Here is a 116,222-nt window from a genome sequence, read left to right as displayed (position 1 = left end):
GAGAGGCACGCTTCCAGGACCCACTTTGACAGTCAGGCCAGCTCCTGAGCACTCCCCCACACACACACATCTAAGCAATGGCTGTGGTCACACTGAAGGGACTGCACACGCAGGCACATGTTCTCTAAGGCAGGGCCTCTAGTGTCAGATGTAATAAAGTCAACAATTTAAAAAAAAGGAAAGATTAAAAGGCATCTGCTTGGAGGTGTCACCTAGGCAACGAGAAATAACTTGGGGTTCTGAGCCATTCAGAGAGGGAAGTAGAGATCCCCATAATAGAGGCATCTAGGCCTTGAGGTCTTAATAGCTGGCAAAATAACAGCCAGCCCCAGGCACAGCACGGCAGGCTTAAGACCCAGACATCAGGCTCTTTGAGCTACACAGGCCAAAGAGCCCAGGTGACCCCAGTGACCAGCATACAGGACTGTGCAGGATCCTATCCCCACAGGAGGGAGCAGGATCTGCCTCCAGAAAAGGAAAACTCAGAACCTTCTTTGGCAGTCTTGTTTGTCAGCAGTGCTTCCTAAAATCTACCCTAAAATGCTCCTGCCTCCGCCTTAGCTGTTTTCACTTCTTTTCCTCTGCTTTGCCTTTGGAAGGAGGCGATGGTAGGCAGCTTGGACAAGCTTCTGAAGGAACTGTAGTTACGATTCAAGGGGGCAGGGAAGGGCCCTTTCCCTCTCAGCAACCTCCCAGAGAAACACCAGTCCTCCAATGTACAGTGGTAGCTCCGGACCCAGTGGCAGGTCTGTATTCTTGCCCATGTTCTTCTGGCCCTTCCCCCTTCTCAGTACATCATTGCCCATCAACTCGGGCCAAAGGGCTCAGTGCCTCTGACGCCAGGAAACGCTCCCTGGGGAAAGCCGGGCTCCCAAGTTCAAGGAGATTAATGGAGCCTAGACCCACACCTAAAGGGCTTGATTGACACCCTGCTTGAGGGTGGACATTGAGAACCAGAAGTCCTTGACAAGCAGGGATGGGGTCTTCCCATCATGTCAGGAACAGCAACATTGATAGGGAACCCCTTCTTTGGTGCAGGTTCTTCAGAACCTCAGGCTAAGAGAGGGCTCCACTTTCTCAGATGTTGTGGCCTCGCTCACCATGCAAGGGTCTCCAGTTTGACCCACAGCTGTCTGCTCACTGCTCCCCCAGGTACCGGGAGTTGCTTCCTAACATTAAGCCCACATCCATTCCTCCAATGCTGGGGTTGTGGGGCAAAGATGGCACGTGCTCTTCAGGAGCCCTTGCCACCCGCTGTGGCACAGAGGCCACAGTCTTGGCAGGCAGTTAAGAAGACACCGGTGGGGTCCTTGCTTGCTAATAAGGCCAGGAGGTCAGGCCCCTAAGCCTGACCGGTAAAGGAGGTAGAAGTCTCAGGCACCTCAGGCACTCAGCCTGTGGAAAATGCCTGACAGTACCGAGCATCTGCCCAGGAGCCTCACACATCACAGCAACACACACACACACACACACACACACACACACACACACACACACACACACACACACACACACCAGCCTTATAGAGAGCAGCTAGTTCCATTTCCCAAGGAAAAATCCTAGTCTGTGCCACTTTAAGAAGAAAGATTTCCCATTTTTAACTCCCTGGAGATCCAGCAGAGCCTGGAAAATTCTTCTCTGCCTGGGGTAGTTTCATGTACACTTTGCATGAATTTGTATTTTACACAGAAGCCAGCATCTAAACCCAAGTGAATCCCTTGCAAATAGCTGCTGAACTGACCCAGGCTCCTGCATCCCTCAGTCAGGCCTCCTGGTAGATGCTCCCTTCCTGTGTGCTTTGGGGTGAGGGGTGACTGAGTTCTCATGGCCAAAGGAAAAGCTTCTGGGGAACCAGGGCTGACGGCAGCCCACAGAGGAGACCACAGGAGCTGTGGGCCAGGTGGTTTCATCTTACTGTAACTTTTTACATTCTTAACAAACAAAAAGCACAATTCCACATGCATACTGTCTGGAAAGCACATCCAGACAGGTTGCTTAGGGCACTTCCGAGTCCAGAAAGGGCACTGAGGCCTCTTTGTTGCAGTGGTTATATAACAAGACGCTCGCTCCATTCTGTGGGGTGGGGGAATGGAGGGCTGCTGAAACCATTCCTGACCCCAGGACGGCTCATCAGCATCGACTCAGAGCCTGGACTTCTGCTCCTGGAGCAGCTCTGGCACCTCAGGCACGTGCAGCGTTGCAGCCCCGCGCCCAGCCAGTCTCATTATGCATTGAGAAGCTATGAGATTTCTGCACTAACCTGACCCAAGCCCCTTTTCCCCTTTCTTCTAGCCTCGCCCCCTCCCCCTCTTCCCTAGGGAAGCTCCCCCTGGCTTTACAAATTATTTTCTGTGCTACATGTTCTCTCAGGAGGGGTGGGTAGAGCATGCTGGGCAAGCCTGCAGGGTTTCTTAAACAATACATTTATTTTTCTGAGGAGCACTCCAAGAGAGGACTGGAAGGGTGTCTGAATTAATGACTAATAAAATGTCGCCTGCCACCCCTTGAGCTGTCTGCTTTCTGTCTGTCAGAGCCACCTGCCTCCCCATCTCCTTGCTTACACCGCCTCTCCGGGGGCCCCAGGGGACTTCAGCTTGGAAGACTGGGCCTGGGTGGGTGCTCCCAGAGGGGTTACTGAGGGGCACCAATGAACCTCAAAGGCAGTTTGGCCACAGGAGTCAAGGTCAGTTTCTGATAGCCAGGGCCAGAAAGAGGGCAGGGGTGCCGAGGAAAAGGAGCTGGGGAGTTGGGAGGTGGTCCCAACTGTGGCCCTGGTTTCCACTAGCCTTTCCAAAGGCTGCTTTAAAGATACTGATGCCCAGGTTCCCCCCCTCCCCAGCCAGAGATTCTGATTTCAGTGGTCTGAGGAGGGCATAGGCAGGCACTGGAATTTTGGGGGAGCTGCCGAGGTGATTCTAATGGGCAAGCAAGGTCTCGAACCTACACTTTAACACTGGTGTGGAAAGAGCACCCATGTAGAGGCTAGGAGGCCCAAGTTCTAGTCCTGCGACCGGCACTCTGCTTGCTCAGATTCTCAGTCTCCATATCTCTAAAATGGGATAATGATATCGCCCCCTACCTCCCAGGAGTCTTATGAAAAGTAAATGAGAGGCTGGGAACTCTGAAAAGTATAAAGTGCTATATAAATGCAGTGTCACCATTATAAGAGACATTTCATAAGGGCCCAGGCAGCCCTGTCACTTCTGCAGGGGACACTTTCTGCAGGACAGCTGGGGAAGGAGGCTCCATCCAGTTATCTTTCTGTGAAAATATGTTTTCCTAAAGAGAAAAGAAAGGAACTTAAGTTTACCCAGTCAGGCCCTTGGCCAAGAGATTTGCACACTTATCTCACTTCTGGGACTGTGAGCAGATCTCTTCCCTCACCACGGCTCCTTCCCCATGTCAGCAAAGCCAGGAGCTGGCCTTTTGACTCTCACTCTGAGGCTCGGGAGGGAGGGGAGGAGAAATCTTAAGAGTTTTGTGGGATTCCTATGAAGAACCACCTTTAGCAAATACCTGCCAAGTGCCTGGCCCAATGTGGACAATTTGTGCCAGTTCTTTCTCCATGGCCTGAGCTGAGCAGGACCCGCCATCTGGATACAGGATGGAAGGACGTGTCCTGCTGAGGACTGGCCAACTTTCTGCTGAAAGCTGCAGCTTCAACACACACACCCAGCCCTGTGAGAACCGTCCGTCGTGAGCTCCAGGTCTGTGCTGTGCTTGGTCTCTGCTTCTTCTAGAACAAATGAAGTCCATTCTCTGCAGCTGTGCTGTCCAGTGCAGTAGTCACTGGACACACATAGCAATTTAATTTTCAGTGAATTTAAATTAAATTAAAATTTTAGCTCTTCAGTTGCACTAACCACACTTCAAGTGCTCAGACATCAGAGTTTATAGACCTCTTTAACCCACACTCCTTGTCCACTCCCTACTGGACGGAAGGGATAATCTCTTTCCTCCATCCTGGGGATGTGTTCCAGGCACCACGCACCCGCTAGAAGGCCACAAGGACCCCTGAGGGTCCCTGCACAAACATATTTCATTACTGCCTGGGCCTGCTACAGTCGTCAGGTAAGCAAATGAGCCCCCCACAGGGGTACAAGTAAAACAGGGTTATAATAGTCCATGCTGAAAAATAGCATATGTGGAATAATAGTGTCTACAATTGAAGGCCATCTGAAGAGAAATGAGGAAGATTACTATTCTTTTGCTGTCAGAAACTTTTTTCTCCACAATATGATTTGAGATGTAAATAACCAGGGAGAAAGGAGATATTGTGGTTTCCACTTACATGACCATGCAAATAAATGCCTGATGACAGAGCCCTGCAGAGGACTGTTTATGGCAAAGCTAAAGGCAGAAATAATAGGCTTCACTGGTACCTCAAGAGGATGGGAAAGGGGGATAGTGGAAAGGGGTGGGCACAAAAGCTAAACAGCTTCGTGGTTTGTCAAAGGGTGACAGGCCCAGCCTCAAAGGGGACAGAGCAGTCATGGCAACTTGTTCTCTTAGGCGTGGGCCTGCTGATTGGACCCTCAACCCACAAGTCACCTAGACAGGGCTCCTGTGAGGGACAGGCTCACAGCCAAGGGACAGAGTCCAGCACGGACATTGAAATGATATCAGTTCCCTCCCCTTACTGATCCACAAATTCTACATCTCCTGGGTCAATATTACTATCAGGGGCCATCCATCCACCCAACCAACCATCCATCCATCTCTGCATTTATGTTACATCATTTATTGAGCACCTTCCATGTATAAACTTCTGCAAGTTGTCCAGACTTAGATCATAGAAACATACAATCTAGAAGCAAAAATTAAATATTAAGACCAGGATATAAAAAAACTTGGCAGAAAGTGAAAAGCATCATAAGGGAGGCACAGAGAAAGTGTCAGGAAATTAAACATTCCCAGGTCTCTCTTTAAGCTCCAATAGAAGAAAATTGCCACAATTACATTTTATTTGATAAAACATTTTTCTTTCTCTAATGGAGACTATCAGGACATTTATTTTTTCCTTTTACACAAAGACAAAACCTCGGATTCCAATTATCCTAACCTGGGCCATGGCTCTGTTTCGCCTTTCATTTTACTGTGTTCCGCAATTAGATGCTCCACTGAGGACGGTGTTCAGAGCCCAGATTCCTTCCAAGATCTTAATTGGACCGTCCATGAGGGATTTCGAAGCCAACAAGATGAGCTAAATGAGGAGATGATGGATACATTAAAGACAGCTGCCTCCGGCCAGGCATTCCCCATACAACAGTGTGCAGGTGAGTCAGTTAGGTGAGGGCGTTGCGGCGTCGGCAGCCAACCTCCGACCCTTAAAGACCTCTCCCCACCATTTGAGTCCTGTTCACTATTAAGTCAACCCCAGGAAGAATCGGGGAAAATATCTCCCTGCAAAAAGTGCCTCATAAGCCGCATGGAGTTGCATCTCTCAGCAGATGAATGAGAAATGTTGCCACAGAGAAGGACCCGTCAACATGATGAATGAAGCTGCAGTCTCTGCAGGCCACGCTACTCACCCCTGCACAAGGAACCTGACTGCGAGATTCCTGCAAAGAGGCTGCCAAGAAAATGCAGCTGATGCCGCCAGTCGAGTTGCTTGGTGCTGTGAATTTAGAGACAGATGGCCCGGCTCTGCCATTTACTGGCCCTGTGTGTTTGGGCAGGTCCTCCAGTTTTGAGTTTGCCCACTAATCTGAGGGCAAATGGGGAAATCACCTGCCTTGCCCCCATCAGCCGGCTTACGATTGTGGTGGGAAGCCAGTCCTTCCATCACTCACTAGCTCAGTGACCTCAGGCAAGCGACTTCCCTTTTCTGAGCCTCCATTTCTGCATCTGTATAGATTACAAGCTTGTGTGCAGATTAAATGAGATTCTGTGCAGAAGCAGTGACACAAACCAGGTTGCTCCTTGGTTTTTGTTCCCTTCCCCTAGAGCTCTGCTGTCCATACACAGTAGAGTTTCCCTGGGTCCAGGACAGGAGATACAGAGTCTCCCTGGGTACCCAAGCTAATGCCCATGTCCTTCACCAACACCTCAGGCTCAATAGCTTCTGGCTTCTAGAAAATGATTTCCCAAAACCCTTTCTCATTTTACTGCACCACCAGGCACCAATTCACGCTCCAGTTCAGCAAGTCTTCACAGGACTTTAGAGCCACTTTCCCAATGTTGGCTTTTGTGAGTTCAGGGGCTTTAGCTCTTTGTGCCTCAGCACAGAGAAACTCTTCTTCCGAAAGGCCATTGCTGGCTCACACAGGGCCTCCGTGGGAATCAAAACCAGGCGCCCCTCTGAGCAGCCACGCCCGGCCCAGGGCATGCAGTGGAGGGAAGGATGGAGTGTGGCCCGCTCAGCCACTAGCTGGCTGACCTCATGCAAGGTGCAGGGACACCCCGTCCCTTCTCCTCTTCCTCCCCTCCCCCCTCCCCCCCACCACCACCGAGAGCAGCGCTGACCCTTGCTGAGGGCTTGCTGGGCACCAGGCACTGCTCAGCTTCCCCCTTGCACGTCTGTTCCAGCCCTCTCAAGTGTCCTAGAAAGAAGTGTGTGGGCGTGTGCTGTTTTCCGCAGCCCAGACTCCCCTTCTTCACTTCTTTGGGTCACAGTACACCCCGTTTCCTCTGGGGAACCTCTCTGCCCCCATTTGGCATGGTTCCGGCAGGGTTGCCCTGGTGGCCTTAGCCTCCGGTCCAGGTGATCGGAATCCTTCCTGGGACTTTAAACGTGGACCCTGAAGAGAGAGGCCCTCTTCCCTCTGGACTGAGAGTTGGGAAGATTTGACCCTGTTGCTGCTTGTAGGTGGCCATGTCCCCATCACATGAAGGAACCCAAGGACAGGCAGACACTCAAAGAGGGGGAGGCAAGTCCGTGCTGCCACTCTCCCGGGTTCTGGACCCTGGTGGCCTGAGATCAGCAGCCCTTGCCCCAGACAGCTCTTTCTGTACAAGTTAATATAGACTGGCTTTCTCCCAACTAAAAGCAAAAATGCTCTCATTATTAGTAGACAGACAAGTAAACTAGATTCTATTATTATCCTCATTACAGATGTGGAGAACGAGGTTGTACGCCAAGGTCCAGAGGCAGAGCAGAGACCACTACGTGGCAGTATTCATTCTCCTGGCGTGTCCAGTGTGGCTGCCGGACGCTGTGCAAATAGAACTGGTAGACACGGTTATTTTCCCCTTAGAAGCAAGTCTAGAAAAGAAGTCCAGTCCCACGTTACCGACATGACCCCACTTGGGTCAAACCCATGGATGTAATGCCATAGCTATGGTTCCCAGGTTGCTGCAAAGCAACTCACATAAGAGTTGCATCACATCAGTGGATGTCCTTTGTGCATCTGGAATCTGAATAATTCACAGAAGCATGAGTCTCAGATGTCTCTTCCGAGGCCCATTAGGAGTCGGTGGCCATGGGTTTTCATTCTGGCTCACTTAGTACATGAATCATCCAGGGACCCTCTGGTCACAAGCAAGAGCCAAAAGGGAATTGGTTGGCTTAGTGACTCAGAAACCCCAAGGACTCCAATTACTGTGGCCAGCTCACTTTTGCACCTTTCCCCCACCGACCCCTAATAGTTCTCTCTTCTCTGGGTGCTGGCTCAATGTGTTCCCCACTGCTGACGGGCTCTCCGTGATGGCTGGGTGGGGCGGGGAAGGGAGGTGGGAGGCATGCCCACAGACAGCTCCAGGCAAGCAACATCCCAATTCAACAATCTTGGAGGAAGGAGAGCCTATAACCTGGTGGCACAGCTTGGTTCACTGGCACATCTCTGTGGCCAGGACAACAGGCCCTGTGACTGGCGGCCCCTTCAGATCAGCATAGAGGGACTTCACCAAGAAATGTGGGGAGGGGCTGGTGAATAGACCAAATATCAGATGTCACCTGTGCAAGAGTTGGTACTAAAGTAACTAAAGTGGGAGCTGGCCAAAGGCAGGCAGGGGAGAGGACTGAGGCCAAGGCAGGTAGAGGACAGACCAAGCGTGAAGATCAGGCAGTTGTAGGGCCTGGGCGTAACTGGAAGATTAAACTGCTCATGAATGAGAACTGATGTCAGACCATTCGAAGTGGTCACGGTGTCCCAGGAGCTTGGTCCTTAGGCTGCCTGGCCTACTGGGAAGAGATTTGGAAGCCCCAGAAGAAGAACCAGAGAGGGTAAAAACTACATGTGGAGAGAAGCAACTCAGCTTCAAGTCAAGGAGGGTGGGCCTTTCCTTACTTGGCTATTGGGCTGCTAGGGCCCAGGTGGGATATACCAGAGAAGGTCCTAAAGCTAGAATAGGCCGAGTCCCCAGGGCTCCCAGGGGATGGTGCCCTCTCTTGAGCTGTCACCTGGGACCCCTGGTGACCATAGAATCTGGGCAGGAATCACCATGGGACTAGCTCTGAGGAAAGATTGTGGTGCCTCTACAAGCTCATCAAGCATCCCTAGCCATGTAGATGGAATTGCTCACTAACCCCTGAGAGACACGGAGGAAGGGCTGCCTTTGAAACTCGTGAGACCACTTGAGGACAAATAGGATTGTACCTCACAAAAGGAGGAACCGAGACAGACATGGATTGATTCCAAGAAGAGAGATAATGTTATTAAGATAGCCACAAATATCTACTGGGAAAAGTCAGAAGCAAGCAGAAATGGCCTCAAAAAACCCTATGAGGTAACCCTGAGACTGTCAGCAGGATTCTGGGAAGGAATTTGGCCAATGATCAGTCCTGAACTTGCCATTCCTGCCCCAGAGTTCGCTCTCCAGTGAGGGGTCCTTGAAGCACGATTTGTTCCCCAAAGGGAGTAGGTACTTACACCACTGCCCTTTAGAACTATGACACAACTTCTAGAAAAAAGAAACTGTTCTTCCTTCCAACTCCTTTATTTTCTGGCCTGTCAGTTCTCATGCCAAGGAAACACCTGGTGGGAGGATGTATGAGAGAAGAGGATCATCTTAATAAGTGTTATGGTCCTTCTGAAAGTCTGTAGACAAGGTAAAAGCTCAGTAATTACCACGCAGATCTGCCGCTCAAAAAATCAGTTCAGGTTCATTATTTCCAGCTAAGTTCATCAATCCCAAGAGGAGGGGAGAAATAATTTCTGAATACATAAAAACTTATTACCAATTTCTTTTTAAAAATTGTTTAATTTATTGGGGTGACATTGGTTAATTAAATTATATAGGTTTTGGGTGTACAGTTCTACAATACACCATCTGTATGTTGTATTGTATGTTTACCGCCCCAAATCAAGTCTCCTTCCATCCCCATTTATCCCCCCTCTACCCTCCTACACTTGCCCCCACCTCCCTTACCTCTGATAATCACCATACTGTGGTCTGTGTCTATGAGTTGTTTTTTCTTAATCACTTAACCCTTTTCACCCGGCCCCCAACACCCCTCCCAGGGGACGGTGCTCTCTGATAGGTTGGGGCGTATCAGAGTCCCTGCTCAAAGTGTCAATAATCCAGGTCCACAGGGAGCTGACACTGTGCACAAGTGTTTCCTGAGATGGGACTCCATGCCTACTGTGCTCAGAACTGCAAGCGATACAGACAAGGTCCTGAGTTTTTAGATTAGTTGGATTCAGTGGAAACAGTGATCACAGAACAGAGCTGAGTCTGAAGAAGTTAATTATGAGGAAACGGGAGGGAAAGAACAGAAGCCAAATGATGCCTTGAAGGGAAATACTACACTAGGTGGGGCGGCGAAGACAGTGGTTAGAAGAGGAAACATCATCCCAAAGCATTTACTAAGCACAAATTAAAAATCCCTTGCCATTCCTAAAACATAGTTTTTAAAGTGAGGTTTGGCCAACTGCCCCTACAAGGCAGGGAGGACGGCTAACAGGCTTCATTTCCCGGGCTCTCTGTGTGTGGACACGAAATGCAATCCTGGCCAAGATGCAAGCGGAAGCAATGTGTACAACTTTCCTGTTTTCTTAAAGATGGGAAAGAGCATCTCTTGCACCTTCCTCCTTTCTGCTGCCTAAAATGTGGATGCATTGGCTGGAGCCCCAGCAGCAGTTTTGAGCCATGAGGCAACCTTGGGAAAATAAACCATGCACAGTGGAGAAACAAGTTCCAAGGATACAGGGTCCCCAGTACTCATGCAGCCACTTTACCTAGACTTCCAACCTCCAGACTTTTTTTTTTTTTTACATGAAAGAAAAATAACTTCTGTCCTAATCCTATGTATGATATCTTAGGCAAGTCAGTTTCTTTTCTATATCCCAACTTCCTCATTTGTAAAACAGAATAATATCATCTACCTAATGGGTTGCTGAGAATAAACCGAGTGCCAGACATGTAGCACAATAAGTATTCTGTCTTATTTAAGCTACTATTTTTAACAGTTTTATTGAGATATAATTTGCATACCAAATAGTTTGCCCATTTAAAGGGTACATTCAGTGGTTTCTAGCATATTTAGAGAGTTCTGCAACTATCACCATAATCTAATTTTAGAGCATTCTGATCTTCCCCCAAAGAAGCCTTGTACCCATTAGCAGCCACTCCTCATTTCCTCCTCCTTCTTCTCTAGCTCTCGGTATTTTTTTTAATAGCAAATTCGTTAATCACAATTTTAAGGGTGCCTTGATTTAAGAGAGAGGTTTTCCCCTATCAATTTAGATTTTCTCCAAAAGAAGGACCTGACATTATGCAGTAATGCAAACACAACTGACACGTGTTTGTTGGATTTTTTAGATGTTAACATACAAAGTAAAAATCACTATTTATATATACTTCTAGACAGTCTTTTTCTGTGTTCTCAATATTGATTTTTATCAAAGAAATAAATGTAATTTTTAAGTCTAATTGTAGTATTGTGAAGTTTATAGTGAAAAACAGCAGCTCCCTCTTCAGTGCTGTCCCAGGAGTAGCCACTTTCAGCTCTGAGAACCCTCTAGCATTTATTTCCACATTTTAAAATAACATGCTTACACTGCTATTTCCTAACTTCTAATTTTAGACATTATCTTACACAAAGAGTAGCAGATTTATTCTCACACCCTTCCCCATCCCAATATGCATAGTTGTTTACTATTTTTCTTAAATCATTTGTTGGTGTTTAAATTATTGTAACTAAAATAAGTAAATTCAGAGTTTACTATATTTACTTTTTAAAAATAATGTTTTGATATTCCTGGAGTTAATAATCCCACCACCACCCTTTTTTCCCAACTGCTGTTTCTTTGCAGCTATTATTAACTCAACCCCAAGCTCCTCACCACACTGAAACTCAGCAGGTCCATCTGTGACTTGTGTCCAGCCTTCCCGGGACTCCTGCCCTCCAGCTGGTTGCTGTCTAGATTTGTTTCAAGCTACTAGCTTTCGGCACTGAAGGTTACTCACGCCATACCCAGTTCTGAAGGATACGGCTGCATTATCTCCCTGTCCCTACTAAGATGGGCTCGCCCCCAAACCTAGACCTAAACGCAGGGAGCCGAGACGTGGAAGTGCTGCTTTGACCTAACCAGCCAGCCTTGCCCGTCTCAGTCCTCCCTGTTCCAGCCGCTTGGAATTCACTGGGTGTTTTCCTCCACGTCTGATTCTAGTGAAGGGGCCACCAAAAGGGTTTCAGGGAAAAGTATTACCAGTGGATACTTCCAAGACCTCAACATACTTAGATAAGTTAATGAAAAATAAAGCAGCAAAGCGCCCTGTTGCTGATTAGAGAATTGGGAGTTAGGGTACTAACATGGCACTTACAAGGGGAGAGATGAGGGTGGGGACCACCTTGGTGGCTATTTGGATGCTGGCAGACTAACTGCAATGGAGGCTTGAGCTCTTTTTTAGCACATATGGAAAAATCATTTTGTATTATCACGAAATATCAGGCTCGACCCCAGCACACACAAACTGGTGGCCCTTGAACAAAATCAGAACTGCAGACAATTGTCTTGGCCAGCAGTTTTTAAATTTTTGAATGCTCTCCGATTGGGGGACTCACCTTAACCCTACAGCTGCCTTACCCTGAAGGTGTGGCAACTGAGAACTCTAATATTCAAGATACCAGCTAAATGGCAAAGCAAGAACTAACCTAACTCAAACAGCCTTCCTAATACACCACATTGCGGCTCACTTTAACTGTGCCTAGGCGTGGGCAGGCTCACTAAGCACACTGAGTGATGGAGATAACTCCAGGGTTATTCCCCACAGGCTGACTAAAACATTCCTGGCTCAAGACAGAACAGAACAGCACCTCCAAGCCCAGTGACCAGAAGATCCGAGTGCACCAGCTTCAGCATCTTCCTTCGAACACCACAGACATTTAATTCTAACTCATTTTCCTGGCTTCTGGCTCACCATCTCTCTTCTCATGTAAGCATAATCCTGTCCAAACACAGTGAGATGCAATCGCCTGATTAGATGTCAGTGCTTTGTGACTGGTGGACTTGTCAAACAATGGGGTTTTGGGGGTTTTTAAAAAATATATCTTTATTGATTTCAGAGAGAGGGAGAGGGAGAGAAATAGAAACATCAGTGATGAGAGTCATCATTGGCTGGCTGCCTCCTGCACACCACCGACTGGGGGTCAAGCCTGCAGCCTGGGCATGTGCCCTGACCAGGAATCGAACCGTGAACTCCTGGGTCCTAGAGGTCCATGCTCACGCCCAGCCAGGCCAATGCAGCTTCTTAATTGCTGTTTCCCAAGTGGGCAGCAGGGGCACAGGGGATTGCCCTTTGCAGTGTCCTTGACGGCCCAAAGACAAACCTTCCACAAGAGGGCCAGCTTCCATGCAGAATCAGAAATACAGACATCTGCACCACACCTCCCTCTACTTTCCTTAACTCCCCTTGCATTGCCCACACCACTCGTTTTGACTTACTTAGAAAGATTAAATTTATCACGTGTATATCTGATTCCTAACTGTATTTTAAGCCTCCGAATAAAAAGAAAAACAGACAGCTCTCAGAGACAGGTTGCTAGGGTTCAAATTCCTGCTCTGCCACTTAGTGGCTATGTGACCTGGGCAAGTTGCTGAATCTGAGCCTAGGGGTTCTCATCTATGGAGCACAGATAATAGATGTAGCTCCTTTAAGAGGAGAAGGCTTGCCCGGCCAGGCGTGGCTCAGCGGTTGAGCGTCGACCTAGGATCCAGGTGATCGGGGTTCAATTCCTGGTCAGGGCACATGCCCAGGTTATGGGCTCGATCAATGACTCATCATTGATGTTTCTCCCTCTCTCCCTCTTCTTTCCTCTCTCTGAAATCAATAAAGATATATTTTAAAAAAAAAAGAGAAGCCTTTTCAGGAGCCCAACACCTTGCCCTTTTCAGATGCCTGCAGTCTTTAATGTTGCCAAATTGTTCACCCACATTGTAGTATTAAGGATTCAATGTGGAAAGTCATTTTCATGATTAATTTGGCTGAGCCAGACAATGTTTAGCAATAAAACATCATTATGTGAAGAAAAATGGATAAAAGATATCTTGCTGGATGGATAATAGTAAAACTTCAGATCAGTGGCTGAACTGAAAATAGTTGTATTAATTAGATTTAACTATACTTAACTTGGTTTCAAGCTGTCTCCATTCAAAATTATTCATGATATTAAAATGATAATTTTAACTGGTGTCAACAAAATTCTAGGACATAAAACACAATAGTATATTGTCCAGAGAGAATTTCCCCTCCTAAATTTAACCATTTAAGAGAGTTTATAATTTCCCTTTACCTCTTTTGAGGTGAACCAAAGATAGCAGCGATGCAGTCTTCTATTCACCAAGTCTAAAAATAAGAGCAAGATGGTCCAGGGAAGGCCGCCAACATCCCACACTGTTCATGCCACTGCTGAATTTCCCAGAGCTGGACGCAAGCCGTGTGTGGGCGCTTCTGTTTGGACAAACCACGTGCCAAAGCAAAAACATGCTAAAATACATTGAATTTGGACCGGTTTCTGAATGTTGTCCGACACCATGGACGCTATGCTTCCAGGGAGGTGGGAAAGCTGTGCAAAGGCCAGGCAAGAGCTCCCCGGCTCCTCCTCAGAGAACCAGAGGCACTGCTGCCGGCACTGAGACGTTTTCTACTTCAGTACTACACCAGAATGTTCAGCCATCTAAACACTGACAAAACAGGTGAGTTCCAAAGCAGCACAATCAGAGAAAGCAGCAGCTCTATCAAGTTGAGTAGGGAGAACATCAGGAAGAAAACAATTGTTTTAAGTTGGGCTCTACTTCCAGGTTTAGTCTAAAAATATGTCTCCTGGGCATTTTCATCATCTTCCCCGGCCACTCTATCTCCTTAACCCGAACACACCAGGAAAACAGTAAGAGCTTTTCTTTGTATATGAAAATTCTCTTTACTTTTCCCCCACAAGCTGATTAACATGGTTTAGTTTATTTCGGACCAGGGGCTGGTTTTTCTTCTGCCTGATCTGCACAACCATTTTAATCAACAGAAAAACTACCAAGCTTAGAGCCACTCAGTACTGAATCAGCAGCTCATACCATATGCTGTGGGTAAAAACATACTTCCAAAAAAAGCTAAATGCAGAAAGACCAAGGATAGAAGATGCATTTAATACTCAAGTCTAACAGGATGTGCTTAGTATGTGGAACACTGAGATTTTAAGGAGAAAAAATTATTTTTAAAATATATCTATCCTTAAACATCTTTCTTCTGTTCTGTTACAAAGAGTATTTTAAGGAAAAAAAAATTATCAAAACAATTGCATCTTGGATAGATTCTTAGTGCTTGCGTTTAAAAATACAAAAAAACCATGTATTTTCTCAGAAATGTGGTTATGTGGACAACAGATTTCATGATAAAATATGGTTGAGTTTGAAATCTCGGATATTTATATATTTGGCTTTATTCTTGTATTTCCAAGTTCATGTTTGAGTGAAGAAAAAGGAAAACCCACTACAATTAAAATTTTACAGCCCAACTGTCTTTGGACAGATTAGAAATTAGTTTATCTTCTGCTTTACTTACACTCACCACTCTAAAAGGACTCTAATTGAAGGCCTAGTTGATTCATTAGCATATACATGTAATAAGCACAGTTTATGTCTGAAACACCCTCAACTGGTCTATTATGTATTTTTTTCATTCTCAAAAACATCTTGGAACTTAAACAAAAAGTCTCTTTTAGAGAAATGAATGCAGCCTGATTTATCAGAACCTGATAAACTACATTTCTTAGAATCAACACCTCCTCCCTCCAATTTTGTGGCCCTCATGGATTGATCACCGTTTTATACGTGCTTTTGTGCAGCAGTCCAAAAACACCCCTTTCACAGCTAACCAGGGGATGAAATTTCATTGGAAAGTTGAAATTGCTTTTTTGAATTATATAAAAATGTCCACGTTTAAATTCTTCCTCTGTAAGTTTGTCTTCTCCCCAAGGTTTTGGTATCCAGCAAAAAAAAAAATGGATGTAACTCATTTTAACGATGATGATAAAAAAGGGCATGGTAAATTTAAGTTAGCATTTTAAAGGACTCATTGGTCTTAAATTTTCATTTGTCATACCAAATTTTAAGTGCTTAAAACATAATTATATAGACAATAATTATCAAGCAAGCACCTGCAAAACCACCACTCAAGTCAAAACAGAATGCTGTAGTGCTCCAGAAGCCTTCTAGAAGAATCTCCCCCCGCATTTGCATCCCATCCCCCTAGAAAGAGACAACCCACTCATGAATGGGACAAACTGCATTATTCCTTATCTGTCATTTGCTTAGTTTTTAAGATGCCATCTATGAGCCTATCACAAACATTCTTGTATACATATTGTAGCACAAAGTGTACAAGCACCGAGAATTACTGGGTCATATGCATATTCTCAACTTTCCTAGATAATTATTCCCACCACAGAAATGTCCTACATCCTCACCAATAGTTGGCACTGTCGCACTTTAAATAGACTGTCAATCTGGGGAGAGTCCTGAAGGGTAACCAGGCATGGTTTCCATTTTTCTGACTGGTGATTACAGACCTTTCCATGCGTATGGACCATTTAGATTTCCTCGGGTAAAGTGCCTAAACTTTTTGAAAAACAAGCTTTGGGATATAATTCACATACTGTAGAGTGCACCCATTTAAAGTGCAAGATTCAAAGACTTTTAGTGTACGTACAGATATGTGCAAACATCAGCAGTCAACTTTAGAACATTTTCATCTCAAAAAGAAACACCATACCCTTTGGCTATCACCTCCCTAGCCACCCATTCCCTGCCTGCCAGCCCTATGCAACCTGTTAATCTACTTTGTTTCTGTACTTTCCCATTTGGACTCTCACACGAATGGAATCATACACAAACTCCTCTGACTGGCCCCTTCACTAATGTTTCCAAGCTGTAGCATGTATCAGTATTTCATGCTTATTAGGGCCCGGTAATATTTCATTATATAGATTATCCCACATTTTGCATATCCATTCATCCATTGATAGACATTTGGGTATTTCCATTTTTATTATTATAATACTGCTATAAACACTTGTGTACAAGTTTTTGTGTGGACATGTTTATTTTTCTAGATATACTACCTAGGAATGGAAATGCTGGGTCATATGATAACAGTTCCTTTGAGGAAATGCCAGACTGTTTTCCAAAGCAACTGCAGCATTTTACATTTCCACAAGCAGTGTATGAGTTTCAACTTTTCCACATCCTCCTCAATACTTGCTCTCTGACTTTGGATTTTAGATATCCTAATGGGTATGAAGTGATTGCTCACTGTAGTTTTGACTAGCATTTCCCTGATGACATTTTGCATATTTCATGTACTTACTAGCCATTTGTATGTCTTCCTTGGAAAAGTATCTATTCAGATCCTTTGCCTTTTAACTGGGCTGTCTTTTTGTTATTGAGTTGTATTAAGACTCTTAAATTTTTTTTTGAAGACTCTTAAGTGTCCATTTTCTTAGTGACTTTATAGGAATTCTTTATTATAGTCTAGATATAAATCCTTTGATATTTTATGTGGTACCAATATGTTCTCCCATTATGGATCTAGCCTTTTTCACTTTGTGATGCCTTTTAAAGAAAAGAAGTTCTTAATTTCAATATAGCTAAGTGTATCAAATTTTACAGATGGTGTTTGTGACAAATCTTTCACAAAGTCGAGGTCATAAAAGTATTTCCCTGTATTACTTTCTATAGAACTTATAAAACTAAACCCTATAAGCTTGGTAGTTTTGCCTTGTACATTTGGGTCATAAATTCACTGGAGTTGATTTTTATATATGATCCAATTTCATTTTATTCCTATACGGATAAGCCATCATCCCATCACCATTTATTGAAAGACTGCTCTTCCCCCCATATTCAGCAAGGCCAGTCACTAACTTTTAACCTCTCCATCTCTTTCCTGTAAAACGAGAGAAGTAGACTAAGTCAGGTTCCCAGTATGAAAGATTTTGTTAAAATCCAGATTTCTAAGTATCTCCACAGACGGGGGGTGGGAGGATGGCAGACAGGGTGAAGGATCACACTAGGACTCTAGATTTATACTAAGTTCCTTGGCTAATGTGTATGCAGACACCCTGGGCTCCTGCCAATAGATGGACACTCTGGGGAAATCACTGGAAAAATTTCCATGGTTTCTTCTAGCTTTAAGACTCTTCACTTTAGCCTGGCCAGGTATGGCTCAGTGGTTGAGCATCGACCTAGGATCCAGGAGACAGCCCATCAATTACAACTCTCTCATCATCGATGTTTCTATCTCTCTCCCTGTCCTTTTCTCTCTCTGAAATCAATAAAGATATATTTTTTAAAAAAAGATTCTTCACTTTTACAAAGTCTCTGTGCTACTTATTTCCTCCATACCACTTGGGCATAAATATGTGTAGAGTCCTACTACAAAGAAATACAATAACAAATTCCACAAACTACATGATTTTATTTGTAAAATTCAACATATTGCCTACTGTTGCCCATGTCCATTTAAGTATTCCTCAATCACAGCTATCACTTTTCAAAATAAGGATCTCTGAAAATGTACTCAGGCAAAGCAAAGTATTACTAAATATTTTATTAAGTTGATACCCCATGGGCATAAATTGCCATCACAATGTAAAATGGACTAATATAAAACACTACAAAGTATTACAGACTATAGCTTATCAATATTATCTTCATTCTGTTAGTGGATTTTCTCACGTAGTAACCTTTATTCGTGAAATGATTTCATTTACAAACCCGTTATTCTTCGCTATCACCTCAGCTTTCAGCTGTTTTAACTTCATCATAACATTTTCTTCCGACATTTCAGTAAAAGGTATTTGCTTCACCTTGGATAAAAACTCTTGAATAATTTTTTCGCCTTGCTGAAAAACATGTGAATGTCCCATTAGTCTTTAAAATGTCTTTTCTAAAAGTTACATTAAATAATAATGAATTGTTTCATTAAACTTCCACCTAAACATGCCACTCAATATTTTAAAAACATTCTTTAAATTTTAAGTGTGCACGGTCTAGTATATACAGTTGACCCTTGAATAAAACAGAATTTAGGAGTACTGACCTCCCTGGGCAGCTGCAGATCTGTGTATAACTTTTGACTCCCAAAAAACTTAACTACTGATAGCCTGCTGGTTGACCGGAAGCCTTACTGATAACATAAACAGTCAATTAACACATATTGTGTATGTTATGTGTATTACATACTGTATTCCTAAAATACATTAGCTAGAGAAAATGTTATTAAGAAAGTAATAAGAAAATACATTTAAAGTATTTATTGAAAAAATTCACATATAAGTACACCCATGGAAATTCAAACCCTTGCTGTTCAAGGGTGAACTGAATGGCAAAACCCTTAGTTGATCATACTTCCTTACAGCAAGGCATTAAAAGGGTGCTCATAGATATACATTCAGCTGCTAATGAGAAGGGGCTGGATACTTCAATAGTTCCCAAATTCCTCGATTTTCATACCTGATATATGTAAATGTAGGCTTCTGAGAGAAAAAGAATTCAAGGTTTACAAGTACTATAAGGCATAAACAGCAACTGAAAATTTAATACTCATACACAGGATGTTTCTTTTTTAATTTATTTTTCTGCCTAGTTATTACCATTCTAAAGAATGCTTATTACTTGCCATGTAACCTATGGGCAAATTCTTTACTCACATTCCTTACCCATACAATGAGGATACTACTACCAACCTCACAGGGCTATTGTGAGAATTGAAGAGTTAACGTGTGTAAAGTACAGTGCCCTGCAATGGGTAAGTACTATGGAAATGTTTATCATTGTATGTGAAGTAGTCTGCTTTTCACACAGGGAGCCAGTTGATAATAAGTGCCTTAAAGGTGAAAGAAAGATACGTATCAAAAAAAGAAGGGGAAAAATACTTCTCTATTAAAAAAGTGCATTTTTGTCTCCCTTAACTTGAAAATTTTTCACAATACATTGTAATGAATATTATCAAAAGTATATGGCTTCTGTTCCAACTGGAAGCCAGGGATTATATAAGGAGTCTACCTAATCCCAGATCACACAGAACTGTGATGCCAATACCAAGACCATTTCATATGCAGGATGGCAATCTTCCATACTTAAAGCTATTAACAAGTTATAACACATTGTTCCTGATTATATAGGCACAACAGATGAAATCATACTTTTAAGCTCAAAAATCATATACATCACCAATTACTGTTAATAATCAGTTATCCTTCAAGTAAGAACAAAACATTTACTGGTAAAAGCTAAAAACATGACAAGTAAAAAGTTGTCACAGTAAATGTTGCTAGAACCCAGTAGTGAATTAAGATTCTTTTCATTATTACAGAGAATCATCCTTTAATTTTTAAAAAGTACACTGGGCATATGCTTGTACCTTTCTGTGTGAGCCTCTAAATTTCACCCATCACTCAGAGAAGGCCCATTTCTCCCACGAGAACTGACATCCCGCCCACAAGCAGCTTTCCTGAGTAAACATTTGTTATATGACATTTTATTCTTTATGACTATGACATATTCATTATTCTTATCTCTCCAACTATATCCTAAACAACTGGAGGACAGGAACTATTTTTATTTCGTTGGTATCACTTTAACTAAAGCACTGAGTAAATATGCACCTTAGCTGGACTTGATAATCATTTATGAAGTAATTAAAGATCTGCTTGGACGTCTATTAACTCCTTTGAATTACTTATTTTAAACCTAGACAAACTGTCCTAGCCTCCTACTTTTTAAAAAATTTATCTTTGCTGCCCAGCTGGTGTGGCTCAGCGGTTGAGTATTGCCCTAGGATCCAGGAAATCGAGGTTCGATTCCCAGTCAGGGCACATGCCTGGGTTGCGGGCTCAATCTCCAGTGGGGGGCGTGGAGGCAGCCGATCAATGAAGTCTGTCTGTCTGTCTCTCTCTCTCTTCCTCTCTCTGAAATCAATAAAGACATTTTTTAAAAAAATTTATCTTTGCTGAAAGCATTACAGATGTCCCCCCTTCCTCCCCATTGATCCCCTCCCCTCCACCCTGCATCTCCCTTCACCCCGCATCTCCCTTCACCCCTGCCCCTGCCCCCAGGCCTTCACTACACTATTGCCTGCCTGTCTATCCTCCTATTTAAATCTGGCACTTGAAATGTTACCTTTTGATCATGCAGATGTTTATACAGTGCAGAAATTAAAATGATACAGATGAATTCTTTGCCATGCAAAGAAATGTAAGTGAACCCCAATAGTGATCAATAAGTAAACATTACAATCATATAGGGAAAAAATAACCTATCTTGGCGACCTGATATATGTAACAATACAGAGGTTAAATAACTACAGAATCAATCTGACAAACCTCTCTTTCCAGATAGCACCTCTTTGCTGCTGGTTCCATTTCATCATTTTCTTGTGATACTCCGATATTCTGAAACTCCTCTAGTTCCAGGGCTTTTTGTTTAGCACACTCTATTACATGCCTAGGAAAATTAGCAAGCTCTGCAACATGAATCCCAAAACTTTGATCACAGACACCTACAAGAAAGTGGGAAGATTAGTGGGGGGAGGGGGCAGGGTAGGAAGAGACAGCATTTTATATAAATGGAACTTAATCCTTCTTACCTTGTCATTAGAAAACTCAATTTTGTATTATTTCAAACACATTAGCCAAACGTTTCAGAGTAACAGAGATAAAGGAATTTTAATTAAGCCTCCAGTGAAAAGTGATTATGACCTAGCTCAGTGCTATATTTTATCCTTGACAAATGTAGTAGAAAAATAAAAATAGCAGAGAAAAAGCTTGACAGATAATCCTCAAAGGCCTAGACAAATATCTGAATCTGAAGAAAAATTAATCAACTGTATCTCTCTGAGGTTTTCTCATTTCATAAGGGAAGAATTAAAGTACTAAGAAAAAAAAATAAATGTAAAAGTGTCATTAATTAAGAGGAGCATTTAATTCAAAATATACTGATTTATTACTAGTGATTGGTCTAGCCTCTGGATCCGCCTACATAATTCTCTAGAGATAGTGACTCCAGAAAACTGGCTGGATAAATAAATTTAAAAATAAATAAATTACTTACCATTCTTACATAATCTCATTCTGATTCTAAACTACTACAAACAAATGACAATGGAATTTTTTGACCCAAATCACTAGTAAATTTATAGACTAGGTTGATGATCTTCATCACCATTTGCAAAAAACAGACTTAAGACATTCTTTCCAAATGTTTAATACAAATGACGCTTGCAGTTATTATAAAGCTTCCATTTTTGCCTCAATTATGTATCAACTGCATATTGTTGGGGGGCCTACTTGCATTCTTGAGCTGAACACTTTGCACAACTAAGAGAAACAAATAAAAATAGAAGCATATGTTTGATAAACACCCACATTGAAGGACAAACTTATTCCTATCTTCTTTGTACATCATTTGGTATTTTTTAAAATATTCTGAACCCACATATATAACACACAAAACATAATAATTTAAAAGCAAAGCTTCAACTTTATGCTAAATGCCAGGTCCAACTAAAATATATTATCTATATTTTATGTTGATAATAATAATGCAAACACAGTAACGCAAAAGAATTCCTACTGAAGCATAAATAACAAAAGGATAAAAGACCCCAAAGTAATTATCTCACTTATGTGCAACCTACTGATGCAGTAAAATGTGTTCATCAGGAAGCCATCTGAACAAGTTATTCTGATGATTGGTGAAATGTTTAAGTAATATAAAAACTTTACAGCACATTAATCTCATCAATTCAGTAATCTGATTAGCTGCCACACCCACAAATGACTTTTCTGACAGACTGAAATGCCTATAAATGAAGTCATTCTTTACATAACTACTAACAATTTCAGGAACTCTGGAAACCCCAGCTTTAAATGAACCTGTTTATGTAATACACCCTTAACATAACCAGATCATTATAATACAGTTTAATAAACAGTACCAGCTAGAGCCTTGGAACTTCAGAGCTTATTGTTACTATTTGCTAATTTGACGAGAAAGTACACTGATCTACGAGGTAGTATAAAATTCCTCTGTGATGACATTCAAGAGCATAAATTATTTTTTCTGTGATTGTTTTAGAGTGAGTGGTCCTACTATAAGACACAGAAATAGAGATAATGTACCATGTCCCTGCTCCCAGACTGTGAATTAAGAAATAAATGTGTTCTGTAAAAATGTCAATAATTCATACTAAAATTTACAATAAGGCAACTACTGATGATTTCAAGGAAGTTCTCCACTGTCACACTCTAAATTTTCAGTATACCAGTGGTCTACACTCACCTTTCTTCACCTGATAAAGCATAGTTAAGGTTTCTTCAGTAGTTAGTGCTGTGACATGCAGATTGTTAACAGTTGGTATCTGACTGGCCAAGGCAGTAAGTTCATGAAAATGGGTTGCAAACATGCAAAAAGCACCGATTTTTGTTGCAATGTACTCTGATATGGCCCATGCTAACCCAAATCCATCATAGGTAGAGGTTCCTCTTCCCAATTCATCTATAATTATTAAAGAATCTTTGGTTGCAGACCTGAAACACATAATTACATGAAAATGTCCCAAAAAATAATAATGCAAGAAACAAAATTAAGACAATATAACAGAAAAGATATGCCACAAACATAACAGATTCATTACTTTAATGTTAAAAATTTCGACAAAGTCAATAAAAAGCACTCAAACTTCAGGAGAGAAAAATGGGCATGGACATGAACAATGGATAGAAGAAGAAACAAATGGCAAAAAAAATCAAATCAGCCAAGATTTAAAAAAATAATAATACCAGCCCTGGCTGGGTAGTGACTCGGTTAGAGCATCGCCCTGATACACCAAGGTTGTGGGTATGATCTCCAGTCAGGGCACATACAAGAATCAACCAATTGCATAGATAAGTGGAACAACAAATCAGTGTTTCTCTCTCTACAATCAATAAGTAAAAATTTTTTAAAATATATAATATCACACGAAGATGGGACAAGGGTATGAAAATCTGTGTGCCTGCCATAATACTTAACCAAATGTAAGGAGGGAAAATTTTTTTTTTTAATTAGAGAATATGACAGTTCTCCATATAATTATTGGTCATTTATTTCCTTTTCTGTGAACTGCCATTGACATCTTTTGCTTATTTCTTTAATCTTTAAGTTATGAATATTAACTTGTTAACTAATTACTATACTGAACAAACAATACTCAACACATAATTTACTAAGGACACCAAAAACCAAAAGGCATAGCCTCTGTGCCTTCAAAGAAACTTCTGAAAAGTAAAATAAAGACAAGAGATTTCAGTACCCTCTAAAATAAAAACGTAACAAATTTCAGATATGGCAGAGTTCAATGAGGAAATAACCTAGACCTTAGGTTCATGTCTGTCTGTCTGTCTCTCTCACTCTCACCCACCCCCCCACACACACACATAATCACTGAAAATGAATTTCTGTCACTAGGGCCTGTAAAGATTGGAAAGGACTTGGGTAAAGGGCAAGGAGGGACCATTCCAGGTAGTGTGAACAGTGTAGGCAAACACATGGTAGTAGAAGAATATAAGGTGAAGAACTACCAGAAACCTTAAGAAGACAACTTTAAAAATCAAAGTTTTCCACAACTATCCCCAATCACCCTTTTAAGATAATATAAAGTATAAAAAGCTCACATAAAAACTATTACACTAGACAAAAGCTAAGTCCTCAGATGTTTTTACAGGTGAATCTGCAAATGTACTTCTCATAGGATAGGGACATTCATTTCCATTTTCAGGGAACTGGGAAATGCACTCACCTGAGAATAGAAGCAGTTTCTAACATTTCAGCCATGAAGGTGGAGACTCCTTTCAACTGACTGTCACCAGCCCCTACCCGAGCCAAGATACAGTCCACAATGGATACTTCTGCCGACTCACATGGCACAAAACACCCAATTTGGGCCATGAGAACAATCACCCCAGTTTGGCGAATATATGTTGATTTACCTCCCATATTGGGGCCTATAAAACACATTATATCAAAAAGCAAAATTATTTACTTCTGCTAATAAATTGACTGTTAGCCCTAAATTACACATTGGTGATTAATCACCTAGGTAATATGATGTGACATGAAAGAAACAGAACCATAAGCTGCCCAAAGACATTAACAAAGTTGCTGCCAATACTACTCCCTGAAGCAATGCTATTTTCTCTTCAGACAAACCTATACTGCTCCCTTCATGGAGAGGACGCATAAGAAAATATATCTTACCTATAACTTGACTATGTCCTAGAAAGACCACAGCTCACAGAGCTGCCTGCAGAATAAATTTATAACATCCAGAAAAGTAGTATAGCCCTAATTGACTAAAAACTGTAACTCATTAATAAATGGGCTATTAGTGAATGGATCAGTATGGTCAAATCCTTCAAACCACTTAAAACCCACACTAAAGCCCTAAGACATGACCCTACTTCTGGAAAATGAACAATTTACATGTCCAGGTTAGATTATATAAACCTGAAAATCCATTTGGGGAAATAGAATACATTTGCCCAGAGACTCCTATCTCCCTCCCTTGTTTTTTGGAACCTGGTTAAGATCTCTCAAAACATTTTAGTTTGAGAGACTAGCTGCACTAGTCTGCAAGTGTCATGTCTTTATTTTCTTGTTTTTTTAATATATCTTTATTGATTTCACAGAGAGGAAGAGATGAAACATCAATGATGAGAGAGTCCTTGATTGGCTGCCTCCTGCACATCCCCAACTGGGGATGAGCCTGAAACCTGGGCATGTGCCAACTGGGAATCGAATCTCGATCGCCTGGATCCTAGGTCGATGCTCAACCGCTGAGCCACACCCGGCCAGGCAAGTGTCGTGTCTTTAAAAGAACTGCTAACCTAAACTGAGGTCATCCCAGCAGCCAATTCTGCTTGATCTTCAATGACCTCACTACTGAACGAACTGACTCAAAGGTAAGCTTTGAGGAAGAAGAGATGTTCATTTTTAAATGCCCTAAACTCCTAGAACAGAAGTTTCTTATAAATACAGTATTTTCTCATAAGCCTTTACCCCCCCTCAAATCTTTCTTTCCTCTAATCCAATGTGAATATATTATTCATTCATATAAATAACATTCTTTTTCCAATGTCAAAAACTAGGATTTTCTTCATCAATTTTAAGCATATGTTCATTCCAACATTAAAAAAGGAACATTACCCAAAATAGTCCATAAATTAGGATTTTTACCAGTAATGATGTGAAACATCTGTTTATCTTTTTCAAAGTGAACATCATTGGGAATAAATGCAACTTCATCTTGAACTTCAACACAAGCATGTCTGGATGCTTTCAAAATAATTCTTCCTTCTCCTTTCTCCAAAATGACGGGTCGTACATATGGAACAGGTGCTCCATTGGACACATGAGCAAAGCTGACAACAGCATCTAGCTGAGCTAACACGTCATTGAGTGTCTGCATCGGTTCTACATAGCCTATACAAAAACAGAAAAGGTACACAGGAACACTGGATAATAAAAAATATATAGAAGCAGCTTTAAAAGTAAATTTAACTTCCCCATTTGGAAATTATAAAATTATGTAAATTATTTCCTAATTTAAGTAACTTTAAAAAAATTAATAGAAGTTTGCTACAACTCAAAACTAACACCTAAAACTCAACATGAGGTTACAATGTGTTGCTACATTTTCCAACACTATGAACAGATTTCAAAAATACAAAGAGTATGATGCCCCCTTACCAAAATCCATTAAAATATAAAAGCACACAACTGCTTATAAAGAAATGAGGTAATTTTTTTAACAAAAACCCTATTAAGGAAAAGCTGTCATAATTTATTAATAAGGAAAGAAAAGCAAGGTGCAGTAATATCTGAGGCATTTGCAATTTTAAGACACATCTTTTTCTAAAACTTAAGAGTCTGAAACCAGAATGGCATTTCATTTCACAATTATCCTAAGAAACATGCAAATAACAGGTAATAAGATATAATGGGAGCATCAAGGCCTGTGCATGTAAGACCTGACTGTCAAGACTTTTACTTCAGCATTTTTTTCTCATCAGTATCACATGCAATTGAATTTTAGCATAAATGTAGATCCATAAATATTACTTACAATACTTTCAATAAGATTTGTCTGCTAGAGCATTAAAACTAAAAGCTAATTAATTGAAAGGTATCATTGCCCCTTAGAATAGTAACAGTAGATGTTTCTTGACTTCACTCAAATACTCATTTCATAAAATATGATTTGCCTCTTGGAAAGTTGTAAATAAAACTGCTTCTACTTAACAGTTCTTATTTGATATTGAACACCAATCTGACACTGATGAACTTAAGGAACTGTTCATTATAAACAAAAGCAGATCAGAGAGACCATGTCTTATGCTTATTAGTGAACAGAATTGAGATTCACGAAGTAGATATGACCCAAGATTTTTATGGTAGTGATGTCTGGATTGAAACTCTCAGTATTTCCTTGGAATTATTTTTATTCCATAGAGAATAAAACCTTACTATATAAAATGAAAAAACAAAACAAAACCCTAAAGGCTATTGTGTACATTAAAAAGTCCCTGATACATGCAAGGCAAAGCATGTTTAGACAATAACAATGGTTAAGATTTCAGAATAGATTCTAAAATTTTAATAGGTTGGAGGGGTTGATGTAATGGACCTATATGTAATGTAGAACTACCACACAGACATCAATGTGTCAAAAGCTTCAAGGGATATTCAAGATAATAATATTCAATTTTAGAAGAACACAAAATTATAAGTATTCAAATGACAGGAAATTGGACTCATCTTTGATTCCCTTGCTCCCCATAAAAGTGATAAAATGTTTTAAAAATAAAAATGAACACAAATGGGCCCTGGCTGGTGTGGCTGTTGATTGAAGCACTGTTCCGTACACCAAAAGATGGCAGGTTCGATTCTTAATCAGGACACACACCGAGGTTACGGGTTTGACCATGTTGGGGCATTTGTGGGAGGCAACTGATCAATGTTTCTCTCTCACACTGATGTCTCTGTCTTGTTCTCTATTCCTCTCTCTAAAATCAATTTTTAAAAAATTTTTTGTCCCAGCTGGCATGGCTCAACAGTTGAGCATCGACCTATGATCCAGGAGATTATTACAGTTTGATTCCTAGTCAGGGCACAAGCCTGGGTTTCGGGCTCGATCCCCAGCAGGGGGAATGCAGGAAGCAGCCAATCAATGACACTCATCATTGAAGTTTCTCTCTCTCTCTCCTCCTCCCCCTTCCTCGCGCTGAAACCAATAAAGATATATTAAACAAACAAACAACCAGGTCACATTCAGAATGTACTAGCTCTATTATTACCTGAAGAAATATTGACAATTTCTTTAACAATGGCATTCTGGGCTTCCTCGTACTCAATTTTATTTTTGGTATATTCTTCATTAAGAGAAGTCAAAGCCCTGCAAATCAAGATAATATTATTTTTTAAATGAAAACATCTACTGAAGGTAATGTGCACTGCATAAAATATATCCAGAGTATCTATCCTATAAAGCATCAAAACAAAAATTGAAATGGAAATATCAGCAGAAAATGAGGAACTCATTAGGGAAAATTATGATTGGAATTCAATGCATTAACATTTATGCTGCTTGCAATACTAGCATAATTCTTCCTATAACAATTATTCCATTGGGTAATTCTGACCTGTAGCCTTTTCAAAAATATTTGAATGAAATAAGTCTTCATCCTTACTTAGGGTAGAGGCCATCCCGACCCTTATAAAACACACACACACACACACTCTCTCTCTCTCTCTCTTTCTCTCTCATTGTAATGTAATTGTCCTTTGATGCTAAAAGTTGCCAAAGTAAAGAAAATGTTTTGAAAACTAAATCTTATTGAGGAATTTAAAGAGAAAATAAAAACCAAAGGCTGAAATAAAAAATGCAGAACATGAGAATACAGTCTAAAGAAAAAGTATTCATTCACTGGTATCAAAGGAAGGGTTTGAAATTAAAAACAAAAAGACAAAATGAGAGTGCATAGAAAAATATAAGAGGAGGAAGGTCCTGGCTGGCTCAGCACAGTGGTTAGAGCATCAACCCTAGGACAGAAGGGTCACAGGTTTGATTCCTGATCAAAGGCACGAACCTCAGTTGCAGGTTTGATCCTAGGCCCTGGTCAGGGTGTGTGTGGGAGGCAACTTATCGATATTTCTCTTTCCCCCTCCTCCCTCTCTTCCACTCTAAAAATCAGTGGAAAATATATGCTCGGGTGAGGATTTTTTTTTAAAAAAAGAGGGGGAAATACTTATCATAAGAAGGGCATCACTAAATGAAGACAGTAATTGTGAACTTGATGAAATTAGCCAATGACATGATTCACATATACAGCTCAAGAACAGTACATGGGCAAGCAGCAGCATAAAAAGACTGCTACAGAACATGCAAATGAAAAGAATTACAAAAAAAAAACCAAGAGGCAAAGACATTATAAAAGTGAGACTGCTGTGTGAAGGAAAGAGCTGCAAGAGATAAAAGAAGGTGGGCAGAGACCAGATTGTATAGGTCATAATAAATAAACATAGGGTGTCCCCCAAAAATGCATACACATACTTTAAATAATTACAAAGGCAATGTTTATTAAAATACATTTCATTTTCAAAACTGAGCTATCAGCTGTTAAAGTGTATATACATTTTTGGGCGATACCCTGTGTTTCAGTGTTTCTTGGATGACAGACACTGGACAATTTTAAGAGAGAAAATTACATGATCAGGTCAGACACAAAGCAAGCATTCAATCTATTGGGGGGGGAGGGGATCAGTGAATGAATAACAACTTTTGTGATCACTGCGGTCATTCATTCAATCTCTTTTACATGTTACAACTAACAAATGAGTGGTTTGAAGATGATTATAACACCCCAAAAGTTCTATCTTATCTAAGCCAAAATATATGTATTTCTTAAATCACAGATAAAGTGTGGTGGAAAAACTACTAAATTTAAAAACAGAAGACTTAGGTTTAAGTATCTAGCTGTCTAATCCTGGGGAACTGGGAGTTTCAGCTTCTTCATCTAAATATGAAAGTCCTGGTTGGCATGGCTCAGTTGGTTGGTGCTGTCCCATGCACCAAAAGATTGCTGGTTTGATTCCTGGTCAGGGCACACACCCAGGTTGCAGGCTCAATCCCTGGTCGGGAGCACGCAGGGGGCAGTGGATTGGTGTTCCACGTTCACATGAATGTTTCTCTTTCTCTCTCCCTCTCCCTTCCTCTCTCTAAAAATCAATAAAAATATTTTAAAATAAGAGAGAAATATACCTGACCTATTTATTTTAGAGAACTGTTATGAGAAGCAAGTTAAACAGACTATTTTCATTACTGGGGTATCTGAACACCTAGAATAACACCTGCACATAACAGCCACTCAAAATATTTGTTAAGTAAACGAATAAAGGGGGAATCATATATACAAAAATATTGCAGCCCTGGCTGGTGTGACTCAGTTGGTTGGGTGTCATCCTGTATACCAAAAGGTTGTGGGTTTGATTCCAGACAGGGCACATGCCCAGGTTGCTGCTCAATCCCCAGGAGGGGGCGTGTAGGAGCAGCCGATGGATGTTTCCTCTCCTTCCTTTTTCTTTCTCTAAAATCAACTTTAAAAAACCTTTAAAGAAAGAAAGAAAAGAAACCACAAAAATCATTAAAAAAAAAAAAAGTACTGGAAATATTCAGAGAGGTGGGAGTAAGGCCAGCCATAAATTCTAGTACAGAGGAGAAAGGGATTAATGCCCCACACCCCTGCCCACTTCAAAGTCAATGAAGATTTATTTTATTTATTTTTAAAAATACACTTTATTTTTAAATAAAGTGAGAGAGGAAGGGAATTGGGGGAGAGAGATGGAAACATCAATGATGAGAGTCATTGATTGGCTTCCTCCTGCACACCCCCTACTGAGGACCGAGCCCAAAACACAGATATGACCGCAAATCGAACCTTAGTCCTCTGGATCATAGCTCAACCACTGAGCCATGCCGGCTGGGCACAGAAATTTTATTTTAAAATAATTTTTTCTTCACCTATGAATAATTTGCCTCAGGAACTTCCTAACATCAGCAAGAAAAAGGCAGAACAAAACTGGTAAGATATTTTTCAACATGGAGCTTGATTTTTTAAAAAGCTGCAATCTAATGAGTGGACTCATTAAGACTGGTAGACATCTTCCTAAACTAATTTATATAGCCACTTAATATACCAAAAGAACTTTTTTACTTCATAAACGATAGCAAAATTTTCTTAGAAAAAAACAACATGTGAAAATGTAACTATAGCAGAGATATGAGGGGCAACTAACTCTTGATATGAAAATGTACTATAAAATAGATGTAATACAATCTATTCCGTATTGACAAAAGAATCGTGAGACAGATATGTGAAAAAATAATCTTATAAAAAGATCCAAAGTGCTACTTCAGTTAATAAGGAAAAGAGGGATTATTTAACAAGTGGTATTGGGACACCTGACTAGCCTCTTGTAAGAAAATAAAGCTTCAGTCTTACCTTATGCCTTATCTCATTAACAGTAAATATGATAAAAGTTCCATATCATAGAAAGTTCACATTTCATCAGAGAATAATTTAGTTCTATACAATTACTGAAGGCTTAAAAATATAATACATGCTTACAAACCTATTGGTAAATTTAACACCATTCTTCTGGATGTCTATGGTACTGAAGTTTTTATTGTTACGAAGGACTTTTTCTTCCTTACACGTTACCCGAAAATAATATCCAAACTGTGAATTGGAATCCAATTTAATCTGTTTGCCAGATTCCAAACCTTCATGATCAGGGAAAAAAAGAACAAGTTTGTCATAGATATCAACAGCCATTTTTCCATGTAAATGTTTCAAATAATTAAATCTAAAGAGTGAAAAACATTTTTATTACATGATAGCATACTGAAAATTATTAATATTACTTAGATAAGAAAGATAAAAACCCTACTTCACCTAAAAAACTACATGAATTAAGGATATCTATAAAATCCTTAAACTTCCTTATTAATGTTGGCTTCTGATGTAGATGCGCTCTCAGGTTAACCCAACAAAGGGATGCAGAGCACCAGCAGTGGGCAGCAAGCACTGTTCCAGATGCTGGGAGGGTAAGATACAGCCCCTGCCCTTGAGGAGTTCTGCATGAGGGTTCTTTAGTTAACCAAAGCATTTCTCTGGAAGACAGAGAAAATCAAAGTGAACAAATACTTTCCAAACAAAAACTGGAAACTCTGACAATGAAACTCTAGAAAAACTAGGACAAATATTTTTTGTGAAGTGTAGGAAACTTCACAAAACAAGCAATGATAGATCAGCTAGACTTTATGCAACAAAGATTTTTGAGTTTTTATAAGTCTGTCCTCTCCTCATAATCTCACTCATCAATGTGATCTTCAAACCACAAACCAGAAGACAGAGATAGCATCTACAAATTTATTTGCTGAAGCATGGCTATCAAATGTTGTTAGCAGCAAACAACTAAAGACATGCCTCACTTGACTGGGGAGCAAAGGGACTGCAGAGAGCTACAGCGTGAAGAGGGTGAATTTCATCATTATTCAAAGGCACAATCCTTTTTCTTTTTTAATCCTCGCCCGAGGATATTTTTTCCATTGCTTTTTCAGAGGGGGGGGGACGGGGACACTGACTGGTTGCCTCCCGCACATGCCTGGACTAGAGCGGGGGACTGAGCCTGCAGCCCTTTGCCGGAATTGAACCTGGGACCCTTCAGTCCATCAGCCGATGCTCTAAGCACTGAGCAAAACTGGCTAGGACAAAGGCATAGATTCTCGACGCAAGGATCCAATCCATATACAGACTCTCCACAGAAACTATGTGCACATTTTTTAATATGAAGTTATGGACATATTTCTGGGAACAGGGTCCATAACTTGCATCAGATTCTCCAAAAGTTTAAGTATTACAGCTCTGAGTGGGTTTATAGTTCAAATGCTAAGACTCACCTTATTCATTCAGCACACATGTGAGTGATTTTCAGAACAAAGAGGTTTACAAATTTAGAACAAAACAGTGTGAATAGTGTAAGACTAATTGGGGAATTAATCTAGCATAGCAGGCATTTTAAAAATTGATATTAATGAAGTGCTCAGGAACCCCACAGCCAAAACAATGAACTATTTCTAGTAGAATTAGGGTTATAGAGGAGATGACACTTAAAACAGGTCTTATTTAAAAGACATGATACAGCCTGGCCGGCATGGCTCAGCGATTGAGCAACGACCTAGGACCCAGGAGATTGTGGTTCAATTCCCGGTCAGGGCACATGCCTGGGTTGTGGGCTCCATCCCCAGTGTGGGGGTGTGCAGGAGGCAGTTGATCAATGACTCTCTCATCATTGATGTTTCTATCTCTCTCTCTCCCCCTCCCTTCCTCTCTCTGAAATTAATAAAGATATAATTAAAAAAAAAAAAAGACATAATACAAGGGCCTGTTAGGTGATTTTTTTGGGCAGGAATGGGGAGTCACACTAGGGTTTAGGGAGTTACTAAGAGATGAGTCTGAAAGAGCAGGAAAGGCTTTGAATGTAAAGTACCCTGTGTGCCAGCTGTGTTTGTAATTTTATTCTGTAGTAAAAGGGTCTGGAACTTTAAATAAGGAAGTTGACACAATCAACTGTGTCTTCTAGGAAAGTAAATCTCACACCAGTGGATATTATGTAGACAAAAGAATTATCCAACAGCCCAATCTTACCTAAATCTCTAGCTGTACTTATTAATGTTGATTGCATCTTCTTTTCTAAACCATCCATTATTTCTCTTAATTCACTCAGATTAGGATCAAATGAAGGTTTTACAAGGAATTCATGGTTTTCCACCTATAAACAGAGCAAAGAGTAGTTAAATTTTAAAGATGGAAGTCATGAAGCAAGTATGTTTTTTTACTTAAGATTTCACTGATGTTTTGAGTTAAATGACTCACTACTCATAAGTTCCTCAGTGACAACTATAAGCTTCTATTTATTAAGAGATGTAAAGTTCTGTTTAGTAGGAGCTTAGAGCTCTAAATGTACAAAATTATCCATGTGAAACAGACATCGTGCTATTGATGCCATTATTTTTATTTACGTTTGAGTATTACTTTTATTTATGTTTCCACTAAACAATGTTCAAAACATTTTTCCTAAACGTTACTAAAGAATGCTAAATGTTCAAAGCCTGTAACAGAATGTTTAGTTTTTGCCCAAACCAAGGATCCACTTCAGGAATCTCAAAAAGTCAGCTCTAAAAAAACACTATAGAACAGAAGTTCATCAAAATCTCGTAATTTAAAAACATACTCTCACCAGGCCAATGTGGCTCAGTGGCTGAGCATCGACCTAGGATCCAGGACATTGTGGTTCAATTCCCAGTCAGAGCACATGCCCGGGTTGCGGGCTCAATCCCTGGGGAGGGAGGCATGCAGGAGGCAGCCCATCAATGACTCTCTCATCACTGATGTTTCTATCTCTCCCCATCTCCCTTCTTCTCTCTGAAATCAAGAGACATATCTAAAAATTTTTTTAAATTAAAAATAAAAACATACTTTTAAGTACTTAGTTTCCGTAAATTCTTTTTAAAAAAAATATATTTGTATTGATATACAAACTACTGAGCCACGCTGGCAAGGCAATTTCCCTAAATTCTTACCAATAAATAACCAGCAAGAAATCATAATGAAAAATAGATCTCATAATAGTAAAAACACACAAAATATTTAGAAATAAAGTCTTGATTTAATAGGATTTTTATAAAGATAACTGCCCATTGGAAGATTTAAAGGAACTAATAAGTGAAGAGTCAAACTCTGAAAAGAAAACTAAATCAATATTAAGATCTTCTCATTCCTACTAACTGTCCAATATAAATCTCTTTTTGAAAGAAAACAAAATTTAAACAGACAAAATTATGAATGAATATTTAAAAAAAATAAATACTCTAAGGACCACATGCCAAACTGAGTACCCTTCAGCAATAACTCACTACTCCCACACAATCTGGGATAATAAAATATACCACCCAACATACCCATTACAGCACACTTACACAAAGAAGATAGAAAAAATAAACCCAGGTTTGGAACTCCAAAATGGGATAATGATATCAAGAAACAAGAATAAGGAAGTTAGGTCCTAACAATATCATTAAAGTACAAATAAGTACAACATAGCAATGAAAAGAGATACTACTGAATCAAATGAACTGTACTGACATAATAGAAAGACGATATAATCGGAGAGAATTCACATGAAAGCTAGAGATTAAAGTCACTAGAGAGGAGAAAGAAATGTGGAGGATACTATTATCTTAAAAAAAAAAAAAAAGAAAAAAAGCATTTTTTCAAATAAATGTGTAGTTGAGTTAGAGAAAACCAGGGTCTGAGCTCCTGCAAAGTAAGAGCCCCAGCATAAAGCCAGGAGGAGAGGAGGCGGGGAGAAGGTACATTTAAAACACTCACTTCATGATAAATACCAACAATAGGGAAACCTGCCTGCACCCCTGGGAAAGGGAAGGTGGGGATAGTACCTCTTCCCTGACTATGTGTGACTAAAAGCCTACCTTCACTGGGGTTTGGATTTCAAACATCTGCTATTTGTTTTGGCAGTGGAAAAGGCTGCTGCTAGTTGGCCATTTCTATTATCCCCTCTCCTTCTACAGTGATGGAACTGCCAAATTTTCACAGGAAACATAACTACTAAGAACAAAAAATACACTTTGCAGCTTCCCTTGCAGCTAGGTGTTGGCTTGACTAAATTCAGGTCATTAGAATGTGTCTTCCTCTTCTTCCCCTTTTACCCTCCCCCACTGGCTGAAATGAAGATAAGGTAGTAAAAGCCATACTGGACCTTGAAGACGAAGGCAACACCCTGAGGGTGCTAGAGCAACAAAGGGAGAAGCCAGCACAGAGACATTGGGACAGTCTTGCCAGCCCTGTGCAGCTACATTCACATTGTTATGACAGAAAATTAAACTCCTATTCTTAGTGAAGCTACTGTTATATATTTGGGGTTTATTTTTTAGCAGTTGAATCTTCACCCTAACAAGTCTAGAAAGCTCCAGGCTGAAAAATTAAGTTTAAAGTGTCTCTCAATGGAAGCACTACTGGCATTTTGAGTGAGAAAATACTTTGTTGTAAGAGACTAAAATACAAAATTTCAACACCTGTCCCCAAAATCCTCAACATGGCCCATACCTGAGAACAGACTAAATATTAATACAGTTGCCTGGCCAGGCGTGGCTCAGCTGTTGAGCATTGACCTAGGATCCAGGAGATCATGGTTCAATTCCCAGTCAGGGCACATGCTGGGTTTGCGGACTTGATCCCCAGTCAGGGGGTGTGCAGGAGGCAGCCAATCAGTGACTCTCTCATCATTGATGTTTCTTTCTATCTCTCTCTCCCTCTTCCTTTCTCTCTCTGAAATTAATAAAGATATATTTTAAATATATATATATGTATATATATATATATATACATATATATAAATACAGTTATCTCTGGGAGGTAGATGTGGGAGATAATTTCATCTCTCTACCTTTCTGCATTATTTGAGTTCTTTATATACATAAAATTTTTAGAGTAGCAGTATTTTGGGGTTTTTTATGGGTAATTATAAGCAATGTTTTGAGAGTTAATTCTAGGTAGAAAAATATGCATACTTATTTTTTGTATTTCTTTTTTGTTCCCAAGAACATTTAAAGTATCTATATACATTACCTTTACAACTTACATATACTTATACAATGATATAGCTATACCAGGATCATGCCACTGCACTTTTTAAATTATTTTATTTTCTGTCCCAGTATTTTCAGTAAAAACTTATCTAAAGTTACTACTTTACCAACCATAGATAAAATAAATAAGTGTATGTGAAAACTAATATTCAAAGATAAAATGGTCCAAATACTGTATAAAAAGGTTTAAAAATTTAATACATCTCACTGAATCACCTGATTTAACTGAAACTGTTTATATTTTGTGAAAAATCATTGCATTTTTAGACCTTGTCTTGGGATCGTTTTGATCTACATTTACTTCAAAAATAGAAAATCTTTCTATAAGATTTATGGAAAGTAACCACAAAAACACCTTAAGCATTAGGTACAATGCCAAGCCTACCACTCATGTAAATAACTGTTCCCTTAACCATATGAACTCCTAAGGGCACAGCTAGAAAACATGAGTGAAGCTTACAGAAATCAAACAATAGATATCCTCTTGAGATTTTCTCAAAGTAGTTCTAAGTCATGTAATTTAAATGCATAAATTCATTACAAATATCTACAATGACAGTGAAGGGCTGAATTCACCTTATAACCAGAGACAAGTTTAAAGGTTTGTAACTGATAATAAAGGTATTATATATTAGGAATCTGATTCATTTAAAAAAGAGTATCATGTTATAAAACATGAAAGCCCATAGTTACAGAACTGTATCTTAGTAGACCAGCTGGTGACCTATGCTACAGTTGTTTCCCTCCTTCCCTCTTTCTGGTAAGGTAGTGCTCTTCCGTGTATCTCCAACAACAGGGATAACCCACCCTGGATTTATCTTAGGCGAATCATCATTAGCTTTCCTGGGCCACAATTACTGCTTTCCATCCAAGTATTGCAGGACTCTTACTTGAAATGTTGCACATATTGCTACTGGTAGGTTTCCATCCTAGAGCCAAATGAGGACCCAGTTTTACATTGAAATTAAAATAAAAAAAAGATAGAACAAATCAAGAAATTAGTTCTGAATACAATTCCATATCAAGATGATGATGCTTCAGGGATTCCAGCCTATCCTTATTTTGGAAGTATCAGCTAACAGCCTCTCTGTTCCGGTTTCAGACACCATTCCCTTGTCTCCCTTAGATCAGGCAGGGAGAGGCTTCCATACCCTATATAGGCAGAGGACAGGGCCCTTGTCAGCAGCAAGCAGTTACTGAAGACAGGCCGCCCTCTATCATCACCCCTAAAGATATCAGGGATGGAAATCTGAGTGGGAAAGAGAAAGGCTACTAAACCAGGACAAGTGGAACAGGGAAACTGAGACCAAGTTAAATGGCCAAGCAGTTTACAGCATCTAGGAAACTGAAAAATTCTATCTTCTGTAATCAAGGACACAAGAGTAAGTGGTTTACATTTCCCTTCCCTAACCAAAGGGTAAACAGTTTAAATCATTCTACTCAGGGAAGCAGAAATCCAATTAGTGCCATTTGTGCCAACCACACCCAAGAACAGATGAAGTTAAGGGAATAAATCTCATTTTGGCACATCAGTATAAAGCTGAAGACTATTCTATTGAAATCCTGCTGTAAGATCTCTCCTAAACTCTCTGCCTTTAAAGCCCTCAAGATGAAGGGCCGATGAAGGACCCAGGGCTTGCGTCCTCTCCCTCCCAGGAACATACCTGCACCTTTCCCCTCCCCCTCGTCTTCCCTCCAAGCATGCCACCTTTGCCTTTCTCTCTCTCAAGCTCCAAGGGCTCTCCTTCTGCCTCTGTAACTTGTTTCGTAAGCCTACGCAGCCCAGCTGGCTCACTTCTGCTACCTCTGTAACTTTCTAAATAAGCTTTCTCTTATAATTTGAGTTCCTTGCTCTCAGTTCTTTCTTTGCCAAACTCAAGAACTGAGATCCAACATCACCGGTAACAACTGGTGCCATTTCCTAGCCAATATCATTTAGTTGCCAATATCACCGGTAACATTTGGATCTATACAGTCAAAATACTGCATTACAGGAAGGCAGGGAGAGAGGGAGGAAGGAAATACGTGAAAAGGTATAATATAAAGTAAAAGTATCCAAGATTTTATCATCCTGCTGCTTTTTGTAATTATCACAGTAGTGGCTAATACACTGCGCATAATGAAAAGTTTATTGCAGAAACACAGCTTTTACTGTTCAAGAGTGGGGAAGGGGAGAAGGTGAAGAGGGTGGTCCTAAAAGATAGGAGGGGAACATCTTTTGGGCAAGCTGTGAATGTGATAACCCAGATAAAAAGATAGCTGCAGGGGGATCTTAAATAGAGGACCCAGTAAGTTGATAGAGGGGCTACAAATTTTCAGAAACTTAAATATTTTCAATTATACAAACTAATTTTGGCCAGATATCGCCCAGTGATTGCCCAAAAGTACAGCATTACAGGTAGGCTACAAACTGTTGGGAAGAAAATCACATACTCTTTCTCAATTACACTCCTAATTTATTAAGTAAGTAGTTCTCAAACTGCGGTCCCCAGAGAAGCAGCACCATTTGGGGACATGTTTAAAATACAAATTCTCCAGCCGCAACCCAGACCTGTAAGAATCTGATTCTGGGGATGGAGTCCAGCCATCTGTTTTAACAAGTCCATCAGGTGACTCCGATACATGCTTAGTTTGAGACTCACAATATTACGGCAAGGAGATGGTAAGCTCAAGGAACAAAGGTGGCCACAAAGGGCAGCATTTCACCAGAACTTTGCCTAGCTTCTCAGTTCCGTCAAGTGTGCACAGCTGCAGTAACAGTGAAAAGCTCAATTCTTGCCATCCCACTTCCCTATTTTAGTCAGAATTTTTGTTAACCATCAAGAACTACATCTTCACATCCTTTCATTTAAAGGAATGTCTACAAACATCCAACTCTGTCCAATCAGAGATAAGGCATATCCTCAAATGCGGAGGGGTGGTGACGGCTTGTGTCCAAATACTGTGAAACAGTATTTCTGCATCCCATTGATTCAAAAGCTGTACACCTAAAATCATTCCACTAACTGCAACATTACAGAGGAAACAACAGCTAAAATGAAAGTTTTCCTAAACAAGATGACAGACAATGTAAGTTTTTTGGCTGCTTAAACTACAAGGAAATGGAAGATTGCTCTATCATTTACAAAATATTGCCAGAAAGGTGAACTGTTTATACCTATATACACATACACTGATGAAATTCTAAAATCCAAAGTTTCAGTAAATCCAATAAAAACAAATCAACATCACATATGACAAATGGTAACTTACACAAATTCAGTCACTAAGAATGAAAAGAATCTAACAAGCCAAACTATTACCTTAATATGAATAATGTGAGTATATATTCCCTGCATGATCTTTTGTAACAGGAAATTTATGTGGAAAAATTTCAAAATATTATTTTTAAATTCACATAATTTAACATTACATTCAATGGCCTCCTCATATTAAATTTGTTCTATAAACAAATTTTTAACAAACACAAGACAAAATTTTACCTTTTCATAAATTTTGCTTTCAAATTCATTTTCTTATATATAAGAATATTTTCAACTATTTCAGAAACTATTTCCACTTTATATACAAATTAATGCTTAAAATTATTAAAGTCCTGAGGATATAAATCACTTAAACCCTAAACGCTGTCCTCAACCAACAAGAAATTTGGAACAAAACAGTATTTACAGTCATGGCTAACTTTTTTTTTTTTTTTTAAGTGTGCTCTAGTTTCTTCTGCTTAGACCAAGCAGAGGCTTTTTTTTTAAAAATATATCTTTATTGATTTCAGAGAGAGGAAAGGAGAGGGAGAGAGAGAGACAGAAACATCAATGATGAGAGAGTCATTGATTGAGCCCGCAACCTGGGCATGTGCCCTGACCGGGAATCGAACCCCGACTGCCTGGATCCTAGGTTGACGCTCAACCGCTGAGCCACGCCCGGCCAGGCATGGCTAACTTTTAAATTACAACAAGTATTTAGTTGATATACCCATACTCTAGCCTCCTCCCCCAAACACCTTCCTTACGTAGAAAATAATAAAAAGAGAAGTTGTCTTCTCTTGTGTTCCACACTTACTTCTATCCTCTACCCTTTTACAGTGATGATAATTTTCCCTCCCTCCTGGAATTAAACAAAATGAAACTCAGCTGGCAAATGTGAAATCTTTCATGAGGTTTCCTTTACCCAGACCAGTTATACCCAATATTCATTACCTCTTTTAATTGTCATCCACTGAAATAACTGTTATTTAAAAAAAAAAACACACCACCTTTTCCCATCACTTAATCTTGTATCTATCTGCTCTCTCAAAAGAGCCTCACAAAAGTGCCAAAATTAAATACTAAAAAGAGAAATATGAAAAGTTTAGATGTACCTTTGCTTTTCAAAAATACTCTGCTGCTTGAATTAAAAAGTATATTGCATACCTGATCCATATCTAAAGTTGTTTCTATCATTTCTTGAAACTTGGAGAAATCAGACCGAAGATCAATAAGAGGAGTCACAAAAACTGCCAACAACAATGTCTGATGTTTTCCTAAAAAAAAAAAATACATATATATAAATAAAAGTCCTATTTTTAAAAATATAAGACTACAGATCATAAAAATTTGACTGACATAATGAGTATCATTTCATCCAAAAGCATAAATAGCACAGGAGGTCTCCAAAGTTTCTATTTATCCAGGTAGTCAAATGTGTTTAGTACTTATTTTATAGAAAGGGAGATGATCTGGCACCCAAAGCTTCTTACTAATAAAATACTGCCTCTCCTGTCTGTCTCCCTCATGAGGAAGAGTAGAGATGCAGAGATGTGACATTAATTATAACTAATTAAACTGCATTTTTTTTGTAGATTTAATAACTCAAGTCATTAAAATAAAATACCTCTAACATACGTTAAGTCCCTAATTTCCATTAATAATACTTGTGTTCTAATTAAGAAATTAAATCAAGCCCTAGCTGGCGTGGTTCAATTGGTTGGGCGCCCTCCCACACACCCCACATGCCCAGGTATGCAGGAGGCAGCCGATCAGTGGCTCTCTCTCATCATTGATGTTTCTATCTTTCTCTCCCTCTTCCTTCCTCTCTCTGAAATCAATAAAAATATATTTTAAAATAAATAAAATAAAAAGTGCTAAATTAGTAAAGCAAGTTCCTTTCCAGAAATGCGAAGTAACTTGCTTTTACATTCTTATCTTCCATTTGAAGGAAACTCAGCAATCAAATAAAAAATGTGACTTTAAAAAATATATATTATATTTTTATTGATTTTAGAAAGAAGGGAGAGGGAGAGAAATATGAATGATGAGAGTGTCACTGATTGGCTGCCTCCTGCACACCCGCTACTGGAGGTCAAGCCCGCAACCCAGGCATGTGCCCTGCCCGGGAACAGAACCATGACCTCGTGGCTCCTAGGTCAATGATCAACCCCTGAGCCACACCGGCTGAGCAGAAATGTGATTATTTATTAGATTAACTTACTATGTTATTTAGAATTAAAAAAGCAATGGACATAAGTACACCAGGTGCTAAGGAAACCAGAGAAAGAAAATTCCAGTTCTGTATGAGACGGCCAGAGAAGGCTTCACAGAAAGGATGACATTTGAGCTCATCTTGAAAATATTAGTTGGGGTTCATCATGTGCACAAGGTAATAAAGAACATGTAAGAAGGGACAAACAAGCACGTAAGTAAAACGGGCATACACAGTATGTGTGGAAACTGAAACTACTGTATTGAGGCAGAGAGTGTAAGTGAAGAAGTGCAGGGGAGGCTGAACAGGAAGCAGCAGCGAGGCTGTGTGAAGGAACAGGGACTTTTTTCCTGTGGGTTATGGGAAACGAAGTGCTCTGAACTGAAGGGGGAAATGACATGATCAAATGTGCTAAAAAAAAAGTAACTGAGTTCATTGAGAAGGATGCAGAGACCAGGGGAGGAAAAACAGCAAATGTGAGGTATTTAAGAAGTATACGAAACAGCAACAGATGATTAACTGGATATGGGGAGAAGAGTTATGTACCTCAGTATAATAGCTATTACAATAAAATTCATCAATAAAATAATCTGCATACTTCAGAGTTGTTTTAAGCATTATCAGAAATTTGCCCTAATTGCATAAAACCATTATTTTAGTTTTTACCTCAGCTTTTTAATTTTAAGAGAAATGAGAAATAATGGAGGACAAGTGTATTTTTCAAATAGCTATTTCTGACAGGAGAAAGATGATTTAGAGTAAAGCTTTTATTACTCAATGCAAATGAACTTTCTATACTGTTGCTGCCCTCTGCTGTCTCTGAATTTACACTTTTTCAAGAACATTAGGATATCACCAAATATATACTTATTTTGTATCCTGTCATCATAAAATTGTTTAATTCTGTCTGCAAAAGAATAAAGTTTTCTCATAATATTGAAATGTTTACTAGTTCTAAGGGATGTTGATTTTTAACTCTGAAACTTAAAATGCTTTATATATTAGAGGTAAGACTCTATAATTACTAATATATTTGCTATAGAAGCTTATATTCACTTAAACACCTTGCTGACCGGTCATGAGTATACACATTTCCGTGTCCAAACACTGATGACCTGCCACGAGTTAACTTGTGTCTGCACATACATTAATTTAAGTAATTTTAAATACCTTGCTGACCGGTCACAACAGAAAAGTAGCAGGCCACAAGGGCAAGTTCTGGTTCCAAACAGCCGGTCAGCAAGGTGTTAAAAACTATGCTTGGCAAAGCAAGTTGATTTTACCCAACACTATCATTAACTATATGTGACTTTGCTCACTTTGATTTCAAATTTCTAATTTCACTTTGATCTCATTTGTTGTCAACTTTCTTTCACAGGTGTGGCAGAAAGGTTAATTCCAGCAGGCCTGGAATTATCCTGTGCTTTCTTCAAGTTCATGGCAATAGCCCCCGGTCAAGGCATGAAACATACTAATTTCGTCGTTTTGTAATCACTGCTCAGAGGATGTTCAGGGTGGGTGGTCGGTTCAGGTTGTCAGCACTGTTTACTGTGGCTGATGATTTGCACCTGGGTTAGTGAGCACCCTAGAGGAGGCTCTGCTGGAGAAGCTAGATACAGGACAGGTATATACCCATGAGGCCAATAAAATAAGTGTTAAAAAACCCAGTCAAGACTCCATTTTAGGCTCCCTGGTTCCAAGGTGCTCTGCACACACTGGTGGTAGCTGATCTGAGAAAGAAAGTGCACTTCACCACAGACCTTTTTCAAGGAAGGGCACTGGAAACCTGCACATGACCTCTCCGGCCCCCTTGCTGTGAAGGCTTTAGGCTGTAAAGCTTATCTTTACTTTAGTGCTACTGTTAGATTACAGCCTTTTCCTGTAGCAAACTAGATTTGTAAGCACACTCATTCTGTGTCCGTGTCTTCTTTAGCAACTGAGCCCTGTTCAATTGCCACTGTTAGTGCAATACGCCTATTAATAATCCAACCCAGTAACCCTAACATTCATTTCTAAAAAGTAAAAATTTTAAGTCGTCTCACGACTTCTGTGATGAGCTACAGGTCAATATAAATTTGTTATTAGAAAAATTTAGAGAGTCACATTTGCTATAAGGACAACACATTTGCTAAGTTTATCTAGAGTGAAGAAAAACAAAATCATTTTGTTACCTTCATATTTTTCCAGAGCCTGTATAACATTAGGGAGTTGATTTATACCCTGATAGAGTCGGTAACAATCTTGTAAGTTTGCTGCTTGTCTTTGAAATTTCTTGGCAAGTCGGTTAAGATCTGGGAATCGACGAAGTAAATCTTCTTGTAAACTCTGTCTCAATTCTGCATCTTCTACAAAAGCTTCCACTAGATTTAATCTGAAATAAATTACACTAGAATATTAAATATTTTAGTACAGAATTAAAATTTGTCAACTTGGTATATAAGTCTCAACTAAATGAACTCAAAAATTTCATGTAAGGCCCAGCTGGCGTGGCTCAGCGGTTGAACATCAACCTATGATCCAGGAGATCATGGTTCAGTTCCCGGTCAGGACATATGCCCCAGTGGGGGGCGTGCAGGAGGCAGCTGATCAATTACTCTCTCATCACTGATGCTCTTATTTCTCTTTCTCCCTTCCTCTCTCTGCAATCAATAAAGACATATGTTTTAAAAGATTTTTTAATTCCATATAAAGAGCTTGAATTTATTCTGAAGTATCAGCTTTTTATGGATGGAAAGCTGTTTACACTGTATTGTAAACAGTTTCTAGTTAGTTGTTAACCAAATTAAAGTTTAGATTAGTATAATAAAATATCCCAATTTGTTTAACTTTTATCCAACTGACATTTCTTTTTTTTTCTTTTTTAAAATATATCTTTATTGATTTCAGAGAGAGGAAAGGAGAGGGAGAAACATCAATGATGACAGAGTCATTGATCTGGGGATCGAGCCTGCAACCCAGGCATGTGCCCTGACCAGAGATCGAACCCCGATCACCTGGATCCTAGGTGATCCACCGCTGAGTCATGCCCAGCCGGGCCCCACTGACATTTCTTAAATAAAAGAATTTCATTATTGAGACACTGTTACTGACATATACTGTAAACATAAACAATAATCTTTAATGAAAGACAATTGTAATTCAAAAAGGTTGCCAAATCCAATATTTATTCTATCAGAGGTCTTATAAATTTTCAAAACGCATTCTAAAATTTCCTGACAGTACAAAGTGAAAACTTTCTAGTTAAAAAACTAAAATAAGTTTGTTGCTTCCCAAAGTCAATAAAATCTTGGCTTGTTTCAAAAACTATAAAATATGCAGCTCATTTGCATTTGCAATTTATTGGAATCAGTGCCTTCCCTTTTTCCCCCCCACTGTAATCCACAGCAAGGATTATTTTTACATCATGACCCAGCCATGCATACATATACTGTAGGGGGCAGAATGTCATCTCAAAATATGCCACTTTGGCCTAAGAACTATTTTGAGCTGAAAACAACTAAGCAGAAAAAAGAAAAGCTCTCTGGCTTTTCCCTATTTGCATAAAGGCAGGACATAAATTTATAAAGGTTCCCCTTCCTTCTTTACCAGGAAGGACAAAAGTTAATCACCCTAGACAACTTTAGACCCTTATCAGCCTGGAGATGGCACCTACGTAACAAACTTTACTTATTTCCTAAATATTTGCCATCCCACAATTTGTAGCCCTAGAAACTCAGCTTGTCACTTCTCTAAAAATTTTGTCTTGCTAAAATGTTATATAAGCCCAAGTTCTAACCAACCCTGTTACTACTCATCTCTGAGTGTTCCCATGTGTAAACATAAACTGTTTTGCTCTTGTTAATCTTGCTTTCATCTTGTTAATCCAATCTACATGGCCCTAGTCAGATAACCTAGGAGAGAAAAAAGAAATTTCTTCCCTACATAATGAAAAAAGTTGTCACAAAACACTGTATGTGATGCAGTTTTTTATATTTGACTTTTCAAAAATGTTAGTTATCACCCACTACACTAATTTCACAACCCACAACTTGCAGTTTGAAAAACAATGTTGTAGATGTTACTAAAGTTAATAAATGAAAGGAAAATTTTAACGGTGGAAGGTAGGAAAAATGACCCTGGCCGGTGGGGCTGTTGCCTGGGCATCCCACTGTGCACTGAGGGGCTGCCAGGTTTTATTCCCAGGCACATGCCATGGTTGCAGTTTCAGACTAAACCCTCAGTAGGGGGGCATGCAGGAAGCATGGATCCAGGAGATCGAGGTTCAATTCCCAGTCAGGGCACATGCCTGGGTTGCGGGTTCAATCCCCAGTTGGGGGCGTTCGGGAGGCAGCTGATCAATGACAACTCTCTCATCAGCGGTGTTTCTATCTCTCTCTCTCCCTCTCCCTTCCTCTCTCTGAAATCTATATATTTTAAAAATAAATAAAAAACAAACCAAAAAATCAACAACAAAAAATGCAGCCAAGTCACAAAATCCAATAAAGCAAATGTGGGCCTTCCTGGCTAAGCATCTGGCTCCATTTGGGCTTTTCCAAATTTGGTCCAAGATCACCAGCATCAAAATCACTTGGAGATGGATATTACAGAACCCGGGAGTGCAGGAGGGACACAGTTGTGAAATTTCAATGAGTTTCTCAAGAGATTCTTATGCACATAACAGTTTGAGAAGTCTGAGTCCTAACATTATAAGATATTTCTGAGTTCTTTTGATAAAGAGGAAAGAGGCACAAGGCGGTGAAGGAAGGATAAAACCTGATGCTGGCTTAACCCCTTCATCTTTCTCTTTCCCTAAAATCCCATTTTCTTAGGGTACTTTCAGGTAAATGGTAACAATGCACAGAGAAGATGCTTTTTCCCTGTTCCAAGTATCTTATCAGTTTCCACACAAGAGTATGAGTCATAAGTAATTAACACTGTTCAAGAACAAAGCTCCAATAAGAGTATCTAAAGTGCCCTGAATAGTGTGGCTCAGTTGGTTAGTCCTGTGCGCTGAGACGTTGCCAATTCGACTGCCAGTCAGGGCACATGCCCGGGTTGCAGGCTAAATCCCCAGGAGGGGGTGTGCAGGGGCAGCCGATTAGTGTTTTGCTCTCATATCGATGTCTCTCCCCCCCTTCCATTCTCTCTAAAAATCAATGGGAAAAATATACTCAGGTGAAGATTAGCCAAAAAAAAAAAAAAGTAAAACTTCAAGGAAAGGAAAAAGCTTCTAAAAGACATAGTATAAGACAACATACACAGCCCCCTCAGTCTTTGGTTAGAGTATCATTAAAAGACTAATAAATTGCTAGTTTCATAAGTCTATTCAGTATGCCATTTCAAAATTAATTACAGCGTCAGTTTATGTCCTTGCTAACAGACATTTTTTAAAAAATGAATCTTCTACTAACTGCTTCCATGACAATGCCATTTTTACATCACAATTTTAGAAATACCAAAGTTACTATTGACATAAGATACCTGTCAACCTTACTCAATAAAATTATTCAGCTGTACACAATTTGCTACATTAATTTTCAAAATGACTGAAATACAAGATGATGGTTTAGGGTCAGTTAACCTCTAAAATTCCAACAGATTAAATCATGAAATTTTTGGTATTTTGAAAATCAACATTCTGTCCTTTCTTTATAACTAGCATTTCTTTATTTTTTTATTAAATGTATTGGGGTGACAATGGTTAATATGAACATACAGGTTTCAAGTGTGGGTTTCTATGTTACAAGATCTGTATATTGCTCTGTGTGCCCACCACTCATAAATAGCATTTCTGATCTCTCTCTCATTGTAAGAATGGATGAATGGAATTTCATGACAGCATATTTACATGGCTAAGAACAAATGTGGTACCTAAAGAACAGCAATTATAAGTTTTAAGTCTCTTCTTTATCTGTTCTTCACATAGTTTAGGCCTAAGATAAAAGAGAACAGTATGGCAAGACAAAAAAGAAATGCTTTCAAAGAATATTCAATCTAGCAGAGGACAAGGACATACTCCCTCTTACAGTTAGTGCTGAGTAACAACAGTGAAATACAAAATGCAATGAAATGTGATATAAGAAAGCAAGGAATTCCCATGAGAACTTGGCAACTTCGTTTCGAGGTATTTCATTTGCAGATATTCTGAACAGCTGGGATAGAGAGAGAAAGGATTCTGGGGAGAATACCTGGGAGGGATGGGAAAGAGAGGCAACAGCAGACTTGAAAGAAGAAAAGCAGAGGATCCACTGAAAGAAAACTCAAGCAGAGAAGGAATAAGAAAAAGTCATATAACCAGAGGTAAAATGGAAAGCAAAAGTGTTATCTCTTCTGAGAAAGAGCCAAGGAGTGAAAGACTGAAAAATACAGGTACCTTTTGAGATTGTAAAGATTAAAGAGGACATCATCCACTTAGAGGCAGGAGGCAGCTGAAGGCTTTCAGGGAAAGTATTTTGGATTGGTCACTGTACTGAGTCATGTAACAAAATACCAGGTGGCAATGAAGGCTAGACAGCTTGAGAGCACAATGGGTCCAGTCAACACTGAATGACCTACTCCAGCAACTTTTAATTGAAAAAGCTAAGGACAGGCCAGTATCACAAAGGCCCACTGGGTCCCCATGAAAGCACTGGAAAAAGAGATGCCTTTGCTGTGCGGCTGGAGGATGCAAAGCGGCTAGCAGATCAGTTGGGGACCAGAATAAAGGAGTCCACAAAACTTGATTTAGAAGTGGAGACAACAGTGGTTGGAAAGCAATGAATTGGAAGCTCTCCTGTGCTTCTTCAGAAGCCAGAGCAATGCTTCACTATTTCAAAGAAACTGCACTCACTGTATGACCTCCAGACCTCTCTAGTTCCACAGAATATGAATAACTAACTAAAGATATCCTTGCATAAGGGGATAATATAACCTGGAAGGAAATCTAGGGACCCTAAAAGTATACTGCCTCAAAAAGCATGATATACTATCATATAAGCCCCACCATCATTTCTAAATTTACAGGAGTCATACTTTTATTTGGAGCTTGTGTTTCTAATAAGTTTGCTACATTAACCGTATTAAATTTTATGTAAAAATAAATGTTCATAAAAAATTTAGGAATTGAATATGTAATCCTATAATAGTTTAAAAATCTAAGGCAGTTTAAAATGTTCCCTAGAAAAGAAGACCAAGCTAAAAATGGTTTTATAGGCAAACTCCAAATATCAAAAATACAAGTAATTCCTGTGTTACACAAATTATTTCAGATTACAGATATGAAAAAAGAGGAGGGAGAAGCACTCTAACTCATTTTATGAATAACCTTGATAGCAAAATCCCAAAATGTCACTGCAAAATAGGAAAATTACAGGCCAAGTACACTCAACACAGTTGTGAATATTCCTTAAAATATTATCAAACCAAATCAAAATTAAATTTCTCTAAACCAGCAACGAACAGAAAGTAATCATACTGTTAGTAATAAATAATGGAAATAACCCAGATGCCTATCAACAGTAAAATGATATTAAAAATTTTGGTATATTAATAAAATGGAATATATTCAGCAATGAAAATCAATAAAATGCATCTAACAAGCAATAACACAGGTGAAATCACTGGAGTATAATATTGAAAAACTCATGAAAGACACATAATAAAATTCCATAGGAGAAAGCATTTTTTTTAAATGTTTTTATTGATTTTTTAGAGAGAGGGGAAGGGAAAGAGAGAAACACAGATGAAAGAGAAGCATCAATCCAATGCCTTCTGCACGCCCCATACTGGGGACCGAGCCCCAAACCCAGTCATGTGCCCTGACCGGGAACTGAACCTGCCACCTCTCGGTGCATGGAAGGATGCTCAGCCAACTGAGCAAAACCAGCCAGGGCCAGCAGAAAGCACTTAAACATATAAAATCATTTAACCTATATGATTAAGCTATAAATAAAAGCAAAATACAAAACCCAGGATAGTGCTCTCTCAAAGGGAAAACAAGGTAATAAAATCAGAAATAACAGAGGTAACAGTAATATTCTTTATACCTTCTACATACTTTCTAAGCAATCCTTTATAGTTACTCAATATTTAACATAAAAAGCTCAAAACTATTAATAGAATGAAAAACAGACAGCTCCTAGCATGGTTCTCTTCCACCTCATATACTCAAAACTCGTCCCAGTGTGGAAGGACTGGCTGACTCACCATTCCATAACAGGTAAGAATTTCCTTCAAGTTTTCTCTCTTTAAAAGAGAGAGGAGAAAGAAACGTCAAGTTGCTTCATGTACCTGCCCCTTCCCGGTACGTGCCCTGAGCGGGAATCAAACTCTCGACCCGTCTGTACACGGGAAAATGCTCTCACCGAGCCACACTGGCCAGGGCTCCAAACAATTTTGAATGTTTGTTTTTTTAAAAGAAATTCAGGAATATATGCCAAATAGCTTGTTCATAACGTTTATTATCTAACCACATGTTAAACCTTGCTGACAGGCTATTTTGAGACAGAACTCGCAGGTGTGGCTGGCTACTTTTCCATTGTGGGTGATCAACAAGGTGTTTAAAATTACTTAATGTAGGTGCAGCCCGGCTGGACGTGGCTCAGCGGTTGAGCGTCAACCTAGGATCCAGGCAATCGGGGTTCAATTCCTGGTCAGGGTACATGCCCGGGTTGCGGGCTCCGTCCCCAGTCAGAGGTGTGCAGAAGGCAGCCGATCAATGACTCTCATCATTGATGTTTCTGTCTCTCTCTCTCCCTTTCCCTTCCTCTCTCTGTAATCAATAAAGATATATTAAAAAAAAAAAATTAACTCCTGCCCGGCCGGGCATGGCTCAGCGGTTGAGCGTTGACCTAGGATCCAGGTGATCAGGGTTCAATTCCCGGTCAGAGCACATGCCTGGATTGCGGGCTGCAGCCGATCAATGACTCTCTTGTTGTTGATGTTTCTATCTCTCTCCCTCTCCTTTCCTCTCTCTGAAATCAATAAAGATATATTTTTTAAAATCCTTCTGGAAAATCACTCCCAAATAATGACAGTAAGAAACAGAAAAACTTGATGTAATGTGTAACCCTAAAGATCAATCCTAAATTCTTAGAGGAGGAGGTCACAGATTTGCCCTGAGAACTCCAGGAAGGTAGCATCAGGTATCACAGCAGATGGAGTTGAAAAAGGGTGATAAAAACAAGAAAACTAAACAAAAGCCTACATATGGATTATAACTTTTTCTTCCTACTCTGAAATTTCAGCAGTTGGCTTTGAAAACAGCAAACCTTCCTACTTGCTGGTAAAAAAAAAATTTTCACCAAGATAAAAAGGAGAAAATATTTCCTCTTACCTACAGGTGTGAGAATCCTCACAAATACAATTTCTAATAAGTCTAGTAAGATGACTAAGATTTTGGAGATTACTGCTATGTCCTATAAAAATAAGCTTTATTTACCCTCTAAAAGAAATTTTAATTTGGTATCTTGCCTTCTAAATAATTTGTTACTCTGGTAATAATATGTAATCGATATCTCAGGTTTCTAAAGGGTCTAAATATAAATACATGCATGCTCTAGTTGTCAAGCTGTAAGGGGCCTACTGACACTTGCTCTGTTCCAAGTCCTAAGTTAAAAATATAATTAATGTACCAGAGTTTGAGACTTATTTAAATCACCTAATATTTCTTTTTAAAATAACCTAAAAGATGAGAGAATAGACATATAATTTTGCTTGTTTAGCCACAGACTTTCCATGGAAGGGTACTCAAGAAACTGGTAAGACTGATTGCTGCCAGGGTAGTGGTAGCAATTCACATAGAGTACAATAAAAAAATGTGTCCCTGGCCAGTGTGGCTCAGTTGCTTGGAGTGTCAATGAGCCAGGGTTGCGCGCAATCTCTGGTCAGGGCACATAACAAGAATCAATCAATGAATACATAAATAAGTGGAACAATGGACAATGTCTCTCTCTAAAAAAAAATCAATAAACTTAAAATAAAAATTTTAAACACTGGCTAACATAAGAATTGACTATATAAAATGATTCTATTTATACAGAGTTCAAAAACAGGCATAACTAATTAATCTGTGATGTCCGAAGGACAGTGATTACTCTTGGAGTAAGGAAGGGTAGTGACTAGCAGGAGAATCAAGGGGAGTTTCCCCGGTTGCTAGTTATGTTGTTTCTTGACTTACGTGTTGTTACATATGTTGTTACGCATGTGTTTACTTTGTGAAAATCCATCAAGCACACTCAAAATTTGTGCTCTTATGTATATTATAATTCATTTAAAAGTTTTAAAACTCATATCTAAAACAAAAAGAAAATATCCACAAACTGCTAATCATATTAGGGCAGCATAATTATATAACTTTTTCTTTTATTTCCTCAATTTTAAAAATTATCTGAAACATGTTTAGATTATCTTAGTCCTTTCTAGAATAATCAAGTGCTTCCTATGTGCCAGACCTTGTTCAAAGCACTTTATACATTATTAAATCACCTAATCCTCATAACAACCCTATGAATTTGGTATGTTGTTACTGTCATTTTAAAAATGAAGAAACTGTGACACTTGCCCAAGGTAACAGCTAATAAGTGGCAAAGCCATAATCTGAACCAAGATACTCTGGCTCAGAAGTTCATGCTCTGAAATACTAACCATACCATCTCTCCAATAAGATTTTACTTTATAGTGTAAAAAACATAACAAAATAAATTAATCAATCTAAATCATTTCCATTCTATTATTACTATTTAGCTCTCCAAGCAGTTAGATGCTAAAATATAGGTGCAAAATTGCATATAAGAATAAGTGGTATAATCAAATGAAGTAACTGCACATTACTCAAAGCTTACAACAGTATACACTAGTAATATACCTCTCTTCTATTCTGTTCTTATCCATGAGAGGCTGCTTAATCCACTGGTTAACCAGTCTTTGTCCTTGTGGGGTTTTGCATTTATTCAGCAATGCAGTCAGAGACTGAGAGCCAGTGGTATCTTCAACAGAACCCTAGTGAACAAAAAATGAAAAAGGCATTCTCATCAGTGAAAATCTTACTTTGACATGAAAAATTTTGAGAACATTAAATATTACATGAGATATCTGCACAAATTTTCAACCTATTTATCTGTATTTTCTGCTTGTATTCCTCCAAACCAAAACCACTTTGTAATTACTGCAGTTTCAGATATAAAACTTACTAAAATGTAATTTTTAAAAACTGCTGTAGCCCTAGCCGGTTTGGCTCAGTGGTTAGAAAGTCAGCCTGCGGACAGAAGGGTCCCGGGTTCAATTCTGGCCAAGGGCATGTACCTTGGTTGCAGGTTCAATCCTTGGCCAGGTTCTGGGCATGTGCAGGAGGCAACCAATCAACATGTGTTTCTCTCACATCGATGTTTCTCTCTCTCTCCTTTCCATTCTCTCTGAAAAGCAATGGAAAAATATCCTCTGGTGAGGATTAAAAAAATAATAAAAAAATTAAAAAAAATAAAAACTGCTGTAATATAAAACATTATTCATAAAGCCAGAACAAATACTGTTTACATAGCTTACAACTAGAAAAATACAGTAATTCAACGGCAAGATCCCTGCAGGCCAGAGTCAGGAAGTGGGAAACTAGGAGGGAGCAGGGCTGGGAAGGAGGGGGGAAAAAAAGAAAATATAGTAATTCAAAACTACTTATCTAACTATAATAATATTTCAAAATACTTAAGTTCCTTAGTAAGATTCTTCAGGATGTATCAGAGGAAATATTTTTAACCATTCAATGTTTTTATTTTGAGACAATTTAATAGTCATCTGTATATTGTATTGTGTGTTTACCACCCAAGTCGTCTTCCATCACCATCTATCTCCTCCCTTTACCCTCATCTACCTTGCCCCACCCCCTTTCCCTCTGATAATCACCACAGAGTTATCTGTGTCTATGAGTGTCACCATTCAATGTTGTTTTTCTAATTTTTTAATTGATTTTGAGAGAGAGAGGAAGAGAGAGGGAGAAAAAACATCGATGAGAAGAATATTGATCAGCTGCCTCCTGCATGTCCCCTACTGGGGAATCAAACCAGCGACCTCTCTGTGCATGGGACGACGCTGAACCAACTGAGCCACACCAGCCAGAGCATACCTTTCAATGTTTTTAACCCATGTATTATTTTTTTACCTGAAAAAGGTTAAGGGCTCTGACTGCTGCAATATCCAATTTCATGTACTGGCGGAAGTCAAAAGTAGTCAGTTCAAACTGTCCAAAGTTTGAATCATCTGATAAGAGTTCTAAAAACTTGATAACTGCAGACAATGATGAAACTGCAACCTAAGATTAAGAATTTAAAATAAAAGATTGCCATCACTAAAATTCTAGAGATTTTTTTAACAACACTTTCCTTGGTGTTTCTTCTGAATCCAAACCAAGAAAATCGAAGTTTAAATAAGTCTCTTAACATTAGGAAATGATTTTTAGAAAATGAAAATATACTGTAATAGCAGCATAGTTCATTATAGCCAAAAATAGAAAATACTTAAATGCCCATTAAGAGCAAAAATGGATAAAGTCTGGCATGTTCAATGTTTAACTTAAGGAATACTGTATATAACATAGGTACCAACAATCCACAACTACATTCAGTATGGATCTCACAAATATAATGCTGAATAAAAGAAACCAGACACAAAGAGCATATATACATATATATATAATATTATTTCATTTATATAAACTATAAAAATAGGCCAAACTAATCTAAAGTCGGAGGTAAGAACAAGGGTTACCTTGGATGGGGGTAATGACTGAAGTTCGTAACTTTCCTATATGTATACTTAAATAAGAAATTTACATAAATTATGTGTATGTTCTGACTGCTCCACCAACCAGCCATTCCTCTGATCTCTCTCTCTCCCTTCAGGCCTCCTTCTTTCCTGAGACACAACAAAATTGAAATTAAGGAGATTAATAATCCTACAATGGCCTCTAGGTGTTCAAGTGAAAGGAAGGGTCCGAAGTCTCTCACTTTAAACCAGAAGCTAGAAATGATTATGCTTAGTGATGAAGGCATGTCAAAAGCCAAGATAGGCTGAAAGCTAGTCCTGTTGCACCAAACAGGTAAGCCAAGTTGTAAATAAAAAGGAAGAGTTCTCGAAGAAAATTAAAAGTGCTACTCCAGTGAACACATGAATAATTAAAAAGCAAAGACTTTTTGCAGATATAAACAAAGTTTTAGTGGTCTGGATAGAAGATTACATCAGTCACAACATTCCCTTAAGCCTAATCCAGAGCAAGGACCTAACTCTTGAATTCTTTGAAGGCTGAGGGAGGTGAAGAAGCTGCAGAAGAAAAGTTTGAAGCCAGCAGAGGTTGGTTCATGAGGTTTAAGGAAAGAAGCTCTCTCTATAATATAAAAGTGCTGATACAGAAGCTACAGCAAGTGTTCCAGTAGATATAGGTAAGATAATTAATTAATGAAGGTGACTACACTAAACAACAGATTTTGAAATGACAACAAAGGATTTAGAATATTACATAAACTTAGTTAATAAAAGGGCAGAGTTTAAGAGGATTGACTCCAATTTTAAAACAAGTTCTATTGTAGGTAAAGGGCTATCAAACAGTATTATAAGATACAGAGAAACATTAATGAAAGAAAAAGGCAACCAATGTGGTAAACTACATTGTGTTCTTAATTTAAGAAACTGCCACAGCCATAGTTAGCAGTCCACCAACAAGAAGATTACAACTCCCTGCAGGCTCAGATGATAGTTAGCATTTCAGCAATAAAGCATTTCTAATTAAGGTATGTACACTGTTTTTTAGACATAATGCTACTGTACTTAAAAGACTACAGTATAGTGTAAATATAACTTTTTTATGCACTAGGAAACAAAAAAATGTTTGCTTTACTGAGATATTCACTTTACGTGGCGGTCTGTACTGAGCGTGCAGTACCTCCAAGGTACGTCCGCTCTAAACACAGAGTAAGTTCAGACAGCAAACTGAGAGCCCAATGACAAACTACTTTTTAAAATATACTTGATAGTAGATTCATTAAAAATGTATATATTTCTCCTAATTGATAACATAGTTATCTATCTGCCCGGGCCAAACTCTAACAAATGTATAAGGCTGTCATAAGAGTCTCCTGTCACCAGAAAACACAGGTAAAAACAGTTTCTAGTAATCCTAAAAGCTTCTTCATATTTTCAACAGAGAGATAAGTTTGTTACTGGAATTATTGCTCATCCATATTGGCTTTTGATTATGTCATCAAAAGAAAGGTAAAAAAGATAAACTTAGTTCATATGGACCAAACTATTATTATGTGATAAACAATCACTGCAAAATCCTGATAGTCATAATAGTCTCAGTTCATTCCAGTTTGAAATCTACTTTGAAAATTACAGTTTGTTCTGTCTTAATTAAATATAAATAGAATTTTCCATTTTACTTCAGTGACCCACAAATATCTTGCCAAGAGCTTCCAATATTTTGCCATAAAAATACCTCTCCCAAGCTATACCAACCTCGAAGAGTTGAATAGTAAGATAAACTTTAACCACTGAAAAATCCGTTACATTATTTGCATATTCATTTCTACCACTAAACACATATACTAGTGCCAATTTCTGACCAATTTGTTTAAATTGTAACTTTCATTATGCAATTATGTGCTATATATACTTTTACCCTTATTATTTCCTAATCTCCATAACAATCTTTAAGACAGGTATTTTTAACCTTATTTCACATATAATGAAACTGCCTCTCAGAAAGGTGAAGTAATTTATAAATGATTCCACAGCTTGTACATTATAAAGCTTTCATAGATCTTTTTCCTCCTCTAGTCAATATGCTTTCTCACATAACTTAAGTGACAATAATCAGGCTCTTTCACATGAAACCAATAAAACTCTTCCTTTTCCCAGGGGTATGTAAGTATGATAGAATTATATTTAAGGTTATGTTTAAATTTTTCTAGTCATTTCCTTGAATTTTTCACAAGCTTCATCATAGATAAAATAAGCTTAGCATCTGTGATCCACAGAGTTTAGGTTTGAGATATATGTGACAGAAGTAGCCTTCTTAAAAAAATCACTATTACAATTTAGGACAAAATCACATTTGTAATCCACATACCTGATTCTCCATTTCTGGCAAGACAGCACTATTCACCTGTTCTCCCTTTTTGCCTTTCAACAACCGGTTAAGGTCCTGATAAATATCTTTTGCGGAAAAGTCAACTCTCTTTCTTTCTGTGATTAGAATTCCTCCTCTCTGAATGACCTATTTTACAAGAAATATTTTAAGTTACTTATGAGAAAAGCAGTAAGAAAAGGAAAAATAGAACACTGACAAATATAAAGTGAGGACAGCTAACAAATTATTAACCCACCTAAAATTTTCATACAACATGCAAGATATTGGTAAAACATATGTATTAACGTGCATTTTTAAAATCTATACCCCTACCTGGTTTGGCTCAGTGGTTGGAGCATGAACCCATGGACTGAAGGGTCCTGGGTTAGATTCCAGCCAAGGGCACGTACCTCGGTTACAGGCTTGATCCCTGGCCCTGGTCAGGGCTCATGCAGGAGGCAACTAGTCAATGTGTCTCTCTCACATTGATGTTTCTCTCTCTCTCCTTCTCTGTCCCCACTCTCTCTGAAAAGCAATGGAAAAAATATCCTTGGATGAGGATTAAAAAAATAAATCTATAAACTACGTTTTCATGGATATTTAAAATTATGTACAGCCCGGCCAGCATGGCTAAGTGGTTGAGCATCCTATTAAAGACACAAAGTTTTGCCCTGGCAGGTTTGAGGATTAACAACATAAAAAAAACAAACAAAAAAAACCCACAAAGTTTCTGTCAAACATAAAAATCAAGACAGTCCTCAAAATAAAACACTGTAATTAGATACAAAAAACTTTGACTTTTAAATTATTTTTTTCCTTTTATAACACAGTATCATGTTAATGGGAGCCTTTCCTAGGCTTGGTTTCTCCACTATCAATAGACTAATTCCCTTACCTGCCTCAGTTTTCCCATGTCTCCAGCAGTCTCTCCTCCAGGTAAAACACATTCCTTTGGTCCAATCTGAATCATGAGAGCCTCCAGATTGGAGAACTGATCATTATCAGGGAATTCACACAGTCCTAGCTTCCTTTGCATGGAGTCAACATACCCAACTCCGACCTGTCTTTGGCCATCAACTGTAGACACTTTAACACCCACAGCACCAATAGAAGCTGACATATCATTGTTACCGAAGAGAATATCTTCAAACTGAGCAAGATTACCGGGAGAAGCCTAAGCAATAATAAAGAAAAAGTTAAAGAAATTGTTGAACTAGCAAACAATACCCAAACTGGATGAATTTAATAACTTTTTAAAAAATATTTAATGGCCTTATACAGTACTCATTTTTTTACTTCACAATATATCCTGAATGTTTTCTCAGTCACTCACTGGTCTTCTACAACGTATCTTTTTTGTTCTGAAATTTATTTATTGATTTCAGAGAGAGAGAGGAAAGGAGAGAGAGAAACAGCAGTTTTGTTGTTTGTTTATGCATTCATTGGTTGCTTCTTATATGTGTATGTGCCCTGACCCGAGATTGAACCCACAACCTTGGCATATAGGGATGACACTCTAACCAACTGAGCTACCTGGCCAAGGCTAACAAAATAATTTTTTACCAAAAAAAAAAAACAAACAAAACAAAACAAAAAAAAACTGCTTATAACCACATATTCCAATAATTACCAATTTTCAATATAATATCCACACTGCTTTTCTAATTATTTTCAGAACACTTGGGCATATTTAAAAACAACTGTTAACAAGTGATTTTTGGTTTAAAATTTGGCAGACGGGTTTATACACACACAATCATTAAGGAACCCAAAGTGATCATCCTGTCAATGCTAGGCTTAATTTCTCCATTCTATTCCACATAGGAGAGCAGTATTACTAGCTTAAATACTGACCTTGAAAAGTCTCTCTAGCCCAGCCGGGCATGGCTCAGAGGTTGAGCTTCGACCTAGGATCCAGGAGATTAAGGTTCGATTCCCGGTCAGGGCACAGGCCAGGTTGCGGGCTCCATCCCCAGTTGGGGGCATGCAGGAGGCAGCCGATCAATGACAACTCTCTCATCACTGATGTTTCTATCTCTCTCCCTCTCCCTCTCTCTGAAATCAATAAAGATACATATATATTTTTTAAAAAGCATCTTAAGCCCTAGCTGGTGTGACTCAGGGGTTGAGCATCATCCCATGCACCAAGAGGTTGCCCTTCCAATTTCCATCAGGACACATGCCCAGTTTCAGGCTCGATCCCCAGGAGGCGATGTGCAGGAGGCAGTCAATTGATATTTCTCTCTCTAATCGATGTTTCTCTCTCTCTTGAATCAAAAAATATATATATTTAAAATAGAAGCATTTAAAACAACAACAAAAGAAATGAAAACGACTAACTACAAGCTCAGAGCATCATCCCCCTTTCCACACACACTGTAAGAACAAATCTCACATCCCCAAAAACATCTTAACCATTTACTGAGGAACCTAGCAGGTATTATGTGTGAACAAACAAAAGTGTGGTTTTACAGACTAAAAAAAAGGACAGCTACTAAATAAATAAAACAAAGTAGCACTAACTCCTTGAAGACATTAAAAGCATGCATGTCAGTCAATGAGCCTTCCTAGGCACACCACAGAACATGGTCACCATTAAAGTTCCAGACTTACAAAAACGTATAATCTAATGGAAAAGCACATACAAAGATACAAAACACATTACAGATGTGTATAAGTGACATATTTGGAATACTGTAAATTTGTGTAAAATTACTTCAAAACCAGTAAAATCAAATCCCTATTTAATGCTGTATTCAAGTTTATGTAACAGCTATTTATTATTTATCTTTCAGGGACAGTGACAAAGATCAGAGTGTTCCCACTTATAATAAGGATCTACTGAATTCCTGAGTTACTATTAAAACTGGAATTTTAAAAAATCACATACTAAAGATTAAAATTTCTCAAAGCATTTTACTATCACACCTAGTTAAAATATTAAAACAAAGAATTCTCCTACATTGTAATTTTTCCATGCTTAAAAGATAAATAAATAAATAAGGAAGCTAGTTACCTTAAATGCCAAATACCAATCATTTTCCTTGGAAGCCTTATTTCCAGCTCTATTCTTATAAACTTCAACTCTGTACTGACGAACTAGAAGAAGATCTTTTACAAAGGACTCAAAATTCATTTTACTAAGCACAACACTCTCCAGGGTCTTTGCTCCTATTGAAAAATATTAAAAATGTGTTACAAGATTTGAGGATTTGAAGTAATGTGTTCCAAGTACTTAACACAATATTTCCCTCCAAAACTATGTGGTTCTCTCAGTAATTCATTAATTTGATAAACTGCTTTTTTTTTCATTTGATAAAGTCCTCAGGACTTTGGTAGATGAGAAGTATAAAATGGAGAATAGAAATAGCGCCCTGCTCCTGTGGAGCCTATAAATCAAAACAAAAACTGAGAAGATACAATGATTAAAAGAACGAGTAAAAATATATAGCTAATCTTAGTTGTTCTTTCTTATAATTTGATTTTTACAATTCTGAATACAAGTCATATAATAACTACATAGTACATTTATAGGATAGAATTAATTTTTTCAAAAGGTCCATAAAAATGAATTAGTCATGCCCTGGCCAGTGTACTCAGTGGTTAGAGCATCGGCCTGCACACCAAGGGGTCTTGGGTTCAATTCCCGGTCAAGGGCACATACCCGGGTTGTGGGTTTGCTCCCCTACACCCAGTCAGGGCATTTGCATGAGGGAACCAGTCTATGTGTCTCACATCGATGTTTTTTTTCTCTCTCTCCCACTTCCTCCCACCCTTCCACTCTCTGAAAAGCAATGGGGAAAAAAAATATCCTTGTGTGAGGATTAACAAAAAATGAATTAGTTATTATGCATTGCAAAATGCTCTAGGTAATATATTCACATAGCTGAAAATTCAAAGGTTCAAATAGAACAGTTTTTAGAAAGTTTCCCTTTCATCATTGTCCCTTACACATCCAGTTCACCATCACAGTGTTATGAGTTTATAAAACATGTTCCCAAATAGTCTATGCACACACAGCAAATATGTATAAAGCATTACTTTCTTCCTTGTAAAAGGAAGTAATGCTTTATACAGCATCTGTATCTTGATGTTGTTTTTTAAAAATATGTTTTTAATGATTTCAGAGAGAGGAAGAGAGAGAGAGAAGTAAAAACATCAATGTTAAGAGAATCACCGATCAGCTATCTCCTGCACACCTTCAACTGGGGATCGAGCCCAAAACCCAATCATGTGCCTTGACTAGGAATTGAACCGTGACTTCCTGGTTCATAGGTCGATGCTCAACCCCTGAGCCATGCCAGCTGGTCTCTTGATGTTGTTTTTAACTTGAATATATTTTGAAGACTGTTCCATCAGTACTTAATCAGCTTCTTTCAGTTTGGGGCTGCAAACAACTCCAATGACTCTAAGGATGTTTTATAACTTAGTCTCTTACTGATGCACAGACATAGGTTTTTTAGTCTTTGTTATTATAACAATGCTATATGAACAGCCTTGTCTGTGCTTCCCTCCCCAAACATGTGCATGTATCTGTGAGAAGAAGTCTTAAAACCAGATTTTATCAAAGGATACGTGTGATTTTGATATGTATGAACAGACTATCCCCCTGGTTGGCTGTGCCAATTAACCACCATCCATAAAGTATGAATACATATATCCAGTTAACAAACACAGTTTTCAAACCTTCTGGTCTTCATCTTAGATCACTGATCCTTAACAGGGGGTGATCTGGCTCCCCTAGCAGACATTTGGCAATGTCTGGGGAAATTTGGGTTGTCACAACATGGAATCTAGTGGGTAGAGGCAGGGATACTGTCAAACATGCATAGGACAACCCCTCACAACAACAAATTAATTATTCTGTCCCAAATATCAATATTGCCAAGGTTGAGAACCCTTCTTAGCTTAGTTGTGATTTGACAGTACCAATTTCTTTACAAAAGTAAATAAAATCACTCATACTACCAAATGGAATCAAAACTCAAATTTCATAAGTAATGCCAATTATTCAGTTATAGGCAATTCAGAATCTACTTTTAGATTATTCTGACAATTCTGGATCTTATGAAAGATTTAACCTACATTTAACAGTAGATCATGCCAAGCAGACATATCAAATACAAAGAAGCATGAAGATTTGTTTTGTACAGCACTTGAGACACAGCTGATACTTCCAATATCAGTTAGTTATAAGTAATATAGAAATCTCCACTGTCACAGACATCCTGAAAACTGGCTCAAATCTTAACCTAAGGTTATTCCTTATGATCTAACAGAGGTCTGGCAAACAAATATCTACAAGGATCAGGCAGGTAACAAATGAGCAAAGGAAGCCAAAGGAAAAATTACAACAGAGCTGACAGATGACAAATGGCTTCATAAAAGACCATATGGGATAGTGGGAACTGACAAAATGAGGCAAGCATATCAGGTAAAGGAGGAATCTAGACTCACTAGGTTAGAGGGAGCAGATACTTAGCTCCAATCCATTGCTGAAGTACAGGGATATTTTTGCCCAGTTTCCACTGTGCAGATTTTTCAAAAAGAAGCTCAAAGCCCTGGCCAGCTAGCTCAGTTGGTTAGACGGTCGACCAGATGCACCAAGGTTGCAGGTTCAATCACCAATCAGGGCACATACAAGAATCGACCGACGAATGCATAAATAAGGGAACCAACAAATCGATGTTTCTCTCTCTCCAGCCCCCCCATCAATAAATAAAAAACTTTTTGAAAAAAAGGAAGCTCGAAATTCAATTTTTTAAAAATATACCTTTATTGATTTCAGAGAGAGGAAGGGAGAGGGAAGGATAGAAATATCAATTATGAGAGTTATTGATCGGCTGCCTCCTGCATGCCCCCTGCTGGGGATCAAGCCCAAAACCCGGGCCTGTGCCCTGACTAGGAATTGAACCTCCATCTCCTGGATCCTAGGTCGATGCTCAACCTCTGAGCCAGGCCCGGCTGGGCTCAAAATTTTTTTTCATGAAATCTCCCATTCAAGCTATAGTCAATTAATTCAAACTTTATCAAAACACCATTTAGGCCACCAGTTTTCAATTCAGTAAGTTCAAGACAGACACAGTTTTCTTGAATATTGTTCTTTCTTTGCTTGCACTTAAAAAGCAAGGTAAGCCCCGCTGGCGTAGCTTTAGAGGTTGAGCAATGACCTAGGATCCAGGAGATCAGTTTGATTCCCAGTCAGGGCACATGCCCGGGTTGCGGGCTTGATCCCCAGTCAGGGCCGTGTCGGAAGCAGCTGATCAATGACAACTCTCTCACTATTGACGTTTCTCTCTCTCTCCCTCTCCCTTCCTCTCTCTGAAATCAATAAGGATATATTTTTTAAAAATAAAAAGGTGAAAAAGAAAAAAGGTGAATGAAAATTATGTTTGTTTTCCTTAGAATCCCATTTACCAAGGCATGTATTCACATTATCAGACATATGCAGGCTGCAGCAGACTCACATCTCCCAACTAATACTTAGAATCAGAACCTCAAGGCGAAGTTGTAGGCCCCATTCAAATTTTTTCCTGTTTTTGCCTAGCACACAGGATGACCATGCTGGCTTGCCCAACTTTTCCAGTTTTAGTACTGAAAGTCCAGCATCCCAGGATCCCCCTCATTCCTAGACAAACCAGAATGATTGGCAAACCCTATCAGCCCATCTAGCTGAATTCCACGTAACACTATTCCTATGAAACATCATTATCTAAAAATAAACAAAACTTTCTCAAGGAAAGTTCTGAGCCAGTTAATACAAAACCAGAGAAAAACTTTCTCCCAGAAACACTTATAAATGCCATTGTGAATACAGTTAGCAACTTCTAGTAAATACAGCAGAATTTCAAAACAGTGTTTTTCATATCATCCTTCAATTTGGAAGGCAAAATAAAAGTGCAACCTAGCAAAAACAATTCTGGAGAGAGGGAAAAAACTCACGGATCTAGCTTAATTCTTAAACAGTTCTTAAATAATCAGTCCAGTATGCCACAATTGTTTAGCCAACAGTTTTTAAAGCATTTGAATATCTGAATTTGAATGCTTATCACAGGATAAACAAGTACTCACAGATCTACAAGCCCCACCCACTCCCCATTCTTACACTTAACTACTTTGCGCATCAATGTTATCTGCCTGGCCCTTGAATGGAAGTATCCAGAGCAATACTTCAGTCTTTTTATTGACACATTTAACAGAACACAGGCTCCCAACTGTGATGATGTCTTAACAGTGGGTGGGAGAAAGAGGCAATGAATGAGGTGATTCCCCTCCCTCCCAAGGCCTCCACTACTTCCATTACTAACCTACAAATACATTGCCCAACTTCCAAGGTTATCCTTCCAATACTCTCTCTCAAAGGAGTTTTTGTGACACATTGGGTGATGGAGCATTTTAAGTCATATTTACCATGGAGCACCTGAAGTGAGCCACTTCCTGTTGAAGAACTAAGACCATATGCTTTAAGTCAGAATAGCTGGGAAGTAGAACTGACCAGGTGTGAAATAAGAGGAACAGGAAGAGAAGGATACCCAGCCTCCAACTGGGTTACAGAAGAAAGAATACCCTCAGGTTGTTACAACATTCTTCTCTTCAAGAATAATGTGGAGCCCGGCCGGGTGTGGCTCAGCAGTTGAGCGTCAACCTGGGATCCAGGCGATTGGGGTTCGATTCCCGGTCAGGGCACATGCCTGGGTTTCGGGCTCGATCAATGACTCATCATTGATGTTTCTCTCTCTCTCCCTCTCCTTTCCTCTCTCTGAAATCAATAAAGATATATTAAAAAAAAAAAATTAAAAAAAAAAAAAAGAATAATGTGGAGCCCCCCCAGATTCATTTAGCTCACAATCACCATGTGTCTGCTGCAGGTGGGCATTGTGCCAGGTGGGGTTCAGAGGTGGAGACTGGTATTGTTACTGATGTTTACTATGTGGTTACTCCTACAGTGGTTGTGTCTGTATTGAACATATACAGACTTTCTTTCTTTGTCATTATCCCCTAAACAATACAATGTAACTATTTACATAGCATCTACATTATGTTAGATAAGTATTCTAAAGATGATTTAAAGTATACAGGAGGATGTACCTAGGCTACATGCAAATATTATATAAGGGACTTGAGCAAAAAAATGTAGATTTTGGTATGGGGGAGGGGTCCTGAAACAAATCTCTTGTGGATACCAAAGGACAACTGTTTATGAAATGTCTAGAATATGCCCTAGCTGGTTTTGCTCAGTGGTTAGAGCACTGGCCTGCATTTGATTCGATTCTAGTCAAGGGCACGTAGGTACCTTGGTTGCAGGCTCGATCCCTGGCCCTGACAGGGGCGTGTACCAGAAGCAACCAATTGATGTGTCTCTCCCACATCAATGTTTCTTAGAGGAAGGAGGGAAGAGCCACCAGTAACACTACCTCTGGCTGGTCTTAACTGGTCTCTCTATCTGGGGGGAGAGAAACAACAATTTGTTGTTCCACTTATTTAAGCATTCACTGGTTACTCGTAGGTGCCCTGACCGGGGGTGGAATCTGCAACCTTGGCTTATTAAGGTAACGCTCTAACCAAATGAACTACCTGGCCAGGGCCTCACATTCACTTCTAATTATCTTTAACCACATCCTCAATAAGATTAAGATGAGGTGACTGTCTAGGTTATCTTAGAAATGTCCTTGGCAAAAACCAACATTTTACCTTTCACCAGCAACAAAAGAAAATATTCTCTTTAAAAAAATCTACACTCCAATATTAAAGATTCCTAGATGTTTATACTAAATTTCCTTTCCAATAAATGAATGTAATACCTAGCACCCATCCATTATTCCTTTCACAATCTAAATACCTTATTTTTGCCCCTTCTGCCCCATCCTCCACAGTACAGAGAAAATGATCCAACACACCCCTCCACCTTTGCTTAAATTAAGTCTTCAGACCTCTCACTGCCTACCTACAACATAAGACTCTAACATCTCAGCACAACATAAAAAGCCTTTCATCATCAGACCACATCTACCTAGGCCACTCTCCTCACTCATCATTTTCTGCTCCAGCAAACTCCTAGTCCTTCAAGACTCAAGTGGAAATTAGCCTCTCATACAGTGCCTCTCCTGATGTCTCCAGTCTTTGGTAATGCTTCCTCTATGCCTCTTCAACAACCTGTTATGAAGCATGCAACTCCATAGTTCTTCACCTTGAATTGTAATTACTTATGCTTTGCTCTCCACGAAAGTGAGCTCTGTGAAAGCAAGGATACTGCCTTTTCATCCATGTATTCCCAGTGTCCATAACCCTGGCTGACAGGCCAGTACTCAAGAAATTCCCACCTAGCCCAGCTGGCGTGGCTCAGGGGTTTGGTGTGGACCCATCAAGCAGATCACGGTTCCATTCCGGTCGGGGCACGAGCCTGGGTTGCAGGCTGGATACCCCGTAGGGGGCATGCAGGAGGCAGCAGGTCAGAGACTCTCATCACTGATGTTTCTCTCTCTCTCTCCCTTCCTCTCTGAAATCAATAAAAACATACCTAAAAAAAAAATTAAAAAAAAAAAAGCCCGCCTAATGAATGAAACATCTTTTGTCAGTAACATCCAATTCGCATGTGGCAAAGGCAGGAGGAGAAACCCACAACTCCTTACTGCCCCTCGAATGCCCTTTCCAACTATCACAATGGAGCCAGGCAGGAAAGAGATCAACATAAAACATATGAAACACTTTGCCCACCTAGGGTGAGAAGTCTGTAGCTTTCCAAAGAGAAACGATGCTGGAGAGATGGGCCCAGTCAAGAAGGGCACGGAAGGCTGAGCTGACGCACAAACACACCTTACTAGCCCCAGGTCGCACAGCTAATACGTGCAGGGGCCACAACTTTAACCCATGAAGTACCACATCCCGACCACCTGGCAGCACTGCTTCTCAACAGTCCGTCACAGATCCCTGCGGGGCCCCGGCGGCAAAAACTAAGCGTGGGCAATACGACGTTGTCGACGTGACATGGTCCCCCAACCCCCCTTCTATTCCGTGTCTCACTTCGGAACCGGTGCTTATAGCAGATTTGGCGTTGCTTACGACGAGACTCCCAGGGCCCAGGTGGAGGCGACGAGCAGACCCCCGCGACTGCTGTTCAACACGACGACGCGTTAAAACGCCCCCTACGTGTTCGTCATTAGTTCGGCTTCGGGCGGCTGCGCCGGGACAGACTCGGGCGGAGGCGGCAGGGGGCGACGGCGCCCCACCTGGCCACGCAGGGGCCGGGGACGCCGCACTGTCCCGCAGGGCGCCCGAGCCCCTCTCCCCGCGCCCTTCTCGCGAGGCCGCTCGCCGCCCGCTTCCCGAGAAGAGCCCGCCCCAGCGGCCCCTCCGGAGCCCGCGGCCGGGTCCTCACCTGCCGGCCCCATGTACTTGATCACGCCCTGCGTCTTGAACACCTCCCGGACGGCCAGCAGCGCGTCCTCGCCGTGCGCCGTGTAGAAGTCGCCGCGGTCGAAGAGGCGCACCGTGGTGGTCGGCTTCTCCGGCATGCTCTGGAAGAAGCGCACAAAGCCATACTCCGCCGCGCTCTCCAGCTGCAACGTCTCCTTCGGCTGCACCGCCATTTCGCAACCTCTCCACAGCCCGGCTGAGGGAACTGCGTGACCCCGCACCACCGAGCTGTTTCCCGCCTCCCCTCCGCGCCCCCCGGGCGGCGTCCGGCCTCCGCAGCCCGCCCAATCAGCATCCAGCGCTGCGTCTCGGTGGGTGGGAGCCCGCCGCCGCAGCCAATCATAAACGGACGCGGCCTAGCTTCCCGCGCGCGCCGGTGACTGTCTACTGCGCATGAGTGAGCCTCGGTGGGTGCCGGTCCTGAAGAGGACTCGGTCCTCCGGGTTTTCTCGACGGCGCGGCCCGGGGTCCGGCGGGTCAGCGGCCCGGGGAGAGGTTGGGTGGGACGTCGGAGGAGGTCCTGCGCTTTTTACGCGCCCGCGAGCGCGGGAGTGGAACCGGAAGCTCGGAAACAAGCAAAATCGAGCCTTCTTCTCCATTGCCAGCGGTTTTTTAAACCTGCTCTCCTCTCTGCCCCCGCCCGGCTGCCTCCCTTCCCCTTTTAAAGCAAACTGTCAGCGTCGAGCCGGGTTTAAGCCCCGCCAGGCGGCGCGGCGCTTAGAGCGTGGCGCCGATGAGCACCGGGGAGGGCAACCGCGAACCGGTGCTGCGCTCTCCGCCCTCCCCGTTTTCTCTCTAGAATCAATTAATAGTAATAATAAGAAGATGACCGGTTTAGTCTCCACAACCTCCTTACTGCTTCCTACTGTCTCACTTAGTCCACGCTTCGATTCATTAATTCAAAAGTGTTTATATGGTCAATATCTGCCAGACTCTTCTAGGATCTAAGGATCACTAGTAGAAAAACAAAGCAAAAAAGCAGTGCCTTTGTTCAGCTGACATTCCAGTGAATGGATTAGAGAATGTAGTAAGTGAACTAAATAGTATGTTAGAAGATAAGCACTTGATAGATGATAGATAGATAGGTAGATAGATAGATAGATAAATAAATGTAAATAAATAATAAGGGGAAGAGGGGTTGAAATTTTTTAAATGTTAATCAAACACCTGAAAGAGGTTCTGCACAGTTACCTACCTTAGAAAAATATTGCACTCTCCTGTTTGGCTTACCCTTCTGCCAAGAAAGCCAAGGAAGCTGCCCCAAACCTTGATTAGGCAAGCAGAATGACCGTGAGGGCTTTCAAACTAATTCCCAGGCCCCACCCATATACAATGGGTTGGAATTTCTGAAGGCGAGGTCTTGGGATCTTTTAAAAGCTCCCTAGTTTGCCCTGGCCGGTTTGGCTCAGTGGCTGAGCCTCAGCCCTGAGACTGAAGGGTCTCTGGTTGATTCTGGCCACAGGCGGGTACCTGCTTGCAGGCTTCATCCCCAGCCCCAGCGGGGTGTGTGGGAGGCAACCAGTGATGTGAGACACACCATCTTTCTCTTTCATCCTGCCACTCTCTCTGGAAAGCAATGGGGAAAATACAGCCTCAGGTGAGGATTAAAAAAAGAAAAGCTTGTATCCTGAGAATCAGCTCAGTTTAAAAAACTGTTGGACCACAGGTTAAAATTCAAATACCTTTTTAGGCAGGAAGCTGAGAAAGTTTGAGTCATCTGACTGTTGACTATCCAGTAATGCTTTCTTTATTTTCATGTGTTTACTGTGTTAACCTTTAAGTGTTAGAAACTTTCCTTATTTTACAAAAAGGAAACTAAAACTCGCCGATGCCTAACATCACAAAGCTAATAAGTGATAGAGGCCTCGCACATACTAAGTATGAAAGAAATGTATGCAATTGAATGAGCTGTGTATCACAATAACCACTTCTACATGAGAGCCAAACCTTGAGTGTCGTTCTGTTTATTGGAGAAATGAGTGAATGCTCTTTCTCCATTGCTAGTGGGAGTTGGACTCTTGGATACCACTGGAATAAGCATTTCCAGAGGCCCCCACGGGAGGATGAGTGATTTTTGTGTGGAATTACATCTTTGGGTTTCCAAAGTCCCATTTCCCTTAATTCAGTCTGGCAGATGTGGAGCTGGGGGTTCAGTAGAGCTAGAAGCAAAGCCAGAGTCCAAAGTTTCCTTTCCATGGTGGAGCTGGGTCTGGTACAGCATTAGGCTAGTTACAATCCATCAGTCCATTGTGTGGGGTCCACATGGCCGTGAGCCACATGGGTGAATGCAGGAGCATGAGAGGTCCACTAGCCAGGAGTCAAGAAAGCAAACTCCTCTAATTAGGAGATTAAAATATCCCAAATCTTCCTGTCCCCTCAGTGGCCACGCCTAGTCTGGCCAATGATCTGTTCCCAGGTTTGACCGACAGACAAGTACCTTCCCTGTGTCACCCTGACTTTACTGGGCATGTGTATATTTGGTCTTCTCCCTGCTCCTCTAGTTATTCATAATTAGGTTTATCTACAATGGTATCGTTTCCATCTCTCCCCTTTCCAAAATAGTGAGTTCAGAGTGAGGCAGCATGGTAATGAGAATATCTACCTCCAGGGTTCATGTGGGGATCAAATGAGATAATAGCTTTGGAAGTATTTTTTAATCTTTTATGAACAGCCTTTATCGATTTATCATCACATTTACACCCCTCCACTTGCACTATATCTATCTCATATTTATTTATTTGTCAATTGAGTCTATTCTAAAAATAAAAAGGATTCTCACACTTGCCCTGATCTGAGAGGACAATTCAAAGTAATGTGAAGAGCTATAGGGAATGTCAAAACATAAGCTTTCAAGACAATTTAAGAAAGGGCTTACAGGGTGAGAGGTGAGGGCCTTCAGGGAGGGTGTTTACGTTAAGCTAGGTGAGGGCAGTGGATTTTATTCTGGTCTTTAAACAAGGTTGGGGAAAAAAATCCACTTCAGGTTATGAGCTAGACATACCTCTTCAGAATATTTGTTCAGTTTACGGACATGGAGCTATTATCTCATGCTGATGGAGATGGATCTCCAAGTCTGAGCCTATTGCAAGAAACTGGTTATTGTGGTTACTCCGAGGCAGTGGTGCTAGGGCCACCAGCAGGAATGGGAGCTCTTTCTGTATATCCTTTTGTACTGAGAAAGAAAATGTGTTTCAAACTTGAGCTTCATAGCCTTATGTCATTAACTACTCATTTGGGGAAGTTATTACCATTTATGACAAACTTTAATGGGCATAAAGTCCAGAAAATTCATCTAGAAGACTATCAGTCTTGGCAGAGGACAGTGATCATTAACCAGACTTAGAAGATAACTAATGATTCCAGATATTCTTTACCTTGTATCCAAACTGATAACAATGATCTTAACATGCTTTTTTTTCTACAACATGTCTTGGAGAAGGGGGACCTTTAAATCAGCCTGCTTGGAAACAAGTTTGAAATAAAACTTTGACATATGCTTTTAATTGATTTGTCTGAGAGGTTATTTTAACTGCCTTTTTTTTTTTTTAATCCATGTGCATGGATTAAGTGTTCATGATGTTAACAAAAATTCAGTACAGTACATTTGAAGATCTAATTGTCTTTATTGAGAAATTCACAAATTGGGAAGCATCTCATCTAGCAAGTCAAGAGGTGCTTTGAGAAGCCCTACAATATGGGAGTCCTTTAAAGGCAGAAACTGGGTGAGACAAGAAAGGTATTAGCAAAAGAAAAGAAAGGATTGTTTCAGGAAAGGTTCTGTATATACTCTTAGGCTCTCTCTTATCAGGAAGATTACCTCAACTTCCTTTGGTGGGGAAGGGAGCTGGCTCAAGTGACAGATTAACTCATTAGTATTGACCAGAGTATTCTAGACCAAGTAATTATATATCTGGAAAATGTTGAAACTGCAGTTAGAACATGAAGAAGTCTAGGTTCGGTGTCAGTAGTTCAGCACAAGTGACTCCATTTGGGGCCTGGGTTTTCTCTTTTGTTAAATTCCTAAAGTTATGTCAAATAGTCGTATCTTATAGAAATGTCATGTATTTTCCAGTCTTAATGGGAAACTGAATTTCTAAAATAACTGGTGTGGCCCAGCCAGTGTGGCTCAGTGGTTGAGCATCGACCTATGATCCTGGAGATTGCAGTTCAGTTCCTGGTCAGGGTACCTGCCCAGGTTGCAGGCTCAATTCCCAGTTGGGGGCACGCAGGAGGCAGCCAATCAGTGACTCTCTCGTCTTTGATGTTTTCTCTCTCTCTCTCTCTCTCCCTTCCTCTCTCTGAAATCAATAAAGATATATTTTTTAAAAATAAAAAAAAATAAATGGAACTGCCCTTAAAAAATAAAATAACTGATGTGGATGAAAAGGGGCTATTAGGTGGGCCAGGTACCGAAACCCAGGTATAGAAACAAGGGTACAGAGACTCCCCAGGGCAGGAACCCCGGGATGCCTAGCAAGGGATGAAACTGGGCAAACAAGAACTTTGTCCCCAGGGTAATCTGTTCTTCCCTAGCATATAGCTGGTCATGCAGTTTAGACCCCCAGAGCATGAGTGTACCTCCCTAAAGATAACATCTAGATCTCAGTTGTATTTCAGCTCCAGGCCCAGATAAGCAGCGAAACCAGACTGGTGGCTCCTGGCTGACTCAGGCTCAGGTGCATTGACTAATGATCCCCTGCCCTGGCACCGACCAATCCCTGGAGACGGGACCCCAAAAGAGCGCACCCGGAACGCTGATGAATATTCTATTAGACCCTCCCCTGAGACCTCCCCTAAGATTCCTGCCTCCAAGAAAGATAAATGCTCTCCGGAGGACAAAGGACCCAGCTCTCGCTCCCCGCTCCCAGGGGAGCACACCAACACCTTCTCCATCCCTCCGAGGGGACCCCATGAGACCGCAAAAGGGGAGCAACGGGCGGGGGCAGCTGGTCCTGGGCCTACCCCCTGAACCAGTCTCTAAGGGCCCCTCCCCTGACTTCTCAGGGAGCCAAAGCAGCCCAGCCCAGGCTCTCCTGTTGCTTCTTCCATGCTCTTTCTGGTTTCACTGTCCCAGGTATATTTTGGCTGCCATCACGTACCCAATGCCATTTGACTCAGAGCTGTGCACTTCCTTTTGGATATATATTCTCATCCCCCTTTAATAAATTTAATTCTTTATTCACCCAGCTGAGGTGGCTATTTAGCCTGCCCTCACACACCCGCCAACTGTTAACATTTCAGGGGCCACATACTGAAGCCAAAAAGCTCAGGGCAGACCTGTGTGGCGGCCTTGCAAACTCACACCTAAAATAACCACAAAGGATGGTCTGAAATGAAAACTTTCTTACTAAAAGCAGCTCATGGCTGGTAGTCATGTATTTTTCCCTAACAAAAGTTAATTTTCACCTTAACTAAGCCTGTCTGTCATCTTTCTGCATCTGAGAGACATACCTAATTAATGTGCCTTTGCAAAACAAACTAATTTTCCTTTTTCCAGACCCTCCAAACCCCTCATAGCACAGGCACAGCTCTTTGGAGACCACAAATCCCCCGATTATTATGTTAAGTGTTGACTATTAACTATCTTGTACCTACCTATGTGAGAGAAGATGTGTCTATCATTTTACTTTTTATCCAATCCAAGAGATTCCCCCCTCCCCTTTTGCTTTCTCCTGCCTCCTCCTTTGATTGTAATCTATAAAGCAAAATGCAAAACTACCATTCTCTGGAGCATTATTTCAATCCGTTGAGATTTTGCTTCCCAGAATATGTCAACAGTTTGGCTCAAATAAACTCACAAAAATTGTTCACAGGTTAGAATGTTTTCTTACGTTAACACTTGCAAGAGGAAATTTGCGAAAATATACCTGGAAGACATGGCATGATTGATAGAATAAAATAATTACACCAACATGGTTTTTTTCCCAACATGGTTGTTTTTAATTTTTTCATATTTTCCAAATTCATGATAATGACTATTACTGTTTTTATTATCAGAATAAGTATTGGGGAAAATAGGGTCCCAGGTTCAATTCCAGCCAAGGGCATGTACCTCGGTTGCAGGCTTGAGTGTGGAGGCAACTAATCAATGTGTGTCGCTCACATAGGTATTTCTCTGTGTCTCTCTCCCTTCCGCTCTCTTGACAAGCAATGGAAAATATATCCTCAGGTGAGGATTAAAATAATAATAATAATTCACATACCATATAATTCACCCATTTAAAGTAGTATGTAATTTAATGCTTTTCAGTATTTAAACAGCATTGTATAACCATTGCCAAACTCTAATTTTACACTTTGTCACTCCAAAAAGAACCCTCATACCCATTAGTGTCAATCCCCATTCCAAATAAACCCTCCCCCAAGCCCCCAGCTCCTGACAACCACTAACCAACTTTCTGTCTCTATAGGTTTGCCTCTTCTGGACATTTCATATAAATGGAATCGTATAATATGGGGTGGGTCTTTAGTGACTGGCTTCTCCCACTTAGCATATGTTTTTAAAATTCATCCATGTAGTTACATGTATCAGTACTTCAATCCTTTCTACTACCAAGTAATATTTTATTGTATGGGTACGTATTTAATTTATCCATCCATTAGTTGGTGGACATTTGTGTCATTTCAACTTTGGGGCCATCATGAATAATGCTGATGTGAACATTTGTGTAAATTTTTTTTATGTAGATATGTTTTTCTCTTTCTCAGATATATACATACCTACAAGAGGGTCCCTGTGCCCTGGCTACTGAGAGTGCAGGGAGGATCTCTACCCTTAAACTTCTGCAAAGGGAGGCAGAGAACTGTCTCTCAGTAATATCATAACAAGAATTCTCCCCAAATTGAAGAGAGGATGGGGTACTGTACAGCCAAAAGGGGAAAGCGTGTCCACTACAGGGCCAGACTGTGAAAGGCCTTGTATGGTAAGAGTAGCAGGCAAGAGTAGATTTTAGGTTGTATAAAATGATCAGCTTTAGGCAAATGATTCTGGGAGCAATGTGGAGTTTGGGCTAGAGAAAGAATAGCTTGGTGGCAAAGAGACCAGTGAAAATGTGTGAGAAGGAACATTATTTCTGAGGGAGATAATCACAGGGCCCGATGACTAAAGGAACAGAGAAGGTAAGAGAGAGAAAAGAATTTGGGACTTGGTACATGGTGGTGTCATTAACAGATTCTGAGAATACAAGAGACGGTTTGTGAGGGAATGAAACACTTTAGTGTAGAACTCAGGATGAAGGGCAGAAAAGGCCCACTGAAAAAATGGATCTGCGGCTTTGTCAGTAGAGGGCGCTGGAGAGACACTGCAAGAGGAGAGTGTTGTTCTCTTGTAGCATCATTGGCTTCCCCAGTGCCCTGCTCCTGCAGACCCAGGGCTTCTCCAGCACAATGCAGCTGCTCCAGCAGCTTTCCTGAGAACCTGCCCCACATCCCAACTATAAAAGGTAGCTTTAGCCCAGCTGGTGTGACTCAGTTCTTTGAGAGTCGTCTCATGCACTGAGGTCACAGGTTCAACCCCTGGTTGGGGAGCATGGCTGGGCTGTGGGCTCAATCCCCAGTAGGGGGTGTGCAGGAGGCAGGCAATCAATGTTTCTCTCATCACTGTAGACTTCTCCCTCTCTCTCTAAAATCAATAAAAATGTATTTTTAAAAAACGTTTTTTAAAAAAAGGTAGCTTTATAGAGTGGCTTTGGTGTCTGGTGAGACATGTCCCTATAAATAGCTTTCCCCAGCACCCTAGAGGACCGGTCAGCAAACTCTGTAAAGGACTAAAGTAAATATTTTAGGTTTTTGCCAGCCATCAGTAGAGTCTGTCACAACTACTAAAATATGCCATTATAGTTTGAAAAAGCCACACACCTTATGTAAAAAATAAAACTTATTTATGGACACTGGATTTATTTCATCTATTTTTTTTTTAAAGATTTTTTTCCTTTAGTGGTTAAATATTGGTTACTTTATATTTTTATTGATTTCAGAGAGAGGGATGGAGAGGGAGAGAAAGAAACATCAATGATGAGAGTCATTGATCAGCTGCCTCCTGCACACCCCCGACTGGGGATCGAGCCGGCAACCCAGGCATGTGCCCTGACCAGGAATCGAACCTCGATCTCCTGGATCCTAGGTTGATGCTCAACTGCTGAGCCACGCCCGGCTGGGCTTCCATCTAATTTTCACATATCACAAAATATTCCCCCCCTCTGGCCATTTAAAAATGCAAAGACCAATCTTAGTTCCTCCACTGTATAAAAACAGGTGGTGATGGGCCAGCCTGTAGGCTGTAGCCCTAGAGGGAAGATTTTCATCAGATTCCACAAGGCTGAAATTTGAATGCTGCCAGTACCATACTGCACCAACCTCTCTGCCTCTCTCAAACTCTGGGGCCCAGAAGCAGTAGGGATCTCTTCCTTGGGTGCTCTATTTCAGCTCTAAGGGTGTGTTACTTGTTACTTCCTACTAACTATATTAATTTCTATCACTGTATAACAAATTACCATAGTTAGCATCTTAAGACAATAAGCATTTGTTTCCCTGGATCAGGGGTCCAGCCATAGCATAACTGAGTCCTTTTCTCAGGGTCTTAGGATTGCTGAAGATGTCAGCCAGGGCTGTGATGTCATCTGGAGCCGGGGTCTCTTCCAAGGTCATTAGTTGTTGGCATAATTCAGTTCCTGTGGCTCTGAGACTGAGGCCCTCAGCTCCTAGGGTCCGCCTGGTATTTCCTGATAATTTACCCTCTCCACAACATGCCCTGGTTAGCTTTAAAGCTAACAGGAGCCCAGCTGGGCGTGGCTCAGTGGTTGAGCGTCGACCTAGGATCCAGGTGATCGGGGTTCGATTCCCGGTCAGGGCGCATGCCCGGGTTGCGGGCTCGATCAACGACTTATCATTGACGTTTCTCTCTCTCTCTCTTCCTCTCCTTTCCTCTCTCTGAAATCAATAAAGATATATTTTTTAAAAATAAAGCTAACAGAAAAGCCTGTGCTGTTACTGCTTACCTTTAGACGCCCTTAAAAGCATCATCTGAGCCTGGCTGGTGTGGCTCAGCGGTTGAGCATTGACCTAGGATCCAGGAGATGAAGATTCGATTCCCAGTCAGGGCACATGCCCTGGTTGGGGGCTCGATTCCCAGCAGGGGATGTGCAGGAGGCAACCAATAGATGACTCTCAACATTGATGTTTCTCTCTCTCTCCCCCTTCCTCTCTGAAATCGACATATTTAAAAAAATAATAAAAAGCATTATCTGATTGTCAGACTCACCAGCAGTAATCTCCTTTTGAATCAGTCAACTAATTAACGTTCTTAATCTGCAAAATTCCTTCACCTTTGCCATTTAATATAATTTAATCTAGGGCATACACATCAGGACTAAGAAATATTGGGGACCATCCTAGAATTTTGCCTACTACAGAACGAATAAAAATTATGCTTGTAAATCTTACATTTTCTTTAATGTTATCATAGTATTTTTAAAATTTTCCTACAAAAAGGTTGATATTTAACTTCATATAGAATACAGGGTGGGGCAGAAATAGGTTTACAGCTGTATGTGGAAGTTTATTCTTGTATTATTCTTTATTAGTTATTGCATTATTTTCCATATGAACTGTAACCCTACTTTTGCCCCACCCTGTAGATTTATTTGTACCATAATTATTCATTATATATATTGAAAACTGGTGCTTCTAATTTGACCAACCATAGAATTCATGGTTCACAACATTGTCTATCAATTCTGCCCCAAGGTATATTTGCCAAAATGCCAGTTTGTCTAATACAGAATCTTTAGATTCATTCTGAATAAAACTGACTTTTCTGTGAAGTTACGTAACATAGGCTGTTTTATATTGAATATGCATGATTTTAAGTACTCATGCATAACTCTAATTTGTAGTTAGCTTTCAGAGCATTTTGTAACCAATTATCTTATGTGTATACTATGAAATTTGATTCAATGATTCAAACAGTTAGGAAATTCAGTTTTAAAATGTTTTATTTCATAGTTCATAAAAAAAGGTTTTTATGTACATGACTCAAAAGTAAATAGGAAGGCAGCTTTCAATCACAAATGGATGAGACAGTAGTCATTTGAACTCTACTGTGAAAGCACATTTAAAGCACACTCTTCAATGTTATGTATAAATAATTTTAACTATGCAGTTCTGAGACTATCAGAATCTGGGATATCAGATCTGCATATATATGACACTTGTCAAATTTTAAGATTGGTAAAGTCAATTTCAAGCTGCTTATATTTTGAGTACAGGTTTCACTATTACAAATATATGTTAACAAAATAGTCTTCAAAGATTTCTGTCTTATGCTCATACATTTGTAATCTGAGTCGGTCTGCAAATTTCCCTTCTTCTAGTTACTATTCAAATTACAGCAGTTATCCATGGAGCTCCCTGTGCATCTCACCCATCTCCTTTATCTGAAATAGAGGAAAAAAGAGAAAAAAAAATTAAATAATTTTCCAATCTTTTGTTCTGAGAAGTTAAAAAAAAACAACTACTACTGAAGAGGAAAGCAAGATGCTTCTCTTCCATTATGAGACTTAAGTTTTTAAAAAAGGAAGCTATCTTACAAGTAAGCACACATTGGGTATATGATTCAAACTACTGTTTAGAGAGCTAAGATGAAAGAAGCAGGTAAGCTAGATCTTTAAGAATGGGTAAGATTTTTATTAAATGTATACCACTTTTACATCTAGTAAGAAACAGTTCATTTTCTATCATCAATATTTTATTTTTATGGGTGAGGAAATTGTAATTCAAATTTAAGTGGCTAGTCCCAGGTCACACAATTAGTTACAGGCAGAACCGAGACCTGGTGACAGCTACTACATTGGGCAAACATGTTGCTCTGTGGCAAGCATGAGGCCAACACCTTACATGGATTACTTTGCTTAATCCTCACGAGTCTGTACTATTATTGTCACTTTACAGATAGGGAAACATGGAGGCTTAAAGAAGTCAAATAACTCATCCAGCTAATAAGTGTTCAAATCTAGGTCTATATTGTTCTTAATCAGAACACTACATTGTCATTCTGACTTTCTGATATGCCCCTAGACCAGGGGTCATCAACAGGTAAGTCAGATGACTGATTACGGTATGGGAAAATGTCAGAACTTTCTAGTTCCATTAGATTTTTTTCAATATTCTTTTACATTTCTGTGTTATTTGGTAAAATATCAGTAAATAGCACATATACCATTTACAAAAATAAATATCCAAAAATTGGTGGGTATACTGAAAATGTTATTGATGGATTCAAGGACAAGTGTGTTTATATCAAATTCCTAGTGACTGAAACACACTAGCAATTTCACACTAGTGTTTGTGACTAGTTGGTATGCAACAAATTTACTAGGACCTAAATTAAGTTGATTTTTCATGATTATTTCAGTAACATAGAGACAATAAATCAGGTGATTAGTCATACCGAATTTCTCTAATATGAATCCACCAGAGTATGCTTCTAAAAGATTCCACTAATGTCAACTTTGTACAAAAAAAATTTCACAGGCTTCCTATCCCATTATTCTATGAGGCAGAATTCATTACAAGCTGCTCTGTCATGAAACTTGAGCAAGAAAATTTAAGTAAGGGAGCATTATAAGAGTGTGGACAATATGGACAATATTACAAAAGGACTCCAGTGTAATTGAGACCTGTCAGTGTCTATGAAGATATAGTGATTATTACGAGTAAAAGATTAAACAAGGGCCTTTTTGTTAAGTAATCCATTTACCTCAGCCTTCTCATACTTTGCCGTTCTTTTCTTTCTGGAAATAACCTGAATGGAAGAAAAATCATTACAATTTTAGGACTGCTACCCAAACAAAAAGGTCTAAATCAGTGATTTTTAACTGGTGTGCCACAAGAATTTTTAAAACATGCAATGCCTACTCAGTCAGGGGCACTGACCTATTTTCCCTTAGACCGTCAAATAAAAAAATGACAACAGCCTGGCCAGCATGGTTCAACAGTTGAGCATCTACCTAGGATCCAGGAGACTGAGGTTCGATTCCCAGTCAGGGCACATGCCTGGGTTATGGGCTCAATCTCCAGTAGGGGGCGTGCACGAGGCAGCCAATCAATGAGTCACTGATGTTTCTATCTCTCCCTCTCCCTTCCTCTCTCTAAAATCAATAAAGAAATACTTTAAAAAAAGAAAAGGTTGGAAATAGCAGGTCTAAACTCACATACTTTTAATGCACATAATTCCTATATGAACAAGGTTAATTTTAAAATCCAACTAAAGACATTATTTCTTAAATTAAAATTCACAACTAAAAACAAATTTTTTTAAAAAAGGTCTGCCACCACCAGTGAAACCACCAAAAAAAAAAAAAAAAATGCATCAAGAAAACAATGAATCATTTTTAATGAAATTTAACAGCCTGGTGTACATTCTTCTGCCTATTATTGCGTCCTGATACAAACATAAACATATGTGATCATGCAATATTTTTGCACAGCCTGTATTGTAAGAGGAACCCTACCAGATCAAAAACTATAGCCCTGGCCAGGTAGCTCAGTTGGTTAGAGCATCGTCTGAACATGCCAAGTTGTGGGTTTGATCCTCGGTCAGGACACACAGAAGGCCCAATCAACGAATGCATAAATAAGTGGAACAACAAGTCAATGTTTCTCTTTCTCCTTTCCTCACTCTAAAATCAATAAATAAAAATAAAAAATAAAAAACCTATAGATTGAACTCGTTCTTTTTAAATGTTGCTTTATTCTATAGCATAGGAATACCATGCTCAGGTGGTTTGCAGATTCACCATTACTAGCATTAGTATCCTCATCAATTTATAAGAACTCTTTATACATTATGCATAACACCCATTTATTATTTTATGCATGGTATTTTCACCCAGCCTATCATTAACATTTTTTACTTTACAGTATCTTTGTCATACAAATTTTAATTTCAATGAAATCATATATCTTTTCCTTCACTGATTCCAGATTTGTTGCTTTACCTGGTTTCCTTTACCACCAGGTTATATAAACATTTCCTACATTAATCTTACGATGTTTTATTTTTAAACATTTCCAATGCTAATCCATCTGGAATTTGCATATTTCAACATGGGTGCACTGCCCGCCTCCTTTCACATGTGCTTTGCCACTCACAGAGTGGGCAGTATGGTCAGCCTTGGTGGGGTGAATCTGGAATTCAACTTTTATTTTCTTCCAGGTGGATAGCCAAGTGGGAAAACTCCACTGAACTGACAATGTGAATTCCCATATACCCTCAAATCTATTTCTGAATTCTTTATGTTGGTAAGAAGCATCCTTATATTTCTAGAATAAACCTTGCTTGTTCGCACGATACACTCTTCTAAAGCACGATGAAATTCACTTTGCTAATGTTTTATTTAGAATTGTTGCTTCATATTTATCACTTCAAACTTCTTTCTATGCTACCTTTAACTTGTGTTCTGTTGTTTCATCTCATTGAATTGTTTGGAAGTTTAGGTATTTTGCACTAATCCTGGCAGGTGAACTGAAGGACAGTTGCTGCTTGATGGCAAAGTGACTGACCTGTGAGGCGCTTGGCTAAAGCTTTTCTCAGATTAGTATTATCCTTCCTTGCTTCATAAGGTGATTTTTTTAAATAAAAAGGGATCAGAAATACAACAGATTCACTCACTATCAGGAATTATTAAGAAAAACCAAAAAGATGATTTGTTTCATTTATATCATTTTGGAACATGGATGTAGGTAGCCTTTTGATATTGTCCCCTTTCTTTGAAAGTATACACCTGTAAGTGAAATTTTACTTGTTCTATACTCACCAGAACAACAATTCCAGCAATAAGTGCTATTGCCACAACCACGATGACAGCAATAATACCAGCTTTTAGACCCTGCATTGAAAATTCAGGTGGTTTTTCATCAACATAGTAAATTGCAGTTCGACCGGGATCCAGATCCAGTTGTTCCCCATCTACTCTCAGGTCCAGTCTATTGGAATGGAACAAGGATTCATCTTTAACCTATATTGAGAAGGAGAAAGGCAATTTAAAATATTTAAGAAAACCTGGCCACATGGAATTACACATCAATTATAAACCAAAAGATCTGTTGCCGAAAATCTTTATGGTTTCAGTGATAATAATCCCATACATTGAAACTTAAAAAGAAAAACTTTATTATGGGAAATTTTCAAACCTATACAGAAATAGAAAGAATTCTATAATGAAGTCCCATGTACCTATCACCAGACTCAATAATTTATTTATTTTATTTATTTATTTTTTTATAGCTTTATTGACTTCAGAGAGAGGAAGGGAGAGGGAGAGAGAGAGACAGAAACATCAATGATGAGAGAGTCATTGACTGAGCCCACAACCCAGGCATGTACCCTGACTGGGAATCGAACCCCGATCTCCTGGATCCTAGGTCGATGCTCAACCTCTGAGCCATGCCAGACCGGGCCAGACTCAATAATTTAAACGCAACGCCAATCTTTTTTTTTTTTTAACCCTCACTCAAGGATATTTTTTCCATTGCTTTTTCAGAGAGAGTGGAAGGGAGAGAGAAACACTGATGTGAGAGACACACATCAATTGGTTGCCTCCCACACGTGCCCCAACCAGGGCCAGGGATTGAGCCTTTAACCGAGGTACGTGCCCTTGGCTGGAACTGAACCTGGGACCCTTGAGTCTGTGGGCTGAATCTCTAACCACTGAGCCAAACTGGCCAGGGCAAGTCTAACTTTATTTTACCTGTTCTGCACATCCCCCACTGGGGATCAAGCCCACAACCAGGGAATGTGCCCTGACCAGGAATCAAACTGAGAGCTCCTGGATCATAGGTCGATGCTCAACTGCAGAGCCACGCTGGCCGGGCTAAACAAACTATTTTGTCACAGGAGTTACGCAGCATTTCTCCCATAGTTCCTATTCATGAAAATAACAGGGAAAGGCTATACACACAAACTAAGCAACTACCAATAAGAGGTAATAGAAAAGAATTATATGAAGATATTCTAGGGAGACAACATGATAAAAAGGCATAAATACACAAACAAGAAAGAAAGGTGTATAAGAAAGGTGCTTGAGAGTGACATGGAAAACAACATTAACTGCTGCACAAGAACCACTAGAACAGCTAAGATGCGGCTGATCTATACGTGGAAACAGATGATGAAAGACCTTGAATTCACTGAGACATGACAAACACTACATTTGTAAACACAGGGATAAAATGAGGATGACTATACTCACATCTTTTTCAAAATAATAAGCCACATCAGCTATGTCCACATCATTGTTAGTTTTCTGAGAAGAATTTTGCACCAGATCAATAGTGATAATATCATTCTCATACTGGGGGGAAATTGAAAAATACAAATTAATATCAACATAACCAAAATGATGAAAATGTCATTGTTCAATAACAAGAATATTTACTGTTTGACTTTCTGTAATCTATATGTGTCAGTGTTCCTTTCCACTAGTAGATAATTGAGTTTTTCACTTATAATTTAAAAATGCTTGGAAAAATAAATAAATAAAAAATATTTGAAAGGTCTTTAAATCTATTCTCAGGAACTAAGACAGCAATGCAAACAATGATAATTATGACGCATGTTTTCTTTTCTTTTTTTTTTAAACATATCTTCATTGATTTCAGAGAGAGGAAAGGAGGGGGAGAGAGAGAGAGACAGAAACATCAATGATGAGAAAGTCATTGATCAGCTGCCTAGCCTGCAACCCGGGCATGCGCCCCGACCAGGAATCGAACCCCGATCTCCTGGACCCTAGGTCGATGCTCAACCGCTGAGCCACACCCGGCCAGGCACAACGCATGTTTTCTTATCAAAAGAATGTTCTTCTGAAAAGATTTTAGAATAAGATATTAAAGCATCACATTTGGTTAGAACTACTTTAAAACTAAAATGCTAAAGAAATGCAGTATGCAGTTGGCCTTGCGGTTCAGTGGCCTATTATCCAGGAGATAGCGGTTCAATTCCCGGTCAGGGCACATGCCCAGGTTGTGGGCTGGGTCCCCAATAGAGGGTGTACAGGAGGCAGCCGATAAATGACTTTCTCATCACTGATGTTTCTCTCTCTCTTTCTCTCTCTCCCCCCCTTCTCTCTGAAATCAACAGACATATTTAAGAAGAAAAAAAGACATTAAAAAAAAAAGAAATGCAATATGCATTTACCACTTTCTGCTTTTAGGAAGCAAAAAAGTTTATTCCTTCCAAAAACTTTTAAAAAATATCATTTTGATCTAGAGGAACTTAAGAATAAACTCATACTGCTTTGAAAGAGTTTCATCACACTATTCAAGCATTTTTCAACCAGAGTTGAAAAAGTTAAGGAAGGGCTAACTGGCTAAGGACTAGCTCCTGAAACCAGAGGAGATGGGAGCTAGGCACCGGAAAGTAAATGCATGTCAACAGCAATCAGAGACAGAAGTTTCCCAGGGTAAGAAGACTGGCATGTGTACGAAGAGATACTACATTTTCTTTAAGGCTAAACTGAGGTATTCAAAGGCAATGGAAGAAAAACAAAATATGGAATTTGCTTTATGAAGTGCCCAGGGCTGAAACTATCCTCAAATGCAATTTAATCACCACCAAAAATCAGACCCAAACCACACTTTCTGCTAAATCTCATTTACTTTAAACAACAAAAAATCTTACCAGAATATTTCCGATGTATTTTGAATCCAGTTGATAACGAGTTGTGATTATATCCTTGAGTGCACTGTAAATAATTAAAAATCATGTATTTTAAAAAATGGTTGTACTAAACAACATTAAGAAGCACTACTTTTTAACTAAGCAGATAGCTCAAGGTCTGGAATTGTCATTAACCAAACTTATTGGAAAGTTTACGCCATTTTGCAAATATCATAATAATTGATTCAGGCTAGAATCATCCATTGATGCTCAACTGTTGAGTTCCACTTTGGTTAGAAACAGGGTATTAAGTATCTACCCACAGATTGTATTTTTTAATTAAAAAGAGGAAAATGGTTAACTACAGTGGAGAAACCTGGCAACACTACTTTAACCATAGTTAACACCATCAGTACAAGGACAAGATGACATCATGTCTTACCTAAAGTGAAATACTTTGGAGTACATACTATCACTTAAGTGGCTTTTCTCTCAAAAATGTATTAACATGACATTCACTATATTAAGACTATGTATGTGTCCCCAGACCTAGTTCCTTCCCTAGGACTGGTTTTATAAATGCTGGTGATAAACCAAGAAAAAGAAAAAAAAAGTATAACCTGTACTTAATAAGGAAACATCAGATATACCAAATTTGGGGAACATTCTATAAAACTTGCCCGCCCATACTCTTCAAAAATGTCAAGGTCATGGAAGACAAAGGCCAAAACAGTGTTCCATATTACAGAGAATAAACGGTCATGACAACTAAATGCAATGCAGGATCTTAGATTGGATCCTGGGTCAGAGGATTAAAAATTGTTACAAAGGACAACATTGGGAAAACTAGCACCATATGTTAAAGTTTTCTGAATTTAGAAACTATCCAGTGGTTATGTAAGAGAATGCATTTTGTTTCTAAGAAAAGATATACTCAAGTATTCAGGAGTAAAGGGGGGCATGATGTCTACAGTTGGTTCTGGGAAAAAATATACACGCTTTGATAGATACACAAAGCACACACACATATACATGCACACATACACATATAAAGAAAAAAATGTGGCAAACGTTCACTGGTGAAGGGTACTAGAGAAATCTGTACTATTCCTACAACTCTATTTCAAAATAAGGTTAAAAATAGTATGTATAGTATCTTTTTAAGAAATACAAAAAGTATTGAGACGTGTTTTAGTTTTGCTAATGTACGATGGAACATTTGAGCACCAACTGAGCAAATATAATGCATTTAATAGCACTTACTTCTGCAAACTTTGACTATTATAAGGTTTTTCTCTTGTTTTGTGTTTTAGTTCAATGATGATCCAGCTGTAAAGTAAAAGGACAGTATTAACAAAACAATTCAGATTTTTATATGATTCTCTTAAGCTAATAGAGGTATCAGAAAAAGGATTTATGCACTAGATATGCCTTTAATCTTTTCCTTGGCCTTCACATATCTATTTTCATAAAGAACTCATCCAGTGGCTCTATGGAGCACATCAGCCTTTTCCCACCCCAATTCCTCAGCCCCCCCCCCTTTTCTCCTAAGCAACAAGGGCCCTTCTTTTGCCTCTGTAACTTGCTTCCTGAGCCCACTTCTTCTATGACTCACTTCTTCTACCTCTGTGGCTTTCTAAATAAACTTTTCTTTGTATTTGAAAAAAAAAAAACTCATCCAGGAGGGAGCACCCTTTCTAACACTGACTGTCTGGCCACAACATGAAAGGTCACGTGAAGTCAAGGCTCAGCTGGTCATGTTGGGCAGAGGTCAAGTGAAGATACAGAAAGACGCCAAGAAAAACTGAAAAGTAACCTTGAGGCTCCAGAAGACAGAAGCGTAGAGAATTGCCTGTCTTAGTCTTGATACCTTTTCAGTTTCTAGTCTTTTCAATAAACTCTTTTTTTGCTTATGGTAGCTTGAGTGTGTTGCTGTTTTTTCATTACATAATTCCTATATCTCATTTTAAAATACTATAAACGAGCAAATATATAAATAGCTTAAGTCATTCATATACATTTAATAGCAATCCAACTTTAAAATAGTGAACAGTGTTGCCCGGCTGGTGTGGCTCAGCGGTTGAGCATCGACCTAGGATCCAGGAGATAGCGGTTGGATTCCTGGTCAGGGCACATGCCTGGATTGCAGGCTCGATCCCCAGTAGGGGGTGTGCAGGAGGCAGCCAATCAATGACTCTCAGCATTGATGTTTTTCTCTCTCTCTCCCTTCCTCTGTCTGAAATCAATAAAAACATTTTTAAAAAAATACTGAAGTGTTAAGTAAAAATATTAAAGGAAATTTGTTTTGTATGCTACCATAAGAAAAAAATATAAATATTGCTAGTAAATTCATAAAATATCTCTAGAAGGTTATAAACTGGTGACATCAGTTCTATGGAGGTAAACTGGGTAACGGTGGGGGGGGGGGCTGAGATGGGATGGAGGTTTTTCACAGTACACCCTCCTTTCCTATCTTTCAAATTCTAAATCATTAAATCATATTACATATCCAAAAAAGTTTAATTAAACAAATCTGAAAAGCATGAAAACAAGTAATACAGACAACCCAACTCACTAGGTCCTCACTCGTTCGGAGCAGGTTTTTTCAGTGTCCTTATCTGTCCTTCTGACCCCAGCAGTGTTCACACACCAGCACGTGGTGGTGCCATTGCACTGCTTGGCTTTAAAGTGCCCGTTGTCATCACAGTCGGGATCATAGAGTCCGTCATTATTCTGAATAGCATCTTCAGGTTTCGGTCTTCTCCCGGACTTTGAGTGAGACATTTCTGCCTTCATCACCAAACATTTGGTAGCCACTACAAAAAAAGCTTCATGTCATGCTGGAAAACTAACCACAGTTTTATTCTTTTTTTAATATATCTTTATTGATTTCAGAGAGAGCAAGGGAGAATGAGAGGGAGAGAGAAACATCAATGATGAGAGAATCATTGATCGGCTGCCTCCTGCATGCCCGACTGGGGATCAAGCCCACAACCCCGGCATGTGCCCTGACCAGGAATCAAACTGTGATCTCCTGGATTCTAGGGCGATGCTCAACTGCTGAGCCACACCGGCCGGGCTAACAATTTTATTATTAAAGAAATTTTAATTTATCTCCAAACTCTGAGGGCCAAAGATTATTGTAGACTTACATGTTCCCCGCTCACTCTTTTATTTCTCACCCAAAGATATTTTTTCATTGCTTTTCAGAGAGAGTGGAAGGGGGACAGAGAGAGATAGAAACATCGATGTGAGAGAGACACATCAATTGGTTGCCTCCCGGGCCATGGATCGAGCCTGCAACCAAGGTATGTGCCCTTGGCCAGAACTGTACCCAAGACCCTGCAGTCTGCTGGCTGATGCTCTAACCACTGAACCAAACTGGATGGGGCCCCACTCACTTTCTAAAGATAAGAATCTTTCAGGTATGAGATAATTGACAAAATGATTCAGTTTTGAGCCAATAAAAGGCTTCCCAATTCAAAACACACCTATTAAAGAAATATAAGTCAAAGTAAAGTTTAAAGGCATTGAAGATATTCTACTCACATTTTGAGCAAATGACGGAACTTTGTGTACCAATTGAGGTACACCGGCATTCACCATTCTCCATTAAAGAGCAGTTTGTGGTCAGTTTGTATTTTTCACAGACACATTCTAGAGGGGGAAAAAATTCACTTTTAAATGTGAATCTTATCAACAACTCTGGTGTCCCAGCTAAATTATGTTGTGACAATATTACCCAAGTTACAGGGTCACAAAGCTTAAAAAGTGGTCCTGAATGTTTTATTTTTCAGCTATAATGGTAGTGCCTGACATAATTTGTATATATTATGTAGACATACAGTCTAATTTGCACACATTCCTGTTTTGATTTTTTTAAACCAAGACTACAGCCCTCCAAGCATCACATTTAGCTTGGCCTTTATGATAGTCCCGGTGTCAGCTCCTTCCCTCCTTCCTGTCCTACTAGGATAAATCCTTGCCTGTCAGCTACTGACTCTTCCAAAAATCAACAATTCCATTCCCTTCCACCCTCCCCCTTGATTTTCTTATTAAGAGATGCTTGCTTTGGGGCTTAACGGAAACATATTCAGCCCTTGGACTATATTTTATCTTAGAAAAGTTATACTTTCAGTTGAATTTGGGAGCACCTAACTAAATTAAATGTGGGTTTACTAACTTAATTAAATCCTGGTACCCAATTTTGCTGCACATCCTGTCAGTTTAATAGTTATATCCTTGACTATCTCTCAAAAGTAAATTTTAACTTCATATTGGCAAGCCCACCTAATTCTTTTGTCTGGCTAATGAGCATGCAATCATTAAAAACAAAAAATAGTATGACAAACCAAAAATTTTTAATATTGATCCTTCATGTCCCAAGTTGGCTTTAATTTTTCCTGCTTAAATTATAATCAATACTTCTATCTCAATATTAAAATCACAAAAGGAGAAAGTATTGTGGCTGTCCTCAAGGGTTAAAATTTTACGCAGCACTACACCTGCATTTTTCACGTCCAAGCAATGTCAAATTTAACACAGACCAAGCAGGCTGCTCTGGCTGTAGAGTAGCCCACTCACTCTCATTGCTTCAACTAATAAACTCTTTTACTTTAAACTCTAAAAAAATAAAACAGACCAATCAGGTATAAACTTTCTGAACACAAGCCTATAGCAGCTATCACCACTTTAAAGTGATTTAAGATTTCCGTATTTAATCCCAGATGTAATCTAGAAAACCATGAGTTGGTTAAACTGCATTATTTTGAGAGTGTAATTAATTAGGCTGAGCCCTGCTGGAGAGGCTATAGAAACCTTTCCAGAAAACTATGGCCAGTTGCCATGCCACCTCGGCCCACCATCTCACAAATGATAGCAGCCAACAGGTTTACCCCAGAATAAGAAAAACTGGTATCAAACTTCATGTCCAGCACTTGGATAACGGTGTGAGCTTCCACGACACAGGCTGTTGACCATTTAAATAGTTTTTCAAGAGTAAAGAAAATGGAAAACTCTGGATGTGATGGGGGGGGGGCGCGGAAATCAGATATAAAACTGTTTAGATTTAGGGCAACGTTTAGAGCAATGTTTAAGAGAAAAATACACCCAATTACTGATTATGGGATTCTCTTGGAAGTGGCGGGATTAGGGGGTTTTTACCCTTTAGGTTACCGATATTTCTGGGTTCCCTGCAATAAACTTGGCATTGCATGATCCTTAGAAAAAGGAAACGCCTACGCGCCTCGCGCCCAGGTGAGCGGCCCGGTGGCCTCCCCGCAGCCACCTGTCCCCGCCCGCGCCGACATCCGGGGCCCGCGGCGGCCGTCGCAGGCTCCCCCGCCCGCGCTGGTCGCGGCCGCTCCGGGACAGCGAGCGCGCCCACCCTCGTGGCGCAGAGTCCGGAGACCCCCGGACCGGCCGCCCCATTCCCTGCCGGCCACTCGGGCCCCCCGGGCCACTTCCCCAGGGAGGAGCGCAGAGCGCCGAGGGAGGCGGCCCCCTCCGCCCGCGCGGTCGGGTCTCCGGCCGGGAGAGCGCGGCGGCCCTCCCCTCCCCGCCTCCGTCCCGGGGGCCGGAGCCAGCACCCCCACCCCGAGCCCTGGCCAACCCCGTAGCCCCGCTCCCGACCTTTCTGAGCCGCGGCCATCGCCGCCGTCGCGAGCAACAGCCCGAGCGCGAGAAGCTGGGGGGGCGCCATGCTGCGCGCGGAGCAGGAGCAGGAGCAGGAGCGGCGCGCGGAGGGGGGCGCCCGGGGCGGCCGGCGCGAGGCGAGGGCGCGAGCGCGGAGAGGGCGCGCGAGATGCTCCGGGGCCGCGGGACGACGCGGACTCGCCGAGGGACTGCGCGCTCTGGCGCGGGCGGGGCGGAGCGCGCCTGCCCACCTGCGCCCGCGCCCCACCTGCGGCCCCGCCCCCGGCGCCGCGGGCCGCTCACCTCTGCCCGCGGTTTCTCCGCCGTGAGTCACGGCCCCGGGCGCCGGGCGGGGCGGGGCGCAGCTCCCCTCCCCCCGCTGCGCGGCCGCTGGGGCGCCGCTCCTCCCCAGGAAAGCACCCCGCCCCCCCAGGAGGGCACCCCGCCCCCCCGGAGGGCACCCCGCCCCCCAGGCGGGCACCCCCCCAGACGGGCACCCCCCCAGGCGAGCACCCCGCCCCCCCGGCGAGCACCCCGCCCCCCCAGGCGAGCACCCCGCCCCCGGCCACCGCCGCTTGCTTCCGCGGGGGTGGTGGGAGCAGGGAAGGCGACGGGCTGCGGCTGTGACAGCCCGTGGGGACCGCTGATGGCCACAGAGAAGGTCTGAGAATAGAAAATGATACTTTCAGCGAAGAGAGCACGAGTCTGAAACCTTGGCGCCAGGGGCCTGCAGGAGGGTGGCGGCTGGGAAGGGACCGTGGAACACGGAGGAGCGGGCGCCGGCGAGCCCGAGAAATAAAAGACCTGCGCGCCCTGCCCCTCAGCTTGATCGCGCTCCTTGGAAACTAGAGGAAAAAAATTTCCCTGGCTTGTGGGAGATGACAAAGTCCTATGTTACTTATAATTCTCAATCATTCTTTCCCCCTTTTTAGCCGTTGGGGATGTAAGAAAAGTTGTTCCCATTGAGCCAAATGCTGGAAACATTACTCCGGTTTTGATTAATATTAGAGAACAAAATAATGAATGTTTCGAAAATATAGGGAAGTAGAAACGGACAATAATTTGTTAGTGCAAATGACTTCAAATTACAACACGCTATTATTACTCTTAAAATAATTGTAATGACTTGAAGCATTCAATAGCTTAAAATATTGTGTCTGTATTTTTTTGTTATTAGCTGAAATATTATAATCAGTTTTTTAAAATTTATTTTTGAATCTTTGTAAGAGTTTATTTGAGCCCAAACTGACAATTGCTGGGAAGCAAGATCTCACATGCTCCTTAATCTGTCTTTAAAAGGTGGTTGTTTTTTCTGCATAAGAAAACATTGGAGTAAGAGTCCAAAAGAGGAAAAGTGAAAAAGCAATTTTAAGATTCAACTAAGTTAATTTTTATAAGTATATATCGAGTTAAAAATTATGCTTTTATTGAGCAATAATGTAAGTCTATTCTTCAGGTGAAAGTTGATTAATGTAAATAGTCACGTTGTTACAGTAAATAGCTGAATAAATTGAATTTTACTTGGACATTAAATAAGCTATTTACTTGATTATTCTTTTTTTAAAAATTTTTTAAAAATATATCTTTACTGATTTCAGAGAGAGGAAGGGAGAGAGAGAGAGAAGCATCAGTGATGAAAGAGTAATTGAACAGCTGCCTCCTGCACACCCCAGCTGGGGATGGAGCCGGACACCCGGGCATGCCCATGTGCCCTGACCAGGAATCGAACCGTGATCTCCTGGATCCCAGGTCGATGCTCAACCGCTGAGCCATACCAGCTGGGCTACTTGATTATTCTTATTTAAAAATTGTTTTATTGATTCTTAGAGAGAGAAAGAGAGGGAAACATCAGTTTGTTGTTTCACCCAATCATGCATTCATTAGTTGATTCCTGTATGTGCCCTGACCAGGGATCTAACCTTGGTGTATAGGGGCGGCTCTCTACCCAACTGAGCTACGGGGCCAGGGCTTACTTGATTATTGAGGCCTTAAGGAAATCTATTATTAAATCTGTAAATCTGAGTTGCTAGACCTAGTTTTGCAACTTTGTGATCTATTCAGCAATTTGAAGTTAAAAGAATTGTACTATCAAATCAGGAACAAGTTAACCAGATTTTTGTTGTCTTCTGCATTTTGGATGATTTCAGGAAGTTGCCCATAGCCAGCCTCCAAACTACACATACTTTTAACAAGAATAATCTAACTGGTTATTGTGGCTTTACTTGCAAAATATTCCATTGCCAGGTCTTAATCTGTTACCTAATCAAGAAGCACCTCATCTTCTTATAAAGTTGACAGCTGTTTATTAAATTGTTCATTGCAGTAAAGTGAATTGAGTAAGTATGATTATTAAATAAATGACAAAATACCACACTAAGCTCTGACTCATAATATCTGAATATACATCTAAGATATTTTTATAGCTCTTTAACACCCCAATTTGTCACTCACTGCTCAAAATTACTCTCATTTTATGCTATGATTATGAATCTTGTGTAGTTCCAGTGCTATATTTAAGAATATTTTTGCCCAGCCGGTGTGGCTAAGAGGTTGAGTGAGCATCGACTTATGAACCAGGAGATCACAGTTCCATTCTTTTTTTTTTAAATATATCTTTATTGATTTCAGAGAGAGGACAGGAGAGGGAGAGAGAGATAGAAACATCAATGATGAGAGAGTCATTGATCGAGCCCACAACCCGGGCATGTGCCCTGACCGGGAATCTGAACCCCGATCGCCTGGATCCTAGGTTGATACTCAACCGCTGAGCCATGCCCAGCCAGGCACAGTTCCATTCTTAGTCAAGGCATATGCTTGGGTTGGGGCCTCCGTCCCTGGCAGGGGCATGCAGGAGGCAGCCAATCAATGACTCTCTCATCATTGATGTTTCTATCTCTCCCTTTCCTTTTCTCTCTCTCAAATCAATAAAGATATATATATATATATATATATATATATACATATATATATATATTTTATAAAATCTTTATTGATTTCAGAGAGAGGAAGGGAGAGGGAGAGAGAGAGACAGAAACATGAATGATGAGAGAGTCGTCATTGATCGGCTGCCTCCTGCACACCCCCAACTGGGGATCGAGCCTGCAACCTGGGCATGTGCCCTGACCAGGAATCGAACCATGATCTCCTGGATCCTACGTCAATGCTCAACCGCTGAGCCACACCCACCCAGAAAATAAAGATATATTTTTTTAAAAGTATTTATTAATATTTTTGTAAGATTTCATACCCAAGTATATTTCTAAAATTACTGTTAAATTTTACAAATGTTGCTTTTAAATTTTGACAGTCAATTTGACAGATAATATTTGACTAAGAAAGAAATGTGGCAAGATTTTTTTTTTAATATGGCAAGATTAAAAACTAAATATTTTTTGAACTTTTTGAAGTAACTTTTTATTTTTTAATTATAGTTGTCATACAATATTATATTAGTCTCAGGTGTACAACCCAGTGATTAGACATTTGTGTAACTTAAGAAGTGATCATCCCAATAAACCCATCTGACACCATACATACTTATTACAATATTATTGACTGTATTTCCTATGCTGTACTTTACATCCCCATGACTATTCTGTAAATACCAATTTGTACTTAATCCCTTCACCTTTTCACCCATCCTTCTAACCCCCCTCCCATCTGGCACCCATCAAAATGTTCTCTGTATCTATGAATCTGTTTCTGTTCTGCTTTATTTATTTATTTATTTATTTATTTATTTATTTATTTATTATTATTATTCTTTTTTACTTTTTAAATTTATCTTTATTGTTGAGAGTATTACAGATATACCATTTCCCCCCGCAACTGACCCCCTCCACTTTGCTCCCATCCCCTCTCCAGGCCTTCACCCTGTTATTGACTGTCCAAGGGTTATGCATATATGCCCATAACTTCTTTGGTTAATTTCTTCCCACCCTCCACCCCCCTTCCCTCTTTCCTCTGAAATATGATCGTCTGTTGCATGTGTCAATGTCTCTGGATCTATTTAACTCATCAGATTCTTTTGTTCATTAGCTTCTTCTTAAAGAAGACCCTTCAACATTTTCTGTAGTGCTGGTCTGGTGGTGGTGAACTCCTTTAGCTTTTTCTTATCTGTGAAGCTCTTTATCTGACCTTCAATTCTAAGTGATAGCTTTGCTGAGTAGAGCAATCTTGGTTGTAGTTCCATGTTTTCCTTCACTTTGAATATTTCTTGCCGCTCCCTTTTGGCCTGCAAAGTTTCTGTTGAGAAATCAGCTGACAGTCATATGGGTGCTCCCTTGTAGGTAACTAATAGCTTTTCTCTTGCTGCTTTTAAGATTCTCTCTTTGTCTTTAACCTTTGGCATTTTAATTATGATGTGTCTTGCTATGGGCCTCTTCGGGTTCCTCTTGTTTGGGACCCTCTGTGCTTCCTGGACTTGAAAGTCTATTTCTTTTCCCAGGTAGGGGAAGTTTTCTGTAATTATTTTTTCAAATAGGTTTTCAATTCCTTGGTCTCTTGCCTCTTCTGGCACCCCAGTAATATGAATGTTGGGCCTCTTGAAGTTGTCCCAGAGGCTCCTTATACTATTTTCATATTTCTGGATTCTTTTTTCTTTTTGCTCTTCTGGTTGGGTGTTTTTTGTTTCCTCATGTTCCAAATTGCTGATTTGATTCTCAGTGTCCTCTATTCTACTGTTGATTCCCTGTAAATTATTCTTCATTTCAGTTCCTGTAGCCTTCATTTCAAATTGGTACTTTATTATGTTATCAATTTTCTCAGTTATTTCCCTAACCATCTGCTTAAATATCCTTATAACCAAAATTCTGAACTCTCTATCTGTTAGCTTGCTTGGATCTATTTCATTTAGTTCCTCTTCCAGAGATTTCTCCTGTTCTTTCCTTTGTGACATGTTTCTTTGCCTCCGCATTTTGGCTGCTTCCAGGTGTTTGTTTCTATGTATTAAGTAAAGCTGCTATGTCTCCTGGAATTTGTAGAGTGGCTTTGTGTAGTAGGTGTCCTGTAGGGTCCAGTGGCTCAGCCTCCCCAGTCACCTGAGCTGGGCCTTCTGGGAGCTCCCCTGTGTGGGCTGTGTGCATTGTCCTGTTGTAGTTGATCCTTGGTTGCTGTTGGCGTCCCTGGGAGGGACTGACCCCCCAGGCCAATCAGCTGTGAGGACCAGCTGCAACTACAGCCAAAGAGCTGCTGTGCTGGAGACACCCCTATGGAGCAGGATTTACTTCAGTGGAGCTTTGGTTCACCAAGTGCTTCCCTTGAGTGTGTCACTTGTGCCTGTGGTAGGGTTGTAATCCAGCGTGGTCAAGTCTGACCACCAGGTGCACTGTCTCTGGGGCCTCCCAGGAGGTGCAAAGTCAGCCTCTGCCAGTGCCTTGCCCAGGGCCACCCAGCATGAGCTACACAGCAAACCGTAGTTGGCTGCTACTTGTGCTGGGCTTGGCGGTGTCCAGGAGAGGCCAAGCTATGAGCCAGTGTAGCTGCCGCTAGTGCCAGGCCTGGGGCCACTTATCAAGCTGTATGGGGCAGCTGCTGCTTGTTTGAGAGATTTTAGGAAAGTCCTAAGCATGAGGCTCGAGAGGCCACTTGCACAGAAAAGCCCCTGGAAATGGCCTGGATGAGCTGCAGGTGGGGAGGGGCGGGGCTTCCGGGAATCACGGGGCGGGGCCAACGGTACGAGTCGGGCGCTGGCGATTCAAATATGGCGCCTGCCTGCCAGCTGTGTGCGGGGAGGACTCGCCAAAGGAGCCATGGCCTCCGCCAGCCCTTCTGCCTGGGAAGAAGCTGCCTCTCCACCTCTCGCCCCGACGTCAGGCAGGTTAGTTCCTCCCCGAGTGTCCCAGGTCCTCTCAGGCTGCTGCCCGGCGCTGGGCTCAGAGGGAGCGTCCGAGTGAGTCCGCGCCGGGCCCTTAGGAGGAGCTGCTGGGGCTCCCGCAGCCTCCGCGACCCTCAGGGACAGTCCCCGCTGGTTTCACGGCCCGGAGTTGTGGGGACGTCTCTTCCTGGCCTGGAGCCCTGGGCTGGGGCCTGCTGTGGGGCTGGGACCCCTCCCTCCTCCGGGAAAACTCTGCTGCCGAGATTCCCTTCCAGGTTTCAACGGCGGCACCGGGTGTGGGCCCGCGGCCACGTCTCTACAATTCAGCCCCGATCCGCCCGCGTCTGGGCCCCTCCTACCAGTCTCAGTGCTTCTTCAGATCCCTGGTTGTGGGGCTTCTGTTCAGCCAGATCTCAGGAGGCTCTGAGTGACAGTGGTTCGATATTTTAGTTGTAATTTTGATGTGGTTGCGGGAGGCGGCGGGTGCGGCTGTTACCTACGCTGCCATCTTGGTTTTTTTCTCCCTCTGCTTTATTTTTTATATTCCACATATAAGTGAAATCAAATGGCATTTGTCTTTCTCTGTCTGACTTATTTCACTCAGCATAATACCCGCCAAGTTAGCAGTTTTCAACAGGTGTGCTGCAAGAATTTTTAAAACATGCAATACCTGACTACTTAGGGACACTAACCTCTTTTCCCTTAGATTGTCAAATTTAAAAAATGACAACAGCCAACACACTAGCTGTCCCATGTAAATGCCCTGTCTTGAACCATAAATATATAGGTCATAATAAAGAGTTGCATCTTAATTGCTTCTTATTGGTCATGTGGCATAGTAAATTTGCATCTGGTTGGTTAATTCTTGGTACCAGAAATCCTTATATACAAGTATAGGCATCTGATTGTTTTTAAAAGTCCCTTTGGAGCAAAAGGGTAGGTAATTACTTTTTTTTGTAAATCAATCAAAATTGTACCCTTTTTTTGTCATATTGGCAAAAAATATATTTTTTGGTGTTCTGCAGAATTTTAATAGTTTACATGTGCCATGAGGTGAAAAGGTTTGAAAATCACTGCTCTAGGTCCATCGATGTTATTGTAAGTGACAAGATTTCATTCTTGTTTATGGCTCAGTCATATTCCATTGTATATATGTGAGACAGACTGAACCTCCTCTAGTTAAAATTAGAATTTTCATAAGTTGCCCCTCAAATCCTGCACCCAATCCTACACCCAGACAGAATGGTTCTGGTAACCGCAAGGTACTACCTCACCAGGCAGAGATGTCCCCAACCCTTATGAAAGGGCAGTTTAGTCCCAGAATGAATCTGCATAACCTCACCCTCATTATAATGATAAAAAAGACACCCCTGGGTGGACAGTTAACATACTAATGAACCGTGGTGCATGAAGAAGTGTGTAGTTTCACTGTACAAGTGTCAAAGAGTCCCTGCCTCTACATACTTAGACGTCATGCTCAGACATCATCTTTCCTGCCTCAACTTTAAAGCTGTTTCCCTGCCTTTGTTCAGGGAGCAGCAACCGTTTCTTTCTCCCTTCAGATGCTGTTTTCCTCGTGTGCATGAGCTTTTTTTTTTTAAATCCTCACCAGAGGATATGTCTTTATTAATTTTTAGGGATATATATATATATATATATATATATATATATATATATATACACACACACACACACACACACACATATATATATATATATATATATATAGAGAGAGAGAGAGAGAGAGAGAGAGAGAGAGAGAGAAGCATTGATTAGTTGCTTCCCATAGGCACCTGGACCAGGGATCAAACCTGCAACCTAGATATGTGCCCTGACTGGAAATTGAACCCACAACCTTTTGGTGTATGGGAGGATGCTCCAACCAACTGATCCACCTGGCCAGGGCTGGATGAGCTTTTTAATAAACCTCTTGCTTGAATACTATTTTTGTGGTGAGCTCTCTTGATTTCTTTTTTTATTTTTATTTTATTTTTGTTTAAAATATTACAGATGTCCCTTTTTCTCCCCAATGACTCGTTCCACCCCGTCCCTTCCCCCTCCCCAGTCCCTCTCCCCACCATTGTCAGTGTCCTTGGGCTGTGCATATATGCATATAAGTTCTTTGGTTACTCTCTCCCCCTCCACCCACCTGCCCTCCTCCATCCCTCTGACATTCGTCAGTCTGATCTATGCTTCCATGTCATTGAATCTATTCTGTTCCTCAGTTTATTAAGTTCTTTAGATTCCATATGTAAGCGAGATCATGTGATGTTTGTCTTTCTCTGCCTGGCTTATTTCACTCAGCATAATATTCTCCAGGTCCATCCATACTGTCCCAAAGGGTACGAGATCCTTCTTCTTTACAGCTGCGTAGTATCCATGGTGTAAATGTCCCACAGCTTTTTATCCACTCATCTCCTGATGGGCACTTGGGCTGTTTCCAGATCTTAGCTATTGTAAACTGTGCTGCTATGAACATCGGGGTACATATATTCTTTCTGATTAGTGTTTCAGGATTCTTAGGATACATTCCTAGGAGTGGAATCACTGGGTCAAAAGGCAGCTCCATTTCTAATTTTTTGAGGACCCTCCATACTGTTTTCCACAGTGGCCGCCCCAGTCCGCATTCCCACCAGCAGTGCACCAGGTTCCCCTTTCCCCACACCCTCGCCAGCACTTGTCCTTGTTGATTTGTTGATGGAGCCATTCTGACAGGTGTGAAGTGACACCTCATTGTGGTTTTAATTTGCATCTCTCTGATGATTAGCGATGTTGAGCATTTTCTCATGTGTCTCTGGGCCATCTGTGTGTCCTCTTTGGAGAATTGTCTATTTAAGTCCTTTGCCCATTTCTTAATTGGGTTGTTTGTCTTCCTCTTGCTGAGTAATATGAGTTCTTTGTACACTTTGGAAATTAGCCCCTTATCAGATTCATCCTTGGCAAATATGTTTTCCCAGACCGTGGGGTTCCTTTGTATTTTGAGGCTGTTTTCTTTTGCTGTGCAGAAGCTTTTTAGTTTGATGTAGTCCCATATGTTTATTTTTCCTTTTGTTTCTCTTGCCCTAGGAGATGTATCAGTGAAAAGTCCATACGTGGGATGTCTGTGACTTTACTGCCTATGTTTTCTTCTAGGATTGAGCTCTCTTGATTTCCATCTCATGAGTTTCCAAGAACCTTGCACGCTGGTCCATTTCTTTATGCACCATTTCTTTATGCACCATTTCTTTATGCATTCACCTACTGATGGACACTTAGGTTGCTTCCATATCATGACTATTGGAAACAATGCTGCAATGAACATATAGATGCATATGTCTTTAATTTAGTATTTTGGGTTTCTTTGGAAAAATACCCCAAAGTGGAATTACAGTCCTTCTTTGTCTCTTGTTATAGCCTTTGTTTTAAAGTCTATTTTGTCTGGTATAAGTATCGTTACCCCAGCTTTTTGTTTGTTCATTTCCATTTTCATGAAATATCGTTTTCCATCCAAAGGTCTTTCAGTCTATGTGTGTCTTTCCATCTGAATCAAGTCTTGTAGACAGCAATTATAAGGTTCTTCTTTCCTTATCCATTCAGCCACTCCATGTCCTTCGATAGGAGCATTTACTCCATTTCCATTTACAGTAGTTGTTGATAGGTATGTATTTATTGCCATTTTATTATTCATATTTTTAATTAACATGAGCTGGTTGCTTTATTTAATTTTTTACTTTAAAGACAAGACCAAAATCAAAATCACTGAACTTATGCTTTTCAACCTGAAAGAATCAAAGAATAGTGATAATTTTAAAGTAGCTTCAATAAAGCAAATATTATTCCTACGAGTACTAATGGAGTACATTGAGACAGGGTAAAATATAAACCTCTCTCTCTAAAAATCAATAAAAGAAAGAGTTACTGCCTTAAATAACAGCATACTGTACCTTGATTTCAGCAATATATTTGACCTAATTGAATACTGCCATAGATACGATAGAAAAATGTAGACTATACACAAAGTATGCTAGAAGGATAGACAGGCCACCAATGGGACTAGAACCTGGTGATTGAAAGGGGAAGGGCTTGAGGGCTTTCACGGAGCTGGATGTTTCCCCCCCTGGCCGCACGTGGGGTCTCCGCTCCTGTTGGGGTGCCACCGGTCGACGTGTCTCTCTTCTCTCACATCAGTGTTTCTCTCTCCTCTCTCTCTTGTCCCTCCCACCCTCCCTTCCACTCTCTCTAAAAATTGATGGAAAAAATATCCTCGGGTGCAGGTGAGGAGTAACAACAAAACAAAGGAGATGGATATTTAGAAGAAGGAAAGTAAAGAAATAGTTTGGAAACGGCAAGCAGAACATTTACTACACCCTCTGGCCCTGAGGTGCATGGGACATGAGGGGGGAAGTACAACCCGTTTCTGCCTGAGAGGACTCCTCGGAAGATGTGGTGATCAGGGGCTCAGAAGATGTGGTAATCAGGGGCAGCCAGGCTCCTTTGCTTCCAGAAGGCAGAGGGAATGCTCAGAGAAGAGGAGGAGGCTGCCAGGACCTTTGACGGTGACAGATCTGGAGCTGCAGAGAGCACAGTGGAAGAGTCTGGGGAGGGTAAGGAGGGGTTGCTTCAGAGGAGGTTAGAAACTCATGGGTACTGGGATGAGTGTCCAGTGTTGATGTCAAGTGATTTAGAAGGCTTGTTCTTCTGGCAGTGACCGAGGTAAGTGGGAATATGCAGCATGTTGGGATAAGCCTGACAGGCTCTTGGAGAGAGATGAAAAATGAACCTGAGCTGTGTGGATTTTAGTAGGAAGGTCAAGGAGCTCCAGGATGACTGCCTCCCTTGCAGAGTGTAGTGGTGGTGGCAGACTTTGTAGAAAGGAACAGAAGTGCTTTCTCTGGGAGGATGTGGTAAAATAGGGGCTACAGGTGACCAATCACAGCTTAATGACTACCTGAATGGTTGAACCATGATTATTAATAAGTATTTATTGGGCACCTATTTTGTGTATGACTTAGCCATTCAACACTAAAAAGAATGTTGTCCTTCTTCAAGCCGGCTGAGAGAGGAACCAGTTGGCTCCAGAGATTGTGTTCTGGCTTGGACAGAAGGAAATAGAATGTGGCAGATGGAGATGAACCTTAACCTTTGCCTTATCAGGATCAGAGAGGGGTGGGGTCTTTATCGTGGGTCATTTACAGTGTATGCCACAGCTCTGATAAAACCAGAGAGCTTTCTGCAGTGTTCTTGTTTAATGACATCTCTGAAGCAATCCATTATGCTACATAACAGCGAGGAAGTTCCCCCTCCTGGTAACTGGCCAGAGCCTAGCAGGGCTGTCTCCATGGGTTCTTACGTTGCTGGCTGGGAACTATCGCACTGGTAGCTTGCAAGGCATCTAAAGAAACAACAAAGGAAAACAACACGCTAATGCTATTTATCGTATGTTTCTTATGTTTCTATAGGGATGACTGAGACATCCCTAGAAAATCAGAGTGTCTGATAAGAATAAACTAAACATTACAAACACAATGTCACTGATACTCTTAGTCAGGATGAGTGAGTTATCATGTCATAGTCCAGCTGAACCATGCACAGCACACACTAATGTAAACAATACTGACTCAGAATGTACCCGACTTGATAATGTTCCTGGGAGTCTGGGTTGTCCCTGTCCTAAGGATGAGCAGTCACTGAGGACTGAGTGAATAAGAGAGAGAGAGTGATTGTGTGAATTGATAGAAGGAACTGAAAGAAGAAGGAAATAAAAAATGTGGATTGAGGAGTGAGGAGGGAGGATGTCATGTCTCTGTTGGTTCCCTGTTTGTGAAAACGTAGGGGAACTTCTAGGAGTCTGTAGGGAAGTCTTGTGAACTGATAAAGTAATGACCACATTTCCATTTCAGGGCAGAACTTACTGGGTAAACTAGCAGCAGGTTATAATAGTGGGGTAGTGGTGATGAAGTCCTATAGAAAGCAAATCTGCCCTGGCCAGGCAGCTCAGTTGATTAAACTATCACCCAGATACACCAAGGTTTTGGGTTCAGTCCCTGGTTAAATAAGTGGAACAACAAATCTCTCTCCCTCACCTTTCCTCTCTCTCTCAAATCAATTAAGAAAAGAAAAGAAAGCAAATCTATGGTTAGCATTTTCCCCCATTACCTGAAGCTGACAGAACTTGCTGAAATACCGCTAACAGTTAATGAGTGGTGAGTTGAGTCACTTACACTATTGGAGCACTGTCAGGGATCAGGTTTCTATCTCTAATTTAGTCAAAAAAACAGCCTAGAAAAAATAGCATGTGGGTCTCAATGCTACAAATAACTCAAAGAATATCTCGATTTGGTGAAAGGTTGGTGAGCCATCTTGACGTGAGGACATCACGCTTTCCTTCTATCCTTAGATACAAAATGCTTTGCAGGAAAAAACGGAGGGTCTGTTGAATGGAGATTGCTAACCAGTGGAATTATGTAAGCAGATAGGACACAGGCATAGCTTGGCTTGTAGAACCAACCTGGCTCACTCCTGTAGAAACCATCTGTTCATAAATTAATTTTTTAAATTTTATTTTTCATTTACAATTGACATTCAATATTATTTTATATTAGTTTCAGATTACAGCATAGTGGTTAGACAATCATATAATTTACAAAATGATCCCCCCAATATTTCAAATAACCCACCTGGCACCATATGCAGTTATTACAATATTATTGACTATATTCCTTATGCTCTACCTTATATCTCTGTGACTATTTTGTAACTATCAATGTAAATTTATTTGATGCATGTTGTTGGGCATCACATGGGGGCAAAAATGTGAAAGCTGGCCTATAAGTACGCCTTAAAGGAGTCAAATATCAGCTAAGGAGAATGGTATTTCAGGACTAATTGATGGGGAGGGGAGATAAAATAATTCAGTTTTAATCAACAATCAAACTTTGAGGCTCCACACTAGTCCTGTGGAAATTCAGATTCAACAAGAAAGGGTCCTTAGGGTTCTTGGTCCCCATATATTATCTCAAGGATTCAGTAGTGGAACAGACACCCACACAGATAACTCCAGTCCCTAGAATCAGTAGAATCAGGGTTAATCTGGCTACCATCCAGTTGCAGATCATTGGAAATGTTAATGAAACAGAATGCTCTCTCTTTTTTGCAGCTTAACTTTCAGACTCTTCTTACTCTCGAGGGGTTTCAGAGCCTTATTTATAGGCTACTGGTCTGAAATCTTCCTTAGTAGTTAGTAAATTCAGCCGATCATTTAGAAAGGAAGAAAAGGGAAAAATAAACACTTGGTAAGCACTCACAATGTGCTTTCTTCACATTATCTTATTTAATCTTCACAGAGACTGTATTATTTCTACTTTACAAATTAGAGAACTGGTTAGGCCAGTGATTTTCAACCAGAGTGCTGCAAGAGGCATACTGGTGTGCCACAGGAATTTTAAAAACATGCAATACCTGACCTATTTTCCCTTAGCTTGTCAAATAAAAAAATGGTGACAGACAACAGAACAATAGCCCCCTGGTCTGGATGAATCAGAATTATACCTATTTTTGTCGTCAGATTGGCAAAAAATATAATACATTTTTTTTTGGTGTGCAGCAGAATTTTAGTAATTAGTTTATGTGCCCCATGAGATGAAAAAGATTGAAAATTGCTGGGTTAGGCAAAGTTAAGCAATGCCCAAGACCCCCTTGGTGAATGGAGGTACTAAGGCTTGACCCTAGGTATGAGTGACTCCAAAACCTAAACTCTTTCCCCACACTGTGTAGCTGCAGGGCTATCATCTCTAAAATGTATGTCTTAATAGTCAAAACTTAGAGAAATGTTTATTTGTGTATCAGATAAGCTCTGGCTCTTAATAATGTCCCATTGCTTCCCAAAGGAACTTGTAGTGAGGTGCTCATCTTTACAAGGGGCCTTTATTCTTTGAAATGTGGTGTCATAGTTTCTATCTGAAAGGCTATAAAATATTTCGTACTTTGCTACTTCTTGTAAAAACGCCCATAAGAATGAAAGTAATAAAGCAGCCAAGCCCTTGTAACCATAGGGATCTTCTCTGCCTGCTTCCTGCTGGGGATTGGTGGGGGACAGAGAACCCTGCTGGTGGCCATGAACTCACTCACTTTAGGATACTGCTGATTTGATTTCTGCCCATCACACTAGCAAGCAATTTATAGAAACAAATCCTGGAATTATTTACACAGAAGCACTTTAGGCATAGGCATATCACATAGGTATGTGGGCATAGGTATGTTTATGTACAGATCACTCAGAATTCAGAAGCTATACTGGCTGTGGGTCAAAGGCCACGCCACATCAACCCATCCCCCCCTGATTTAGGTGACTTAGGGGGGCAAGTCCAGATGAGAACTTGAATTAATAAAGCTCTCTGCTTACACCAGCACTTGTTTCTCTCTGCCCCTCTACTTTGGTACTCATTGCAATTGCAATAAAATTAGCAGTTATTTCTGAATGTAGAACAGACTGCAAAGAGCACTGGACTAGCTCCTAGTCACCACTCAGACAATGCTCTGAGAGTAGCCTTGGTCAGACAGGAACTCATTCACTTGAATACTTGGTTCGTACCCAACAACGCCAGGTTAGTTTGTGAAGGCTCTATGTGACAGATCAATACTGGTTGTACTGGGATGCATGCTAACCCAGTTAGACATTCCCCTACTCCACCTCACAGGGGCCCAGCCCAGTGGACTTATGATCCATGCTCCACCCCTCATCTGTCACAGCTATCGTTGGGGTGTTCCACCTAATCCACACCCCAAAGTGGGACCCTAGGTTTCTCTCTCTCTTTCCCTGGACACAATCCTAGGCTCAAGCTCTCTGCTAGGAAAATATTAAAGACCATTTGCTAGTGAGGGACATTTCCCAGATTAGATATTTACATTTTAATGCAGGCCTTCTGGAGACAATGTTTTTTATCCAAAGAGCCAAGTGATGGTGAGAATCTTAGGCACAGAAGCATGTCATTGAAAGATGCGTTTGAGAGAGTAGGGTCAAACCATTCCACTGAAGTCGAAGGCTGGCATGGGATTAATTTGTACCTTGTTCACTTAATATGTATTTACTAAGCACTTAAGTTGTTTAAGTTACGCAACTCTATACTAAGCATTAATGGTGGCCAGGAAGTAAAAGACATAGGCCCTCACGAACCTCCAGCAGAGTTGGGAGAGATCAGACACACACATGAAGTTAAAAATTAAAGAGCTATATATTAACACCAGACAGTAATACTAGGGTATAACACTGAGCTTTTTAGAAAAAAGATACATCATGGTACCCAAATCCATCACGCGACTGGCTTCTGAGGAGTCCATAAACTAATCTCCAGTAGACTATTTCAGGGGAACTTAATTGCATTTCCTTCAGGGCTCCAAAGTTCAGTCTGGCTACTGATCTCCTGAACACCAAAGAGAGTGGTTATTATTTGAACACATTCATGGTAGTCCAGTGAGAGAGCCCTTTGTCTAATAATCAAGCATCATTATTCTATTTTAATTTCTCATGCAAGTCCAGCTTTAAGAAATTGTAACAATTGGGACCTCAAGCTATATTTCAATAATTTCTGACATCATAGCTAGCCTTAACTCATTGAATGCTATTATGAACCCTAAAGTTTACATCTGAGTCATGAAAACTAAGAATTATTTATCTGTGTATCAGATAACTCTGGCACTTCTTAACTTCAGATTTGATTCCAAAGGAAGCTCGTACATCAGGTCCTCGAATAACATCATTTTGTTATAATGTTGATGATATTCTGTAGATAAACAAGACAGGGTCCATCTGCTCAAGGAATTTCCAGCCCAAGACTCAGGCAGGTGAGATGACTGTGCTAGAAGATAAGTGGTGTGGTGTGGTCAAGGTGCTAGGAGAGCACAGAGAAGGCTTTACAGAGGAGGAGCTGCTCAAATTGTCCTGAAGATGAGCAGGAATTTGGCAAGCCAATGAGGTGGGGAGAGAGCATTTGCAGCAGAGAGAACAGCTTATACAAAGGTCTAAAGATGGGGAGCTTTCCAGCCGGCACCAAGCAATAGGCATTTCTTGGGATAACTGGCACAAGCACTGCAAAACTGGGAGCAAGAGAAAGCCCTACCGCAAGAAATGAAAATATGAGCTGGGGTGCCCTGCTTTCGACACTAAGATTGGCTGCCACCACATACACACAGTCCGTGTGCGGGGAGGCAGCAAGAAATACCATGCCTTGAGGCTGGGCATGAGCAACTTCTCCTGGGGCTCAGAGTGTTGTACGCGCAAAACAGGGATTATTGATGTTGTCTACAATGCATCCAACAATGAATTGGTTCTTGCAGAGACCCTAGTGAAGAACTGCATTGTGCTCATTGACAGCACACCCTACCGACAGTGGAAAGAGTCTCACTCGGCACTGTCCCTGGGCCGCAAGAAGGGGGCCAAGCTGGCTTCTGAGGAGGAAGAGATTTTTTTCCCAATATTTTTTATTGATTTCAGAGAGTGGAAGGGAGAGAGAGATAGAAACATCAATGATGAGAGTCATTGATCAGCTGCCTCTTGTATGCCCCCTGCTGGGGATCGATCCGGCAACCCTCCATCTCCTGGATCATAGGTCGATGCTCAACTACTGAGCCATGCCAGCCAGGCAGAGGAAGATATTTTAAACAAAAAACAATAAAAAAAATTCAGAAGAAATGTGATGAAAGAAAAAAACAACAACACTACAATCAGCAGTCTTCTAGAAGATTAGTTTCATTGATTTTTTTTTAGAGAGAGTGGAAGGGAGGGGGAGAGACAGAGAGAGAGAAACATCGATGTGAGAGAGACACATCGATCACATCTATTGGTTGCTTCCCGCTTGTGTCTCGACCGGGGCTGGGATTGAGCCTGCAAATGAGGTAAGTGCCCTTGACCTGGAATCGAACCAGAGACCCTTCAGCCTGAGGGCCACACTCTAACCACTGGGCAAACCAGCTAGGGCGGAATAATTTTTCTTAACAGCACGGAAACTGCTGGCAGGTGATAGTCTATGAGGCGTAGATTGGGGAAACGATAAAAGGAAGCCAGGAGGAGGTGATAGACTGAGATAAAGGGGAGCAGTCAAGGGCAGGCAGTGCAGCTGCAGTCCAGGGCAGCAGTAGCGAGGGAAAAGGAGGTAGATCTGAAGAACAAGAATTTGCGCTGGCAGGTAAAAGGGGAGCAATTCCAGGCGCTCAGAGTCTAGGCTGTAGCCACAGCAGAGAACTGCCGAAGAGGACTGCTGGTTCCAAATCTAAGGAGCAAGGAGGCTGGAGTTCATGTGGGGTGCCATTTCCACATAGGTTTTGACTTCTAGGCTTTCCTAAATTAGTCAGGATTTGACCAGAGAAGCAGAAACTTTATGAAGGTGTGGACCCAAAAGCTCAGGGCAGGCCTGGGTGGCAGCCTTACAAACTCAGAGACCTAAAATAATCACAAAAGATGATCTGAAGTTAATATTTTTAACTAAAAGCAGTCTATGGTGGGTAATCACACCCTAAGGCAGTATTTTTCCTTCACAAAGGTTAATTTTCACCTTAACTAAGCCTGTCTGTTGTCTTTTGCATCTGAGATAACATACCTGATTAACACATGCCTTTGCAAAACAAAGTAATTTCCCCTTTTTCTGGGCCCTCAGTGCACCAGGGCAGAGACCAGGAATCCTCTCATTGTTACTGCTGTCTTGTTAACAGTCAACTATCCTGTACCCACCTATGTAAAGAAGTATGTGTCTATCATTTTACTTTTATACAATCCCAGAGGTCTGCCCCCCCCACCTCGAGCCCTCCCTTTGCTTTCTCCCACTTCCCTAATCTACCACCAATGAATTTCCTGTAGCCCATTTATGGCTCCTCCTTTGATTGTAATCTATAAAACAAGGTGCTAAAATGCCATTCTCCGGAGCATTATCTCAATCCTTCAAGGTTTTGGCTTCCGGGCAATTGCTGACAGGCTCAAATAAACTCACAAAAATTCTTTCATGGGTTTGAATGATTTCTTTCATTAACAAAGGATATAGAATAAAGGATTTATTGCAGGAATTATACAGAATTACACAATTGTGGTAGAAGACAGCAAGGCTGTTGCCTCTGTATCTAGTGCTTACCCTTTAGTCACCAGAGGTCACCATACTGGCAATCAGAAAAGAGAGCTGGGCTTGAGTGTGAGGCAAGACAAACAGGAACTCATGAGGACAAACTAAAACCCAGGTCTGATTTTCACCACTTCCAACCTTGATGCTATGGGTGCCCTGCAGGAGGTGCTTGGCACCCTTCACCTGGACTCACATGCACTTGACCCAGACTGCACTTGACCCAGACTGCACTTGACCCAGACTGCACTTGACCCAGACTGCACTTGACCCAGCCAGTGGAGAAGCCAAGGGAGTTCTGGTAGGAGGGAGAAGAGCTGCAGGTCTGGGTGCTGCCTCAGCCTGTGAACTAGCAGTTGTGTGAGTTGCCTCAGTGTCTGAAGCACTGATCTCCAGAGCATTAAAATCATGGCTGCTGCTCCGCTCATAGCTCCCAAATGCCACACAAATTTCTCTTGGAGCCAACACTTACCTGAAATAGACAGAAAAGGGAATTCTGGTAAACGTAGTTCCAGCTCTGCTAAGCTGACACAGAACAAAGCCACCACAAGCCCTCAACGCAAAGCATGGTGCCCAATAAGTTCTGGGGTTTTATTATCAAAAGTACCTTTAAAAGAAATCATGGATACCTGCAACAATATGGATGAATCTCGAGAACATTATGCTCAGCAATAAAAGCTACATAAAAAAAACATACTGTATGACTTCATTTGTATGGAATTCTAGAACAGACAAAGCTAGTCTAAAGGCATAGAAATCAACAAAGTTGCCTTGGACAGGAATTGGGTTGAGAGGGGAGTGACTGGGAAAAGGCACAAGGAAATTGGGTGGAAGGGGGCTGTAATGGAAATGTTCTTTATTTTGATAGAGGTGTGAGTTACGGAAGTATGTGCTTTTGTCAAAACTCCCTGAACCATATCCCTAAGATGTGTGGGTTTTATTGTATATAAATTATATCTCAATTTTAAAAAAAGTAAAAATGGTGTCAGAGCTAATGACAGACGAATAAACAATCAAGAAACACATATTACATGTTTCCTCATATCTGCCTACTGGGCCACTTTCAAGAGACTAGCCTCATCAATGTGCATCTTCACCCAAATACCGGAAAAGGCCCCGGCCGGTGTTGCTCAGTAGTTAGAGCATCGGCCCACACACCAAAGGGTCTCGTGTTCGATTCCTGATCAAGGGCACGTACCTGGGTTGCAGGTTTGCTTTCCACCCCTGGTGGGGGAGCATGCAGGAGACAACCAGTTGATGTGTCTTTCTCCACATAGATGTTTCTCTCTCTCCTCCACCCCTCCCTTCCTCTCTCTCTGAAAAGCAGTGGAAAAAACATCCTCACATGAGGATTAACAACAACAACAAAAAGACTGGAAAAGAATCAGAAGAGCCTGCAACTCCAAGCCCCCTCTCCTTCAGCCAGATGAGGAATTGGAGGAGACGAGAAGCACATAGGGGCCAGGCCAAAACTACTAATAAAAGGACCGGGCAGATGAGCTCAACATTGAACACTTGAATCGAGATCTTGACTCCTTTTCTCCAAAATTTAAATTGTCTGTTCAACAGAGATTTGATTTTTCTGAACTGCACCTAGAGAGCTTTCTGTCTCTCTCTCTCTTTCTCCCTCAAGAGTGCAAGAGAATCACAAACATTCCAAATAATGGAAATCATTATAAATGTGAAGCTAGAGGATCCAATTTCATTGCACTCAGAGGAAATGGATTCTGTGGCCTTGCAGGGACAAGACTAAAGATGGGGGGTGGGAGGGGAGACCCTGAAAGGAGAGATTGGAAAGGAGGGGCTGGGGCTCGAGGGGCTTGTGGTGAAAGTGTAACAGGATGAAATGCTTTCTCTCTCTGGTGGCCTTCAGGCTAAAAGCTCCTATCATGTATGTGCTAATTAACTAGAGGACTTCCACTTGAGGCTTGAGAAGCTCCTTTGTCCGTGAAGAAGTGGGGGAATATGTACAAAATAATGACTTGAGAACTGGACTCAGGTCCATGGGGTTCGACCAGGAACAAAGAGATTTAAAAATCTCCCACTTTTGCCCTAGCCGGTTTGGCTCAGTGGTTCAAGCATGGGACTGCAGACCAAAGGTCCCAGGTCTGATTCCAGCTAGGGGCACGTACCTCGGTTGCAGGCTCAATCCCCAGGCCCGGTTGGGGTGCAAACAGAAGCAACCAATCGATATGTTTCTCTCTCTTTCTCTCTCCCTTCCACTCTCTCTGAAAAGCAAAGGAAAAAATATCCTCAATAACCTCTGTTGAGGATAAAAAAAAAAGTCCCAGTTTCTCTTGGACCCCTTTTCCTCATTTGACTCCCCCTACCCCCGTCCCACTTCTTTACCTCACCTACCCTCCTTCCCCTTGTTATACAAGATGCTAAATTTTGAGCTCTCCTTAGATGGATTTGAGAATTAGTTCTCCCATTAGCTCTCTCTCGAGCCAGGCCTTCTCAATCAGTAAACCTTTCCTTACTCCAAAACTCTGATCTATTGAATATTGATTGGCTTTTCTTTTGAAGCATTGGGTACATGAACCTTGTACCTGTAACAAAAGCCTTTCCCTCTGCTCTCTGGTCTCACTGTGGCGAGAAGACTGGATGAGCAGGTTCCCTTAAAGGCCTCACAGGTCCCATTACTGAGGAGTCCTTTTACAAGCTCGGGTTAATTTTTAACTTCCCTGGGGTGAGATGAAAAACAAAGGCGGAGACTCAGACCCAGTAACAGTGCATCCTCACCCCACAGCTAATTTCTAAAGCTCTCGGTGTTTGTCCCCCAAGTCTCCTCCCCTCTCCTTTGTCTCCAGGGCCCGGGAAGGCTGAGAGGAAGATCACGTGGCGCCAATGAGGCCGTGTTCCTGGCTCCCTGCTGGGACCAGGATCCCTAGGATTTCAGGAGGCTGCCCCATTTTTTCTTCCCCTTTTTGTTTCTGTTGTGGGTGTGGCTGTATGCCCACAACCCTGGGATTCCCCCGACCTCAGACTCCAGAATCCAATTTCTTAGATTTCAATATTTTTAAGGTCAGTGGAAACTTTTAAAAAGCAACATTAGGCTAATATATCCTTACTGCAGAGAGCAAGCTTTATTCTATTTCTCTCTAAAACTGATGCTCGCTAGTGCTTTTCAGATCTTGAAAGATATGCTTTTTTTTTTTTTTTTACTTTAATTTTTTATTTTTCAATTACGGTTGACATACAATATTATATTAGTTTCAGGTGTACAGCCCAGTGATTAGACATATAGCTTACTAAGTGATCACCCTGATAAATCTAGTACCCATCTGACACCATAAATAATTATTAGAATATTACTGACTATATTCCCTGTGCTGTACTTTACATCCCTGTGACTACTCTGTAACAACCAATTTGTACTTCTTAATTCCTTCACCTTTTTCACCCAAGCCCCCTCCCATCTGGCGTTTGTTTTTTCATTATTATTGTTGTTGTTGTTTCCATCTGGCTTTTATTTTTATTTTTTTAAAATATATCTTTATTGATGTCAGAGAGAGGAAAGGAGAGGGAGAGAGAAACATCAATGATGAGAGAGTCATTGATTGAGCCCGCAACCCGGGCATGTGCCCTGACCGGGAATCGAACCCCGATCGCCTGGATCCCAGGTCGATGCTCAACCGCTGAGCCACGCCTGGCCGGGCTCCATCTGGCTTTTAAAAACAACCAGTCACTCAGAATCCTTCCCTTCCCTTTCTCTGATGATATCACTTTCTTAAAGGCTCCTTCACATACCACCCAAATAGTTGAAGTATAAAGAACTATTTTCTCCTGGCCAGCGTGGCTCCTCAGTTGAGCATCAACCTATGATCCAGAGATGGTTTGATTCTGGGTCAGGGCACATGCCTGGGTTTCGGGCTGGATCCCCAGCTGGGGGCATGCAGGAGGCAGCTGATCAATGACTCTCTCATCATTGATATTTCTCTCTCTCTCCCTCTCCCTCTCTCTGAAATCAATAAAGATATATTTTAAAATAATTATTATTTCCTGGGACATTATTTTTACTTTGGTGAAATTGAATGGTAAACATTTCATTAACACTTTCTCCCTTTCCTGACTGAGATGTTAAATCTTTTTTTTTTAAAGTATGTTTTTATTGATTTTTTAGAGAGGAAGGGAGAGGGAGAGAGAAACATCGATGAGAGAGAAACATCATATCGATTGGCTGCCTGCTGCATGCCCCATACTGGGGATTGAGCCTGAAACCCAGGCATGTGCCCTTACTGGGAATCGAACCTACGACCTCTTGGTGCATGGGACAATGCTCAATCCACTGACCCACACTGGCTGGGCTGAGATGTTAAATCTTGGAGTCAGCCTGGGTAATGTTATACAGGGAAATAGCTCTTCTCACTCACACGCTCAGAATGGACACAACTACTGGTTATTTTATGTCTAGAAGAAATAAGAGATTGCAGTATTTGTCATGAACTTGGGAAAGGGGCAGAGGGGGATTGGTATTTAGAACATCCTGACCATGATTTTCTGCTCTGGGGGAGGGCCAGAAACATTTGCTAAAATGTTGTGCAAAGCATCTTTCCCAGTGCCCTGGTTGCTCTGGGGAGGCAATACTGGTAGCTCAGTTGCCCACACAGACAAATCCAAATTCTATTTGTGTCCTGAGGTGTGTGTAGCCTGAAAAGAAAAGCAGACACTGTGAGGCATGGCATTCAGCTGCAAAGAAACTCAGACGGTGATTTTAAGTCTTGAAGATTTCACTGAATGAAGAGCTGTCCCTGTGAAGACTAAAGACATAGGGTTGGTGAGGGTGGTGGGCAGCAAAGTTGTGCAAGGAAAAGGGATGGATGGTTCAGGAATTCGATTGGTCTTAGGGGAGCTTGGCATGGCCAATTGGATTGATGGGCCCCAAGTCCATTTGTTGAGGCAGATAGTACAGTCCCAAGTTCATCATCAAGTTGTTTTTCTGCTGATACTGACCTATTTTTTCCTGGTAGCACTCTGGTTTCTTCTCTAGGGGTCCTGACTGCTTGTGATCTTTTTACTTTCCAGCCTCAGCATCCTGCAACAGGCAAGTACAAATGCACATGCTCAAAGATCCTTAAGAAATCACTTATCAAACCTCAACACTATTGATATTTGGGGCTGGATCATGATCTGTTGTGGGGTGTTGTCTTGTAGGACATCATTGTAGGATATCTTGCAACATCCTCTATCCACTAGATGCCAGTAGCATCCCTCAGTTGTGACAACCAAAATGTCTCTAGAGCCTGGCCAGCATGGCTCAGCAGTTGAGCATCGATCCAGGAGATGGTGGCTCAATTCCCAGTCAGGGCACATGCCGGGTTTGGGGGCTTGACTTCTGGTGGGGGACGTGCAGGAGGAAGTCAATCAATGACTCTTTTATCATTGATGTTTCTATCTCTCTCTTGCACTCTCTGAAATCTATAAGGACATTTTTTTAATGTCTTTAGACAATGCTACATGTCCCTTGAAGGCAAAATCACCCCTAGTTGAGAACCACTGCTTTAGATAAGGTACCTTCCATGAAATTCTTCACTAGGCTATTGTGGCGACTGGTAGTTCATCAAGCTACCAGAACAAAGCCAAGAAACTCAGTATCACCTCATGTTTTTTTGTTTTGTTTTGTTTTTAAATTTATTTTAGAGAGAGGGAGAGAGAGAGAGAGACCGATTTGTTGTTCCACTTATTTATGCATTCATTGGTTGATTCTTGTATGTGCCCTGGTAGGGGGATGGAACCTGCAACCTTGGCAGATCAGGAGGATGCTCTAACCAACCAAGCTACCTGGCCAGGGCTCTCCTCAAGTTAAGTTTGAAAGTGTTCCCGCCTCGTTCTACTTTAGGCTCAAATAAATCTAAGGGTCAGTCAGCCCAGGGTCCAAGGCTCTAGGCCTGTTTCATCCATGTCCCTTCCCATGGGGTAAGGGTCAACAGGGCCAAGAATATATGCCCACTGGAGACCACACCTCCCTTCCGGACCACATTCTGGATGCCAGACACCAAAACTCCTTGCCAAAAGGGTCAAGTGTGCTTTCAGTGCTGACATGGCCTCTTCTCTGGGTCCCTTTTCTGACTGTGAGCCCTGCCACTGGGGAGGCCCAAGTTGGGCCAAGGGATGTCCTCTGTGGCATTGTGGATGGAGCTTGGACAGGCAGACTATACTCTTACCCTAAATCTGCAAATGTTAGACAAGGGCTTCCCCTACCATTTTATGCCACTGCCCTCTAACAAATGTAGTTGATAAGAGATAATTAGCAGTTCAGTAGCCTCTCTGACCTCCACCTTCCTCAACATCTGCAGAAGGTGGTGATCACTGGATCAGAGTGAAGAACCAAAAGGGGAAAGAGGAGATTCTGAGAGCACTCTAGAGAATTGCTCCCTGCTCAAGCATGGGCTACACAGCTTTATGCCTTTCCACCAAGCAGAGAACACTACTTATTACTGGTGAAACATTCCCTAGAAAAACACCAGCATTCCTGGTAACACTGTTAATGTAAGAAACATTCAGACCTGTGAAGAATTTTTTTGAGTTTATTTGAGCCAAACTGTCAACACATGTCAAGAAGCAGAATCTCAACAGATTGAGATAATGCTCCAGAGAATGGCAATTTTGAACCTTGCTTTATACAAAGGAGAAGTTGCAATGAAATCCATTGGTGATAGATTAGGGAAGTGGGAGAAAGCAAAGGGGGGGAGCGCGAGGCGGGGGGGAGGGGCAGACCTCTGGGATTGGATAAAAAGTAAAATGATAGACACATACTTCTTTACATAGGTGGGTACAGGATAGGTGACTTAACAAGACAGCAGTAACGGTGAGAGGATTCCTGGTCTCTGCCCTGGTGCACTGAGGGCCCAGAAAAAGGGGAAATTACTTTGTTTTGCAAAGGCATGTGTTAATCAGGTATGTTATCTCAGATGCAAAAGACAACAGACAGGCTTAGTTAAGGTGAAAATTAACCTTTGTGAAGGAAAAATACTGCCTTAGTACATGGGTACCAACCATAAACTGCTTATGTTTAAAAAGTTTTAATTTCAGACCATCTTTTGTGGTTATTTTAGGTCTCTGAGTTTGCAAGGCCACCACGCAGGCCTGCTCTGAGCTTTTCAGGGTTAGTATGTGGCCCCTTTTTGTCCACACACATAAGAGAAGTCTCTCCTCTGGACTGCAGGCCTCACAGTCAGACAATATTTGGTGAATGTCTCCTGCTCTTCTTTTCCCTCCACCCCTCCTCCCTCTTCCTCTGTGAAGCTGTCTGGCTGACGCTCTTCAAGGTGGAATGAATCACTCTCTCGATTTTGAGCCCCTACAGCCTGTTACTCACTTCTTAACTAATCACTTACCTACTCATTGTACCTGGCACTGAGGTAAGTCCCCTGAGAATGAGAAAGGGCTTCTCAAAGACAAGGGCCTCTGACTCAGCCCGCTTTCCCCAGTGGGCCTAGCTCAGGGACACACACCCCAGGCAGCTGCTCGGGCTTACTCACTGAGTCATTTAACTTTAAAATTCCTCCTGGTTGGGGTTAAAGTCACCGAGCTTTATGAGAAAACCAGTCCAACCAGCTTCCTCCTTCTTGGCTCTTAGAACCTGAGGCTGGTTTATTTTGTCAACTTAGAGCCCTGCTATTATTAACTTTCACTTTACACCTGGGCCCCCAGAGCCTTTTCTTTTTTAACCTTGTAAAGACTGGAGACATAAGGGAAAAGTATGTTTTAAAAATTGCATTAGTTTCCTAGGGTTGCTGTAACAAAGCACTACAAACCTGGTGGCTTAAAATAGTACAAATTTATTCTCTCACTGTTCTGGAGGCTAGAGGTTCAAAACTGAGATGTTGCCCTGTCCGGTTTGGATCAGTGGTTAGAGTGCCTGCCAACTGAAGGGTCCCGGGTTCGATTCTGGCCAACGGCATGTACCTCTGCTGCAGGCTCTGGTCAGGGGGCATGTGGGAGGCAACCAATTGATGTGTCTCTCTCACACAGATGTTCCTCTCTCTGTCTGTCTCTCTCTCCCCCTTCCACTCTCTCTGAAAAGCAATGGAAAAATATCCTCGGGTGAGTATTAAAAAAAAAAACCCTCATACAAAATTGAGATATTAGCAGGGCCATAGTCCATCTGAGGACCTAAAAGAAGATCTCTTCTTGCCTCTTTCATCTTCTGGTGGTTGTGGCAATCTCTGGTGTTCCTTGGCTTATAGCTATATCCCTCCAATCCCTGCCACCATGGTCACATGGCATTTTCCCTGTGTACCTTTTCCTGTGTCCAAATTTCTTTCTTTGTGAGAACACCAATCATTGGGTTAGGGCCCACCTAATCCAGTATGACCTCATCTTAACTCGATTATGTCTGCAAAGACCCTGTTTCCAAATAAGGTCACATTCACAGGTACATGGGGGTTAGGACGTATCTTTTTTTTTTTTAATTCTCACCCACGAATATTGTTTCCATTGCTTTTCAAAGAGAATGGAAGGGAAAGAGAGAGAGAAATCAGTGTGAGAGAGAGACATCTATTGGTGCCTCCTGCACGTGCCCCGACCGGGCCGGGGATCAAGCCTGCAACCGAGGTACGTGCCCTTGGCCGGAATCAAATCCGGGACCCTTCAGTCTGAGGGCTGACGCTCTAACCACTGAGCCAAACTGGCAGGACATGTCTTTTGAGGGGACACAGTTCTACCCACTGCAGGGATGAAAGCTTGATTCCCACAGCCTTTGGTACAACTCTGACTTGGGCATGTATGACTTTAGGGCAGCGTGAGCCTGTTCTCCCATTATATCTCTCTGTGGAAGGCTTTGCAATCTGGAATGTTTGGTCTGAGCCCCAGCTCCACCATATGTGCAACCTTAGATAAACTATGTATCCCAGAACACCTTCACATGTCTTTATACCTCTTCACATTAAACTT

General features: G+C 40.9%; 2 protein-coding genes and 1 non-coding gene across 4 annotated transcripts; 1 reads left to right on the top strand and 2 right to left on the bottom strand.

The window, feature by feature from the left end:
- Positions 1-17,830: 17,830 nt before the first annotated feature.
- MSH2 (mutS homolog 2) lies at positions 17,831-67,332 on the bottom strand. 2 transcript variants are annotated; one of them, XM_016222169.2, is made up of 16 exons: positions 67,107-67,332; positions 59,748-59,902; positions 57,627-57,905; positions 56,732-56,878; positions 53,768-53,917; positions 52,481-52,614; positions 43,830-44,029; positions 40,611-40,720; positions 33,182-33,305; positions 31,104-31,254; positions 27,770-27,867; positions 25,650-25,895; positions 24,214-24,418; positions 22,716-22,963; positions 20,759-20,934; positions 17,831-18,277 (listed from the first exon to the last, which is right to left on the bottom strand). In XM_016222169.2, exons 1-16 carry the CDS (start codon positions 67,315-67,317, stop codon positions 18,107-18,109), a joined length of 2,805 nt encoding a protein of 934 aa, XP_016077655.1. In that variant the 5' UTR covers positions 67,318-67,332; the 3' UTR covers positions 17,831-18,106. The 2 variants fall into 2 exon arrangements, with proteins under 2 accessions (XP_016077655.1, XP_016077656.1); XM_016222170.2 differs by lacking the exon at positions 67,107-67,332 and adding an exon at positions 66,446-66,560.
- A 9,786-nt stretch (positions 67,333-77,118) lies between these two features.
- EPCAM (epithelial cell adhesion molecule) lies at positions 77,119-89,508 on the bottom strand. The gene is made up of 9 exons (XM_087823841.1): positions 89,430-89,508; positions 87,348-87,455; positions 86,374-86,614; positions 85,062-85,127; positions 83,820-83,883; positions 82,393-82,494; positions 80,959-81,159; positions 78,900-78,944; positions 77,119-77,577 (listed from the first exon to the last, which is right to left on the bottom strand). Exons 1-9 carry the CDS (start codon positions 89,497-89,499, stop codon positions 77,536-77,538), a joined length of 939 nt encoding a protein of 312 aa, XP_087679967.1. The 5' UTR covers positions 89,500-89,508; the 3' UTR covers positions 77,119-77,535.
- LOC148091628 (small nucleolar RNA SNORA72) lies at positions 84,277-84,392 on the top strand. Its single transcript, XR_015715568.1, has one exon. It is a non-coding gene; the product is annotated as a small nucleolar RNA SNORA72 (small nucleolar RNA).
- Positions 89,509-116,222: the final 26,714 nt, after the last annotated feature.

The sequence above is a fragment of the Miniopterus natalensis genome, chromosome 13 (genome assembly GCF_054644295.1).
Source record: "Miniopterus natalensis isolate mMinNat1 chromosome 13, mMinNat1.hap1, whole genome shotgun sequence".
NCBI classification, from domain to species: domain Eukaryota; kingdom Metazoa; phylum Chordata; class Mammalia; order Chiroptera; family Miniopteridae; genus Miniopterus; species Miniopterus natalensis.
Note: the sequence above shows the minus strand (reverse complement) of the source record. Positions and strands in the feature narration are given on the sequence as shown.

What these genes read in the sequence shown, in the direction of transcription:
- MSH2 (XM_016222169.2), bottom strand. Translation starts at nt 67,317, where the DNA reads ATGGCGGTGCAGCCGAAGGAGACGTTGCAGCTGGAGAGCGCGGCGGAG. An exon ending in GATGTTTCACATCATTACTG is followed by an intron (nt 24,419 to 25,649) that starts GTAAAAATCCTA and finishes TGTGTTTTATAG; the next exon opens with GCCCCAATATGGGAGGTAAA. An exon ending in GCTTTATCAGGTGAAGAAAG is followed by an intron (nt 20,935 to 22,715) that starts GTGAGTGTAGAC and finishes ACTTTCTTGTAG; the next exon opens with GTGTCTGTGATCAAAGTTTT.
- EPCAM (XM_087823841.1), bottom strand. Translation starts at nt 89,499, where the DNA reads ATGGCGCCCCCCCAGCTTCTCGCGCTCGGGCTGTTGCTCGCGACGGCG. An exon ending in TTCCGTCATTTGCTCAAAAT is followed by an intron (nt 86,615 to 87,347) that starts GTGAGTAGAATA and finishes CTTTTTTTGTAG; the next exon opens with TGGCTACCAAATGTTTGGTG. An exon ending in CAAAGTATGAGAAGGCTGAG is followed by an intron (nt 77,578 to 78,899) that starts GTAAATGGATTA and finishes CCTCTATTTCAG; the next exon opens with ATAAAGGAGATGGGTGAGAT.